Source organism: Podarcis muralis, chromosome 14 (genome assembly GCF_964188315.1).
Source record: "Podarcis muralis chromosome 14, rPodMur119.hap1.1, whole genome shotgun sequence".
Lineage (NCBI taxonomy): Eukaryota > Metazoa > Chordata > Lepidosauria > Squamata > Lacertidae > Podarcis > Podarcis muralis.
This window is the reverse complement of record NC_135668.1, coordinates 33,160,520-33,304,698: the sequence shown is the minus strand read 5'-3', so window position 1 is coordinate 33,304,698 and position 144,179 is coordinate 33,160,520. Positions and strand designations below refer to the sequence as shown.

At 46.7% G+C, this 144,179-nt stretch overlaps 1 protein-coding gene across 1 annotated transcript; it reads left to right on the top strand.

Annotated features, from left to right (window-relative positions):
- The first annotated feature begins 55,175 nt into the window (after positions 1 to 55,175).
- On the top strand, positions 55,176 to 131,093 carry HS3ST6 (heparan sulfate-glucosamine 3-sulfotransferase 6). The gene is made up of 2 exons (XM_028706251.2): positions 55,176 to 55,968; positions 128,984 to 131,093. Exons 1-2 carry the CDS (start codon positions 55,433 to 55,435, stop codon positions 129,600 to 129,602), a joined length of 1,155 nt encoding a protein of 384 aa, XP_028562084.2. The 5' UTR covers positions 55,176 to 55,432; the 3' UTR covers positions 129,603 to 131,093.
- Positions 131,094 to 144,179: the final 13,086 nt, after the last annotated feature.

Genomic DNA, 144,179 nt, shown 5'->3' with positions numbered 1-144,179 from the left:
AAGGGGAAAGGGAAACGTTTCAAGTCCTCCCCCCCTTTTTTTAAAAAAAATGGGGGGATGGGTGGGGAGAGAGAGAGAGTCACTTTAATTTTATCTGGAGGTTTTCCAACAATAAAATCTAATCCATCATCCTCTCTGGGTGACTGGCCTTAATGAAAATTTAGAGACTGCGACTGAAACTTAGAATTCAGCAGGGAGGCTATTAGGAAGCATGTCTAGCAGCTCTGAGCAAGAAGCGGGACCCATTGGCCCTGCCAGAAAGTGTGAGTGTGAAATGGACAGGTTTTAATTTGGCACCCAGAATCCACAGGTCACAGGAATCAAGACTTCTAGAATGTAGCTGAAGATGTCTCTGCTTCACGACTGGTAAAATGTCAGCATCAATGGGACTGTTGCACCTTAACGGCTAACAACTGTATTTATTGTGGCATAAGTTTTCACAGTCAGAAGGGAAAACTCATTCAGCAGATACGCAAAGGTGCAGAGGTGGGAGATGGACCCAGGCTGCTGTCTGAAAGCTCACAAGGTTGCCATCTTGCCAAAGATAAGCCTGGAATATCAGTTGCTGGAAACCACAGAGCAGGAGAGTGTTCTTGCGGTTGAATCCTGCTTGCGGGTTTCCTACAGGCATGTGGTGGACCACTGTGAGAACAGGATGCTGGGCTAGATGGACCACTGTTCCGATCCAGCTGGAGTTGCCAGAAGGAGGCACCCAAAACTCCATCCAACCACCTTAGAGACTGCACTCTGGATTTGTGTAGGGTTTGCTCCTTAGCCGTTTCTTCTCCCAAAGATGTCCCACAAGGTGGCAGGTACAGATTTTCCCTGAGACTTTACTCCCGAAGCCTTTCTCATGAATGAGCATAGCTGCAAGACAGCAGAGGTTTAGGATCAGAGTTTTCCTTCTCCTAGATGGGCTCCCTTCCCAGGTTGATGAGCCCCATCTGCCCCTCACTTCCCTCTACAGCATGTGCAGAAACCACCTTCTTGACCGTTGGGCCCACTATTGGTCTTGTCTGCTCAATCCACCAGAGCCTCTCTTTGTTTGCAGGGGAAGTCCCTAACTCACTGAGGATTAGAGACTTGTTGTTGCTGCTGCTGTTGTTACTGAAAGACCTACATTGGCTCCCAGTACGTTTCCGAGCACAATTCAAAGTGTTGGTGTTGACCTTTAAAGCCCTAAACGGCCGTGGCCCAGTGTACCTGAAGGAGCGTCTCCACCCCATCGTTCTGCCCGGACGCTGAGATCCAGCGCCGAGGGCCTTCTGGCAGTTCCCTCACTGTGAGAAGCAAAGCTACAGCAAACCAGGCAGAGGGCCTTCTCGGTAGTGGCGCCCACCCTGTGGAACGCCATCCCATCAGATGTCAAAGAGATAAACAACTACCTGACATTTAGAAGACATCTGAAGGCAGCCCTGTTCAGGGAAGTTTTTAATGTGTGATATTTTAATGTATTTTTCATCTTCATTGGAAGCCGCCCAGAGTGGCTGGGGAAACCCAGCCAGATGGGCGGGGTACAAATAATAAATTGTTGTTGTTGTTGTTGTTGTTGTTATACCGCCCTATACCTGGAGGTCTCAGGGTGGTTCACATAAAAAGATTACAGTATATAAAATGAAAATAAAAGCAATAACCCTATAATACCCCCACCAAAAAAGAGCCACATTTTAAAATGGTATGGGATGTTGATCAGGTCAACCAAAGGCCTGGTTAAAAAGGAACGTTTTTGCCTGGTGCCTAAAGGTGTATAATGAAGATGTCAGGCGAACTTCCCTGGGGAGAACATTCCACAGATGGGGAGCCACTGCAGAGAAGGCCCGTTCTTGTGCTGCCACCCTCTGAACCTCTCAAGGAGGTGGCACATGAAGGAGGGCCTCAGAGTCCATGGTTCATCTGGAAAGAGGCAGTCCTTGAGGTATTGCGGACCCATCAGCTAACCTCATCTGGTTTAGCTGGCCAATCAAAGCCGTTCCCAGGGTGTAGCCACTGCCACATGCTGACAGCTTCTAGGAGCCACAGGTGGGAGCTGATTGCAGGGTGGGGACCAAACATGGACAAACGACCCCAGAAGTTTGTAGTACCTCTTGTGTCCCCCACAAGAGGTACTACCTCTCCCTTAACACCCCATACACCCCAGTTCTACAACTCTATGTTTCTATGACAAGCCTATTTAAGAATATATGTTGCATTCTAGATTTCGCAGAGACTTGCACTGCAATTCCATACACATTGTGCATATTAAACCTTTAGTAAATTGCGCTTACAGTCCTATATACAGAAAATGCAAAGGGGAAAGACTTGCGCCTCTTTGCATTGCAATGAAGAACAACGGGCATAAATTAGTAAAAATAATAATTCTGCTACTCCATATGAGGCATATAAAGCTGTCAGCCTGAAATTTCTGTGAGACAATGAAGGAATAAGAAAACCCTGGTCAGAAACCTCTAAAGCAAACTCTGTAAAAATGCTATATAAATTCAAGGAGACCCAGTTGCCCAGGTGTCAGAGAAGTGTCGGCCTCTGACTGAACCAAACACATTTTATTGCCCTCAACTGTTCTTTTAAGGTGGAGGAAATGTATTGGGCAAGGGGGGCCGGGGAGCCTAAGATAGCAAGGAGTGTGTCAGAAAGCTCTGCTATTATTTCAGCTTCTTGATCGGTGCTTGCATATTAAAGGGGATTTATTGAGCTTTTGGTGGGGGAGGAGAGTGTTAGCAGATTTTTGACGGTGTTCCAACACAGCCAACATTCATCTGTTTCTCAAATCAGGAGCTCTTGGACAGCATCTTGCCGAAGTGGGGAAACATCTTCCTCCCTTGCCCTCTCCCACGCTGAACTCGTGATTTTGTTCAGACAAATATATGAACAGACGGAGCTGCTGTACAGCCTTCCATGGCCATCATCCATGATCACTGGCCAAGCTAGCTGGGGCTGATGGGAGCTGTAGTCCGAAACATCCAGAGGGTTGAGGAAGGCTGCACTGAGCTAGACTGTTGGTCTGTCTCAGGGCTGCAAAACCTGTGGTCCTTCAGATGTTGCTGGACTACAAATCCCATCATCCACTGACTTGGTCCATGTTGGCTGGGGTTGGTGGGAGTTAGAGTCCAGCAATGTCTGGGGGGCCACGGGTTCGCCACCCCTAGTCTATCTAGCAACTGGATAGACCAGAGGTTTGGCTTAGATAGCCTTCCCTATCCTGGTTGCCCTCCAGATGTTCTGGACTATGGCTCCCATCAGATTCTAGTTCAATGCTCTTACTGGTGGTAGCTTTCTGGGGTCCTGGTCAGAGAAATCTCCAGCTTGCTGTCTGGAAATCCTTAAACTGGATATGCTAGAATTGATTCTGGGGCTTTCTGCAAGCACAGAATGTGCATCTAAGGCAGGAATGGGAAACCTGTGACCACCCCCAACTGTTGCTGAACTCCATCTCCCATCAGCTCCAGCTAGCATGGTCAATGGCCAAGAATGATGGGATTTGGAGTCCAGCAACTGTTGCTAGGAACATCTGAAGCTGCCTTATATTGAGTCTGACCACTTGATCACCTAGCTGCCTAGGAGACTGGGAGTGACTCTCCTGGTTTTTATGCAGGAAGTTCATGGAGCCCTACCTGGAGATTCTGGGGACCTGGAAAGAGAGTGCTGCTCTGTAATGAAGATTCAGCCACCACCTGAAAGCAAAGACCCTGCAGCATTTCTTCTTGCCAGCCATCCAAAAATAAATTACGGACTTCTGCCTCTTCTTAGGACATCCTCGGCAAAGGGGACCACAGTTCAGATCCTGTCATCTCCAGCCAAGGCTGTGAGAGACTCGCTGCCAAAAACACCGGCAAGTCATGGCCATCAGTGTAGACCATACAGAGCTAGAATGACCAATGGTCCAACTCAGTTCAAGGCAGCTGCCTATGTACAATCAATTTGCCACTCTATTTTCTTCAGCCGTCACCCCAATATATTAGATGTGTGCAGTAGCTGGTAGGAACCAGCCATCTCTGGCCATGGAAGAAGCATTTTGAACTAATAACTAGCTAAACAAAAGCCTTGGTGGAAGGTCTATTTCTTCATGGCATGGTCATAACGATATTATTTGTGGTTCTCTATACAAATGCCTCAGGGTAGATCAAGGAACAGACGCTGTGTTATTGCTCAGCTCTTTTCTGCACTCTGCCAAACTCTTCCCTAGCATTAGTGACCCTTGCAGAAGCTGAGCTTCATCTGAGTCGCTAGACAGCTCAAATCTAAGGTCTTACTAGCAGATCTTGACCGAGGTACCTGTTATTCCATTCACTTGGCATTATTGGCCTTAGGCTTGAGCAATGGCTGCTGTTTCTCCACAACCTGACCCCCTCTAGGAGCAGCAACAGTCAGTTTGGGGACAGTTGATGCCTCATAGCATACTAGGGAGCTGTTAAAGCTGTCTGAACTCCCAGGAATGAGGAGCTCTGGAAGTGCCACTGTATTTATGGGCTTCTACTGTGACTGTTCTGCAGTTTGCTGAATCCTGAAAATTATGACGAGGTTGTGCTACCATCTAGTGCTGGTAGCAGAATAACAAGCCCTTTAAGAGCTCGTGTTCTCTTCTGTGTTTGATCAGTCTACTCTTCCTGCGAAGGATGATCATTTGTTACAGCTGCTTACTTTATTTATTACTTTCAGAGGCTGATAATCCTTCATACAAGCAGATCTTTATGAGCACTGAGCAAGCTTCAATTGTCTTTGACCATGCACAGATTTTGGCAGAGAGCAGAGGTGGGCAACCTCAAGCCCAGGGACCAAATGTGGCCCTCTAAGCCTTTTTATATGGCCTTCAGGGTGCTTCTATATCACACCCTCTTCCCCAGCTGCACCCTCTCTCCTTAGGCCATGCCCCTCACTGGCCCTACTTTCCTTGAGTGTTACTGCCGGGCTGGCATGTGTCCCGAAACAGCTTCTTCTTGCTTGGCTAGAGGGTGTGGTGTGTCTGTGTGTGCAGAAACAGGCCTGTTGATACAAAGATAAGATTGACACTTGTTTGCTCTGCCCACATTTGTCTCCAATCCCACCCACCGCTTCGCATGTGGCCCCTCAAAGGTTGCCTGGAAGGGGAAGCAGCGCTCAGGATGGAAATGGTTCCTTCTTCTCACCACTCAAGAACAGAACAAGTTTTAAAGGGAGGAAGATTTCCCCTGCTGCATTCTGATGTGCTTTTATTCACATCTCAGCTGCTGAATGGACAGTTCTTCACAGCGGAGCCTAACCAAAGCAAATGTCAGTATTTAATAAATATAAGGTTCATGGACTGCAAGAAGATCAAACGTATCCATTCTTCAGGAAATCAGCCCTGAGTGCTCACTGGAAGGACAGATCCTGAAGCTGAGGCTCCAATACTTTGGCCACCTCATGAGAAGAGAAGACTCCCTGGAAAAGACCCTGATGTTGGGAAAGATGGAGGGCACAAGGAGAAGGGGACGACAGAGGGCAAGATGGTTGGACAGTGTTCTTGAAGCTACCAGCATGAGTTTGACCAAACTGCGGGAGGCAGTGCTCTGGTCCATGGGGTCATGAAGAGTCGGACACGACTAAACAACTAAACAACACAACAACAACAACAACAAAAGGTTCATACTTGCAAGTGCAACCCTGAAATCAATGTGATTTTTGTTAAGTTCAAATAGTTCTTGGCTTTTCAGCCACTGAACAGGAGATGGCAGTGCAGGAAAACAGTTTGTCATAGGACAGCCTTTCTCAACCTCAGGCCCCAGAAGTTGTTGGACTACAACTCCCATCATTCCTAGCCAGCATGGCCAGTGGCAAGGGTTGTTGGACGTCGTAGTTCAAGAACATCTAGGGACCCAAGGTCGAGAAAAGCTAGTTTAGGAAGTTTGAGCACTGGAAGTCACTTCACGCAAAGTCAAAGCACTGCTTCATCCAGTATTATCTACCTGCTGGCTTGTGGTTGCTCTCTGGGGGTTGTTACGGGAAAATCTAGGTGCGAGACTGCTCATTCACCCAGCTCATCAGGCAGAGCCCGCGGGTCCCTGCGGAATAAAGGAAGGAGTCCAGCCACCAACCGGAGCAAATAGCTATAGACCAAAGTTTATTGCACAACAGGCTCAAAGAAGAAAGTTTGAACTCCGAGAATGGGGCGACAATAACTTTTAAAACTTCCCACCACATCCCAGGATACAGTTCGCACAGCATCACTGATACATCATCTTTACATCACTGACAAAAGGGGAGGGGTAGACAGGGGTTATATTTGTTCAACCTTGGCATACAAGTCCTTGGTTCAAGATTAGCATAAGCAGACATGTCAGGGCAAGTCCCAGGTATAAGATTAGCATAGGCAAACACCTCTGAAGTCCCACCACCCAAAGTACAACGGAACTTCCTTTGCATGTCTGGACCCCTTGGCAAGTCTGGTGATGAGATTAGGCTTTCCTTGGCCAACAATCAGCTGAGCAATTGTCACCTCTGGGCACTTCCTGGAGTCCTTTTTTCAAGGGCAAAATAGCTTTGGAATGGAGTTCCAATCTGGCAAAGGAGATGATTTTATATTATTTTTAAAGCTAGGTAACTTCCCTGAGCTGTCAAGTTGGAAGGATACATTTAGGCATAATATTTGTAACATTTAATAACGTTAAAGATGTGCCCCCCCTCAAATTTCCATAACAGGGTACAGACAGGAAACTTTCCCAGCTCTACCTGAAGATGCCGGCAACTGAACCTGGGGCCTTCTGCGTGCAAAGCAGATGCTCCACCAGTGAGCTGTGCTCCCACTTTCAAGAAAAAATAAATGGGAAGGAAATTAGGAAGTTGCCTAATTTCTTGAAGTCCTTGTGACTTCAAGGAAGAATGGGAACTTTTTACAAATCACTTAAAAAGACAACAAAATAAACTGGACTCCTTGGCAGGTTTTGAATAAACATCCACAAATTTATTAGTTGAACACATGGTAGATAAGGCAAGGATATGTACAATTTTATAACATGCAGAGAATAATATGTGCAAAGAAACCAGAGAAGGGAGCTGAGGGAAGTCCTTGTGGAGGGGAGAGGAAGGGATGAGGGAATGGGGGGGGAATAAATTAATTGATTATTTGGACTGATAATTTGTTATGTTGAAATTGTTTAATAAAAATACTTTTTTTAAAAAAAAAGGAAGCTGCCTTATACCAAATGACGTTGTTGTACCTGGTTCTGTATTGCCAACACTGACTGGCAATGGCTCTCCAGGGTTTCAGACCACGGCTCTTTCCTGGAGATGCCGGAGCTTGAACTTGGGATCTTCTGCATGCAAAGCAGGTGATTAAAAGGCAGGACAGCATTCTACACATCTGGATAGGATTGGTGAGACAAAAATGTTTCAAGTAAGCACCAAAAGGTGTACAGTGATTTCAATAGGCAGGGAGTTCCAAAGTACGGATGTTGCCATTCTTACAAATGTGGAAGGGCTCTTATGTTCCACCTGTAACAGTGCCCATTCCAAGGATTTAAGTATTATGTGGGTACATTTGGGGTAAGGCGATCTCATAGATAAGCATCACTCAGAAATCTCTTGGTTTACATGCATTATTAGAAAGCTGTATGTGAAATATTACTAAATAATCCCAGGGTAGTAGTAAGGAAAAATATTGTCAGCTGCTCAGATATTGGTAGCCAGTTGCTGGAAGGGTCGGCAGCCTCCTTCTCTAAGAGAATGGAAAACAGATATCTGGCATTGAACACAAATGCACAAGATATCATATTATAAGAAACTGAAAATGACTTTTTACAATGGCTTTTTACAATGTTGGCATGGATATATTCAGCACTGGAATCATCAAGTGAGGCAGAAAAATGTTGGGAAAGGAGTATTGGAAGTGATATAGGAACTAAAGTTAAGCTTACTGTTCAAAATGGATGGCTGCAGTTTATGACAGTTTGCTGAAAGCAATTGCAAAATTACTCCTTTAAAAAAAGTCATTCGGGTTGTTTTTTTGTTTTAAACACCTCTTTTAAGAAAAAAAAATCTCAAGGCATACAGTGAAAGTGCTGCATAAGAATACACAGCCAGCAATTCAAACTGCAGATGATTTAACCCAGAGTAACTGAAACAAGTCTGGGTGTCTGTGAAAATTCAGTATTGCTTCCCTTAATCAAGTAATCGACAAAACAGTTGCAAATGAGTCTTTGTGTCTCTTTCCTTTAGCCCAGTGGTGTCCAAACTTTTTTCAAAGAGGGCCAGATTTGATGAAGTGAACATGTGTGAGGGCTGGCCAAAGTTGTGGTTGTTTTTTTTTTAGGCTTGAAGTTGTTGAGCTTTTTGTAGGATTTTTTGCCCCAGAGTTGTTGAGCTTTAGAATCTCTCCCCACAGAAATTGTTAGGTTTAACTTACATTTACACTTAGGTGTTGAGGATACAGAAGAGAACAGTGACTGTGGTCAAACTTCAAAGGAACAAGGTCTCCATTATTATTGGCATCTCCTTTCCTGGGCTGCTTCAATTCCTGAGACTCTACAGCAGCCTTTGTCAGCCTGTTGCCCCAGATGATGGAGGCAGTTATAACAAATAAGAAAGTTTTGAGAATTTAAATTCTTAATTAAAATTGATAACTTAATTGAGAAGGGGATTGTAACAAAAACACTGGGGCCCAATCCTAGCACGGCACTGACTTTTCTCCCAAACAGAATTGTCATTACTGCTGCTGCTGCTATTTCCCCTTGCCTGAAACCCTGGAGAGCAGCTTCCAGTCGATGGAGAAAATACTGAGCTAAAGGGACCAATGGCCTGATTTGTTATAAGGCAGCTTGCTATCTTCTTGTTATTCCTAAATGTGTTATGAAGATAATTAGTATGGTGATTAAAAAGAAAGAGCTGATCAAAATTCCACTAGAGGGGGGTCTTGACCTGCCAAGCATTCCATCTTCCATACATAGAGAGCAGACTGTGGGGAGGGGATTCCCTATGCTCTTGCTCCCCACAGTGCAGACCGTCCCTCCTTCCATGCTCTTTCTTTCTTTCTTTCTTTCTTTCTTTCTTTCTTTCTTTCTTTCTTTCTTTCTTTCTTTCTGCTGAGCTCAGCAGGAGACTGCTCCTTCCTTGCTGCTACCAATTCAGGATCTTCTCTTCCCCTGAAAATCTTAAAAGTTAGCAGGACAGTTTCAGTGGCTGCCTGTTGGCCGCTGAGTCCAATTCAAGGGGGTAACCTTGACATATGAAGCCCTAAGCTCCCCTGCAAAGCACCTCTTGCAATACAAAGGAACATACGAAGATACCTTGTACCAAGTCAGACCATTGGTATATCTTGCTCCATATTGTCTACACGGACAGGCAGCAGCTCTCCAGGGTTCCCACTAGGAGTTTCTCCCTTACCTGGAGATGCTGGGAATTTGAACCTGGGACCTTCTATGTGCAAGTCAGATGCTCTACCACTGAGCTATAGCCCTTCCCCAATATTATCCTGCCCAAAGTTTGGCATTGGGCAGAGAGGTTGGTCACTTCATCATCAAGGGAAGTCTGACTAGCCATTTAGGCATGCCAGTGGTGGTATAGTGATTAGAGTGTCAGACTAGGACCTGGGAGACCAGGATTCAAATCCGCCATGGGTGATTTCAGGCCAGTCACTGCCTCTCAGCCTTCCTCACAGGGTTGTTTTAAATTAGGATAGGGAGAGCCATGTATGCTGTCATGAGCTGCTTGCAGGTGGGATATACAGTGGTACCTCTTGTTGCAAACGGGATCCATTCTGGAGGCCCATTCACAACATAAAAAGCCCGCAACCTGAAGCGCCATATCTGTGCAGGTGCGCCGTGCGATTGGGCACTTGTGTGCATGCACGAAGAGTGATTTAGCACTTCTGTGCATGTGCGAGTGGCGAAACCTGGAAGTAACCCTTTCCAGTACTTCTGGGTCACCGCGGGATGCAACCTGAAAAAACGTAACATGAAGCAAACATAACATGAGGTATGACTGTAAATGCAATAAGATGTAAAAATGCAATGATGTGCTTTTATTTTTTATATTTAATTTTTTCATTTCCCCTTTTAAATCAGCATGGAAATGGGATGGGATGGGCTTAGTCCTGTATCCATGTTGAAAGGGAATTCACTGGACTCCCCTAGGTTGGTCCATCGCTATTTGCCACATAAGCTGAGCCAGACAATAATGTCCATTTTATTATACCCAGCCTCACCTTACATGCATGCAAACATCCCTTCAGTCCATCACGAGAAACTAATCAGGAGGTCACATCGGGGCTACCGAGGGGAGGATATATGGATGATTCTTCAAATTGTTTGAGAAGTTTACTTTGGCCTTCAGGATAATTCAATTCCTGCCTTGTATCTTCTTTAATTAACTGCACTGACGCCAAATCTCTTTGACTCGGCTAAGCAAAAAATATTCCTATTAAGTCAGAAGGATCATTACCGTAATAAGCAAATGAGGGTTTAATGGCAGGACACAGGGAAGCAGGGAGGCCGATTCCCAGACTCATCACGAGCGATAACAGGCTGTAATGATGCCTATGAAGGGGAGCCGGAAGATGGGGGTGGGGTGGGGAATCTCGTCGAGTCTGGAAAGTACTTGCATTGACCCACACAAAGGAGTCTGGCAGGGTCCTAGACTGACAGGGACTGTCCCGGCTTTCCCTGATGACAATATATTGCTGTCCCTGGTGACAATAAACTGCCAGCCCTGTTTCACTGTGTTTATTCAAAATATAGCTAGCTTAAAAGACTAGGAGTTCCCATCAGTGATGTACAGTGGTACCTCGGGTTAAGAACTTAATTCGTTCTGGAGGTCCATTCTTAACCTGAAAGTGTTCTTAACCTGAGGTACTACTTTAACTAATGGGGCCTCCTGCTGCCTCCACGCGATTTCTGTTCTCATCCTGAGGTAAAGTTCTTATCCCCAGGTACTATTTCTGGGTTAGCAGAGTCCGTAACCTGAAGCGTCTGTAAGCTGAAGCGTCTGTAACCCAAGGTACCACTGTAATGCATTGGGACATCTGACTGGGAACAGGAAGTTGGATTAGATGAGCCCCCTTTCCTTTTCCGTTCTTAAGACTATGCAATAATATTTGGTCAATGCAGACATTCTGACTTCTGTTGCAAGCCAGCTTTCATTTTCTCACTCCTTATTAATTCCTTCCGTCCAGCATCAGAGATGGTATAACTCTGAAGGCTGGTTGCTAAGGATCACAAGAGGGGAAGGTGCTGTGGCGTTTGCCCATCTAGTCTGGCATCCTGTTCTCACATCGGCCAACTAGATGCATGTGGGAAACCCACATGCAGGGACCCCATGACTTTCAGCAACTGGTCTTCAGAAGCATCACTGGCTCCAACTGTGGAGGCAGAACATAGCCACCACGTCTAGTAACCATAGATAGCCCTCTCCTCCATGAACCTGTCCAATCCTCTTTTAAAGCTACCCAAGTTGTTGGACGTCACTGCCTCCTGTGCAGGTGAGTTCCATAGTTTGATGGCATGCTGTGTGGAGAAGTTCAGTAGGCAGGCTCTTTGGATGTTCTTATCTTGGATAAGAAGAAGAGGAGGAGGAGGAGGAGGAGGAGGAGGAGGAGGAGGAGGAGGAGGAGGAGGAGGAGGAGTTTGGATTTGATATCCTGCTTTATCACTACCCTAAGGAGTCTCAAAGCGGCTAACAATCTCCTTTCCCTTCCTCCCCCACAACAAACACTCTGTGAGGTGAGTGGGGCTGAGAGACTTCAGAAAAGTGTGACTAGCCCAAGGTCACCCAGCAGCTGCATGTGGAGGAGTGGGGACGCAAACCCGGTTCCCCAGATTACGAGGCTACCGCTCTTAACCACTACACCACACTGGAAGAGCAGAGAAGCATCCTCCCCGCTGAATGCCTGACTTGGGAGTGACCAGAAGTTCGGTACACAAAGCTCTGCAGGTGCTTTCCACCAGTCCCGACTCCCTTGTCCCCTGCTTTCTGTGCACCTGTGGAAGAGATCAAAGTGCCTCGCTTCACTCCTCACCTGCTTCCCCAGCCAAGTCCTGCTCCGTGTCTCCAGGTGCTCAGTGAAATTGCTTAAATAAGGGCTGTCACTCAACGGATGCACCTCGATCCAGGGATTGCCAAGACTTGTTCAGAGTTGAGCCTGGCACGGGGAAAGCTCGGGGATGTCACGAAGGAAGCAAATAATGATTTATTTCGAAGCAAATGCCCCAGCTGGTGACTGCAAGCAGGGCATTTGCCAGCTGTTACGGAAGGGAGAGACCCTGGCAGGGAGGCTGGGCTGGCACAGGCATCACAGTGCCCAGGAGTTATCCAATCCAGAAAAAATCTGACATTCTGCAGACAGGTAGCTCAAAGGGGAGCGACCATTTGCAAGCCAAAAAGATGCAGATTAAGCAAACCTGCACACGGCTGCGGTGCTTAGTTCTGTGGAGCCCTGCAGCCTCCCATCTACACTACATGCAGGAGCCGACCGCCTCCCTGCAGTGACTTCTGGAACCAAACCAAAACTGTCCACAAGTTTTCAAGCTGAGCTTTCCAGTAATAAAGTCCAGAATTTTGGTCTTCTTTAAAAAAAAATTTAATATATATATATATATATATATATATATATATATATATATATATGCTGAGCTAAAAGGGCTCCCCTCCAATTAGAGATGGACAAATATGACAATTTTGCTTTATCTCCCTTTCTCATTGTTCTGATCTTTGGTTCAGTTTGTTTGTTTGTCTGTTATATTGACCTGTAGAGAGGGCTCTATGAATTGAAAACAGAGACGCTGTATATACTTTTGTTACCCAAGAAAAGCTTTTAAAAACAATTTAAAATGTATCATAAAAAATCAAAGCAGTTTACAGCAATAAAACTATACAATAAATGCATAAAAACGTTAAAAACAAGCTTTTTTTTTTTAACAACAACAACAACAACAGACACCAGTAAACCATTGTGGAAGGGTCTCCTCTTAATTGCTTGCATACTCCTGGTGGAATAGTAAGGTTTTCAGCAGGCATTAAAGCTGGCCCAGAAGGCAGCCACTGGATCTGTCTCAGTAGAGTATTTCAGAGGACTGGGCCAATGACACTAAAGGCTTGGCTTCTTGTTCTTGTCAAATGAGCCTCACTAGCTCAGGGAACAACCAGTGGCATCTCCTGCAGATGAGCTCAGCAATCAAGCTGGGATAAAAGGGTTCAGGCAAATCCTGAGGTGTAGTTACACCACTTCTACATCAGTTTGCATTATTATTATTTTTAAGTCCTGACAAATTTTCAGCAGTCTTTTAATGTGCATTACCCCCTAATATACACCTTTTGTTTACAGCCATACCACCCTAATTGATACACAATTTTTAAATGCAATTATTTTCCTAACAAGAGGGAGTGGGTGGCGCTGTGGTCTAAACCACTGAGCCTCTTGGGCTTTTCGATTGGAAGGTCAGTGATTCAAATTTGTGCAATGGGGTGAGCTCCCGTTGTACTGTCCCAGCTTCTGCCAACCTAGCATTTTAAAGCATGCCAGTGTAAGTAGATAAATAGCTACCACTGTGGAGGGAAGGTTAATGGCATTTTCGTGTGCTCTGGCTTCTGTCACGGTGTCCTGTTGCACCAGGAGGGGTTTAGTCCTGCTGGCCACATGACCCGGAAAGCTGTCTGTGGACAAACGCTGGCTTCCTCGGCCTGAAAGCGAGATGAGCGCCATACCCCACAGTCGCCTTTGACTGGACTTAACCATCCAGGGGTCCATTACCTTTTTACCTTCTATTTTCCTAATCTATTTGTAAGCAGTTTCCTCTAATATAATGTAAATGTTTGTACATTATTTTCAGCAATGTACACATTTTTATGCAAACTTTTCTCTAGTATATACATTTTGTACACTTTAGTGAGGGGTGAACAATATCTCAAAATTCAGAGAAGTGTGAATCTTGAAGCATCACTGTGTCTTGGGCCACATTCAAACCACACAATTAAAGTGCTATGATTCCACTTTAAACATTCAATGGCTCGCCTCAATGAATTCTGGGAGCTGTAATTTGTTAAGGGTGCTGATAGTTGTTAGGAAGAAGAAGAGTTTGGATTTGATATCCCGCCTTTCACTCCCCTTCAGGAGTCTCAAAGCGGCTAACATTCTCCTTTCCCTTCCTCCCCCACAACAAACACTCTGTGAGGTGAGTGAACCCGGTTCCCCAGATTACGAGACTACCGCTCTTAACCACTACACCACACTGGCTCTCACACAGGAGACTCCTATTCCTCGCCCAGAGCGACAGTTCCCAAAGTTACTTAACACTCTGTCTCTTTTCACAAGGAACTCTGGGAATTGTCGCTCTGGGAGGGAACAGGGGTCTCCTAACAACTCTCAGCACCCATAACAAACTACAACTGTAGCCTCAGGCCCTCAGGTGCTTCAGGAAGAATAAGGTAGGTTTGCATTAAAAAGTTAACCAATTTTCTCTCCCATTCTTATTTCCAAATTTACCAGACCATTTGCAGTCAACAAAATGGGAGTGGGGTCTGGATTTTGGGTGAGGGCAGGTGGTTTAAGGGTAGATGGCCTACAAACCATCTCTCGGTCTCCATCAAGGGTGAGCCCAGCTTCATATTTTTGTTTCCCCTTGTGTTGTCATGGACACATAGAACTCGCTTCTTCAGCCCCTGTTTAATCCCATGCTCTACTATGGAATTGTCCAGAGTTGCCACATTACGTCGAGGAAACATTATAAAAGTCAGCCCAGACTCATCTCATGATATTTCATCTTCCCACCAGCGGCCTGGACTGGAGACACTCCCCACCGGGCTCAGGAACCGCAAATGCTTTAAGAGCCCTGAGGACATATCGAAAACATCTGGGCCCCATGAAACCTCCACTCGGAGGCTGACCTTCAAAAGGGGCACCAAAGCTACTTCGCATTCATCTTTACTGGCAGCATAAACGAGAGCCTCAAACCTGTGCACATTCTTGTAGAGGCATTGCTTTTATTTGAGTGAGCAGGACTCCTGGAGTTGGCTGGACCACCATGGAAGGAGGCGTCACCAAGAATGCAAGTGGCTGCCGAACAATGGACAGAAAGTTGGACTTGGAACGAGGCTTTGGCTTAAACCACTACCCAGCTGTAGGGTGAGTGGCTGTTCTGCTTTTCAGAGGGAGGTCATAAGAACATAAGAAGAGCCTACTGGATCAGGCCAATGGCCCATCTAGACCTGCATTCTGTTCTCACAGGCAGTGGTATAGTGTAGGTTGCTGGTGCCCGGGGCGGGGCAAGTGTTGCGCCCCCTGGTGGGCTGAGTAGCTGGCCACATTCCCTCATGGAGAACTTTGTGAGGGATGCATGGCAGTGGTGGGTGAGGCCAGAAGCAAAAATGGGCAGAGTAACAGATGCAACTCTTACCTCTGCGCAGGATGCCAAATTCCAGTCATGCCAGAACCCAGGATTGCTATATTGCCACACCCAAATGCATATCTCGCTCCACCCAGGCAAGCAAGAGGCATTGTCATAGCTCAGTGGCACATTCTAGCCAGGCAAAAACACCTAAGAAGCATTTGGAACATGGCGGGTGAGGGGTGTGGCCTGGGAAGTGGGTGTGGCCTGGGGGGAGTCATGAGGGCCAAATAGAAAGCCATAGACGGCCACATTCATACCCTGGTTCCCCCATTCAAATAAATAAATATTAACCAATTCACTCTTCAACCCCGGGCCTAAATGGGATGGGAATAATATACATGCAACAATTCTATGTATTTATTTATTATTGCATTTATACCCCCCTTTCCCTCCAAGGAACTCAAGGTGGCATACATGGTTCCCCCGCTCCTCATTTAATCTCCACAACAACCCTATGAGGTAGGTTAGGCTGAGAGACAGTGATAGGTCCAAGGTCACCAGGCGGGTTTCATGGCCAAGTGAGGATTTGAACCCTACTCTCCCAGGTCCTAGCCCAACACCAAACAAAACTGGTCCCCTTTGAAAGTGCCATGTAAATACTAAATATTATTATATTCTCTCCCTGCCCCCCCAAATCCTCATTGCATTGCCCAGAGGGTATATCATTTTTTTTAATGCAACCCCCACTATCACCACACATAACCCCACACCTTCAAACAAAAAAAAATACTCTCTTTTTTAAAAACATATGAGCATAAAAGGAGGTATTAAATGAAAGCCATCTTCCCTTGCAAACTCTCGCTTGCTATCCTCCTGAGCTCACACCTGTCAAGGGAGGGGAAGCCTCCAAACATCTGGATGAAATTAAAGCCTCCGCTTGCCTCCGTCCTCTCCTAATAACTCCATCTATCTTGATTCCGAGCCCAAGAACACCCCAAAGGATCTGCGTGCCGAGCAAGGGCGGCCCATTCCACAAAGTTTTGCTTAATCAGAGGGAAAAGAATCCACCTTGGTGCATCAGAGGAGGCGCTGAAATTTGTTTTCATCCCACTTGCATGTTAATTAGGGAGGTAACGACTTGCATTGTTTGCCACTAGTCTGAGCCTGTTGGGGGGGAAAATGTTTTGCCTGAGGAAAACATTGGGCTTTTATTTATTTATTTCCAGGGGGTTGCTGAGGTCTGTCTTTTCCAAGCACTTAGTGAAAATGTGTTTGCTAATCAGTCATTCTTAATGACTTGAAATGAGCGCTGAGCTGATGATCCTGACTAACATCTCCTAATCCTAATGATACCCTTTGTGTTTGTGCGTACATCAGAACCAGGAACATGGAATTAGGAAGGACTTTCTGATGGCAAGAGCATGTTGGAAGTGGAACGGACTCCCTCACAAGGCGATGGACTCTCCTTCATTGAAGGTTCTCAAGCAGAGGTTGGGTGGCCATCTGTCAGGGATGCTTTAGCAGCGATTCCTGCATTGCATGGGACTGGACTCAATGACCCCTGGTGTCAGCCGTCAGGGAGTCTGATCCTCCCCCACATGAGAGGCTGCCAGGGTTAAATAGACATGAAAAACTCCTACCAAGTCTTTTATTCAATATTTACAGAGAGAGGTTTAGAGATGCTGCCTCTAGGAGTAATGGCATTGCTCCGAGTAAACTCCACCCCACTTCTCTTCTCAGTCGTCAACAGCACCACCACCCTTATGGTGGCTGCTGAAAACCATTTGCCTCTTAGTTCTCTGCTCTCCTACTTTCATTGCTTGCCAGGTTCTGGGAGAAGGGGGGTCTGGAATGCTTTCCAGTGATAATGTATCATTATCTGCTTCTCCCCCTTCCTCTTCTCCGATGATTTCCCAGCTTTGTCCCTCTTCTATCTCTGAGCCTTGACCTCCTGCAAACCAGTCTTGTAAATCTATACTGTCTTCCTCTTCTCTGGAAGGTTCAGGAGGCACTGGCGGAGGAAGCGGGGTGCGGAGGGAGTGGACCGCCCCCCGGCACCACTATTCTGGTAGGGTGCCATCGAGGGCCCCCCCCCCCGGACATGCACCGTGCACCCTCCCGCACGCTAGGCACCACGCCCCCACAGGTGGCGCACCATGCCCCCAGAACGCGCACCACACCCCTACGGGCAGTGTGCCATGCCCTTGTGGGCGGTGTACCACACACCCGGGATGAGCGCCACATCCCCCTGGAGGGGGTGCCAGCCGCGCCCCTGCCTTCTCTCTGCCCCCAGTAGCAGAGCATGCACCTTCGCCACTGTCAGGAGGAAGAGGGGGAGGCAGTCTCCACTATTCCTCCTCAGTTCAGTCTGTTCCAGCTCTATAATTCTATGATTCAACGAATGTATAATAATAATAATTTAATAATTTATTATTTATACCCTGCCTATCTGTCTGAGTTTCCTCAGCCATTCTGGGCGGCTCCCAATCGAGTGTTAAAAGGTGCCTTAACCAGTCTGTCTAGCTTTACATGGTCTTAAAGGTTCTATCCTGTGTTGGCCAGAAGGTTAGCACCACCATGCCAGTCTCCCAACAGAAGAGTGGCTGCCACTTAACAGGGTGGCAAGGTCAGAGTGGGTCTGGGGTCACCAGCTGGCCTTACTGGTGTCCCTGTGCTGCCCTGACCATCTTCCTCATCCGCCCCCTGCCCTATCCTGGTAGGCTAAAGCAACACCATTGCACACAGACAATGGGGCAGCCAACCGAGCAGGCACACAAGTCTTCTGCTCACCATCTCGTTCCCTCTTATGGTGAGATGGATTGCATTTCTATGGGTGCTTTCAGACATGGGGAATATTGTGTTAGTTTTCCTGATTATACAGTCAGTGCTTCTGTCCCGTTTCCTAATGTTCCTTCCACACTGCAGTGACTGCTGTGTTATGGAACGGTGGCTTTTTGACCAAGATGCCAGTATTTTGTGCCAAATTTCATTCACACCAGTGGGCGTGGTGTGGCACAACAATAGCTGTCATTGACAAGATCTCTGCTTCCCCACCCTTTCTGCACATGCCTGTTTCTGTTTCCCCCTGATTCCCCCATGGACACAGCAGGGGACAGCTGCATGCTGGTATATGGCCCCAAATTCCATCACTTCTACTAAGACCATTTTTCGGGTTAAAGGGGCTGCAAATGGATTTTTTCTGGAATAAAAAAACACAGAAATGAGTTTTGGGCTAGATCTCCAGAGGTTGCTTTGACATCGTGTGAAAGCTCAGCTATAACATGGAAACTAACAGTTAGGCAGACTTCAAGGAAACTGAATAAACTGTTGTGTAAATGCAGCCAATTTAGATAAGATATACATATAGCAATTTGCTATACATATGCATCAGCATATGCAAAGTTTATGTAATCCAGTGCATAAACATTTGTACATTTGGGGGGCACTCCCTACTACTCTGCCTCTTGGTTTCCCCACTTCGCTCACTCTGCTCTTGAAATCAGTGTGATCTGAAATGTCAGAATGGGCTGAATTGTGATCCATGTTTTTTTTTACTTCTCTCTAAACAGAAGCTGGGACATGGGTGGCACTGTGGGTTAAACCACAGAGCCTAGGACTTGCTGATCAGAAGGTCGGCGGTTCAAATCCCCACAACGGAGTGAGCTCCCATTGCTCGGTCCCTGCTCCTGCCAACCTAGCAGTTCAAAAGCACGTCAAAGTGCAAGTAGATAAATAGGTACCGCTCCGGCGGGAAGGTAAACGGCGTTTCTGTGCGCTGCTCTGGTTCGCCAGAAGCGGCTTAGTCATGCTGGCCACATGACCTGGAAGCTCGGCCAATAAAGCGAGATGAGCGCCGCAACCCCAGAGTCGGCCACAACTGGACCTAATGGTCAGGGGTCCCTTTACCTTTAAACAGAAGCTGAAAACTCAACCTGCAACATCCCCAAGAGGAGTGAGCCCCGAAAGCACCAGCCTGGGATTTGACAGCCTCCTTTCCTTTGGGGTTTGCCCACACCTATTAACAGAACCTCCTTTCACAAGAGAAGAGCTGGTTTTGCCCAGGGCTTTCCCTGCACTTCAAGTCTGGGCACAAAAGGCTCCCCATCCTTTGGGATTCTGAGGAGAGGCAGCCACTCTCTCCCTCTCTCCCTCCCTCTATCGAAATTTTAAGTCATCCACTTCACCATTGAAATCCATGATTTGTTGCTTGTAAAACCGCAATGATTAACTGCGGTTCAGTCTCCCGGTTCCATGTCTTATCGTGTTTCATCCTGCAACAAAGGAACATCCACCCTCTTATTTTTTTTTGGGGGGGGGACTTCAAAGCCAACGTCTGTTGCATGAGCAGCACTAAAACAAGGCAAATATTTAATCAAGGCCTGCACGGCATTAAACTCTCCTGATGACCCTCACTGGGTGAGGATGAATAGTCCCGGCCAGAAATATATATATATATATATATATATATATATTGCCCCTTTTATTGCTTTATAGACCATTGATTAATCTTTTACTTTCCCCATGCTATCAATTTGACACTCAGTATTGGGGTTTCTTTTTCTATGCTCTCATCATCCTTTAAAAAGCCTGGCTTTTATGCTGTTCAATATAGGAGGTGTGACTTCAGATCTTTCTGAATAGGGATGCTTCACCTGCATGCCTTAGAGAACTGAGCTCATCTTGAAGGTCTTTGAATCTCTGGGCTGGATTACCCAGCAGGCTAAGCTATCTACAAAGGAGGAGGCTGGCCTGGTCTGTGCCACTTTCTCTGGCATCATTATCTAGAAAGGCACTTGGCAATAGTTGACGCTGGACAACTTCCAAGGCTGCAAACTCTTGCTGGGGTAGGGGAAGTAATTTAGTGGTGGAGCATCTCCTTTGCATCCACGTCCCTGTGATAGGAATTTTGAGGTCTTAGATATATGGTGACAGCAGCCACGAAATTAAAAGACGCCTGCTTCTTGGGAGAAGGGCAATGACAGGCCTAGACAGCATCTTGAGATGTAGAGACGTCACGTTGCCAACAAAGGTCCGTATAGTTAAAGCCATGGTTTTCCCAGTAGTGATGTATGGAAGTGAGAGCTGGACCATAAAGAAGGCTGATCGCTGAAGAATTGATTCTTTTGAATTATGGTGCTGGAGGAGACTCTTGAGAGACTGCAAGAAGATCAAACGCATCCATTCTTAAGGAAATCAGCCCTGAGTGCTCACTGGAAGGACAGATCGTGAAGCTGAGGCTCAAGAACTTTGGCCACCTCATGAGAACAGAAGACTCCCTGGAGAAGACACTGATGCTGGGAAAGATGGAGGGCACAAGGAGAAGGGGGCGACAGAGGACGAGATGGTTGGATAGTGTTTTCGAGGTTACCAGCATGAGTTTGACCAAACTGCGGGAGGTAGTGGAGGACAGAGGTGCCTGGTGTGCTCTGGTCCATGGGGTCACGAAGAGTCGGACACGACTAAACGACTAAACAACAACAACAAGATATATGGTAATGTCCATAACCGCACGTAAATAGATCAGCACAGGAAGACCGACCTGAAGCCATTTTGATTCCTAAACTGAGCAAATGTTTTCTCTGCAAGGTCAAAGTGGAAAAGCCTCCCCATTGTCTTTTCCTTCTCAAATCCTGTCTTAAGGGTATGTCTGTGTTTGAATAGGGTGTGAGCCTGTGACCTGGTCCAGGAACTATGGTACTGCAAGTATTTATCATTACAAAAGACTGGCCAGGCTCCCCAGGCAATCCAATCAAGTAACCAGCCAGACAGGAGATAACCAAGGACAGGAGAAAAACAACATTCAAATTTCTGTTTAGACCGCCTTTTCTGTGATGTAGGTATGAGGGGTGGTCTTAGGTCACACCCCTTCTGTGATGTATGTATGATGTTTCTGGGGTGGTCTTGATCTAAAAGGTAAAGGTAAAGGTACCCCTGCCCGTCAGGGCCAGTCGTGACCGACTCTAGGGTTGCGCGCTCATCTCGCTCAAGAGGCCGGGAGCCGGCGCTGTCCGAAGACACTTCTGGGTCACGTGGCCAGCGTGACGAAGCTGCATCTGGCGAGCCAGCACCAGCGCCACACACGGAAACGCCGTTTACCTTCCTGCTATAAAGCGGTCCCTATTTATCTACTTGCACTTAGGGGTGCTTTCGAACTGCTAGGTTGGCAGGAGCTGGGACCAAACGACGGGAGCTCACCCCACCGCGGGGATTTGAACCACCGACCTTTCGATCAGCAAGTCCTAGGCTCCGTGGTTTTACCCAAAGCGCCACCCGCGTCCCCGGTCTTGATCTACAGGGTGGCAATTTAAAAAGTCTTTATAAGGCCTTGTGCACCATTTTTCTGGGTTCCTCTTCCTCTCCTGGACCAGATCAATAAAGATCAAGCTTACTAGCTGCTTTGCTTCTCAATATTCTCTGGTTGGCCTCTGTTATCTTATCCTACCAATAGGGAACCTATGTAAGGACTCTATATGGGCTCTTGGATACCCCATAAGGGAAAAGGGCAATTTTTGTTAACAACAGAGCCAAGGTCTCAGGTTCAATCCCCAGCATCTCCCAGTATGACTGAAGACCTGTTACTATTTCCACCGCAGGGTCCTAGAGCCTTTCAATAACAAAAAAAGGAGCTTTTTAGCCACTGGGAAGAAGTTGCTTTGGCCCTTTGTGTAGATTGGGGCCAATGAGAGTGAAAGGAGGTGATGCGCTCCGAGGGTCACTCTGGAGAAGGCGCATGGGAAGAACCTTGAGGAGGAGTTGTTGTGCATGCTCCAAACCTAAGCATTTAAACTCAAAACACAAAGAGCTTCAGTTTCAAGAGGATGGTGTGCTAGTCACAGAATTTAACTTCGCAGAGGACACAACTTAAGTCGCTCTGAAAGGCGATACTGGAGCCCTCCAAATCATTTCCCCATGTATGTGCACAGATCTGGCTGAAAGGCAACACATGGAGATCTACATTGATTGTTGCAATGCATCCCTACTTATTATTGTTGTTTAATTATAAGATCATTGTACGTTCTTAGAGAATTGCATCATCTTGGAGGGAATGTAGCTGTGGCTATGAGGGGCATGACTGTGAATATTATGAAGGGACCCTGCACTTCTAAATTTTGCCACTACATCACGGGTGTCTGCATGGGTGTGTTCAGATTTGGGAGTCTCTCCACCTGAGGCCATTGCCTCCATTTGCCAAATGGAAGAGCCAGTTCTATTCTCATGTCTGTGGAACGATGGGTGAAGATGACTGAATTTTTCACATGGACCCAAAATAACAAGCCCAACTTTTTGTCTCCAAGTCTCTGAGCTCATAATTCTCCTCACCCACCGCTAAACTGATATTGAATCTCTCTCCCACCGCCGCCATCTTCTGCTGTGGATCATGCATAACTCCCACACTGAGAGATAGCTCTGCGGCATCAATGACTCTGAAATAATATTGTGGCCTCCACTCCATAGGTTGAACCAAGTGGAATGTTTTTGATCATCACTGATGACATGACTTCATGTTTTGGGATTGCACTTAATTAAAAAACATCCCTCTGTAACTGACAGCAATCAAAGTGGAATACAGGAGAACGCCCCCTCTTCCTTCACCCCCCGCGCTCTGTGGAGCAGTGGTAATAAGTAACCCAAGGTGGATCTGTTCCTTGCACCAACTGGTACCAACCGGATGCTTTCTAGACTAGAGAATAGGGTGTGTGTGTTTTTCGCGTGTGTAGTGCTGTTATATAAAACCATTTAGCACTAAAATGTCTGGGAGTGACATAACATGTGGGTAGCAATAAAACAAGCTGATTAAAATGAAAATCCATCTTCTTGGGATCTAAATTGTTCTGGCTAATTGCATGCTCACATTTGTCTCAAACTTCCTCCCCGATGGTCTGTTTTTGTAACTTCTCTCCCCCTTTCCACCCCATGGCAAATATTCTAATTAAAGAGCCTGGGATTTAATTGCGCCTTCTTGCAAAGGGTTTCCAACTGCCGACAAGCAAGATTTGCCCCATCGGGTTTCGTGCTGAAAGCAGGAGCTGTTCTGCCAGGGGGATTTCCATTCCACCCAGGAGTAATTTCTCAGATGGCAAACTTTCCTCACCTTCCCAAATTAAGAATGAAAACTTAAAACCGGCGGGCTAGTTGCAGGAGGAGCACAGAACAAGATGGAAAGGGCTTGCTTGCACATTCCTGCCCCAGCTACTTTGGTGCTTAGACAGGGGTGAAACTAGGCTTTATTTCACCCAGGTCAAAGACCCAATTTGGCACACACACCCCAATGCATATTTGTGTACATACACACACACACACTCACTGGCAGTCTCAATGTCACCTGTCTCAGGCTTCACCTGGGGCAAAACACCTGGTGCCCCCCTACCATAGCTCTGGCTCTGGCTTAAATCACCTATGTGAGGGGTAGCCAATCAGGTGCACTCCAGATGTTGGACTCTAACCAATATCGCCAATAATAGTACCTTGAGGACATCCAGACTATAACACCCAATAAAAGAAATGTCCTCTCACACTTTCCAGGGCATTTCTCTGTCACTTTCCTTACTGCAAAAAGTCTAAATTTGTTGTACAAAGCCTCCCAATCAACCTGTATATTATTACGCAACCTATTATGCAACCTGAACTTGCCGGTATGTGATTGAATCCCATCCCCCAAAACAGTGACAGCTTGGAAGCTCCCTGTAAACACATCAGTAATAAATGTTAAACTTTCCAAGACCCAATTTTACAAGTCATGTCAGAGCTACTTTCCTTCTTTCTTTCTTTCTTTCTTTCTTTCTTTCTTTCTTTCTTTCCTTCCTTCCTTCCTTCCTTCCTTCCTTCCTTCCTTCCTTCCTTCCTTCCTTCCTTCCTTTCTTTTACACATTTTGAGTACTTAAAAAAATAGTAATGAAAGAACAATGGCACTCTCATAAATGCTAGTAAATGTCAGGAATGAATTATCCTCTAATAGATGTAGTGACTGTACAGTATAGCAGTGTGCCCTCCCTCCCCAAAGTCTGGGACATAAAGCAAGGAGAATATTGGGTAATATAACTCTCTGACATCCAATGGTGAAGATGCATTGCTAATGCTTTAATAAAGTAGAGGCTGGTGTCTATGTCAGTCCAAAGCTCTCTGAAGAGCCATAATTTCCAAACAAGATTTTGCAGGCAGGTTTGGTGATGGGACAGAAGTGTGAGGTGGGGCAGTGCAGGAGGGACAGCATGTCTCCCTCCCCACATACGGGACCTTCTAGACCGGTGGGTGGGGTTTCGGGTGTCTTCTGCACTGGGTCATCAACTCAGTGTTCTCTGCCCAGACTGGCAGCAGAGTTCCTGGGTTTCAGACAGAGGACATTCCCAGGCCTCCCTGCAGATGCCAGGGGTTGAACTTAGAACCCTTTAAAGGCAAAGCTGGTGCATTGCTAGGGAACTATGGGCTTCCCCCAGTTCCAGAACCTGGAACTGCTATAGAAGGAAAGAATAGAAGACCTTTGCATTCTCTCTAGACCTTAGCACTAAACCTTCCTCTGGATTTCATTTCCATGACTGGAGATTAATTTTGTCGCTCCATTGAATGGCCAGGACAGAGCAGGTGGTGGAGAGGATATTGCAAACTAGCCTTTATACATCTAATAACAACAAAATCTTTTCTGTTTCCTCCCTTCTGCAGCATGAGATCAAAGCATTGCATGTCAAGCCACATGAAAGCCTTTGTGTCTCTGATTTTCTTAAAAGCTGGGCAAATTAGCAGCTGATTAACAGTGAGCAGAGGCCGGCACATGTGGCATCTCAGGTTCACGCCAAGGATGGGGAAAGCACCTGCTTTTCACAGTAGGAAGCAAGAGCAAATGTGTCACTGTTATCATTGGCAGGATTCGCTCTTGCTTCCTACAGTGAAAAGCAGGTGCAGGTTGGTCCACCAGGGCGAGTGAGGCATTGCCCCACCATTCACAGCCTGCCCTCAGCCAGCTGCCCCCCTCCTTACTTACAACCATAGAGGTCAGCTTCCTCCTCCTCCTCAGTTTCAGTAGCCTTTGCAGCAGTTGGGTCTGGAGGAAGAGGATGGTTACAACACCAGATTGAGTTGGCTCCTCCTGCCATTGGCTCTAGCGCCACTTAGTGTTGGCCTCCCTGCCTTCCACCCCAGCAGTCCCACTGATAAAAGCTGCTTCACACACACACACACACACGGGTACAAGGACTCAGTGGAATGTTATTGGGCGCTATATGATGATGTCAAGCTCAATGATGTCAACGCATCCAGCAGGTTGCTGCAGATTGTGGGAGAGTGTCTCCTACAAGTTTCAAAGATCTCCGAAGCCCATTCCCCAGTAACTGTGCAGGGCTTTTAGTATGGCTGCTCCTGTTCTGTGGAATAGCATCCCTATCAAGATACAACAGGTACCCACCGTTAATTTTTTTTAGAACGATGATGCAATATTTTGTTTGTTTTAAAGTACAGTTGCAACTTTTTCTTGATTTTATTGTTTGGTATTCTTGTAGGCAAGTAGCATATAAATGTTATGAAATAAATAAAAGTGGGCCACCCTAATAATCAGACAGGCCAGGATGCATTCTTCTCAATTATCAACCTTAGCTGACTGTTCAAGTGCACTGCTAAGCTGAGCAATGACTGGAGCAGATGTAAATCTCCTGCTTTCAAATTCCCAAAAGTTGTCACTTGGCCAGGCATCTCCCGGTTGAATTGCAGGTCATAAATGGCCCAGCATACATGTTGCCCTTAATGCAAGCCCTCAACATGTTTCTACTGCATAATGCCCTATTGTTTCCTGATTAAACACACTGTAAAAGGGCTTGTTGGGACTGCGAGAGTTTTCCGTTGCATATTCTCTGAAGGCCTTTGTTACCAGGAGGACTATCTCGATGTGCATCAGAAAAAGTTATCTTTTGTTTGTAGCAGAGAGGGTGCTTCCTCTTCCCTTGGAGAGTGTGGGGGGAGTAAGTCCCCCACCCTCACACAGAGCAGAACTGTCTGTTAATGGAAGAAACAGCAACATCCTTCCTTACAGCAGCCGCAAGAGGAAACGAGCGTTAAGAATTCAATGGCCTTTTCTCACCCAACAGACAAGAGACAGCAGGAAGATCAAAACGTCTGAGTCCTGTCCACAGGTCTGTGTGGTGTTAAGGACTTCAATAAATGAGAGTAACACTGAAATTAGTAGTTTGGTGTGTCTTTAGGTGAATGGGCTAGGCTTGCAGACTTCTGTATATAGAATTATAGAATTGGAGAGTTGGAAGGAACCCCGAGGATCATCTAGTCCAACCCCCCCTGCAGTGCAGGAATATGCAGCTGTCCCATACAATAATCGAACCTGAAACCTTGGCGTTATCAGCACCAAGCTCTAACCAACTGAGCTATCGAAGTTGAGGGACATAGGTCAAGCCTATGAATGCCTGTGTAGGGCATGTGGATTCTAGTTTCTCATTTCTCCACTCTTATGTTCAATTCACCCCATAGCCACATGATTTTCCATTTTATTTATGCATTCATTCATGTTTTAGAAGGCCATGGAAAATTTTGTGCAGATTTCCATGCATTTTCTCCTAAGATATTTATCATTTGCCCAGTATGCACATTTTTGCAAGCAATGTTCCCTAATTTAATGGATTAAAATCCCCCACTAATATATGCATATATGTAGATCGGATGAGCGGGATGTGTGTGTGTTAGTCGTGTGTGTGTGTGTGCGCGCGTGCGTGCACATGTGCATGTGAGAAAGTGCATATAGAGTGTGAGGTGGCCATGCCCACTTTTGGCCATACCTGCCACTGGCATGTGGCCCTTGGAAGACCATCTGTGAACTTTCATTCTTCTCTGTTTCTCATTTTATTCAGACTTAAATTCAGTTCTCCACATTTCTGCAGCAATTTTCAGTTTTTCTATTTAAAAAATCCTTGCGAAAATTTGTTAGCATTATACTGCAAATTTCTCCTAATAGAAATATTTTTTTGCATGCAGCTTTGAGTAACCGCGATGTTTCTGCAAGCAAATTCCCTTTTTATAATGCATGGTTTTTGTAGCTTTTTTGTATGTGCATAGGCACACTTCACCCTAATATATGTGTTTTTGAACACACTGTGTGGCTGGAGAATTGCAAAATTCAGAAAAGTGCGAAGCACACTTCACCCTAATATATGCATTTTTGAACACACTGTGTGGCTGGAGAATTGCAAAATTCAGAAAAGTGCGAATTTTGAAGAATGGCTGTGTATGGTTTGTGTATTTTCTCCAAAAGTGCAGATTTCTTAAGTTGACCTTTAAACATGACCAGAACAGAATTTCTTGCCCACCCCCAGCTGCTCCCATTGTAAGAGAACCAAGCACCCACGCCCTTGTTCTTGAAATGGGCTGCATCTGAAATGGGCCGCTACTGTCATTGTTTCACTACAACGCAAACTCTCTTTTCCCTGTAGAAAATTGTAGGGTCTTGTCAGTTTTTTGAGGAAGAAGAAGGAAAGTGTCCAGGGGGATATGAATTCTTCTCTGTCCTGAGACAGAGCTATCTTCTTGCCTGACTTGAAGGACCCAGAAAGGCCGTCCCTTCCTGCAAAGATCCTTGGAGGAATTTGATTTTCTATTTGTGTGATTAGATTCGGAGTTGTAAAGAAAGGTCTGGTACTTCCCCCCATGCAAAAGAACGTCTTGAAGAGGGAGCCAGTTAAGAGCAAGAAAGGGGGTGGGTGGAGAAAGGGGGGAAGGGGAAATCTGGGTGGGGAGGGGGCAACAGAGAGCCTGCCAACAGATGAAATCCATACGGCCAACAGTGCATCTTGATCCCATCTATCGAGGGTGCAGCTTGGAGTCTGCATGTGCATTAGTTTATCCCAGACTTCGTTCCGTGTCAGAAATTGTGGCATGAAATCGTATGGTGGCTGCCATGATGAATCGCACTCAGATGTTATCCCACGGGGTCCATGAGTGATTTCCCACACACACAAATGCAGGCATGCTCTCAAGAAACCTTAAGAGAGCAAAGGTTAAAAATGACCAGGGATGGGGGAGTTCAGATTAGCCTTTGGACTGCGGCATATGCTTCCCTGCCTTCCCTAGTTAAGGGGAGCAATTTTATTTGCTACACATAAATTTTTGCAAAATCTCAATCTGGTAGCATTGGGTAAAGCAGAGGTGCCAAATGTGGCCCCCAAGCCTTTCTGCCTGGCCCTTGGGGGACTTTCCTCATCCCAATCCATCTAAGAATAGCATCTGAGAAGATCCAAAACAGAGTTGTGTTGCAGAAAGCACATGTAACAGGAGCAGGCTAGAGGGAGGCTGCCAAGGAGGGCTGGTGGGTGGGGGGAATCATTCATGGAGGGTGTGGGATAACAGCCCACATTTCCTCCTTGGAGGAAAAAGGTGGGCTAGAAATGCAGTGAAATAAAATGAAAAATGAAAATGTTCAGACATAACAACACTTACGGTATAATAATAATACTACTGCTTCCAATTCCACTCTTTCACACTGTAATGCTGAACCATGGTTCAGTGCCATCTGCATGAGCAGGAATGAATCTGAGCAAAAGCTGCCCTCCTGCAGGATTGGAAGAAGGGCCTAGCTAGCGTCTACAGTCATACCTCATGTTACGTCCGCTTCATGTTACGTTCTTTCAGGTTACGTCCTGCGGCGACCTGGAAGTACCGGAAAGGGTTATTTCCGGGTTTCACCACTCGTGCATGCGCAGAAGCGTGAAATGACATCACGTGCATACTCAGAAGTGGCGAATCGCAACCCGTGCGTGCACAGACGCGCCGCTGCAGGTTGCGCTCTTTTCATGTTGCGAACTGGCCTCTGGAACAGATCCCATTCGCAACCAGAGGTACCACTGTACTTTCATTTTCACTGAATCCCTTTTCCTAGCCGCACAGAGCTCATTGCCCGCTGAATTTCATGGTGCCCTTCTCATTTTGAACACTAAGTACAAAACGTACAGAAAACTGTGCTTAGCTTTAAGCTCTCAAGATCACACAACTTTGGATTGCCTCTCTAGGGTTAAAACTGAGGGCATTGTTTGAGAAGCTCAAAATCAAGGGAATTGTTGGTTTAGAGCATGGTGCTCACAACTCCAAGGTTGCAGGTTCAATCCCTGTATAGGCCACCTGAATATTCCTGCATTCCAGGAGGTAGGACTAGATGATCCTCAGGATCCCTTCCAATTCTATGATTTTATGATTTAAAAGCAAGCCCCAAACCCACAATTCTAAGGAAATTCTCAACTGTCCTGAGAATAAGGAAGAAGGGTGGGAACTTCCTTTGCAGAGGAAGAAAACTATTGATGAAACCAGAGGACAGATTTCATCATGGCGCTAGTTGAATTCTCTAGATGAATTTGAATCAGCCTGTCAGATCTAGGGCTGAAAGTCTGGAGTCTCCAGACACTATGAGTCCTGCAAACCATCTCCTTAATCTGATGCTCTTTTCTCCTGCCACTAAATATTTGAGCCCAGGTTGAGGGAGATAATGTGCAAGGCAAGAGCCCCTGTGAGGGATGCGGAGGCTGTCCGATGAGGAAGGGGAAAGGCGCTCACTGGCAGACTGAACTCTTAATGGCACCCAGCCAGTTAAAAATCCTCCCTCCACCCAAAATGCCTCTTTAGCTTTGATCTCACTGCTTTGGAATGCTTCTCAATGGGCTGGAAAGTTTAAGAGTCAGATAATAACCCCTTAATGCCGTCTCCTCGACATATCCCCCAGTCACAGGCCGACTGATCAAAACCACACAACCCAGCTCCCGACTTAATCCATCCTTTCCGCAGACAGAGATGGCTCGTCTTGAACTTGGAGGCAGAGGTGAGGCATCCCTGCATAGCAGATGGCCGAGAGGGTTTTGAATTAGTGGTGAGGAAGGTCAAAGATGCACAGACCTCACAAGGGCAGAGAAATCAGGATCTTGCTGAACGCAAGCAGGCAAGGAAAACCTCTGGGTGCATTTGTCGTGTTCAGAGCACTTTCTAAAAAGTCAGAGAGAATAGAAGTGTATAAAATTGTGCCAGGCATAGAGAAGGTGGATAGAGAAAAGTTTTTCTCCCTCTCTCATAACACTAGAACTTGTGAACACGAAGATGAATGCTGGAAAATTCAGGAGAGACAAAAGAAATGACTTTTTCATGCAGTGCACAGTTAAATGATGGAGCTTGTTCCCTCAGGGGGCAGTGATGGCCACCAACTTGGATGGCTTTAAAAGAGGACTGGACAAATTCATGGATGGGAGGGCTATTGTGCTCAGGTCCTCCTTGCAGGATTCTCTCAGGCACCTGGTTGGCCACTGAGAGAACAGGAGTCTGGACTAGATGGACCACTGGCCTCATCCAACAAGCTTTCTTAGGTTCCGCCAACATTCCTCAGACAAAAACAGGGACATTTCTCACTCCCCGCCAACTGACCCTCCTCAATGCTCCATTTTTATCATCAGTCAGTTCCCCCAACTTAGGTCATTCCAAGCCTGGCCTGGAGACACCATAGAGGACTGAACCTGGGACCTCTTGCATGCAAGCAGGTACTCTACCACTGAGGTGCAGCCAGCATGGTGTGGTGGTTAAGAGCAGTGAACTCGTAATCTGGGGAACCGGGTTCGCTTCCCCACTCCTCCACATGCAGCTGCTGGGTGACCTTGGGCTAGTCACACTTCTTTGAAGTCTCTCAGCCTCACTCACCTCACAGGCTGTTTGTTGTGGGGGAGGAGGGGAAAGGAGATTGTTAGCCACTTTGAGACTCCTTAAAGTAAAGGTAAAGGGACCCCTAACCATTGGGTCCAGTCATGGCTGACTCTGCGGTTGCGGCGCTCATCTCGCTTTATTGGCCGAGGGAGCCGGCGTACAGCTTCCAGGTCATGTGGGGTAGTGATAAAACAGGATATCAAATCCAAACTGGGCCGTGTCCCTGGCACATATGAGAAAGCCGCTGCCTGCATTCATCTGTGTTCCAAAAAAACAGATGTTAATGGCTGTTTCGCAGGTGAATCACTCAGTTAATGCCTATAAAGTAACAGCACAAGGATGCCCTCTGGGTGTGTGGGTAAGGGAGGGGTAAAAGAAGTGGGGGGGGAGAGGAAGAACCTTAAACATTCTGTACTTTATTAACTCTGGCACTCTTGCTATTGATGGCCGTCCAGACAAGTGCCGGCAATCTCTCTCCCCCCCCCCCCCGCCACATCCCTTTTCTGCATCCAACACCTGCCCTTGATCGGCGCAAAAGACAGAGCAGCCCCAGGGCACAAGGAACCAAAATGTACTCTGCTCCCTCTCGTACCTGGAAAGGGTCCAAGGCTCTTTCTCATGATTAATTTAGCATGTGCATCTCCTGGGATGGGAGCCATGAAACATCCTTCACTCTCTCTTTTTTGTTGTTTATTAAAAAAAATTAAATTAAAACAGGTACATGATCAACCCCTAAAGCGGTACACTGTTGCACACATGTGGAGCGTCCCTGCCCAAGGATTGCTTGGCAAGATGTTGGCAGTCGATTTAGGGGAGAGGGAGGGAAAACTTGGAATATCACGCACGGTTCTGGCTGCTTAACTCAAAACGCTTTGGGATGGCTTCAAAAGAGGAAGAGGCAGATTCATGGAGGAGGAGGCTCTCAGAGGTTGCTGGCCATGATGGAACCCATTACTGGGAAATGCTGGTGGACAAAGCACTGTTGTTCAGGTCCTACTTCCAGGTTTCCCACTGGTAGCTGTTTGGGCTCTGGGAGAACAGGATGCTGGACTCAGCGGGCCACTGGCCTGATTCAGCCGCTCTTTGTATGTTCTTTTTTTAAAAAAAGAGAGATTGTAGAACTGGTAAAGTCACAGAAAGGGCCATTGATTAGTTAAGCCTCGGAGTGTATGGATCAGGGCTTCAGCACTGGTCTCCATGGGATATTGCAGGCCCTGTTCCTGAACATTCAGGCCGTTGAAAATAAAGTCTCTGCCCATTTTCATTAGGAAAGCCTCACACCTGGAGCGGGGTCCAAATAAGGCCCTCCAATCCTCTTAACTGACCCTTGGGGTTTTCCTCAGGCCACACCCTCTCTGCGCAGGCCATGCCCCTCACTTGCTCACGCTTTCCTCCTTCCTCAGGTGTTTTGGGCCTGGCTAGAATGTGCCCTTGAACTCTGATAATGGATTCTGCTTGCCTGTGTGGATGTATTCATTTATTTTATTATTTTTATTTATTGAATTTATATACCACGCTATACCTGAAGGTCTCAGGGTGGTTCACAGAACAAAATCAAAATATAAAACCACAATATCATGTAGAAACCAGCCTACAGGACAAAGGTAAACTTTACATCCCTTGCAACATCCACTTTTGCCTCTGGCCCTCTTGGGCTGCAAAATGGCTTCTGGAAGGATCTAACTGGCCTCTCCTTCCAGAATTTCAGCCACTGGGATGGTAGACAAAGGAGTATTCTCTTTTTCATTTGTACTAAGCAAATGAGACAGACTAAAGCAATTTGGAGCAGGGCTTTGGAATAGCATCCCTGTTGAGATATGACAGGCACCCCCTATCTGCTCTCTCTGGAAACAATTGGTGACGTTTGGATAAACTAATGATCACTTGTTAGGGTTTTAATCTTGTTGTAAATGTATGTTTGGTTGTTTTGTGTTTTTAATTGTTTTAAATATCTTATTTGTAAATCACCTTGAAATGGTGCTTTAGAAGGCAATTAAGAAATTGATGATGATGATGATGATGATGATGATGATGATGATGATGATAACAATAATACTAATACTAATAATGTGTTTATTGTGTTTTTATCCCATCTTTTCCTCCAAGAAGCTCAAGGTGGTATAAATGGTTCTTCTCCCCACCCGTATTTACATATTGAGCTTCTCAGGTAGAAAGCGGGATGAAGTTTGATTACCCACTTCCTCCCAAGGTAAGGGGAAGTGACATCACTAAGCCTCACAAGACAGCTTACTCTATGGTATTAACCCCTTCATGCATTAATTAAACTTAAGCATGTTGCTTATCCCACATTGTTACTGCCTGTGACTGTGGAGGCAGAGCAATAGCCATCATGGTCTTTGATAGCCTAATCCTCCATGGATTTCTCCTATCTTCTTAAAGCCATCCAGGTTGGTGGCCATCACTGCCTCCTGTGGGAGTGAGTTCCACAGTTTAGCTCTGTAATGAGTGAAGAAGGACTTTCCTTTGTCAGTCCCGAATCTTCCAGCATTCAGCTTCACAGGATGTCCATGAGATCTAGCATTATGGGTGAGGGAGAAAAAGCTTTCTCTATCCACTTTCTCCATTTCTCAGAGATGGGTGTTTGCACCAGAAGAAGCCACCGTGAGCACGAGGGCCTCCTACCTTGTCCAGCTGTATCAGTTACATGCTGCAGTGGGCATCCCAGTCTTGAGAAGCTAATTCCCAGCTGCCAGGGAATCGTTTTGCCAATAATTCCAACTGCTCTGATTTAAGACCTTGCCACGAAGTATTCAACGATTCAGGGAAATTAGGATTTTTATCTAATTGCATTCATTACCTGCTTCATTATGTGTTCATTACCTGTTCTTAATGGGCCTTGTTTCCCCCCACCCCCCACCCACTCCATCGGTTGCAAAGTTGCATGAAGCGCATTTATTTATTTGTTTCTCCAAAGCCGAGAGTAGAATAGATGCAATCATTCATTCAGCCTTTTAAAGCCGGGCAGAAACTAACTTGAGAGCCCAACTTTCAGCAATGAAGCAAAGTGTTCCATTGACTGCTACTCCATGCTAAAAAGGTTAGATTCTCCTCGAAGATGAGCTGATTTTTGCAAGCTGCATAAATTGCCTGCATCAACTGGAGCTGAATCCCAACAAGGCAGAGCTAAGTGGTTCCCTTATCCAGGTAACTGATTATACAGCCTGCTCTAGATCAGGTGGCCTGAAGGACCAGGTCTGATGCCAGGAGGTACTCCTGGCTCCATCACAGTAACTTGAGATACAACAGGCCGCAGTGGCAAGGAGTGTCTATATAGTCCAGGTAAGGCCATTTCTAAATTGGGGTATACTTGTCCTGCAATCATGACATCGTAATCTTAGGCTGAGACTACTGCAGTGTGCTCTACATCGGGCTGCCCTTGAAGGCTGTCGGAAATCGTATCTAGTGTGGAACATTGCTGCCCAGATAATAATAGGCGCATCTGCACACTTTGATTATACAGTAGTACCTCGGGTTACAGATACTTCAGGTTACAGACGCTTCAGGTTACAGACTCTGCTAACCCACAAATAGTATCTCGGGTTAAGAACTTTGCTTCAGGATGAGAACAGAAATTGTGCGGTGGCACAGCAGCAGCAGCGGGAGGCCCCATTAGCTAAAGTGGTGCTTCAGGTTAAGAACAGTTTCAGGTTAAGAAGGGACCTCCAGAATGAATTACCGTATTTTTTGCTCTGTAAGACACACCAGACCATAAGACGCACCTAGTTTTTGGAAGAGGAAAACAAGGGGGGGGGGAATTCTGAATCCCAGAAGCCAGGACAGCCAGTGGGATCGCAGCACAGCAATCCCACTGGCTGTCCTGGCTTATGGGATAGCAGCGCACAGCCTCTCCCGGGCAAGGGGAGCCTTCATCCCCTGCCCGGAAGAGGCTGCGCACGGCTAAGGCTCCCCCAAGGGCTAAGGCTCCCTTTAAAGAGCATGCGGAGGCTTTTCCAAGGGCAGCTCTTCTCCCTCCTCGGGGAAAAACCCCCAAGAGCCACACACATGCTCCACACGGCTCTTTAAAGGGAGCGCTGAGCAGAGCCTCCCGTCTGCATTTGCTCCATAAGACGCACACACATTTCCCCTTACTTTTTAGGAGGGGAAAATTGTGTCTTATAGAGCGAAAAATACGGTAAGTTCTTAACCCGAGGTACCACTGTAATACTGATTTTCCAGGCGCTATCCTGGCTGCATGTACTGTTGTGTCCAATTCAAGGTTGCAGTATGAGCGTTAAAGCCAAGGACCCAGCTACAGTGGCGTAGCTAGCCTCTCGGGCCACCCATGGCAAGCCAGGGCAGGGTGCGCTGCATGGAGCCAGAGCCTGCATGGAGTCCGCTCTGCCCCCCGCCTCCCCCTCAGTTGCAGGCACTGTACCACCCAAAAAAGCAATGTGGGGCTCACATCCACTTCCCACTTCCCCCTCAGCTGCAGGGCAGGTGGACACGAGCCCCATGCCACCTTTCCAGGCGGTGCCTGCAGATGCCCAAATCGCCATGTCTCTTCCAGGAGAGACGTGTGGATCGGGAGCGCTGCAGGCACTGTGGTAAGTGCCGCCTCCGCAGTAAGTTGCTGCCCAGTATGCCCCACCCCCTGCCCCCTGGCTACGTCAGTACCCAGCTCTTTGTCAAAATGCCTGCTGCATGCCACCCTGATCTCCAAGCAGTGTGAGATTCCAGCTGCTTGCCTAGAGTCTGGTTTCCTTTGAATGAGGGGCAGTGTAGACTGTGGTGTCTTTATGATATATGGCTTCTTTACACACATATATATAAGCTGATCTTGCAATGGAGGGGCTCACAGCATTAACACCCAAAGAGGGTCTTGCTTCCCCATAGCCACAGTCTTGGATTCAAGCAGAAATCAGGCATGGCTATGTCTCTCCCAGCTGCCCAGTTTCCAACTTTGAGCGCACATCATCCAACATCTGGCCTTTGTCTTTCTAACTACCAGCAAGCTGAGGGAGGGGCTCCCACCCATTTGCTGTCTGGCACAGAGCCACTTCCTTTGTTGCCTTAATAGCCCATACTTAGAGGGCCATTACCTCACCAGGAAGCTAGCCTGGCTATTCCAGGAACTGGATTCGTGCGAGATCCAGGAATTAGAATGGGGCTCAGGCATACAGCCTACCTCCATCCATACTCATAACATGCCTCTCTCTGTGTTGTCCTTTTCAGGCTTTGGGGTCAACGGTTTCTGCTGATCAATCCTCTCCTCTCTGGCATTTGGAGTATATTAATAACCACTGTTTTGTCTTATGCTGTTGCTCTATTGCTTCTCTTTACATTTTTTTGTATTACTGTGCGTTCTTGGAAACCGTCCTGGGATTATGTTGTTATGTTGAAGGCTGTTCTACAAATTGGAGGAATTGAAGTATTTGCATGTGTTTGCATAACTTTATCTCTTTTCTGCATAACTCTGCATTCTCACAGTTTTGAGTGGTTTGAACAGCCAACAACTTGGATGGCTTTAAAAGAAGATTAGATAAATTCAAGGTGGATAACACTATCAATGGCTACAATAGCAATGGCTATGTTTATGCCTCCGCAGTTGAAACGCAATATCCTTCTGTTTATTAGTTGCTGAATAGCAGATTATAGTGCCAATTCAGCCCTCATTTCGAAGTTATTTGCAAAGAGATATTGTTATTTGCAAATAGCACTATTTCACTATATTTCCAGAAGTGGAAAGTGAAAGCTTAAATATATTGCAGAAATTCGCAGTTAGGGAAACGTTGAGAAAATGGAATAAACTGGCATGTGAATGCAACCTAATTTTTGCAACGCGGTTCTTTCGACCCAAAGTGCACACAAAGATGCCTGTGGTAGTGCAAACGACACGCCAAACGACATTCCGCTAGTGAAAATTGCTTGCATGTTGCAGGCAACATCGTGTACAAAGATGTGTGTACAAAAGCTGCGTGCGATTTTTTTGTGCAAACGTTTTTAAAGAAAATATGGCAAATAAGGGAAATATCCCTTCATGTGGTCTTAACAGGCCGAAGGAGAGAGTGTTTCTCACTTCCCCGAGACCCGGAGACAAAGCTTCTGTTGACACAACTGAAAACGATCTTGGGCCCATTGAGTGGAAAGGGTTGCGACTGGATTCAAACACAAATCCCGGGGATTTGGCTAAGCCTGTAAGTGGCAAAGGGAGCTGCAATTTTCTTAGCGTGGCAAAAGGGCAGAGGAGCCTGCCAACGTTAATGTTTAATCCTTTCGCTATTCCATCCTTCCCACCACCCAAGCCCAATGACAACAAGCCTTCTTTCTTATTTCATCCCCCCACCCCACCCCGCCTGGCCTTGCAAAATAACCCAATAAATCAATAATAAACTGACATTTGGAACTCTGCCTTCTAACTGGCACCAGAAAGTGCTTTGAACTCTTGTCTCCCCCCCCCCCCCACTTTTAACTTGGAAGGACAGTCTTTGGAAGTGTGTGTGTGTGTCTGAATGTCAGGCTCAGGGCCAACATTTAAATTGCATGAACCCAAAGTCGGGCCACCCTCCGCACCCTCCCTTCCAGTTGCATCTCCTTGCCTGGTGTACCATAGGCTGGATAGTCTCCCAGTGAGCAAATCAAAACCATCTTCCACAATGAATTAATACAAGGTGCTGAGTTGTTGGGTAAAGGCTGGGAAATGAGGCTCTTAAACACAGGTTTTGGCTAGGAGTTCAAGACGTGTGAAAGACAAGCATTGTCTTTCTACACACTTTCCCTTTATTTGGCATCAACAGAAATAGCCGAGAGTTCGAATGTTTTCATCTGGTGGAGAGAGGTGAAATATCTCAATGTGCATTTTATTAACTTTTTTTTTTTTTTGTATTGTTGCCGAGCTCTTCTTCTTTTTTTAAAAAAATGATTTTTATATACTCAACTCAAACCTTTATTGCATTAGCAAACTGCCATAGCAAAATAAGACAATACAAAAAAGAAAAAAGACAAACTAGAGACAAGCAACCAAGCAAAATTCAGGTGTTTTGGCTGGCGTAGTGACATTTAATGATTTTTATATAAATAAATAAAATAAGTAAAAACAGCAAGCAGCAAAACGGAAACTAGTAATTAAGCCCCCACCCCCTCAAAATAGGAACCGTCTGAGGAGAATGCAAGAATGCCACAACCCAGCAAGGGAACAGGAAGGAATTAATTAAAGGGGCAGAAGTGTTATGAAGGAAGCTATTAGTTAAAGGTACCATAGCCTCCCTGCTTTGCCAGTCCACACTGGGCAGTCTTCTTGGGAGTGATGAAGTGGGCACTGGCCCATAAATGCTGATGCCACCATACCTTTAAGGTGTTGTTTCACCCTGTTAGTGAGAGAGCCAGTGTGGTGTAGTGGTTAAGAGCGATAGAGTCATAATCTGGTGAACTGGGTTCGCTTCCCCGCTCCTCCACATGCAGCTGCTGGGTGACTTTGGGCTAGTCACGCTTCTTTGAAGTCTCTCAGCCCCACTCACCTCACAGAGTGGGGAGGAAGGGAAAGAAGATTGTTAGCCGCTTTGAGACTCCTTCGGGTAGTGATAAAGCAGGATATCAAATCCAAACTCCTCCTCTTCCTGTTAGTCTGTTGAAGTAAAAATGGCAACAAAAGACTACTCCTTTGCAAATCATTTTAATACAGTATCAGCGTCCCTAATGTTCACATCCCTAAATTCTTGTCAGAAATAAATATTCCATAGAATCATAGAATTGTAAAGTTGGAAAGGACCCAACGAGTCATCTCGTCCAACGCCCTACAATGCAGGAATCTCAGCTGAAGCATCCATTAAATATTATCTACTAATTAAGCTTATTAGTCCCTTTTTTCTTTTTTTGCAAAAGCAGCTCAAAGCCACTTACAACAATAATTAAATAACATATACATTAAAACCAGCATAAAACAGAACAGATAAAAATCTAAAGCACATTTGTATTGTTATGAGGCAGGGTGAAAACACCCCACCCACTGAAAGAGGCCGCAGATAATTAAATGCCAATAACCTGGCGGAAAAGAAATGTTTTGCCTGGCGCCTAAAGCTATGTAATGGTGGCACCAGGTGAACCTCCCTGGCAAGAGCATTCCGCAGGTGGGGAGCCACCTGTTCTCATGTTGGGACCCTCTGGACCTCCCAAGGACGGGGTGCATGGAGAAGGGCCTCTGATACTGATCACAAGTTCTGGGTCAATTTATATTGGGAGAGGAGGTCCAGACTCCCCACTATTGATTGCCATATATATTTCAGACTCAACTCTTCTGTTTTCAAGAACTCTATTTTAAGGTTCTAATCATGGATTCACAGCTGTCCTTGTGACTTTTACTTTGCTTCTCTGATGTGTGACAAATCCAGGGGTTCAGAGGTGCGCAATTTGCATGCCAAAATCCCTTTACAACTTCCAGGAATCAGATTTGGGTCTTCCTCGCCCTTGTAGTCTTCATATAGGATCCTTCTGCAGCTATTTTTCATTTATTCTTTGCAGAAGAGGGGAAGTGGATTTGGATTCTTCTCAGATTCCCTTCTGCGTTAATAGCATTTTCCATAGCGATTAAGCAAGGAGGTAAACCCGAGAGCAAAAAAACTCAAAAACCCTGAAAAATGCTTACCCCCTGCTAATGTTCCTTGCTGATGTTGATTTATTCCTAGCCACGGGGCACAAAGTCTTTGTATAAAATAATGGAGTATGTTTTACAGAGCCATTATTTTCTTGTTTTACCAATGGCCCAACAGCAGATGGTGTCTTTCAAAGACATCATTTAAAAACATGACTGCTTGTGTTGAGAACTGGTTTCTTTCCCTAGCCTCTTGGGACTTTGTAGTCTGTAACCCATTGCATTTGTTGCAATCCAGGGCCTGCTCTACCATTAGGTAAATGCTGGCAGGGAAAAGGGTGTAGAGCTGTTCCTCTGGCAGGAGATGCTGTGGGGAAGGGAGAAGCTGGAAGCCAGAGCTGAGTGTGCCACTTGCTGTGCCCTGCACCCCTTCACGGGCATTGGAGGATGTTCTCCTGTTACTAGGAATGAAGGAATAAGATTCAACTGCTACCCTAGTCAGCTTCTGGACCATCAGTGGTAGAGCATCTGCTTCCCATGCAGAAGGTCCTTGTTATGTATTCAGTGGTCTGTGTTAGCCTGAGCTTGAGTCTGGACTAAGGATTCTGAGCCCCTGTGTTCTGATTCGATACATGATATCCAATCACAGAACATGTCAGGATTTGGGCCTCTGCCATTAAACTCTGAGTTATGATTCGCAGCTTGGAAGTTTAGACAGCCAATCACGTTGGGAGTGGGTGTGGCCCAGGCCTTCAGAAATGTTTATAAGCAGTTGCTTTGCCCGTTGTCTAGTTCTGTTAGTTCAATAAAAGTCATTGCTGTTATCACTGTGTTTTCCTCATGGGAACCCACCTACACTTCAGCGCCAATCCGGACTCTACACACACACACACACACACACACACACACACACACACACACACCTCTACTCCAGAGGTCAGTCTCACACTTCAGGCCATTCTCCCCTCATCCACACACCCCCCCACCTGCCTGCATTCTTACTTCCATCCAGACCAAGGGGCCACCCTGCCTGCCAGCTTCCTCCTCCTTAGTCTCAGTGTTGCCCCTTGTAGAATGTGGCAGGGCGGAGGATGGAGGCCAAGCTAGAATTTGTCGCCTCTGTCCCTCCCTTCTGTTTGGGCTTCCTGCATTCCAGTCCCATGGGGCAAATTCATAGAGGATGGGGCACCCAGCCACAGTGCCTGTGTTGTGCTCCCAACGGTCAGGTGCCAGGTGCTGGGGATTGCTGTGGTACTCAGGTTTAGAGGAGAGGAGAGTGCTCTTGTGCTCAGGTCCTGTTTGTGGGCTTTCCCTTTGGGGCATCTGGTTGGCCCAGACACTGAGGTCCAGCGCCGAGGGCCTTCTGCCGGTTCCCTCGCTGCGAGAAGTGAGGTTACAGGGAACCAGGCAGAGGGCCTTCTCAGTAGTGGTGCCTGCCCTGTGGAACACCCTCCCAGCAGATGTCAAGGCAATAAACAACTATTTTACTTTTAAACAACAACTGTTTAGGGAAGTTTTTAATGTCTGATGCTGTATTGTTTTTAATATTTGGTTGGAAGCTGCCCAGAGTGGCTGGGGAAACCCAGCCAGATGGGCGGGGTATAAATAATAAATTATTATTATTATTATTATTATTATTATTATTATTATTATTATCATCATCATCATCATCATCATCATCATCATCATCATCCCAGGCCACAGAGAAGTTAGGCTGGCCTCAACTAGAGCCAGGGCTTTTTCGGCTGTGGCTCCGATCAGGTGGAACACTCTGTCACAAGAGACCAGGGCCCTGCGGGACTTGACATCTTTCCGCAGGGCCTGCAAGACAGAGCTGTTCCACCAGGCCTTTGGCCAGGCACAGCCTGACTCCCTCCCTCGGCAATCTTCGCAGAGCTCTGGCCCAATGGTTGCCAGTGGCTTGAATTAATTAATTTTATAATGAATGATTTTAGAGTGTTGTTTATGCTGTACTTTTGTACTGTTCTATTGTTGTTAGCCGCCCTGAGCCCAGCTTCGGCTGGGGAGGGCGGGATATAAATAAAATTTATTATTATTATTATTATTATTATTATTATTATTATTATTATTATTAGCTACTGTGAGAATAGGATTCTGGACTGGATGGGCCACTGACCTGATGCAGCAGCTATGTCCTCCTGATACTCTTATGTGATGAAATTATAGAACGGGGTAAGTTTTTCTAACCATTATGGAGAGGGGGATCTCAACCTGGGTGGGGTGGGTTTGCCCTTCCTACCACAGTCTGGTATTATCTTGCCTGGTGGCAAGGGAACAAAGCAGCACAGCTAGCATAGCAACACACTTCCAGTCTTTGGGGTTTCTGGCTTCCTGCTACCTCCTGGATCCAGCTTTCCATTATTCCACCCAGGCCTCATCCTTCCCACCCACCAAGGCAGCTTTGCAAAGGCATCAGCTTAAAAAAAAGTGCATGTCTGTTTGCATCTGGAAGTCCAACTCTTTCTCTCCCCCCACCCGCTTTTATTAGTTTTTGTGGTTCGGTAATATTTCACCCAGCAAGACAGTCTGGCTACATTTTATTGCTCAGATTTCTTTGGGAAGGATGCTTTCTCAGCGGGAAACCCAACCTCCTCGCCTTGCAAGTGCCGTTATCAAGAGCTGGAGTCGCTCCCTGAGGGTTTCCATCCACGCATGCGCACTCCTGGTCACGCACACACACAGAGAGATTCTGTGGCTGCTTGGGAAAGGATGTCAGTGGATCTGAAAAGCAGGACTTGTCAGAAGGCAGCATCTTGTGCAAATGGGTCCGGGGCCAAAGATTTGTGGAGCCCGGAGATCTGTGCCCACACCACGTCCCCCAAAATGCTGATGTGCCAGCAGAAGAAGACTTGCCTCCATCATGGGCTGAGAGAGATCCAGCTGTTCAGCCTCACTCCCTTGCTTCAGAGTGGACATCAACGGCAGCTGCTGCCTAGTGGGCAGAGACCAAAGGACGAGAGGTTACTTGATGGAAGTGTATGAAATTGTGCATGGCACAGGGGAGGCAGAGAAAAGTTCTTCTCCCTCTCTCATAACACTAGAACTTGTAGACATTCATGTTGGAAGATTCGGGACAGATAAAAAGAATTATTTCTTCCCATTGCGCATGGTTAAACTCTATCCCGCAGGAGGCAGTGGTGGCCCCCAAGATAAGGTAAAGGTAAAGGTACCCCTGCCCGTACGGGCCAGTCTTGACAGACTCTAGGGTTGTGCGCCCATCTCACTCAAGAGGCCGGGGGTCAGCGCTGTCCGGAGACACTTCCGGGTCACGTGGCCAGCGTGACATCGCTGCTCTGGCGAGCCAGAGCCGCACACGGAAACGCCGTTTACCTTCCCGCTAGTAAGCGGTCCCTATTTATCTACTTGCACTCGAGAGTGCTTTCGAACTGCTAGGTTGGCAGGCGCTGGAACCGAACAACGGGAGCGCACCCCGCCACGGGGATTCGAACCGCCGACCTTTCGATCGGCAAGCCCTAGGCGCTGAGGCTTTTACCCAAGATAGCTGGCCCCCAAGATAGCTGCCTTTAAAAGAGGATTGGACATATTCATGGAGGAGGAGGAGGCTATCAGTGCCTCCTGGACGTAATGGCCATGTTCCACAATTGGAGGCAGCAATGCTTCTGAATATTGGTTGATGGGAAGTATAGTTCCCCACAGGCATCTGGGAACAAGATGCTAGACTAGATATGCGGGCAGGAAATGCTGCCCGAATAATCTAGGAAGCTGCCGTATACTGACTCCAACTATTGGTCCATTGAGCTCAGTATGGTCCACACACTGACTAGCAATGACTGTTTCTCCCAGCCGTAACTAAGGATGCCAGGAACTGAACCTGGGCCCTTCTGCATGCAGAGCAGATGTTCTATCACTGAGCTACAGCATGTTCTCTCAAGGGAGGAAGTTCCATAGACTTGGGGCTACTGCTGAGAAGGTCTTGTTTCTCTTGCCTGCCAGCCTGCTCTGCTGGGTCTTGAGACTCACAGGGGAAGATGAATCAAGAAACAAGTCCACCAAAAGATCAAAGCAAATCAGGACCCTGGTCAACTCCCTGTGAGTCCTGCTGGCTAAGGTTTGGAAGATGTTGTCTCAGCCAATACTGGCCACATGATGGATACACTTTTATTGCTTCTCAATTACAATCACTCATCAAGTTTGGCTTCTCAATAATTTCCATAAAGCCACCTTCTCCTCATGCCCAGATATTTCTCAGGGTGCTGAGAAATATCAGACTATTCTCCACTGCCTCAATCCTGTGGGGCTAAGCGTAATTGGGAAGATGCAAGGCAAGAGCGGTGCTTTGTACAGAGATGGTATGACCACACTCCTCTGTGCATGGCTGCTTTCGGTTTTCAGCAACTTTTCTCTGACTTACTCATTTCTCTTAGCACACCATTAAGGGAATGAGAGACATGTACCCTGAGAAATCAGCGAATCGAGGAAAGGTTGCTGAAAACTCAAAGCAGCCATGCATGGAGGAGTATGCCCACTTCATCTCTGTACGAGTCACCGCTCTCACCTTGCCTCAACGTCTGGTAGTCTGGAAATGTCTGTCCACCCTGACCAGAAACCTTCCACTCCCCAACGCAACCACAGCAGCTGAAGTTTCTTCTATGAGAGAGACAGTTTAATCCAATTTCTCTGTCTTTGTGATAAAAACGCTGCCTGTTAATATGGATCAAAGAGAAAGAACTCACATCCCAGAAACAGGTTTGAGCTCTCTGATGATTTCGTTTTACTTCCCTCCACGTTCCTTTATAAAGCCATTTGTGATCTGACTGACAGAAAGACCCACGAAATCCACAGGCGAGCAAGGATGGCAGTTCTGCCCGTGAGGTTACAAAAGACTTCTCAGCATGGAATCTCTTGTTTGCACTTGCTCCAAACACATCTATCTCCGGAGGGCCAACGTCTTCCAGACTTCGCTGCTCCCTGAAGGGGGATTTCTCTGCTTTTATTTAAGAGACAAGATTTAAGTTCCCATCATCCACGATGTTTTGGGAATTCCAAGAGAGCATTGGTTTGACACAGAGCATTTTCAACAGAAAGAAAATGGAAATGACAGTTGGATGCCTTGAAAAATGGCTAGTAAAATTCATGGAAGAGAAGGCTTTCAGCAACTACTAGCTAATGATACCTTGACAGTCAGAGACACTAATATTGGGGCTCGCAGGTTGGGAGAGTGCTGTTGCACACATAGTGGGGCATGGCTGGAAGGGAAAGTGGAGTCTGGAAGCTTCATGCAGGAAATTGATGAAGATTGAAAGGGAAGGGATAGGACATCATTCCAGCCTGAGGGCAACCTTCCCTTCTGGGCAACCTTCCATGGGCTACAGGCCAGTGGTGGGCAGGGCTGGAGACAAAAGTGAGTGGAGCAACAAAGGCAGTTTTTCCTATGCACAGCAGTCTACTTTCTTCACGTACCCCGCTTGTCAGGAGCGAGCCAACAGTAAATTACACTGTGCAAGTACAAAAATAATAGCTGCTTAATCTCCTCTCCAGGTCCCCCCCCCCCAACAATCGGAGACTGTGTCTGTGTGCAACGAATCTCTCCTCCACCCTTTTCAGGCCTCTTCTGGTTCTGACAGACTAGAGGGTAGGGAAGTTTGTCGCAGCAGGAGGGAGAGACACTTGTGCCTCTTCAGCAGCCAGACTCAAGTCTCTTGGCTTCCCTCCTCCTCCCTCCTCTCCTGCTTCAGCCGCTGCCTCTGATTCTGGGCTTCTCTCTACCACAGACTCTCCCAGTTCACTAAGCCCTGTTACCTCTTCTTCAGCTTCTGACACCTCCCCCTCCCAGTCTACTCCATCTGAGCACGCATCATTGTCCATCACCAATACCCAGGCAGCCGAGCCTTCTTTCCTTGGGGGTTCCCTGGCTCATTCCTCCCACCATGCCTCTGTGTCCAACCAGTCCAGGACACCTCTCTATTGTACATCCAGAAAAGCAAGGCATGGTCAGGGTTTGTGGGCACATCCCAGGCAAAAACACTCAAGGACGGTACGAACCAAGGTCAGGGAGCCCTGGAAGAGCCCCCGGGGCCTGGCAAAGAGGTCCAGAGAACTGCATTTTAGATGATCTCATCACTTAGATTACCAGCCTGCTGGGAGGAGCATCTTGTAATTACTGATCATATGGGAACTTTTTTTCAGCTGGGAAGTGAGATTCTCCTCCCCACAAATAAAACAAAGCAAAATAGGAATTGAGAGCAAGTGCAGTGTAGTGGTTAGAGTGCTCACCTACGGCCAGGGAAGATGCAAGTTCAATTCACTTCTCCCATCAGCCATGAAGCTCACTGGGAGGCCTGTGGTCAGTCACTATCTCCCAGGCTAGCCTACCTCACAGGGTTGTTGTGGAGACAGAATGGGAAAGAGTAAGGCTCAGCCAGCCAGCCTCAGGATGGTGGGGGTGGGCAGCATTCTCCCACCCACCCACACTGCCCCCCCATACACACACACAATGCAACAGGTCTGTCCTTTTCACCACAGGAAATCTGTGTGGGTCTCTGGGATATCTCAGTTGGTAGAGCAAGGTTATGGATTTGAGCCCCATGTTAGTCAAAATATTCCTACATTGCAGGGGGCTGGACTAGATTATACTCAACGAATCTATGATTCTGCTTGGACTCTCAGCATCATCAAAACACCCTCTGGATGCTGCAAAGATTGCTAATCGAATAAGGTGGTCTCCGTCCATTTCATTGATTAGGGGAGAGCTCTGGAGCCCATCTCTTTCATCCCCCACGTCAATGTGCAAGCCATATTTCCCCTTCTCACCTAATTGGATTGTTTGGAAAGAGCTGTTTGCCAATCAGCGGGAGAGCAGGGAGCGTCTTTGATCATAAAGTGCTTCTTTCCCTTGGGACCCCGAATCCTCTTTGCTCTACATAGAAAACATGACTTTAAAACAAAACACCCCAGAAAATCAAATGCTCCAGTGTGTCACCTCATCAGGCTGCAACTCGCTAAGGGAGTCTGCTCTGAAGGTGAATCCAGCGCAGGAGCCACAGGGAGAGGCATGCTCTGGCTGGTTGGCTTTCATCTTCTTTATTGATTTCTAGTGGGCAAACATAAAGGGAAGAAACAAACACTGAACTGTGGAAATCAGGGTACGGCATGGGACAACAGAGCTGAAGGTCTGCCCACCCACACCAGTTCCACTTCAGAACAAACCATGCCTCACCTGAGACCTAGGACTGGAACTAGGGATGCTCAGGAAGGACCCAAGGGTGCTGTGCCTGAGAATGGCTAAATCTGCTCATTTCAGTTTCATAGAATCATAGAGTTGTAGATTTGGAAGGGATCTTAAGGGTCATCTAGTCCAACCCCTTGCAATGCAGGAATCTTTTGCCCAACACGGGGCTTGAACCCACAACCCTGAGATTAAGAGTCTCGTGCTCTACCAGCTGAGCTGATAGGTAGGTTTCTCTTCATTTTCCCTTTCCCCCCAGTCTTAAGTTCGGTTCTCCACATCACTGCATCAGTTTGCGATATCCTTTTTAAATCATGAAAATTCATCTGCGTTTTAGTGGGAAAGGCTGTAGCTCAGTGAGTAGAGCATCTGCCTTGCATGCAGAAGTTCCCAGGTTCAGTCACTGGCATCACCAGGTAAGCCTGAGAAGCCCTGCTTTTCTGAAACCCCGGAGAGCTGCTGCCAGTCAGTATTGACAATGCTGAGCTGGATGAGCCAATGGTCTGACTCAGTATAAGGCCTGATACATTCATTTTTGCTACATAGTTCCATGAAACAAATGCATTTCTGCATGCTATTTTTCACTCATATGAACACTTTTATCCACACGCCCCAGCTTCTGCACTCCTGCACGCATCACTTGGCTGAAGAAATACGCTGCAAAATTTGGAGAATTGTGGATTTTGAAGGGTGTCTGTGTTTCGCTTTGCAAAACACTGTTTCAGAAAGTGTGAATTAGGTAGATTCATCTCTAAATGTGAACTGAATTGAATTTCTCCCCATTCACCAGACGCAAACTTTGGTAAATGTAGCACACAAGGTTCTCAGCACCTCTGCAGTTCCCAGCAATCCTCTTCAGGATTATGAGTAGATCATTGTCTTCATCTCTGATTAGTATTGTAAACATCACAGCTTCTGCTGGGGGTTTGTGTGGGTGTTTGAGGTAGGATTTGGAGCTCTCAGGATCCACAGACTAACTTCCTTTCGCTAATATTCCTTTTCTTCTCCTCAAGGCCTTTGGATAACAAGCAAAGTGAGCTGGGGACTTTATCTAGTCCTGATGCAGTAGCTCCTATGTCTTCCCGTTGAAAACCTCCTGTGTACTTTTTTTTGCATTGTTAAGTCCCTCAGCAAATCCCAGCAGATAACTGGGTGTGTGTTCCAGCAAGCTTCTACTTGCCCACTGGGGGGAGCCGTTTTCCCCCTCTTTTCCCAGGACTGGGAAATACAAGAGCTGTAAAAATGCCCTTTGGACGGATTGCCCAACGCACCGTTCCATATTTCTCAATCCTTGCTAATAATAATAATATCTCCACTTGGGTTTTATAATCTGCATTCCCAACCCAACGGACTCGCAAAGTGGCTAACGGCATGTAAAATCATGCCATAAAATCAACACTGCCAATTAAACTAATGGAACAACAAGCCGAAGCATGAAGTTGCTGGAAAAGAAAGGAGAAGTCTGCCTCCAGTGAGTAGCCGGAAGACTTAAGCGCTCTCCTAAAAGAATCCTGATGCAACTGGTCAGGTGGATTGGGAATTCAGGGGTGGGCAGGGCGAAGCAGTGCTGTAACTAGTAAGGCCTCATCTCAACTCTTCCCTGCCCAGGAACCAGTACCAGGGCAAGTTCAGAATGGCTGTAGAGCAGGCGTTCCCAAACTAGGGCATATCTTCCAACATTTCTTAGATGCAAATACGGACATTCTCTTCCACATCAGGAAGTTTCTCCCACGTTTGATCTCCCCGCGCACACAGATGTCATTTACACATCTACATCTGTCACCTTGAGCCAACTGCAACCTCGCTGCCTAACCTACTTCACAGAATTGTTGTAAAGAAATAATGACCCTCAGCCATTTGCAAGTGGTCCGCTGAATGGGAGGAGTCTGGGAACCACAGTTGTAGGCTCCTAAGGTGCTGCCCTCAAAATTCCCAAACTGATCCTACAGATTATTCTTGCTCAGAGGCTGTCGCACAAAGCACACACACTTGTGCACCTGCTTGGTCACCTGCTGCCCGGTGTCACCTGCTTTCCTTTCCCTCTTGTAGGATTTGGTTTCTGAATGCGCTTTGCTGCTTCAGGCTGTATGCACAGAGACCAGGGTGAAGCTGCCTGGCTGCCTTGCCTCACTAAGCCTTTTTTGGGTGACAGAATGTTTATTCCTTTAATAACTGCAGTTTGCTAAGAGTGCTGGGAAGTGTAGTTCTGTGAGAGGTATACCACAGTGCCCAGGATTCTCTGGGAGAAGCCATGAGCTTTAAACATGCTTTAAATGTAGGGTGTGTGTGCACCCTTAAAGAGTATGATGTTGAGGATCTTCAAAGTATGAGATGGAAGCTGTCCAAGAACCACTTTGAAATGAAGCGGCCAAACAATCTGGGATCCAACTGCGTGAGGAATGGTCTTAAAACACTTTTTTTAAAAAAAGGACTTGGCAAAAAAAAAGGACTGAAGACATGAAGCATGGACAGTAGTGATTGATTTTTCAGAAACAGAATTCCTGAAGTCCCCTTTTGAGGTTGCAGTTAAATGCATGGGAACTTTTAGGCCCCTTGTTCCTGTTTCTGATCCACCTCTGCCACAGACTCAATATTCAGGGAAGTTTTTAATGTGTGACATTTTAGTGTATTTTTGGTCTTTGTTGGAAGCCGCCCAGAGTAGCTGGGGAAACCCAGCCAGATGGGTGGGGTACAATTATTATTATTATTATTATTATTATTATTATTATTATTATTATTATTATGTGTCCTTGGGCAAGTCACTTTCTCTTATTAAGATGGAGACATGCTAAAGATGAAGAGTTGTATCCAGCTAAATCCTACCAGATTGAATTCATGGGAATGAGTGGGCCAGCTTTTGTCACGTTCATTAATTTCAGTGGGTCTCTTCTAAGCATAGCCAGAAAGCGCTGAAGAAAACCTAGAGAGCAAAACAACCAGCTGACTTCAAAGTGCTTTACCGAAAAGTGAGACTGTTGTTGCCCCCTCCCCCCACATCCGCTCCATCTCTGGTCTCCATATTTGAAAGCACACTAGAATCTTTGCTCCCTTGCCATCTGCTGATAAGGTCCGCTGCAGATCCTTTTACAGAGCTGTGGATTTGGAGCCGAGCAGCAAAACATAACCCTCCACCTACCATTAGGCAGAGTGAAGCAGTTCCTTCAGGCAGCAGATCAGGGTGGGGAGAGAGATGAACGGCAAGATGTTCTGTTCTGGTTGCCTCGCCTCAAAACAGAGACTATTGTAGAGTTGGGAAAGGTTCAGAAAACGGCAGCCAAAATGATCAAGGTGGTTGGAGCAACTTCCCTATGTGGAAAGGTTGCAGAGTTTGGGACTTTTTTAGCTTAGAGAAAAGGTGAGTGAGAAGTGACATACGGAAGAAGTTTATATAAAAATTATGCCTGGCATAGAGAAAGTAGAAAGAGGAAAGTTTTTCTGCCTCTCACCACTAGAACTCGTGGACATCCAGTAAAGCCAAATGTTAGAGGATTCAGGGCAGAGAAAAGAGCATCCCTCTTCATGCAGCACTTAGTTGAAGGATGGAACTTGCAGCCAAAAGAGACAGGGATGGCCACCCACTTGGGTGGCTTACAAGAGGATTGGATAAATTCATGAAGGGGGAGAAGTCTATCGGCGACTACTAGCCAGGATGGCCATGCTTTGCCTTCATGGTCAGAGGCAGGAATGCTTCTGAATGCCAGCTGCTCAGAAGTGCAGGAGGGGAGAGCCCTTTTATGCCTGTGGGATTCCTTCAGGTAGCTGGTTGGCCACTGTGAGAACAGGATGCTGGACTAGATGCTGGTCTGATCCAGCAGCCAGGCTCTTTGTACTTTCTGAAGATGTGTAAGGATGGAGCTGTGTGTGCCATATGGCCTCGCCTATCTACACCCCTAAGCTAGCCTGCTCCCCTAAGGTATGGTGAATATACTGCCCCATTGTTGAGTGTTGTGATAAGAACAAAGTGCCCCACTGGGTGGCTCATGTACAGTGGTACCTCAGGTTAAGAACTTAATTCATTCTGGAGGTCTGTTCTTAACCTGAAACTGTTCTTAACCTGAAGCACCTCTTTAGCTAATGGGGCCTCCTCCTCCTCCTGCTGCTGCTGCACCACCACCGCACGATTTCTGTTCTCATCCTGAAGCAAAGTTCTTAACCCGAGGTACTATTTCTGGGTTAGCGGAGTCTGTAACCTGAAGCGTCTGTAACCTGAAATGTCTGTAACCCGAGGTACCACTGTACAAGCAATGAGAGCAGGCACCTCCTTCTCCTTCTCCCTCTCCTTGAGCAGCCAAATGTTTTGGAACATCCCGGTCCTCCACATGCATAGACAAGATTCCTATGAATGCCAGAGCTGGAGACGAACAGCAGACAACCATCACCCTCATGTCTTGCTCCCGAGTGGCCAGAGTGCTGGGCTGGAAGGAACGTTTTCCAAACTAGCTCAGCAAGTCATCTGTTTTGGAATTGTTGCATAACATCAGAAGAGCCTGCTAGATCAGGTCCATCATAGTCCAGCATCTTGTTCCCCTGATACCCATGGCAAGCCCACAAGCAGGACCTGTGTGCAGCAGCAACTCCCCCCTCTTGTGATTCTTGTGACTGCTTTGCAGAGCCCCCCTGCCTCCAGCTGAGGAGGGAGAATGGATCCACTTGCTGCGTGGTGACAAAGACGCTCCCTTCCCCGAAGCCATACATCTTCTTCCCCTCTATGCTATCACTTGGGAGGTTCGGAAGTCCTAATTATATTCAAAACAGATAATTATATTAATGGGCTAATTAATGCTTTTGCTGATTGTAGCTATAAAAAAGGATGGCACAAAATGGGGATTTGGTGCTGGGAAGCAGATGTACAGAAGCAAACAGATGCATTTCAATGAAGACGAGAGCGGACGCTGCTTTTGTAGAATACTGTTGCGCTCATGTCCAGCTTGAAGGCTTTCCAGAAGAGGCATCTATCTGGTTGGCTCCTGGGAGAACATTCCTGGATGTTGGACTAGACAGCCTTTGGTCTGATCCAGTGGGGCTCCTCTGGGATCTTTCTCAGACACAGAGACTTTCCGGACACAGTCCAGTGGGAACGTCTCCTGCTCAAACCACAGTCGTGTTCTTGGTGTTGGACTTGTCCATGGGAATCTTCTACTGGATTTTACTCTCCATACTGCACAGGGTTAAATTTCTAGTTTTGTGAAAGATACAAAAGGCTCCATGCTTCCATTCCCATGACCGGCGGGTTGCTTGGGGCCGCCTTTATTGGCTCAGTACCCTTCAGAAGAGGGAGTCCTGGAGAGTCCTGGAGATCCAGCTCCAACATTCCTGAGAGACCACCTCCTTCCCTACAGACCATCCCTGATGTTAAAATCAGCTGAAGGGGACCCCTGGTTAGCTCCACCTCCCACAGAAGTTTGGAAAACCCAAGAGCATTCTCCCCTCCTGTGATTTCCAGCAACTGGTATTTAGAGCATAGCCATTGTGGCTAGCATCCTCCATGAATTGGTCCAGTCGTCTTTTAAACCATTGCTTCCTGCAAGAGTGACTCCCAGTATGTGCTGCATGCAGGACTTTATTCCCTTTGCTCTGAATATTCCAACATTCATCTTCATTGGATGTGGACGACTTCTAGCAATGTGAAGGAAAAATAACTTTTCTCTATCCACTGTCTCCAATCTTATGCACCATTTTAAAAAGCTTTTATCATGTTGCTTGTTACTTGCCTTTTCTCTAAGCTAAGAAGTCCCAGGTGCTGCAACCTTTGCTCATAGGGTGGAACATTTGAGGCTTGCGAAAGAACATTTCCCTGACGGAATGTGTCCTTCCCCAGCACCTAACATTCTCCAGCTGAATGCCTCCCCCCCAAAAAAAATTGCTCCAGGTCACCAGGCCTTTCCTTTAAACTCATTTTTAAATTGATGGTTGATAATGGAACTACATGCATTCAATCTGTATAATGCGTGTATTTGTGTGTCTACGCGCACCTACACAAAAACTCCTGTACCTCTTTAATTAAAGCTGACATTTGTGAGGGCTAATTGTTAATTGCCCAGCATGTGGCTATCATCAAACTAATTGCTGTTTATTTATGACATGTTTCCCATCTTTGATTTAAAACTCGGCAGGGAAAAAGGCGGTCTTTTGTGGCAAATCACTTCCCATGAGGCAAGTGATTTGAAACAATAATTACAGTCCCCAAAATGTGGAGGTTGTTGTTGCTGGCGGTGGAAATCAGATGTGAAAATATTTGTTCATTGTATGTAGGCTGTAAAACATCCTCTCCCCCACCCCCTCTCAATTAACCTAGCAGTTCTTCTGCTCAAATCTTGTTTGATCTTCCTTTAATTCCAGTTTTGGGTGGGGGCAGGGAAGTCATAAAACTAGTAAAGACACATTTGTCTTTGATTTGTATCGTTCCCCATCCTGAAGGTTCAAGGCAGATTGTAAATTACATATTTTGTAACATGTTAAAATGATCACCTTTGTCCTGTTCCTCTAGAAATAGAAAACAACAGAGAGAGAGAGAGTGGAGTTCCCCCTAAATTTTCAATGTGCTTTACGTTTACTTTCAGAGAGCATGGGTCTTCATGGTATTGTGAAAAGATCATTCTGGAGACCTGCTGTTCAGATGTTCTGCAAGATGGAAATAATATGGCAGTAGTCTCACCTTGACAGATGACTCCAGCCACCTCCAATTGCCCCCAAACCTCAAAATTCATTTTGCAGTCCTCCGAGATCATAGAGTGCCACCTGGAGACTCCTAGGCATACTAAAGGTCAATAGGTGTTTAAATTTAAGAACATAAGATGCACCTCCTGGATCAGGCCAATGGCATCCTGTTTTCACGGTGGCCAACCAGATACACTAGTGGGAAACTTGCAAGCAGGAACTGAGCTGAACAGCACTCCAGCCTCCCATGGTTTCCGGCAACTGGTATTGAGAAGCATGACTGCCTCTGCCCATAGAGGCAGAGAATAGCCATTGTGGCTAGCAGCTCCTCCATGAATTTGTCCAATCCTCTTTTAACACCATCCAAGTGGGTGGCCATCACTGCCCTCTGCAAGACTAAGTTCCATAGCTGAACTATGTGCTGCCTGACACTGGAGCCAACTCCAGGGGACCGTGGGTGCTTTGGCACCCACAATAATATATTTGTGGGGCTGTGCCCCCCCCAAGTCAACAGGCAATGTTGAAGCTCTTCATTGTGGGCACCCACAATCTTTGGTGCAAGATGGCACCTATGCTGCCTGAAGAAGTCTTTAATTTCCAGCTGATGTGCCTAATACCAAAAGGCATCCAGGTGGCTCTCCAAATGTTGCTGGACTACAACTCCCATCATCCCCTGACCTTCGGCCATGGTGGCTGGGGCAGAGCTGTAGTCCGAAACATCCAGAGGGTTGAGGAAGACTGCACTGAGCTAGACTGTTGGTCTGTCTCAGGGCTGCTGCTCAGATGTTGCTGGACTACAAATCCCATCATCTTGGGCCATGCTGGGTGGGGTTGTCCAGCAATGTCTGGAGGGACCACACATCCACCCCCACCTCAACTGAGCAAGCGGAGAATTGCCATCAATCCTGAGCCTGCGTCCACTTTCACTGAATGTCTAGTATCTGGGTCAAAGTAAGTGGGAAAGAGGGGGGAAATGCCCCTTCCATAATTGGGGCTGGGGTGGCGGGTCAGTGGTGCTTTGCTTTATTGGCTTTTATTACTCCATCCTTCTCCAACCTGGTGCCCTCCAGATGTTGCTGAACTACAACTCCCGTCACCCCAGTTCCAGTCCAACCCCATCTTGTGGCACCCCTAGTTAAGGAAGCTCGAGTTGTCCTCTTTAGCACCCTACACGTCTCATGGTGATGCATTTTGAAACAATTCAACCATACGAAAAATTTAAACAGTAAGTTCTTTCGCTGTGCTCTTTTATCTGTCACAAATTTCCGATGTCGACGCTTCCGGACCACTCTTGGGGCTGCAAACCTCTATCTACTTGAGGGAAGGCGCCCCCATTGAAACCAACGAAGCCTGCCTGAGCTCGGGCTGAAACGCGCGTCTGCTTGGCGAGCTGACGAATTTGCAAAGTTTGAGGGGCCCGTTCCATACTTACTGGGAAGTAACCCCGCTTTAAAAATAAAATAAAAACCAGCGGTGTTTTATCCCCGCGCATGGAAACCCAGCCTCGCAGCACCCGATCCTGCACGCGCGCGCGCAGTTACTCAAGCAGGCGCCCAGGATCGCCCCTTTCAGCTCTTTGGGGTTCCCGGGGAGATGGCAGACGCTCCTGGCGCGCATCTCCGAGGGACTCTGGGCTAGTCCGCGTCTTCCTCGGGAGCCGTGCGAAGTGAAAGTGACCAGCCCTTCGAGGGGGCGGTGCCAGCGGTGGGTGTGAAAGTGACCGGAGTCTGCTGAATGGTGCCGGGAGGGAGAGAGGCGGGGGAGGGCGCAGCTGACTCTCCTCGCGGAGTAGGGGGGGGGGACGGGACTCCTCCGTTTGGTGAGGAAGGAGACGTGGGGGGGGGGGAGAGAAGAATTGGGGACCTTCTGGACGAGGACAGGCGGGCGCAGGCTCCACTTGGGCTGAGACTGAGAGCGAGAAGAAGGAGCCGCGGGAGCCGCGGGAGGGGGGACCTTTCCCGGGGCGGCGGCGGCGGCGGCGGCGGCTCCCCGAAGGAGCGATGTCCCCTCCGGGCCGCGCTCCTGCTCCTCCTGCTGCTGCTGTCGCTGCCGCGGGTGGCGGCGCCGTGGTCCCGCGTCCCCCGGGGCCGGCCCCCCATGGGATGTAGCCGCGGCGGGCTTCTCCGGGCGCACGTCGGGGGGCTGCTGGGTGCGCGCGCCCCTCCCCGCGCCCCGCTGCTGCTCACCATGCTGCTGCTCTTCAGCTACTTCTTCTACTGCCTCACCGGCTCCTGTGAGTCCCTCCGTCCGGGGGGAGCGGGCCTGATCCGACAAGCGCAGCCGCACGACGAAGGGAACCCCCCGCACAAGCTCCTCTTGTTGCTCCCGGGACTGGCCGGGGACGCCGCCGCCGCCGGGGAGGACGAGGAGTCGGCGGCCGGCGGGGCCAGGCTGGAAGAGGAGGACAACGACGGGGGGGACGGCCGGATCGGGAGCCCCTCAGCCGGAGGAGGCTTGCCCGTGGCCAACGGCTTTGGGAGTAAAAAGTTTCCGCAGGCCATCATCGTGGGCGTCAAGAAAGGCGGCACCCGTGCGCTGCTGGAGTTCCTACGCATCCACCCGGACGTCCGAGCCGTCGGGGCCGAGCCGCATTTCTTCGACAGGTGCTACGAGAAAGGGCTGCTTTGGTACAGGTAAGGCAGGTGCCTCCGTCTCCACCTAATCCTTTCCCACGGTTTTAGGGGGCGTCCGACACGTGCGTCCACAAGCACACACTAGGGTGCCAACTTGAATAAAATATTGGGGGCCCCAGATATGTCCCGCCCCATGTTTTATTTGGGGTGAGCGGCGAAGAGACCTCGGTCCCTAGGAGTTGGTTCCTATCGACACACCCACACCCACACACCAAGGGTGTCTCTCGGAGTCCCAGCACAGGCAGGCAGGCACATGTCCCTAAGCAGAGTCCGTTGCATCTCGTTTTTCTATCTATTTTTGAAGTCCTCTCTTTCCACTTTGCTACGACCAGCTCAGAGTTTGTTCACAACTCTGGGGTGAGATGAAACAGACATTTTAAAGCAGCCCATTGTCTGGGGGTTGGAATAGATTGGCCTGAGTAACAGGATGGTCAGTCTCGCACCCTCTCAACCTCCCTCCTGAAATCAGAGAGCATGGAACCACAGAGTCAGGCCATCTACCTCAGAACTGTCTGCACTGACTGGCAGCAGTTGACCGTCGAGGGGCTCCAGGGAGGGAATGAACCGGAAGCTGTCTGTCGCGGGTCAATCTTGAGTTCTGTCACTGAGCTACAGCCCTCCACCCCCCACCCCCCACCCCAAAGGTCAGAAATGAATCTGAGCATGCTAGGAAAGCATTAACATTGGCACACAGGAAGCTGCCTTGCACTGAGTCAGACCATAGGTCCACCTAGCTCAATGTTGTCCACACTAGCAGGCAGCTGTTCTCCAATGTTTCAGACTGAAATTTTTTTCCTAGCCCTACCTGGAGGGTTTAAACCTGGGACCTTCTGCAAGCAAAGCAGATGCTCTACCACTGAGCTACAGGTCTTCCCTTTATCCATATAAAAAGCTCTATTATTTCAGAACAGTGCATCAGTGTATTAATTAACCCGAAGTAATAGTCAGTCCTATTTCTGAGCTGGAAATGGCTACTTGGGGTTGATATTTCCTCTTTGCCAATAAGAATCATGGCTTGAACGGACGGGGAATTTTGCCCCCAATTAACTAGATTGGAACACAAACTATTGATCTAACTTTAACCTTAAAAAAAAAAATCTGCTTAAATCTCTGAGCTTTTGGGATGTGTGCAGAAACTAAAAATAAATAAATACGGGATGTCCTTTTATTGATCATTTGCTCCCCACTGTCACACGGAGCTTCCCCTGTTCAGCACACAAACTTATAAGTGGAATGCAACCTCAAACAGACCCAAAGTGTTGTTTAACGATGGAGGTAAATTTTGGATCAGCGTATTGGAGCTGGCAAACTGCTGGTACAATATGTATGTTAATCCAAATTAAAACACATCTGTTGTCCCCTCCCTCTAGGAATTCCGATAAATCCTTTCCATATTAGGGCTGTCTTTCCCGGATGGTGTACTCATCAAAATATTTCCCAAATGTTTGGGTCGCCATTGTCTCCAGAGTTTCCTTGAAAGCGTCTTCATGTTCCGCGTAGTCAGTGCGCACAGGCCACAAATTTAACAGCCAACTGCACACTCCAAATTACGTGAGCAAGACTTTTGTTTTTTACACCGGATGAACTCTCCGGTCTTTCTCCCTTCATGTTACCATCTCCCCACCTTTGTGCCTCTTTTATGAAACTTTCCATTATGGGATAAGGTATGAAAGACACTCTTAACTTTCCAAGTGGAAGGCTGTCTTCGTTTGAAGTCAATGGCGGAGACTCTGCCTTTATGGACTTCAAAGGGGTCTAGATTTCACAAAGACCAAGGTAACAAAAGCTGACCGACTATTGAAAATGCTTTTTTTAAAAATTCCCCAAAGCGATTTATCAGGGTTCAGGTGCTGCCCTTTCATGCAGGACTCCTGTGGGCTGGAAGGCAAATCACAAACTTTAAAACAAATGAGCTGGGTTTTTTTCAGTGTCCTTAGACCAGGGTACCTGCCCAGCTCCCAAATGTTCAAATGTCTCTTTTGAATACGATGCAGAAAGTTTCTGTACTGGCTGATATTTCCCCACTCAAACCGCAGTGAGACTGACATCACAAACATCAATGTTCTCCGGCTGACACTCTTTCTTCACCCCTCCTTCCTTTCTTCTCCTTCCTTCTCTTTCCTCTTTCCCCCACTTTAAATTTTTGCATCTTTGGGGACTTTTGAGCAAAGCCTCCAGCAGCAGCAACGGCATAGGAAACCACAGTTTAAGCTGAGTTTGATGTCCCTCCTATCTTGAGAAAGACCATCACAATTAGGCAAATCTTCAATATCTTTGGAGACCGGAGACTAACAAAGCATCCTTTTTGGGAGACACAAGGATAGGACCTCCATGCTAGAAGGAGCCTGATTAAAGTGTATCTAATTTTCCCCATCCTTCCTTTGCACCCTCACTTTGTATATGTCTCTGGGGATAATAGGGTTTCCCGCCCGCATTGCTTCCTCTTCACAGCCACTAAGACAGGCACAGAACCAGCCCATCTCCCTAGCAGAAAGTGAGTTCATGTGTGTAAAGGGGGCATCAGCTGCTTTTTGTATCCTCTGTGGTTAATGGCACTCTGACATGAGTCTTGCCAATGTACAATGGCCATGATCCACTTTAAAATCTTCCAGCACAAGTCCCATCCAAAAAATGGCATGCAAGAACGCATTAGTGGAATCACACAGTTCCTGCATCAAGTGGGGCATTTGCAAGAGAATGCCAAGAGAAGTGACTTGTTTCTGTTGTTTGGTATCCATTTGCTTCTCCTTTTTTTTGCCAGCTGAGCTCCTTTTCTGTTGGGGTCGTGATGGGATCGCGGACTTCATCTGGCTTTTTGGCAGGCTTGTGTTTTAAGAAATACAGATTAAAAATAAAAAATTAAATGCTGGGAGTTCTGTGTGTATGTGTTTAGCTTAGCTTTATTTATTAATGTTATGTGTCCTGATCTATGTATTCCATGGATGCTTGGAAGGGCAATGTTACACAACAAAGCAGGTCTCTGCCCCAATGAGTCTACAATCCAAAGGCCAGCAGTTGCAGTGGGGGAACAGTATGAAGGGGCAGAGTTGGAAAGGGAAGCAAACGTGAGCCTATAAAGTTATGCTTCATTTTGGTTGGTGTGAGGGCTAGGGGACTGCTACTCCTGCCAGGCTGTTGGGAAGAAGCAATAATGATGCAGAAGCAGTTATCCTTGGGTGCTGCCCCCTCTACTTTAGCTTTGGAGTAGATGGCGAAGACCCTAATCTTTTGGGAGCATCCGCTGCACAAACCCCAAGAAAAGGATAATTGCATGCCCTTTCCTTTCAATGGAACACTGGGAGGCAACAATCTCATTTGACTTTGCAGAAGGCCCTTGCAAAAAAACAACAACAACCTGGGCAATTCTGGGTTGAAATGCAGGTTTAACTGTTTGCAGATTTTTAATGTGTGGGGTGGGTGGGTTGGTAATCATAAATGTAAGGGTTTTTTTTGAAAAGTGTTGCTTTTTTTATTTATTCAATTTCTATACCACCCTATACCTGTAGATCTCAGGGCGGTCCACAACATAAAACGCACAAGTCCATTTTGCCGGAGGTGCAAGATTTGCCTAAGTTACCGTGGACTAAAGATGCAGTCCTCATATTGTGTATTTGAAAGCAAGTTCCCTGGAACTCAATAGGTTGTGCCTCCTAGCAAATACGCAACAGATCTTGCTGCAAGACATCTGGAGGGCGCGTAATGGAAAATTAACAAGATCTAAACTCTTCTCCTAAAAAAATTCTGACAACTAACCTTTGTAAAAAACAAAAAAACCTCTTCCCCACACGCAGCTCCCCCTGGTTTTGGTAAGCGTAACTATTATGTCATACTTGTGCATCTTATCAAGTGACATGAATGTGCATATGTTTTTCAAATTTATAGGAATTAATATAATTAGTGTCTGCATATGTTTGAAAGGGTGTGTATACACACATACACACACATGGGGGTGTATTAATGGTTTTCATTTCTTATGTATGAACCCTCAGTGTTTTAAAATATTTTTAAAAAGAAGGATTGCAAAACTTGGTATTTTCTAGCACCTGAAAACGTTAGTACAAGCCAGGAGGTGGGCATTTTTCAAAATCTGAGTTGGGTCCCTTATTGCAATTAAATTGCGATGAGGTGGAATTGATCCGGGAGATATAACGCTCTAATAGCACAAATGAACTCTCCTTAGGCAGCCCAGCTCTGAGAATGTCTGGCTACTGTTCATATGCTTAATATTAAACCTTCATCTCTTGGCCAGCTGGGTAAATGTCTGGAGCAGATTTATCTCTTCTTAGAAGTCAATTATTGTATCCGGTACATTATCTTAGAGGGGGCAGGGAATGGGGCAAAAAGCGAAGGCTTTAAAATGGCTACCTTTTTAAGTGTCTGAACCCGTTTTCTTCCCAACCCGCCCAGTCTCCTCTGGAGCAAATCAGAGTAATGGGTCTGATCCATGTAAAGGCAATCGTTGACTAAATCCCGTGGGAAACAAGAGGTCTCATTTAAATTAGCTGTTAACTCAATCCCATTATTCCCAATCAAATATGCAGCAGCTAGAGCCCCAAATTTACTCCAAGTAAGCCCCACTCATTTCAGTTGCCAGCTTAGCATGCACGGCATGTAAGCCTTTAGCTGGTTCATGGCCAATATTTTTTTAATTGTACATATTCCTAAAACGAGGGTTTGAGCATGATGACAGCTTACCCTAGCTCTTACAAATGGATGGTGGTCTAATACCGTCTGCAGGAATTGTTATTTTGAACATCTGTGGCTTTGCTGAGAAACTCTAACTTGGAAGTCAATTGAACCATAAAGACACTTTCTGCACTACTCAGATTTTGCTTCTAAAAGTATCACTGCAGTTTTCAAGGAAGTATAACTTGCATGCTTCTCTCTCTCTCTGTGTGTGTGTGTGTGTGTTCTTAATGGATGGAACAAAAAAAATATTATGGTAATCTCTAATCTCACTCCTTAGATTTGTGCCTACCTGTAATGCTACAGGGACAAGTCTGATTAAAACAAAAACACAAATGGCGAGGTAAATGTAATGGGCTTGGCTCATAATGATAATAGCATTTAATTAAAACCGCAGCATCATTTTAGTGCCTATGGGGCTATCCTAAGGTAAATGTTAAGAATGAGTATAAACCATTTGCTTGGCTTCTGGGTAGGCCTTATATTTTCATGGGCTATTGTCCATTGGGCCTAGCTGCACCTAGATCAATTAGACATGTAAGGTGGAGGTGGTGGTTGTGATGGAGCCAGCTGTGAACAGTTGCATTATTTTTTATGCAAAAGGCAGAGGGTTGAAAGGCAACAAACATTACCTACTTTTAAGGCTCCAGTCCTGTGTGTTCTGGGTATATGCCCTTTTTGAAACCAGTGGTCTTAGGACTGAGTAAGCATGCATAGGAATGTGCTGAAAATCTGGCTGGTTTCATCAGGGAAAAGTTTAAGCAAAGACACACTCAAATCTCTCGTTGAAATTGCTGAAAACTTCGGTTGGATTGAAATGTGTAGAAAGCAACCCCTTTAAAAAATAAAAATAATAAGCAAAAATAGCCTTCCACATGATTATGCTTACTGAACTCCTGTTGTTTCACCCTTCTTCTTCCCCTCCTTTTTGGCAGAGAGAAAACAACATGTTTCTTAATTGGGGTGTATTTGAGATCACATATGATTGCAGCTGCTATTTAAATTTGGGGTGTGCGTGTGTATGTATTGGGTGAAAGAACAAACGTTGAGCTCCTCTTTTTTTTTGCTCCTGGGAATCTTTCGCAGCAGTGTCAACATTTCTGAAATAGTTGACTAAGCCAAGAAACCCCAAACCGGTGCCAATAGCTTTTAATTGCCAACATCTTGGGGCCCCGAGGCACCTGTGGAATTGTTCATCATCTTAAGTACATTTTTGTTTCTTCAAAAAAAAGCGGGGAAATATGTCGAGCAACAAACTCCCTCTTTGCAATATAACCCTCTTTGTATTTTCTCATGCAGTGTTAATCCCAGTTGGAGTTTGGTGGCTCCGACTCTTAGATTTCGTATATCTTTGGCTTATGATTGGCACCTGGCATCCTTTCAAGCAGAAGTTATTTCAGTCGGTGAATATATACAACCAACAAAAGCAAAATAAGAGCATCTCTTCTTCTTTTTTCTGCGGACATGTTTTTGATTCCCGTTTCCCTGCCCTACCTCTACGGGAACTTGTGCTCTTTGTTAAATAACAAAAGAAATGGGTGGTTTAGAAAGCCAGAAGTAAATCTTCAGGTTGCAAAACCCTTTAACTCTTTAATGTAGAGGCAGGGGAAGAAGGAAGCTGGCTTTCAGGCGAAGGGCCATAGAATATCTGCTTTGCATGCGGAAGGTCCCAATCTCTCAAGATAGGGCTGGAAAGGGCCCTTGTCTGAAATCCCAGAAAACAGCTGCCAGTCAGTGTAGGCCCTAGTGAACTTGGTGGACCAGTGGTTTGACTCTATATAAAGCAGCATCAAGGAAGGACAGCAACTTGATGGAGAGCACATGGTTTGATTCATCCCTGGTATCTGCAGGTATGGCAGGGAATGTTGCCTGCCTGAAATCCTGCAGAGCTGGGGCCAGTCCATGCATAGGCAATATTGAGCCAGATAGACCATAAGGCAGCCTCCCGTGTTCTTTTCCTTTCAGTGCTTTAACAGGAATAACATAACTTAAGAATTTTTACAAGAGAATTATTATTATTATCTCATTTCAAACTGCAATTAAAGCAGTTAACGCAGCCCCATTCAGAACCCCCACAGCACATCGCAGGGGAGAAAGGAAACTCAATTCTTTAGAATTGTTTTCCAGGGTGAAGATGTGTGTCTCTCCAGCAGCTTTGAAAAGATGGTGCCAGAAGCATCTCTGTGTGAAGAGAGTTTCTTGGGGCCATCACCAAGAAGGCACTCTCAAGAACCACCAGCTGTTTTGTAGCCCAAAACATCTGGAGGGCAGCAGGCTGGGTAAAGGCTGGTTTAGGTGATCAATAATTGCATTTTTAAAATGGGTGGGGGTATAGTTGTTTTCCACTTGTACCCAGTTGAACAGGATGAAGCATAGCTATCTATCATCTATCTATCATCTATCTATCTATCTATCTATCTATCTATCTATCTATCTATCATCTATCTATCATCTATCTATCTATCTATCTATCTATCTATCTATCTATCTATCATCATCTATCTATCTATCATCTATCTATCTATCTATCTATCTATCTATCTATCTATCATCTATCATCTATCTATCATCTATCTATCCATCTATCTAAACTCACCTTCGACATAGGATTAAACTTGACCTTTGTGAAGTCTGATTTTTCTTTAACAAACATGCAAAGCACTGAGCTTTAGCCATTGGTTCATCTAGCTCTGTATAAAGAACCTCAGAAGAGCCTGTTGGATCAGACCATTGGCCCACTTAGTCCAGCATCCTTTATTCACAGCTGCCAACCAAAAAAGTGGCATCACTTTGCCACCCTTGATAATCGGAAGAGCTTTCTCTAGTCCCGAGCTGCCATTTGATAAGTGAAACAGCAGTGCATTGTGGGACCGTGATAAGAGTCTTCAGCTGCCATGCCCTGAACTAATCAAGGATTGCTTTGTCTCCTTTGGCAAGGGCAAGGGACTCCCACCCAGGGGTGTGAACACTTGGATTTGGGCCAATGCATAGATTTCTATAGATACCAAGTCTTGGTATGCACCGTTGAAATGTCATCAGCATTTAAGTTTTGCTCTTTGTATGCCATTGTCTGACGGTTGCCAGGATGTTTCTTTAGCAAACATATTAGGGCAACATTGCAAGGAAAGAGAACCAACTATCTTTAAACACACAGTGCATTTGTCATCAAAATATCCTCGGAGGCTAGCCTTGGAGGCAATCGATGGAGGCTTGCCTCTTCCACAACGAGCATGAAAACTTTTCCAAGGGTTATCTTTTTCCCACCTTTTCTCACTCTCTTTGGCTGATGAACACAACATTGACATTCCATAATTATTTTTCTTTTGTTTGTGTTTGGTGGCCGCTATCCTGGACATGTCTGTTTTATTTTAGAATCAACAAGTCCCATTTAAATCTGCTTGAGTGTACCTGCTGTTTGAATGAATATCTACTCATCTTGCACAGTGACATTACCTGTAGGGAAGGCCTTTGAAAATGGCCTCAGCGCCTGAGCCACTCGTATGCTGAAGTCATCTTCAAATGTGCTTCTGAAGATCTCCCCATCACCTGCGACGAGGCAGGTGGCATTTGGGAAAGGGCCTTCTATGCTGTAGTATACAATTTACGAATTTCTCTCCCTAGATAGACTTGCCTGGTGCCGACATTAGTGCTGGATTATTATTTAAAATCCAGGCTTTGAACATCTGGTTTATTTGGGGTGGTTCATTGGCCCTGGCTCCACCTATTGCTGGTCTCCCTGCCTTCATCCCTACCATTCATCATCAAACCTTTATTGGCATCACTTACAAACATTCAGAGGGACGCAGGTGGCGCTGTGGATAAAAGCCTCAGCGCCTAGGGCTTGCCGATCGAAAGGTCGGCGGTTCGAATCCCTGCGGCGGGGTGCGCTCCCGCCGTTCGGTCCCAGCGCCTGCCAACCTAGCAGTTCGAAAGCACTCCCGGGTGCAAGTAGATAAATAGGGACCGCTTACAAACGGGAAGGTAAACGGCGTTTTCGTGTGCGGCTCTGGCTCGCCAGAGCACCGATGTCACGCTGGCCACGTGACCCGGAAGTGTCTTCGGATAGCGCTGGCCCCCGGCCTCTTGAGTGAGATGGGCGCACAACCCTAGAGTCTGGCAAGACTGGCCCGTACGGGCAGGGGTACCTTTACCTTTTACCTTTACAAACATTCAGAATAAATAGGCCAATGCAATCTCATCGCCATTTCAACAGTACAGTCATTTGCCAAAGGGAAGAAGAGGCGAGCAATCTGTTTTACCTCTGTGGGACTCCAGCAAGGGCAGGGTCCTGTAGTGTACTTTGGCGGCAGAAAATCAAATAGAGGAACTTGGCTACTGTCTTGGTGAGCTCCTGGTCTCTCCCCTGTAATACGAACCGTATAACCTCTGTCTCTGGTTTCCATGTTGGGATACATAGGTGGTCTAAGAATTGTTGGCAGAGATCATATATTTTACAATTAAGGGCCATGTGAGCTAGAGCTTCCACCAGGTGGACATCACATGGGCAGATCCTATCTCCTTCTGCCATACCCGCAAACCTACCCCAAAGGAGGCTAGAAGGATTACAATTGAACCTAGCCAGCAAAAAAGCCCTTCTTTCTACCTACCATTGGCCCTAGGATATGAAAAATATGAAATGCAGGGCATGCCTGATTTCAGAGATAAAGAGGTTTGGTTGTGCTTGACACTTCTACGTGAAGAAGAACCATGTGTGGTCTAAAAGTCTGCATAATCCTTTCCCAGCAGAACATATCCCATTGCAAACTATCTTCACACCTGTGTGTGTATTTATTCTCCCCCCCCCCCCCAGAATAACTGTTTAAATATGTGATGCATACTGATGTGACCCTTAAGTAGATTCTCTGCTGGTGAAGAAACGAACACGTTCCCTCTCGAAACTCTTTCTCCAGCTTTCCTGGTATATGAAGTATCATAGTTTGCTTCTGTCCTTGGAGAACTTGTTTGTTTGTTTTGTAATTCCAAAGGAAGAGCGTGTTTTGCTTGTCTTTCCCTGCATGTCAGAGTTTGAACATCATTACTCTGCAGAATGTTTCCTCTGCTATCATAAGGCATAAACAAACAGCAGACAGGCCTTAACCTGTGCCATTTACCAGAAGCAGTTTCTCTCTCTAAAGCCAATCCAAAATTTGGATTTCTGTCTCAGGTGAAGCATATGTAGGATTTCTGGGGAGGTCTGAAGAATTTTGTAAGATTTAGCAAAAAAAAAAATTTTTTTTTTAAAGTAAGTGGTTATTTGCATACCAACTTCATAATGAAGTCAGGAGTGAGTAGTGATGTAGCCAAATATGTGAGTGCAAGTAGTGCCCATTTACTTAGGATACTGAAACCCAAAATGGACCAGCAAAATCTCTCCAATCTCTGCAGGAAAGTAGCAGATGAGAATTAATGTAACTGCAAAGTGGCACACACTCAGAAAAATGAACCCTAACTTTTAGGGATGGGGGGAAAATTAAATTCAGTTTGCATTTTATGTTTAACCTACCTGATTCACACTTTCCAAAACGATACTTAAACAGACACACAGCCATCCTTTGAAATTTGCACTTCTCTGAATTTTGCAGTTCAGTTCACCGGCAAAGTCATGTGTACAAAAATGCATATACCAGTGTAAAGTGTGCATGCAAACTGCATATAATAGGGGAAATGATGCACAAAAGTGCGCTATATTCAGGAAAATTGGTTTGCAAACGTGTATATTAGACAAAAATGCACTGAAAAATGGGTATATTGGGAGAAATTTGTGCTAAAATGTCGATAAATTTGCAAACTGATGTGGAAATGTGGCGCATGTAACACTGGGAGAGTGAGAAAATGAAACTGACAGATTCACCCATCCCTATTCTGCATATTCACCAACAGTATTGGGTGTGCCTGGGGAAAAGATATTGGGATTGTAGTAGTTGGCTCTCCCAAAAAGTCAATTCTTTGTGCAGTGGGAGGGATGAGGGGGAAAGCAACAAAACCATTAAGGCAGGGGGGTTATAAATAAAACCTGGTGTTGTTGGGGGGGGTGAAGACAGAAAAACCCACCCTGATGGGAGTTGTAGTCTAAAACATCTGGAGGGCATCTGGTTGGCAAAGGCTGATCTATTGTGTAGCTGAGTTTGGAATCCCATGTGTGTTACTAGTGGCTCTGACTCAAAAAGGATATCTCAGAGCTAAGGGGGAAAGTGCAGAAAAGGGCAACCAAAATGATTAATGGACTGGAACACCTTCTGATGAGGGAAGGCTCAGCTAGCCTTGCCAAAGTTGGTGCGCCACCAGATGCTGCTGAACTACATCTCCCACAATCCCTGGCCACTGACCATGCTGGCTGGGGCTGATGGGAGCTGTAGTTCAGCAGCATCTGGAAGACACCAGGGTTTTAGTTTTGGGGCAGGGATGGGAATGTGATAGGGGTTTTTTATAAATGTATGCTGTGAGTAGAACGTGTACATAGAGAAAGCTCTTTCTTCATCCTGCCCAGTTCAGTTCTCCCTGCTAAAGAACATAAGAACCTGCTTGACACCAACTCAGATCATTGGTTCATCTAGCTCAGTATTGTCTGCACTGGCCGGCAGTTGCTTTCCAAGGTTACAGGCAAGAGTCTCTCCCAGCCCTACCTGGAGATGGCAGGGATCGAACCTGGGACCTTCTGCATGCAAGGGAGATGCTGTACCACTGAGCTGCGGCATTTCCCCAAAGGAAGCACACATAGGGAAACTTGTGGAACGCACAGTCACAGGGTGGCATTGATTCCCACTTGTGTTAGAATATGAATTTGTATCTCAATGGCTCTGGGTCATGATAGTGTGTTAGAACTTCCATGTGCCTTGGTATTCAGTGTTCCTGCTGGTGTGCAATGCAGAAGAGTTGCTTAGTGTTTTTATGCCCTGCCTGTTTATCACTTCCTTGGAAGCATCTCAGTGGCTACTGTTGGAAGCAGGATGTGATGCAGCAGGGCTCTTTCCAGAGGCTCCCTGGGGTGACTGCCTGAAGCCGATCAGCAAATCCCTGACCCGCCCCCCACCGTCAATCAAGGTGCACAGTTGCCCTGAGCTTGAACAGAATTGACTATAAAGTGTTTTATTTGTTGCATTTATATCTCACCAGGTCAAGATGGTGTCTGGGGTTCTCCCCCTCTGCCATTAATCCCTACCACAACCCTGTGAGGTAGGCTAGGCTGAGAGGTCGTGACTGGCCCAAGGTGACCCAGCGCGCTTCATAACTGAGTGGGGATTACTGCCACAGAGTAATCACAGAGCCATGGGGGGGGGGGGAGCCAGGATTTTTGTTGGGGGGAAAACAGGCCTTTTGTTATGGGGGCAGAACCAACATGATTGGTCAGTTAGTTAAGTATTTCTATTGTCTTACTTGATATAGGGGGGCAGCTGCGACTATGCTAGTACCCACTGATAGTTTTTTCTTCCATGAATTTGTCTAGTCCGGTGGTCAGCAAATTTTTTCAGCAGGGGGCCGATCCACTGTCCCTCAGACCTTGTGGGGGGCCGGGCTATATTTTGGAGGGGGAAAATGAACGAATTCCTATGCCCCACAAATAACACAGAGATGCATTTTAAATAAAAGGGCACATTCTACTCATGTAAAAACATGCTGATTCCCAGACCATCCGCGGGCCAGATTTAGAAGGCAATTGGGCCAGATCCAGCCCCCGGGCCTTAGTCTGCCTACCCATGGTCTAGTCCTCTTTTAAAGCCATCTAAGTGGGTGGCCTTTGCTTCCTCCTGTGGGAGCGAGTTCCAGAGTTGAATCAGACATTGCATGAAGAAGTGCTTTCTCTTATGGAAGTCCATAAGTTGTAGTGTTATGGGAAAGGGAGAGGGGAGAGACGACTTCTGTCTATCCACTTTTCTAGGTTTCTGAAAAGCTGGGTCCATTTTCTCAATGGGCTGATTGATTTTCCTACGGGTGTGAAAGGATCTGGTCCTCTTGGCTGCAAGGACAGCACAATTGTCCAAACCCTGAAAGGTAGAAGAGGCACCTATTCATGTTCTGCTGCTTGGCTGATTCCTCTTCCCCCATCATCGCTTTCCCTCAAAACCTGGCGGCTTTATAAGTTAAGAGATGTCAGGAGAGCAAGAGTCGCCACTAATGGTGTTAGCTGCAGGCAAATGGGAAACTCTTCCTGAAACATTTGTTCCAAGTGTGTGTGTGTGTGTGTGTGTGTGTGTGTGTGTGCGCGTGCACACGCTTTTAAATCATTATTTTTAAATAATAATTATGCCACATTTGCTCGGAGAAGGAAGTGGGCGACTCGGCGGAAGTTGGGCTGGGCCAGGGAGGCAGAAAAAGTTAATTGGAGAGGCGGCTTAAAAGCTTATGACTGACCTTTTGTCAAGTGGGGGAGAGGGGGAGAGAACTTTTTTTCCAGTGTATTAAGCCTGGGTGGGGATTGAGAAGTTGGCTAATGAAAGGCTTGGTTTAATACCAGGATTTAAGCTCCTAAATGGCTTTTGAAAGCACTCTGGGAGTCTGTTTCTGCGTGGAGAGCCCATCAGCAGTAGGTTGCGGTTGTCTGTTTTCCCCCCACCCACCTCCATTTCTGCCCCCCCCAAACTGGAGGCCTCTCTCCAAATTTGAAACCAATTCGTTAAAGCCATCTTTGAAAGCGAGGTCACACTGGGGAGCCATCTCGTGTTCTCTTTCTATCTCCTCCTTCGCAAAGAATTTTAGAGACCCGATGGAAAGCGTAGCCATTTGCTTTTTGAGCTAAATGGGAGAGTTTGAGCTAAAAGAGATCAGAATGGCCTCGCCGGATGAGAGAATGTGCCCACCTGCCTAGAGTTAGGAAGGCCATGTCTGCATTGCTCCAAAAGCGGACACAGGTTTGCATGAAATCTGCAGCTCGGAAACCAGCTGTTTATACTTGACTGCTTCTTTATTGCCACCTAATCTTCTTTCGCTCTCCTTTGGATACAAAATGTTTGTATATAATGGATGTTTATGTAATTGGGATTTTTAATGGGAAGTATGCCCCGATAACTTGGAGGTGGAGCGGACATTCAAAAATTTGCTTGAAAATGGACACGGGTGGCGCTAGGGACATGGGTGGCGCTGTGGGTTAAACCACAGAGCCTAGGACTTGCCAATCAGAAGGTTGGCGGTTCGAATCCCCGCACGGACGAGGTGAGCTCCCGTTGCTCGGTCCCTCCTCCTGCCAACCTAGCTGTTCGAAAGCACGTCAAAGTGCGAGTAGATAAATAGGTATTGCTCTGGCGGGAAGGTATACGGTGTTTCCGTGTGCTGCTCTGGTTCGCCAGAAGCGGCTTAGTCATGCTGGCCACATAACCTGGAAGCTGTACGCCGGTTCCTTCGGCCTATAGAGCAAGATGAGCGCCGCAACCCCAGAGTCGGTCACGACTGGACATAATGGTCAGGGGTCCTTTACCTTTTTATGCCCCAATAACTTGGAGGTGGGGCGGACATTCTAAAATTTCCTTGAAAAGGCTTATATTGAACCCACTTCCATTCTAATTTTAGAGTTCAACTCCAGGACAAACTGAACCCTGCATTTCTGCCAAAACTCTTGAACCCCCACGGTTTCAACAGTGAGGGACGAGGAGGTTGGCTTGTGTCAAAAAATTGTGGCTTTTATCGGAAAAGCTTTAGGGACAGCCCTTAAACTTTCCCTGGCATCCTCCCTCCCCCAAAAAGAGCTGCAACTGTTCTACCAGAGCAAATTGATTACAAGCAAGAGGAGAATTACGTTAATATACTTGCTTGTCACTTGGGCCGTATTAGTAATCTCTTCTCATTAATCTGCGGAGAATACGGAGGTGACCTTGTTAAGCATCCTTGCAGATGGGGGAAGTCTGACCCGGCTGCTATTGATTTACTACCGTGAGACCCATAAATGCCCTCTTGGCGCACCCTGCATTCCAGACACAGCAGGAGCATCTACAGATATTTTGGGGGAAGAGTCAGGTCCTGACATGCCCCACTTTGTGCTTGATGTGTGCAATTCAGACATCCCTTTTTGCACTTGCAGGCTTTTTCTGCAACATTCAAACAGAGAAAAGAAAGTCCTTCCTCGTGCAGAGCAAAGATCAACTGTGGAACTCTCTTCCACAGGAGGCAGTGATGGTCATCAACTTAGTGGTTTTTAAAAAAACTATCAAAATAAGTTTATTGTACTAGCCAAAGGCCACAACAATTCCATGCAATCACAATCAATTTAAAATATGACATCTGCAAATAAACACAGTGAACATATAATGCAATGTATCCAATAACAAGGATGCCTACATGTCTACATTGAGTTTTAATTTAGTGCTCTGCCCCTTACAGTTTACAGCTATTTTATCCAGTTCCTGCTTCCTTTTCTTTTCTTTTCTTTTCTTTTCTTTCTTGCCTCCAGTGCAAAAGGGCCCACCTTATGTGTCACTGAAGCCTCTCACTTGTGGAGAACCTGCTATTCTGTACAAACAGGGGTTTCAGAAAGCTCCTCCTAGGATCTGCATGTAGGGGGACAAGTTAACATATAATGTGAAATACCTTCCACCTGGCCTTGCCAACAAATGCACAGCCTGCAACTTAGATGGCTTTTAAAGAGGAGTGGAAAATTCATGGAGAAGACTTTCCACAGGGTCAGCCGGCCCATGAGGCAGACAGAAGCAGCCGCCTCGGGTGGCAGAATCCCATGGGGTTTGTGTTGTGCTGGGGTCATGCAGCAGCAGCTTCCAATGATATATTGGTAAGTGAGACTTGCAGGGGGCAGTGGCAGCAGTGGTACCATCCTGTTTCTCCTTAGGCGGTGAAATGGGGCAGGCCATCCCTGGCTATCTATCCATGGCTACTAGCTATGTTGGCTATGTTCTGCCTCCATAGTCAGAGGCAGTAATGCGTCTGAATACCAATTGGTGGAAACCACAGGGAGGAAGAGTACTCTTGTGTCCAGGTTTTTCTTGAGGGTATCTTACAGGCATCTGGTTGGCCACTTTGAGAACAGGATGCTGGGCCAGATGAACCACTGGCCTGATCCAGCAGGCTTTTCTTGTGTTTCACAATAGGCCCTGATGAGTGATATACTTGCTTCTCCCTGGGCCAATAATTGGCACTTGGGAGAGATGGGGTGATTGAAAGCCAGCATGTACCCTCTTCCCTCCGGTTGATCACCACCATCTTCTGAAGCTGTCTGATGCCAAGTCAGACCATTGGCTCATGTAGCTCAGTATGGTCTACACTGCCTGGCTGCAGATTTCCAGGGTTTCAGACAGGTAGTCTTTTTCCAGCCCTAACTGGAAGTGCTGGGGATTGAACCTGGGAACATTTGTATGCTGTGCCGTTGCCCTACATAGCCTAAAAATAAAGTAAGATTCTAGTCCTCATGATTCTGAATAAGGGCAGAACTAAGTGACTGTAGAACACAGCAAGCTGCCTTGCACCAGCTCAGGCCACTGGTCTGTTTAAGTCACTGCTGTTTATACTGACAATTCAGTATTGACTACTCTGACCTTCTGCATGCATAGCAGCTGCTCTATACCACTGAGCTACAGCCCCTGCCTGGCATATAAAATGATGGCAAACCTGCCTTTGAGTGTGAGGAACTTTCTTTGGGAGTCCATCTCCCTTCCTTTCCCACTATGAAGCCTTATAGTCTAACTCTTTATTACCTCCCTCCTCAAAATGGAAATGTCTTGGGGAATGAAGGCGCCTGGGAGGGCTGGATTTAAAGCCACGGCCAAATGCTTTGCCGCTGAGCTCTTTTTGCAAGCTGAATTAGCCTTTCGTGCTGAGAACACAGTGCCTCTTCCAGCCAACTGCCAACGTGTGGGCTTTGAGCTAGAAGATGCTCCTGGGAAGTGGGGAAACAAGGAGAAAGCAGAACCCTCTTTCCCAATCAGGTGCTTTCCAGATGTTTTTGGACTGCGGTGCCCATCAAGCCCAGCCAGCTGTGGTCTACAACATCTGGTGGGCAAGACTCAAGTCTAGAGATCCTGATTCGTAGCCAGGCCCAGAGTTTTGAGTGATGGATGCAGAAAATTGGCATGGCTTCTTGTTCCATTAATTCCCAGTGGGATTTTCCCACAATGTGGCTTGGCTGGCTTTAAAAGAGGATTGGAGAAACTCATGGAGGAAGAGAAGGCTATCAATGGCTACTAGTTTGATGACTATCTTCTGCCCCCACAGCTAGAGGCAGCAATGCTTCTGAATACCAATTGCTGGGAACCACAGAAGGGGAGAGAGTCCTCTTCTTCTCAGGTCCTGCTTGTGGGTTTCCCAATGGGACATCTGTTTGGCCCCTGTGACAACAGGATGCTGGACTAGATGGGCCATTGACCTGATCCAGCAAGCCTCTCCTTATGTGATGCAGGTTCCTCCCTTTTTTCCTACTGAGGAGAACTTCTTGAAGGTGTGGAATCCAACTAGTCAATTCTGTGTGGCTCTCAGCCACCCTTGGTGATGCCCCACCCTTGGTGATGCTCCTCCAAGCTCCTCGCCAGCCTCAGTCCTCAGCCAAGTCGCTTCTTAGATTGCAAGAGAGGAAGGGGAATAATATCTGCCGGATGGATCTGTAAGCATCCCCTTCTCATTGCCAAAGGGGACCCTTCTGCATTTAATTTGCACTGTAATTCTGAGTGACAAGTTGTCTTGGGTAACGTCCTGACAGAGTGAACATCGATAGCCCTGGAAATGAAATGAACCCCCCAATTACCGTCTCTCAAGGAGCAGGGTGGGGCCAGCCATCAGGGGATATGATGAGGGCTCAATAAACGGCATTGATCCGAGCGTTGACAAGGCGTTCTCTGGGGGGGGTGTCAGCGTACGAACCCCCTCATTACTTACACTTGTCAATAGATCCTGGCTCAGATGTAGGAATTGGCAACCGATTGACTCCCATGCCAATAGGACCACTGAGCTTCCTCTTTCTCTTTCTCTGTGTGGCTTGCTTCACAAGAAATGGCACACTCCATGGTTATCGATAGACAAGCAAGCCTTTTTGCCTTCAAGAGACCTCCTACCTCTTCCTGAAGTGACAGCTACTCCCTGGTTCACATTTCTACTCAGCTCCATCATTTGGCTTCCCCTGAAATCTCCTGGTGCTTTGTCAGAGGAAAGCACTAGAGCATCACAGTTTGGGCTTGACTTAGAATCATGGACCTGTGGAGTTGGAAGGGGCCCAAGGGTCATCTAGTCCAACCCCAGCTTGTGATAGGTCAGTTCCAAGGATCAATGTTTTAAATGCCAACTCTCACTGCCGTGCTGGATGGGGCTGTTGGGTGTAGTTTGATGACTTTAAAAGAGGATGGGATAAATTCACAGAGAATGAGGCTTTCAGTGACTACTAGCCAGGATGGCTCTGTTTTGTGTCCACTGAGAGAAGCAATATGCCTCTGAATAATAGTTGATGGGGATCATAGGTAGGCAGAGGGCACTTGTGCTGTGGGTTTTCCATGGGGGGGTATCTGCTTGACCACTGTGAGAATAGGATGGTGGACTAGACAGGCCACTGGGCTGATCCAAAAGCCAGGCTCTTCTTACAGTCAAACATTCTTACGTTCCGAAACATGGGCATGCTGGCTGGGGCTGATGGGAGTTGTAGTCCAAAACACCCAGAGGGCACCAGGTTGGCAAAGGGCAGGGCTTTATTTCAGCCAGAACTCCCTGGAGCTCAGTTCCGGCAAGTGGGCGCCATTTCCATTATAAGGGAACAAGGGAGGCGTTTGTGTTGAGTTCCGGCACCCCTTTTTCTTGAAAAATAAAACGCAAAGGGTAGATGATTTGGTCACCAAAGCCAAGCACAGCTTGTGCTCTCTGCAAGTCATTGGGGTTGATGAGCACATCCACCAACCATTTCTCTCAGCGCAAAATGGAGAGGGCTAAATTTGGCATGTTGACAGGTTGGTGGGCCGATCAAAGGAGAGGCATTTTCTGCATGTTGGGGTTATGCAAGCTGTTGACATCCCAATCCCCGGAGGGCGGCGTGTGAGTTGGTTACAGCTCAGCGAGAGGGAGGGAGGGAGGGAGGGAGGGGGAGTGCAGCTGGTTTGGTTCTTGCGAACACCTTGGGGAACAATCAAGTAGGGACCTATCCCTGCTGCGCCTCTTGTGCAAGTGTGCCAATGTGGTGAGATTGCCCATTGGCCTGACCCAACATTGGGCTTTTGATCTTGAACCAAGCAGGGAAAGAGAAGCATAGCAGAGGCGGAGGCTGGTAGAGCTGCTCCTTTCCATTAAAGACCTGGGATAGAGAAATTACGGAGCCAGTTCGCTGTTCTGTATTATTATTAGATTTATTACCCACCCCTCAACAGATGGTCCCAGGTTACAGCAATATAAAATGCAGCATTAAAAACACTTTACAACATATGTAGCCTCTTTGCTCTGCTTTTGTGACATTGGAGATACAGTGGTACCTCGGGTTACGTACGCTTCAGGTTACATACGCTTCAGGTAACAGACTCTGGCTAACCCAGAAATAGTGCTTCAGGTTAAGAACTTTGCTTCAGGATGAGAACAGAAATCGTGTTCCGGTGGCGCAGCAGCAGGAGGAGGCCCCATTAGCTAAAGTGGTGCTTCAGGTTAAGAACAGTTTCAGGTTAAGTACGGACCTCCGGAACGAATTAAGTACTTAACCCGAGGTACCACTGTATCTATCATCTATCTATCATCTATCTATCTATCTATCTATCTATCTATCTATCTATCTATCTATCTATCTATCTATATCTATCTATCTATCTATCTATCTATCTATCTATCTATCATCTATCTATCTATCTATCTATCTTCTATCTATTTTCCAAGGTTGCATACAAAACATATATTTAAAGCACCTCTACCTGCTTCTCCAAAGAATTATGGGCAGAGCTACAATTCCCATCACCCCTAACAAACTACAGTTCCCAGAATTCTTTTTTTAGGGGGGAACAGTCTCTAAATGTGTGTATGCAGCTTAGGAATGCAGAGGGTGAGTCCTTGGTCAAGATTGGTGACTCCAGCTTGCATCGCCCCCTCCACTTTCCGGTCTCCTCTGTATCATTTTCTTCCCCTTCCTTGTCTCTCTCCAGCCCCATAATGAGAGACACCTGAAGCACATTAGCCTGTGATGGAGATGGAGGGTTGTGTGTGTGTCCTTTTCAGAGCCAACCTGGAGTGTGCAAGCAAGCTCCCATTTCCAGAGTTGTCTTCCCAGCAGGAAGGGAACTTGCCCTCATGAGCTCCAAGCGGTGTCAGGGAAGGAGAACCCGGCCGAAGCATTTCAAAGGCCTCCGATAGGCGATTCCGCCCCAGCGAGAAGCGATGATGATTTATGGTGTGATTAAAAGGTCACAGGAGGAGAAAGGGGGAGTGAGAATGGTATAACATCAGTATCTAAAGTTCTTGGCGTTGAACCGGTGGGGTGGGGGGAGGTGACCTGCAAAAGGGCCCAACAGGGACCAAGGCAGGTAGATGGCTCTGACAGAGCTCCCTGCCTCTCTTGCCCCCGGTCCGGCATCTGGCAACACTTGTCCTGAAACTTAAGACTCTGCTGATGAGGCCCCATTAAATGTAACCAGCAATCCAGCCCTGTCGGGAGACTTCCTCAGCTGCCTGTTGTCTTTTCGGAATATCCTGCAGAAGGTAGAAAGATCAGCCCAGTCGGTTCAAGTAACTGGTGAAAAGCTACTGGCTATGGTTTACTGTGGGCCTGGAAAATACAAGACCAGGTAGCACCAGGAGGACTAGCTACTTAGCTTCAGCATGTGAATTTCTGGAGGTATATGCGCACACATGTGCACAGAATGCGTCCTTGAATTCTGATCCTGCCTCTTGCTTTCTGGGATGGAGGACAGAGGAAGGGTGTGTGAGTGTGTGCAAAAAAATAATAATCCTACTGTACAATGGTAAGATTTACATTCCTGGCTCCACCCACTTTTGCTCCTGGCTCTGCCCACCTCTGGCAGACGGCCCTTGAAAGGCTGTCCAGACGGGAATGTAGCCCTGTTGTATTCATTGCAAAATAATTCCTATCAAAACACACATTTCGACTGGGACATTTGTTTTCTCAAAATACGTATGGTGGACGCTTGGTTTGCGAATGTGATCCATGTGGGATGCACGTTCACAACCCGCAGTGTTCTCAACCCGTGTCTGCGCACACGCAGGTTGCGATTTGGCACTCCTGCACGTGCGCGACTGCCAAACCTGGAAGTAACCCATCCGGGTTTCAGCAGTCCGCAACCCGAACAAACGCAACCTAAAGCGGTCACAACATGAGGTATGACTGTATTTGGATACACTTAAATGGCCAATGGTAAGAACATGAGAACATAAGAAGAGCCTGCTGGATGCATCAGGCCCATAGCTGTCCACTTTTCCCTTTTCTCGCGAGGAATCCTATTCGGAATAAGGGAATTTCCCTTAAAAAAGGGAAACGTTGACAGCCATGATCAGGTCAAATGGGCCCATCTAGTCCAGCATCCTCATCTCACAGTGGCTAATCAGATGCCCGTGGGAAACCTGCAAGCAGAACCTGAGCACAAGAGCAATCCCTATGCTCCAGCATTTCCCAGGTGAAAATGGGGACATTTCTCACTCCCCACAACTGACCCTCCTCAAATCCCCCAATTTTAGTGCCCCCTGTAGAGGAGATCCTATCAGAAGAAGGGCAAGCGCATGGAAAAAACCTACCCTTAATCCCAATTGTAGTTTATTTTATTCTTCGGTAGATTTACAAAAAGGGAAGCACACACCAATACAGTGGTACCTCTGGTTGCGAACGGGATCAGTTCCGGAGGCCCGTTCGCAACATGAGCAGAACGCAACCTGCGTCTGCAGGTGCGTGGGTTGCAATTTACCGCTTCTGCGCATGTACGTTAAGTTACAGTGGTACCTCAGGTTAAATACGCTTCAGGTTACATACACTTCAGGTTACAGACTCCGCTAACCCAGAAATATTGCTTCAGGTTAAGAACTTTGCTTCAGGATGAGAACAGAAATTGTGCTCTGGCGGCGCAGCAGCAGCAGGAGATCCCATTAGCTAAAGTGGTGCTTCAGGTTAAGAACACTTTCAGTACTTAACCCGAGGTACCACTGTATTTTGCGTGTCTGCGCATGCACGAGCGGCGAAACCCGGAAGTAACCCTTACCAGTACTTCCGGGTCGCTGCGGGACGCAACCTGAAAACGCTCAACCTGAAGCAAACGTAACATGAGGTATGACTGTAAATACATTTTAGAAAAGGGCAAGATGCACCAATTTTATTTTTTTAAAAAATCAGGGCTCCTTGTTCTCTGCTCTGCTCCCACTTTCTTCCTGCCCAGGGTGGCCCTGCCCTCTGCCTGCCCCTCAAAGCTGGTGTGTGACACATGGGATTGGGCCACAGCGGCAGCAGCCTCCCTCCCCGCTTGTCCAGCAGGAGGCTGGCATCAACCATGGAGAGGCAACAGGATGCTCCCTCACAGCCACCACTGCAGCTCAGGACAAGCACCGGCTCAGCCTCCCCGAGGCAGCACTGCCAGGGGAAATAGGGACATTCCAGGATCAGAAGCCCGGATGGCAATTCTGGGACTGCCACTGGGAAATCGGGACACTTTGAGGATATGGTACTCTCCACTGTTGTGGTTTCCAGAAACTGGTATTCAGAAGCATTGCTGCCTCCAACTGTAGAGGCCATTGCGACTAGTAGCCATTGATAGCCTTATCATCCCTGAATTTGTCTAATATAAGAACATAAGAAGATATTCAGAGAATTGCAAAATCCAGTGGGTAGCTAAGCTATGATCTGGAGATTGGCCCGAGAGGTGCTGATCAGGCCTTTTCACATAAGAATTGGCAGGCCCGAATCCATCAAGCATCGCCGGTCTGAGTTCCAGGAGCATTTTTAAACCTTTCCCATGCAGTCAAGCATGTGTGTTATTTGGTCTCTCTGTGTCTATTTTCTTTCTTTTTAAATGGGTCCCTGTAAAGCATAAAACTTCCACTTCTGTTATGGAAAGGGAGGAAGGATGGGGGGGGGGGGTTTGACCAGAAGATCCAAAACCACAGTGAGGCATCAGGGAGGGAATGGCCGACCTTGGGATTTTTATTTGATCGTGAAGCGGGAAGTCAAAGCATTTGATGGCTCCAAAGTCTGCAGACCTGTAGCCACCCTGAAAGTTAATGCGGTTGGATTTCACAAGCCAAGTGGGACGTGGGGCGGCCTCATAGCTGGGCTAGGCAAAACCAGCTTAGACGAAGAAGAGGAGCTCTCATGAACTTTCACCTGTTTTTAAGAGTGGAAACTTCTGCACGGCTCAAAAACATTCCTTCTCGTTTCCAAGAAATTTGGGTGTCCCGTGGAAAAAGCCAAGCGTCAGAGTAAGCGCCTTCAGGGAGTGAAAACTTTAGTCTGTTCTTGGGGAATGTGTGAGTGCAGGAAATGAGAATGACTTCCTTTTAAAAAGCCATGGATTCTGTCCCAGATTTTCCCTAACCTGGTGCCCTTCAGAGGTTTTTTGGATCCATTCACTTTTGGAATTGAGAGAGCCAACATGGGCAGAACCTTCCATTTTTAATCTTGACAGCAACAAGGTTAATTAGATAAATAGGTAGACCGGCAGGCCCATTTTTATCACCATATTGAATCCTGAAAGCATAACATATGAAACCTCTCTGCTGTATTTCTTATTAAAACATAGTCCTTATTTCTATAGTCATACCTTGGATCCCAAATGCCTTGGTACTTGGACGTTTTGGCTCCTGAATGCTGCAAACCCGGAAGTGATTGTTCCAGTTTGCAAACATTCTTTGGAACCTGAATGTCCAACAGGGCTTCCGTGGCTTCTAATTGGCTGTAGGAGCTTCCTACAGCCAATCAGAAGCCACGCTTTGTTTTCCAAACATTTTGGAAGTCAAACGGACTTCCAGAACAAATTCCGTTCGACTTCCAAGGTACGACTGTGCTTGAATCAGCATGTATACTTTAGCGTATGCAAATGAATGCCTTGGGTTTTGCCACTGCTTAAGTGGCCAAACCAGAAGGGAGGGTAGAGGAAGAAATTGGGGGGCGGGGAGTGAACCCTGCAGTTGGATTCCAGATGTCACCTCTTCCAGACTTCTTTTTGTGCCATGTTTCTAGGCACAGGTTGTGCTTAAAAGCTCCATGTCTGAGTGCTTCCCCCCACTTCCCCACAAAAACTTGTTCTGTACTGCTGAATTGGAGGAAACGGCAATCCATGGGAAACCAGAACTGCCATTTGTTCCAATTTAGCGCTAAAGAGCCAGTTTTCATGAGAAAGCAGAAGAGGGTGGGGAAGTACTCAGACACTGAGCTTTAGATCTTAGACCTGTGCCTAGAAAGCATGGGGCAAAAGGTAATTGTGGATGAGTCCAGAGTTCATCAGTGGAAGAATTCATGAGCGGGAAAGATGGGGGACAATTCTGCCCAGTTCCAAGGATTAGGATGGGCAGCCTCATATTTTCTCAGGGGCCCCCAAATGCTCTCAGCATCCCCAGCCTGATGGGATTCATTTTCTGAAGTTTGAACCAGCAGCTTGAAAAAGCCGCCCATTTAATTCTAGCCCCCCCCCCTCCACCAGCAAGTCTCCATTCAAGAATATGAGTTCCTAGGGAATTGCAGATGGATACGTTTTCTGTGTTTGCTGGTAACAAATGTAAACTGTGGCCACTTAGAAATTTTCAGGAGCTGTTTCTGATTAATTTCTTTTGCTTTTGACAGTTTCCGTCCAGCTTCTCTTGTTCTTTGAGAAGGAAAGAGAGATGTGGCTTGCTTTCCCCTTCCTTCCTTCCCTCCCTCCCTCTATATTTTGGATAATGTTTCTAGGTTTGCAGTAAGGCTAAAATAATCCATCTTGCTTATTATTATTATTTTTTAAAGAGGCAAAAGGGGGAGGGAGGAATCTTGAGTGAATAATAAGTTCCACTGACCCCAGAATATCCGATTGCCATCGAGGACTGTAAGGGAATTTTTCAAATGGCTGCCTGATGAAGCTGTCAGGGCTGTCAGGGAGCAGAGCGTTCCAGCCCAAACCATTTTCTGCTGTAACTCTTTTAAAAACGATAATAAAAAGCAAAAGCCGAAAAGCTATAAAAGCAGAAAACTGGAGAGGAAGAGATACGAAGGGCTGAGGTGCCCAGAGAGATGCTGAGAAGTCTGTTCATCCAAAACCTGGTTTGGCTTTCCTTTAGATTCTGTGGGCCAGCCCTTCTCAACTTAGTGCCCTCCAGATTTTCCGAACTACAACTCCCATCAGCCCCCCCCCCCCCCAGCCAGCACAGGCGTAATGCCTGACCCATCTGGAGGGCACCAGGTTGGGGGAGGCTTCTAGATGCTTTTTTTCTGAGCCACATTCATCCCATACACTGAAAGGACTATGAGACCACTTAAATACTCACAGCTTCCCCCAAAGAATTCTGGGAGCTGCAGTTTCTTAAGGGCAGACTCCCAGAGCTGCAGTTCCCAGAGTTCCCTGGGAAGAGGGTTTGACTGCTAAGCATTCTGGGAATTGTAACTCTGGGAGCAGTGCAAGATTAAACCCTGTGGAGGCCCCCTAGGCTGTCGAAATTTCAGGAGTGGGGGACCCTCACAAATTATCTCCCAAAACTAAGAAAGCTTGATTGCAATTTTCTTTCAGGATCAAATCAATATTATTTTGATCCATTGTCATGAGGCCCCTAAAAGGCCTGGGCGGGCCATAGTCCAATGCCTACTCTGCCTATTTAGTAATCTGACACTGCCTGGGAGGGGAACAGGGGTCATTTGGCCTGATTCGGCAGCCAGGCTCTTCTGATGTCCTGTTGCTGGGATTCATGAATGGAAGAGTGATATTGTGCTCCTGTTGCATTTGCAGGCTTCCCACTGGGGCATCTGGTTTCCACTAGGATGCTGAGCTAGATGGCCCACTGGCCTGATCCAGCAGAGCTGCTTCTTACTAAAAAAAGATAGCCGTTATCTATAAATGTGCATCTATGCACAAGCGGATTCGCATATGCAACCCTCTGCCCTCTTTTCTTCCTTCTCGGTGATTCATTTCCTCTTTTGTAGCAAAGCATATGATGTCAGAACTCGCACTGCCTGCTGTAGCCCTCTAACAAATGCTTTGAGTGTAAATGTATAAATAGAGTAACTTCTTATTGTTCTTTCTTGCAAAGGCACTCTAAGCAAGGTTCTGTTGACTCTTTACACAGAACATGCACACCTCCGCTGGGCATCTTGAATACTTTAAGCTGCTTTTGCCTCACTTGAGCCACAGAGAGGGAGAGAGGATGACACTTTGCAACACAGTCTTGGCCTCTGATACTTGCCCTCCACCTCTCCTCAGCTCTTGATTTTTCACCAGGCATTGGCCATGTAGCTTTGACCTTATGGGAAATAAAGGGCCTGCTTAGCCATAGGCCTAGAACCTATTGCATTTTCAGAAGGAAAGCTGGGGTTCTAAAGTGACAGAACTCTGGATCAGATCCTTGCCTCTTACATTTGCATATGCAAGGAATTCACACCTTCTTTGTCATTGTCTCCTCCAAAGGTCTCCTGACCCAAGAAAGTGATTCTGAACAGCTTAGACTTAGAGTTTGCTTGCAGTTGTGAGATGGGAACAGGAGGAGGGGGAGACTCCACCATATGTGAATAATGGACAAATCATGGAAATCAATACAGTGGTGCCTCGCAAGACGAAAAGAATCCGTTCCACAATTCTCTTCGTCTAGCGGTTTTTTCGTCTTGCGAAGCAACCTCATTAGCGGCTAAGCAGATTAGCGCTATTAGCGGCTTAGCGGCTATTAAAGGATTAGCGGCTAAGCTGCTAAAAGGCTATTAGCAGCTTAGCGGCTTTGAAAAAGGGGGGGAAAGCGGGGGGGAAATGGCAAGACTCGCAAGACATTTTCGTCTTGCGAAGCAAGCCCATAGGGAAATTCGTCTTGCGAAGCGCCTCCAAAACAGAAAACCCTTTCGTCTAGCGGGTTTTCCGTCTTGCGAGGCATTCGTCTTGCGGAGCACCACTGTATATAGGGCGAACTTCACATCAAACCTCTGCATTTTTTGCTTTCCTCGTGTCTTTCTGAGTCTGCGCAATGGAGTCTGGAACTGCTTTCGATTAGAAAAAGATGCTCTAATATTTTTTCTGGAACCCTTTGCACAAGCGGTTCCCAGGGCCTGACAATGAACAGTGGATTTCTCTTCCTGCAGAAATGGTTTGGGCCTCACTGAAATAATTTCCTTTGGCTGTGCCTATAAACCAAGCCAAGTGGAAACACCGGGATTTCAAATGCTTGACTCCAAAGCCGAGGGATCTAGTGTCCCCTTAATGGCTGATCCCCCGGAACTGGCACCTCCTGGAATAGGGAGAGAGAGGCTGGCAGTGGACAGGGCGGGAAAAGGGCAAGGGAGACTTCTGTGCTTTGAGCCCATACTATTTAAACCAGCCTTCCCCAATGTGGTGCCCTCTGGACATTTTGGACTGCTGGCTGGGGCCGATGGGAGTTGTCATCCAAAATAACTGGAGGGGGACCAGGTTGGGGGAGACTTGTTTAAAATGTGAGGGTTTTAGCAAATGGGATGGGTGAGCATGAGCTTCCAAAGCAACCCTCTTTCATCACCAGGAAAGACGAGCCACATACATTTAATACACTAAACCACTAAGAGAAACAGCAGAACGGATGAGCTTAGGAGCACGGAGGCACGGATGATGATGGGCTGCGTTCAGGAATAGCATCTGCCCCTGATCCTTCTAATTAGGGTTTTGTGTCTCTCATTGTCTCCCCTGCCTGAAAGCTCCCCTCTCCCTTCGCCTCTCTTCCTGAATCCAGCTCAAGCTCCTCTGCAGCTTCACTCCATGCCATCTCCCTGCTATCTCCCCTTATTTCACACAGGACCCATTGCCTCCTCTGTTCAGACTCCAGACACGGCTCTGCCATGAGGCAAAGTGAAACAGCAGCCTCAGGCAGCAGATGCCGGGGGTCAGCCACAGTCCCACCGCTGCCACCTTTTCACCTGAATCCTGTAAACCAGTGGGCCACAAGTTTCGTTCAGGTTGCCCATGGCATGTCTTTGGATTTGTTCTCGGAGACAGGCACATCTGTCGCAGTAAATATTCATATAAAATTGTATTTTTGTTGCATCTTTCATTTTTTATATTGTGTTACCGTTTGCATTCTACAGAATTCAGGTTGTAATACAATAAAATAAAACATAAGAAATAAAGGAAGCCATAATAATCCAATTAAAAGGTAAAGGACCCCTGGATAGTTAAGTCCAGTCAAAGGCAACTATGGGGTTGTGGCGCTCATCTTGCTTTAGGCCGAGGGAGCCAGTGTTTGTCCACAGACAGCTTTCTGGGTCATGTGGCCAGCAGGACTAAACCACTTGTGGTGCAACAGGACACCATGATGGAAACCAGAGTGCACAGAAACACCATTTACCTTCCTGTCACAGCGGTACCTATTTATCTACTTGCACTGGCATGCTTTTGAACTGCTAGGTTGGCAGGAGCTGGGACAGAGCAACAGGAGCTTGCCCCATTGTGCGGATTCGAACCACCAACCTTCTGATCGGCAAACCCAAGAGGCTCAGTGGTTTAGACCACAGCGCCACCCGCATCCCAATTAAAAACCACCCAGCATCTAGCACAGTGCATTGCAATGGCTACATTGGGCAGGAGAATCATTAAGTGGTCCACCAAGACCCTCAGCAATTTTCAAGTGGTCCAGAGAGTGGGGGGAAGTTTGAGAACCAGTGCCCTAAACTAGTGTTCTTTGCACCTTCTAAGCTAGCCTGGTGCTCTCAGGTACTGTGGAGAATGTTGTCCCATCACCAATGTGGAAATACGATTTCATCTATCTTCATCCTTAGCATGTAGTCGGAACTAGGGGTGAGAGAAATAATCAGTTCCCCAAAACCCTTCAAAATCTGCACTTCTCCAAATTGTGAGATGCAGTTTTCCAACCAAAGAGGATGCCCAAGCATGCACAGATTAGTGAAAATAACTTATAAAAATTCACTCCGTTGGTGGAAGATGGCTTGCAATTCTGGGTGTATTGAGCAGCATTGTAGAAAATCACGTAAATTAGTGCACACTGATGAGTTTTCACAATGACTTTTAAAATCGTCAGCATCACCAGGCATCACAAACCTATGGAAAGCATTTCAACCACACTGGAAAAACGAGAAACCAAAATGGACAGATTTGCCCGTCCCTCGCCAGAACCGGCTGTGTTGTGTTGTGCATGCCGACAGTCCTCTGGGGTGTAATTTCCCACTTTTCTGATGTGGGGGCTGGTTTCTGCAACTCTCCTTCTGTTGCTAATTTGAGTGGCTGAGATTTGGCAGCAGAGAGCAGGGTTGTTGTTCGGGGTTGTGCATCCAAGATTGCAGGCCCCTCGAGTGCTGTTCATCCCCCCGCAGAGCTGTCATTACGCTTGTTCATAGGAAAGCCTTTGACCACCACTGGAGAGCCCTTGCCAGGAGGGGAGAGCTGCAGAAGGGCAACGGGTTGCAGCTGAGCTGAGATCATATCCCTCCCACTCCCTCTTTCTTTGCCTGGCTTAAAATAAAATAAGTAAGGTGAATGAAAGGCAGCAGCATCTTGGGACTCATGCAGAATATGGACCATTCTGTGCAAGAGATATGGGGTGTTAGGCACTAGTTTATTTTGGACCCTGTGCAAGTATTTTTGCAGCATTTTCATGACATAAGGACATAATAAGAACCCTTCTGGATCAGGCCAATGGACCATCCAGTCCAGCATCCTGTCCTATCAGTGGCCAACCAGATGTCCCAAAGCTGAAACCTGAAAGCAGGATCTGAGCACAAGAGCCCTCTCCCCTCCTGCAGCTTTTTGTAAGTGGTATTCAGAAGCATCGCTGCCTCCAACTGCAGAGGCAAAGCACAGCCATCATGGCTAATAGCCACCAATAGCAGTTTCCTCCATGAAACCACCCAGGTTGGTGGTCATCACTGCTTCCTTCAAGAGTGAGTTCCATCGTTTAACTATGTGCTGCATGAATAAGGACTTTCTTTTATCTTCCCTGAATCTCACATTCATAATAATAATAATAATAATAATAATAATAATAAATAATTCTTTATTTCCCGCCCTCCCCAACTGAAGCTGAGCTCAGAGCGGCTAACAACAGTAAAAATGATACAACATTCTAAAATCAGTTCATTATAAAATCAGTTCAAATCAGATTAATGGCAACCATTGGGCTGTGAGGATTGCCAAAGGAGGGAGTCAGGCTGTGCCCTGGCCAAAGGCCTGGTGGAACAGCTCTGTCTTGCAGGCCCTGCGGAAAGATGTCAAGTCCCGCAGGGCCCTAGTCTCTTGTGACAGAGCGTTCCACCAGATTGGAGCCACGGCCGAAAAAGCCCTGGCTCTGGTTGAGGCCAGCCTAACCTCTCAGTGGCCCAGGACCTCCAAGATGTTTTTGTTTGAAGACCGTAAGGTCCTCCGTGGGACATACCAGGAGAGTCGGTCCCATAGGTACCTTCAATGGAGTTCTAGTACTATGGGAGACAGAGAAAGACTTTCACCTGTCTGCTTTCTCCAGGCCAAGCACATCTTTATAAACTTGCCTCTTATTTTCTCTAAACTACAAAGTTCAAAACATTGCAGCGTTTCCCCAGTGGGGAACCACTCCATCTCTTTAATAATTGTGGTTGTTCTTGTCTGAACTATCACCACCATCCAACTGCCAGGCAAAACATCTTTCTTTCTGGGTTGTTGTTTTTTAAAGATTTAACCTGCACTTCACATTACCAAAGAAAATCTGGTAAGTACAAAAACAGCCCATAATAGCAGGGGCTGGGACTACTTTAGCTGCCCTTTCGAGTGCTCCCGAAGCCAGAGTCCTCACCTGCCCAGCTCTGCCCCTCTTGGAGTGTTGCTTTCTGAGGAGTGTGAGAGCATGTATAGCTACTAGCCTGCTGTACAAAGATAACATTTACATTTCTTGCTGTCCCCACTTTTGCTGCTGAACATGTCCTCTACTGGTATGTGGCCCCTGGAAGGCTGTCCAGAAGGGAATGTGGCCCTCAGACTTAAAACAGGGTCCCTGTGGCAGGGACTGGCCCAAGGGCACCTAGTGGGGATTTTTTATGATCTGTGATATTGTGTGTGTTGACGCTGGTCTGTGACCGTATTAATAAATTCATTCATTCATTCATTCAACCCTGGTCTCCCAGGTCCTGGGACGTAGGTGGTGCTGTGGGTTAAACCACAGAGCCTAGGACTTGCCGATCAGAAGGTCAGCAGTTCGAATCCCCGCGATGGGGTGAGCTCCCGTTGCTCAGTCCCTGCTCCTGCCCACCTAGCAGTTCAAAAGCACATCAAAGTGCAAGTAGATAAGTAGGTACCGCTCCGGCAGGAAGGTAAACAGCGTTTCCGTGTGCTGCTCTGGTTCTCCAGAAGCGGCTTAGTCGTGCTGGCCACATGATCCGGAAGCTGTACCCCGGCTCCCTCGGCCAATAAAGCGAGATGAGCGCCGCAACCCCAGAGTCGGTCACGACTGGACCTAATGGTCAGGGGTCCCTTTACCTTTACCTTTTACCTCCCACGTCCTAGTCTGATGCTCTTTCCACTACACTACACTACACTACATTACACTGGCTGCCGCCGCCACCCCTTATGTCCATTTGCTGCTCACCTGAGTGCAATCTGACCATTTCCCTCCCCGCAGCCCTCCAGACCAAAAGGCATGATCTAGCGTTATTGTAGTTTATCGCCGTAATAAATTGACATTATAGCACTATAGCTCTCTTTTGTTCAAAACAGCCAGAAAAGTGTTTTTGCGATAATTAAAAAGATTGATTTCTTGAAAAGAAATAAATAGGGGGTCATAAAATGGCACTCACCCTTGGGGGCTGTAGCGAACACGTATGGAGAATCAAAGGGCTCCGTGCCTATGGGATGTGCAGAGCAGGAGGTGCAGAAAGAAATTTTGCACCACTTCCCATGATAGTTTGGAGAGCTGGTTGCAGTTCCACTGGGGCCTTGAAATGGAAGAGCAGGGGTTGGGAAGGGGCCATTTCCCCAGATCAGGAAGGCTGACCCTTGATAGCAGCAGCTGGCGTCGCCACCTTACCTGGGAACATTAGAAGAAGCATGATGCCAAAACAGGCTAATGGCCATTTAGCTCAGTCCAGCAGGAAGCTTTTCCTCTCCCCACCTGGAAATGCCAGAGATTATTTTTTTAAAAAAATTGTTTATACTTTTCAGATATATACATTTCACTGATTTTACATTCATTTTGACATTTTAAAACTTGACTTCCTTCCCTCTCTTTCTGTGGTTCCTTCAGTTTATTTTTACTAACTTCTGCACATCCAAATTAACTTGCTCCTTTATTTATCTTCTTTTGGAAGTGCCAGAGATGAAGGATGAGTGGATCTGCCCATTTTAGTTTTCTCATTTTTCTGTTCTTAACCTCAGTTTTCCATATTTCTGCATCACTTTAAAAATAATAATAATAATAATCATATAATTGTAGAATTATCTGGTAGAAGGGTCCATAAGGGTCACCTAGTCCAACCCCCTGCAATGCAGAAATCTTTTGCCCAACGTGGGGCTCAAACCCACGACCCTGAGGTTAAGGGTCTCTTGAGCTCACTTGGCAATTTAGTGCCCATTTCCCTTAATAGAAGAACATAAGAACCCTGATGGATCTGAGCAAAGGCCTACCTAGTCCAGCATCCTGTTCCTTCATGGGAAACCTGCAAGCAAGATTCAAGCATGGCAGCACTCTGCCTTCCTGTGGTTTCCAGCAACTGGATTTTAGAACCATTACTGCCTCCGATTGTGGAGGCAGATCCTCCTCCTTCTCCACCATGAGTTTATCCAATTGTTTTTTTAAAAGCCATCCAAGTTGATGCCCTCGTTGCCTCCTGCGGGAGTGAGTTCCATAGTTGAATGATGCACAGTTTCAGCTAGGGAGGCTTATTCCTACTTAGAGGTGCCAGGGATTGAACCTGAGATCTTCTGCATGCAAAGCAGCCACTCTACTACTGAGCTTTGCTGCATATCCAGACATAGATACCAAACCTTCTGTGGATATTTATTGGCAGCAGTCTGAATTTTCAGACTCTTAAGCCTTTACGTTTGCTTGCTTTTTGACTTGATGGTTCCTGGCTGGGATGGACGCAGGACCAGCCCACCTATGAGGCAAGGTTGAGGGGTCAGGATCCCAAGCCTGTAGGTGTGTTGTTGCTGCTGCTGCTGCTGCCATTTCCTAAACAAGATGCAACCCGTTGCCTGGCTTTTCCAGCAGGCTCTGAAGAATGCATCAAGTCTCTAGCACCCCATCCTCCCTCTCCACAAATGCACACACCTCTCAAAGGGCGGCTTGTGTCGAGATTTCAGTCCTGCCTTGAAGATGGCTGTAACTCAGTTGCAGAGCTTTTGAGCTACGCTGCTTCAAGCCATGCATGGAATGATCTGGCTCAGTTGAACACAGAGGCTATCAGCCACAATGGCTATGGGTCTGTCTCCACAGCCAAAGGCAATAGTGCTTCTCAATACCACATTGCTGGGAAATGCAGCAGAGGAGAGCTCTTGTGCCTGAGTCCTGCTTCAAGGCTTCCCATGGAGGCATCTGGTTGGCTGCTGTGAGAACAAGATGCAGGACTAGATGGGTCACCAGCCTGATGTCCTTAACAAACTTCATTGAATTTGTTCAAAAAATCTCAGGACCGTACCTGAATGCAGATGTCATAATTGCTGGGGGAACTGAATGTGAATTAAGCCCATCTTGTGGCAGTGAGTTCCCTAGTCTAACTATGTGCTGTGTGAAGAAGTGCCTCCTTTGGTTTCTTCCCAAAAGTTCCAGCTTTGCAGCTTCATGGAATGGCCTCATTAGGTTGCGGCATTATTGGAGAGCATTATGTGCATGAAGTGATATGGCCTTTCCCCAGGGAGAGTGCCACATATTAAAGTCTCTGTGTGGTCTCCCTGCTTCCAGCGATGGCAGCCTGGTGTTTGGTGATTGCTGGGCATGGAGTGCTTGCACCACAAAAATGTTTGCTTGGCCTCCCCCCCCCCCTTTTCTTTTTGGAGAAAGTCTGTTCTAATTCAAGATCTTTATTCTGGTGACCACTATTTTGCCATTGAACGTACCAAAGGCAGGCTATTCCCTGCTCCTTTTTCTCTTGGCTCAGCTGCCTGTCTGGAGAGCTGTTTCTCCTGGCCCTGTTCTCCTGAGCCCATCCCAGAACTGGTAACCCAAAGCTGGGCCCAAACCACAAACATCATCCCAAAATCACCAACTGTAATTTACTCCCAGAGCGTGTGTGATTTTCTTTCCTGCCAGACTTGCAAGGCAGAGCTGAGCTGACACATGGAAGCATTTTGCTGCTGATAAATTTAGGACGAGGAACAACACTCTCCGGAGCAGTTCAGAGGGGCTAAGGCAGGGAAAGCGACCCGTTTATCTCACCAGGGAGCAGGAGACAGTGATTTGAAAAAGAGCTGCACTTCCTGGGATTGACCAGGTTACCTTTTCAGTTTAAATTTGGCAACAGATGAAGCAGTTAATGTTTGCGAGGGGAGTGTGGGGTTGGGGAACTCTTGCAATGGGGTTGCTTTTGAATCACAATGAGCTTAACCTTTTGCAATTTGCTCACTGGGGATCACTCTGTCCCTAACTGCAGTGTGAAATTTCCCCTTCCCCCCTTGCCAAATTTTTATATATATACGTTTTTATTAGTTTTTTTAACATATCATTTTCAACAGTAATTAAACATACTTTTACATATTATTCAAATTTTTGACTTCCATCAATCCTGTCTGAAAATTTTCTAATCTAATCTCTCAGGATGCATTTCTTACCTCCCCTATTACATTTCAAACTCATAACCAATATCTCTATCTTTTTCTACTTTGTAACACTTCGTATATTTCCCCTTCTTGTAGTCCTACTAGCGTAATTTGTTGATTACAGTTGCTCTTCAAATAATTCATATACTTCTTCCAATCTTCTGTAAATCTCTAGTCCCGCAGGTTTCAAATCCTTCCTGTCATTTTGTCCAATTCTGCATACTCCATTAATTTCGTCTGCCATTCTTCTTTCATCGGAATTTCTTCTTGTTTAAATCCCCCCTTGCCAAATTGATTTCCCCCACTCTCCCATCATCAATGCTGGTTTTCAGCGTTCACCATCAGTTAGAATATTAGGAACATTCCATGCCTTCCCTGGGACGACAACAGGTCTGGCACAGAAAGTGGTGGTCTTTTTTCAGGACAACATAGATAAAAGATAGCATCCCCCACCTCAAACCTGCAGGCTGCCTTTGCATGAGGTTGGACTAGACGATCCTTTTGAGTCCCTTCCAACTTTACAGTTCTGTGATTCTGTGATTCTGCCATGGTGGTCTCAGCAAAGATGTGGCAGTTTGCAACTTCCTACTTAATAAAAATGAGGTTTAGGTTGTGATTTCTACAAGGGATAGAAACTAGGGCTTGGGGAGAGATTTGCATTTAAATGTGAACCTGATTTTCGCTGAACTTGTGCCAAAAAAAACAACCAGGCAAAGTCATGTTAAAGTGACATTTTGGTCCACCATCTTGATTCAAAATGGCGGCTGGCAGCCAAACACCGATGGCTGCCAAACCCAATTCAGGAACCCTCATGCCAAGTTTGGCAACAATATCTCGAGAGGGAGCCAAACCTATGGAGACCAGATGAAGAGACAGACAAACTACTTTCCAAAACATTTAGTAGCTATAATATAATGTAATATCATTAATCTAATACACACACAAACACAAATATCCCTCTTCCTTCTAAAAAGACTGCTAAAATTGGCATCTGGAAATGGAAACGAAAGCAAAGTAGGTGTTCTAGACTTGTCCATTTGGCCAGAAAATGCTGAGACTCATCAAGTGTTATTTGGTCTGGGCGTCACAGTGGAGCGGATGTAGAAAGTCAGCAGCAACTTTATTTTCTGGCAGGATTCTGGACTCTTGAGTTCCTGCAACTTGGCCAGGCTGTGACTTCTAAGGATTTAGCCTCTGCCCAAAATTCGCGATACAACATAGGATAACTCAGGGCCAAGTTCTGTAAAGTTTTGAACTCCTCCCCCCTCATATATATAAATATAATTGTATCCAGTTCTGAGTCTGGGGTGTGAACTAATGTGTTTTCCAGATTGCTGCAGGGAACGGGGAGAAATGGTTAAACTTTTAGTAGGCTCAGGGATTTAAAAAATATATCCTCTGCCTTCTCCTTGAGTTCTTTTGCTTGGCTGCAAAGCTTTGTTGAAGTGCAATGCTTCTGGCTCTCCTAGAGGAAAGGGTGTGTGGTGTAGAAATCTCTTGTCCTTTCATGGGGTTGGAGTGGCGCCCACTCGTGGCTTCTCCCAAAGAATCCTGGGAATTGTAGTTTGCTATGGCTGCTGTGAGTTGCTAGATCTTATTCCCCCTTGTAGAGACGCAGTTCCCAGAGTTCCCTGAGAAGAGGGGTTGCTGGTTAAGCTACTCTGTCTACGTTTTGCAGCAGGCTGACCTAACTCAACAGTTTCAAACTCATTTGTGGATTGGAACACAGTTCCCAATTGAATTAGGCACTTTTCTAGATTTTGCTATGCAGTTTTGGTCTATACAAAACTACATACAGTGGCACCTTGGTTCTCAAACTTAATCCGTTCCGGGAGTCTGTTCGACTCGCAAAATCCTTCACAAACCAAGGCACAGCTTCTGATTGGCTGCAGGAGCTTCCTGCACTCAAGTGGATGCCACGTCGGACATTCGGCTTCTGAAAAACATATGCAAACCGGAACACTTACTTCTGGGTTTGCAGCATTTGGGAGCCGATTTGCTCGGCAGCTAAGTCGTTCGGGAACCAAGGTTTGACTGTACTGTGCTGCAAATATGCCGGCAAAATGCATACTTTAGCACACACACCCTTAAATATTTATATATATACAGTGGTACCTCGGGTTAAGAACTTAATTTGTTCTGGAGGACTGTTCTTAACCTGAAACTGTTCTTAACCTGAAGCACCACTTTAGCTAATGGGGCCTCCTGCTGCCGCCGCGCCACCGCTGCATGATTCCTGTTCTCATCCTGAAGCAAAGTTCTTAACCTGAGGTAATATTTCTGGGTTAGCAGAGTCTGTAACCTGAAGCATCTGTAACCCGAGGTACCACTGTGTGTGTGTGTGTGTGTGTGTGTGTGTGTGTGTGTGTGTGTGTGTATGCACAGAACATATGCAATTTGGGGAAAACACATTCAAAAACGTGCAGAGAATTTGAATGAGGACTTTTCGTGTGTTCAGACGATTTCTCAAAAACAGGACAGAGCTGTGTTTCCTGTCACTGAAACTGAAACGGGACAGAATTCGGCAAGTTTCCTCTGGTTCAGAGCTTCACCCTTTCACCCAGTGGCTCTGGTGCTGGCAACTGGTTTTGAATTATCGGCACCGGCTGAAGGGTCCCTCCCAGGTGGCTTGTGGCCTTTTCACAGCTGATCTGCCCCCTCTTCAAAATTCCTTAAACAGCTGCTCAGCACAAAAGAGTTGATTCCCCACTGCGGTTGCAAGGGAACAGATGTTGCTTCCGCCATCCCCGGGAGTGCTGGTCGCAGTCAAAAGCTTCCGCGGTGGAAGGCCCTTGGGTTTTGAATCCTAATGTACATTGTTTGCATGACTGCTCCGGAAACCAAAATAAGCACCTGCACAGGGAGGAAAGGATAGGGATCCTCTCCTCCCCTCCCCCATCCCCAATTCCATAAAGAAAAGTGAGCATTAGAGGCAACTTGTGTTCCACTCCCCTGTCTTTTTCCAAAGCAGATTGTTAAAACAGCTAAAATATGCATACAGGGGAAGGAATATTATAGTGATAATCCTGTGCTCCATTTAAGGAACTTGGGGAGCATAGTGCAGGATTTAACCATTACAACCTCATTACAACCCTGCGAGGTAGCTTAGAGCAGCTATAATACACATATTTGTATGCAATTTATACACATTTTTGCAACGCATATTTGCTCTAATATACTTCACTCGATTTTGCTGTACAGTTCTCCAGCCAAGTAGAAAAATGCATACGATGGGGTAAAGTGTGCACATAAATCCATATATTAGTGAAAAATAACGTACATTATACTAGAGGAAATTGTTTTGCAGAAATATGTGTGTGTTGCTTAAATCTGCTTACAGAAATGTGTCTATTAAGAGAAAATTGCACTAAGACCCTGGTGAATTTTCACAATAGCTTTTTGAAAACGGAAATGTGGGGTGCTGCAAAAATGAGAAATGGAGAGAAAGCGTCATGAACAGATTCTGCCATCCCTGAGTGCAGCCAGTGGGGCAACTGAGTGCTTTGCCTTCAGACTTCACAGCCAAGCATGAGCTTGGATGCTGATCTCGGTTTCTTCTTGTGGGGGCTGATGAAAGGCCCATGGTGGCTTCTCTCATCTGCCTCGAATTAGGGGCTTGCATTGTGGTGTGGGGCTGGGGCCCCCTTTTCTCTTTTCCAAAGTGGGCTTTCTGGCCACTTGGTGGAGAGGAGATTAGTCTGGAACAGAAGTGCTAAGTGGCTTAAAAGGCATCTGCAGCAAGCCTTCACTTAAGCTGTCATCAGTTTCTTAATACGCTCCACTTCTAAGGCCCCAAAATTTGCACCGACTCACACTTTTCCTACTTCAAGGTTTCATCTAGAGGAGTCTGATGGACTGGAAGGTCTGGCGTCTTTTTGCTTTCCAAAATGCCTGCAGTCCTGAGTGCCTCCGCTCATGTAAAGAATGCCATTTTCCCCCTCCTTTTTTAGTAGAGCGTAAAAGCACACGCCCTGTCCCGATAGCTCAGTAAAGAAACCTTCAGTACAAGATAAAAATAAAAGGAAGCACTTATTTACACTGCCTGTAGTTAAAACTATGGATTCCACAACCGCAAGAGGTAGTGATCTGCTCCAGTTTGAACGGCTTTAAAAGAGGATTAGATAAATTAATGGAGTTGGAGGAGGCTAGCGATGGCTGATAGGCAGGATGGCTGTTCCCTGCCTCCATGGTCAGAGGCAATAATGCTTCTGATGCCTTTAGACTGTAACTCCTGTCAGCCCCCACCAGCATGGCTGTGGGGCACTGAGGCTGATGGGAGTTGTAGTTCAAAACCTGGCTGTGCTGGCTGCAGAGCCGACCTCCTGATGAGGCAGGGTGAAGCACCCACCTCAGGTGGCAGGAGCGCAAGAGCAGGTGTCCCATCCACACCCACCACTGCTGTTGCCTTGTGGAATGCTCTTGCCGTGTTTGGTGAAAGGGCACAGCGTTCTGGCACATGGCGGGGAAAGGGGGAGAGCAGGGGCACATTCCCATTTCGCCTCAGGTGGTGAAATGGGATGGGCTGCCGCTGGCTGGCTGAGGCTGATGGGAGTTGTAGTCCAAACCATCTGGGAGGCACCAGTTTGCAGGCTGTGTGTGAAGGTCTTATGTGTCTGTGAGTGATTTGGTAGCACCCGAGACAGTAGCACAACTTGAAGCTAAGAGGGCCTAGATGAGATCTCCAGGACACACACACACACCCATTTAAATTGCTTAGAGCTTTCTGAAGACGGTATAAAATGGATAATGAAATGCATAAATCCTAAATATTTCCTTTAATGAATCAGGAGCTGGGAGGAGAGGAGTCGCGACAGTTCAAGGGAGTTTTCAGATGCCTCATAGCAGCAGAAGTCATCCGCGTTGATGACTAAATTTGCATGCTACAAATTATCCAGTCAGCTCAATTAATTATCCCAGTTGGACCTGAGCCACTCTCCTTCACTGGATGCCTGTCATGCTGGCGAGAAGCTCAGTGGGAAGCTTGAAAGCAGGAGGAAGACTTGGGATAGCTTTTCAGAGACCTCGCTTTGCCCTGATCTTTTGCCACCGAGCCATTAAGCAATCCTTGTAAATAGCTATTATTCCAGCAGTTTGGCAGTGGGGGGTGGGGACACACACACACACACACACACACACACATACAAGAAATAAATCTGAAAGCAGTTTGGATTCTTATCTGTTCTGAAATGTCCTGGAGGGACAATCAGCAGCAGTTTACCCAGGTGTGGTCTGACATCCAGAGTAATATTTAGGTTTCAAACAAGTTTGGCAGAATTTAATAAGGTTAGAAGAGCCCCGCTGGATCAGGCCTGTGGCTCATTTTAGCCCAGCATCCTGTTCTCATCTTGGCCAACCGGATGTCTGTAGGAAACCTACAAGCAGGATCCGAACGTAAGAGCTACTCTCCCCTCCTGTGGTTTCCAGCAACCAGTAATCAGAAACATTGCTGTCTGACCAGAGAGGCAAATCCTCACAATTCACACTTCCAGAACAAGACACAAAGCGAAAATATTTTGAAATCCACACGTGCCCAAATTTTGTGATGTAGTTCTCCAGTCAAATAATTCAAAGGGGAGGTGTTTCCATTTGGGGAAGGTGTGCATAAGCATGCATATATTGGTGAAAATAACATACAAAAATACATTCTCTTAGGGGACATTGCTTGCAAAAAAAAAAAAAAAAGTAGGTCGCAAACTAATGCAGATTTGTGCCATGTTTCAGACTACAGATAGGTTTGGAAAGACTGCAGATAGGTTTGGCGGTTCGAATCCCCTCGACGGGGTGAGCTCCCATTGCTCAGTCCCTGCTCCTGACAACCTAGCAGTTCGAAAGCACGTCAAAGTGCAAGTAGATAAATAGGTACCACTCCAGCAGGAAGGTAAACAGTGTTTCTGTGCACTGCTCTGGCTCACCAGAAGCGGCTTAGTCATGCTAGCCACATGACTCGGAAGCTGTACGCCGGCTCCCTCAGCCAATAAAGCAAGATGAGCGCCGCAACCCCAGAGTCGGCCACAACTGGACCTAATGGACAAGGGTCCCTTTACCTTTACCTTACCTCAGGGATCACCTGAACTCTTTTATCCCAGCTCAATCACTGAGATCATCTGCAGGAGCATCATTAGTATTTCTCTGAGTTGGCAAGGCTCATTTGACAACAACATGAAATGAAGCCTTGAGTGTCATCACCTCTGTTTCAGTTTCTAAAAGCCTGCTGAAAACTTTTCCATCAGGCTTATGCAGGCCATTAAGAATACATCTTTCTGCAATAGTTGGCTGATTTCTGATTTCAGCTTTTAAAATATAGAATCATAGAACACAGAATCACAGAACTCTAGAGTTGGAAGGGATCACGAGGGACATCTAGTCCAACCCCCTGCAATGCAGGAATCTTTTGCCCAATGTGGGGCTTTCATTATATGCTTTTATGCACAATTATTGTAAACTGCTTTGCTGTTTTCTTTATGAACTAGTGGCATAGAAATATTTTTATAAATAAAGAAAATTTTAAAAATGCAAGCTGGGCAAATTTCTCCCCTCTCACTGTTGGGCGACTTTAAGAAAAAACAATTCAGGCTACGAACTTTTCTTTGTAAGACTGTGCTAGAGGCAATGGCTGCCTGGGAGAAGCAACCACTCGCTTGCTTGCTTGCTTGCTTGCTTGCTTGCTTGCAATTTCCCTTTGAGAGAGAGCAAGGGAGCCAGGCCCGCCATGCAGCCTTTTAATTGCGTGCAATGGAGGTTGACAGTGGGGGTGTCTGAAAAGTCTTTAAAGGGGAGAGCCGGGCCTTTAATTCCCGAATATATCATCTCCACACGGCTGCGCCTTCATCTGCAAGCTGTTTGGCGCTGCTCGACATCGTCATTGATGGCAAGGGTCACTGGGCGATCACAGCCTTCGCTTGACCCGGGTCACAGGCATGACACCTGTCACTGAGCTGCCCCCCTTTCTTCCCTCTTTTGCAACCCCCCCCCCCAACCCTCCGCCGCCCAGTGGCAATACAGACCTGTGAATCAAAGGGACTCCAGGGAGTGAATATCAATAAAAGGATTTCTAATTGCTGCTTTTCCAGACACAGTTCATGCTGGGGGCTGGGGAGGGTTTTGGTCCATCTCATTCTTCCTGCTTTCTCCCCCCGCCGCCTCCTCTCTCTTGCTCAGCTCTCCGTAAACATGCTCATTCTTTTCAGGATTTGGGGCTTGGAAATCAGCCCTTGGAAGAAGTTCTTATTTTGAAAAAGGGAAAAGACAGGAGCATTGGGAGGGGAGCATATCACCCTCTTCGTTTAAAAAGAATCTGTTGGTTGTTAGCAAAAAAAGAGGATGATTTCTGCAGAAATAAACCACAGCACATCGCAGCCCCCACCCCACTCTGCCACACACAGCATGGAATGGAGAATGTTAGGATTTGTGCTCACCAATGGAAAACCAAATCAGGACTGAAACAATAAAGTCCTCTGTAGAGTCAAAATAATCTAAGTCCTGGTTGCATCATAGGGTGACAGTCTTAACTGGGCAGCTCCAGATGTCTTTGGAGTCTAACAACACAACCGGCATGCCCAATTGTCAAGGATGATGGGAGTCACAGTCCAACAATATTTGGAGAGACACAGGATCCACACCCCTGCCCTAAGCCAGGAGTAGCCAATGTGGTACCCTCCAGGTGTGGTTGGACTTCAGCTCCCATCAGCTCCAACCAGCATGGCCAGTGGTCAGGAGTGATAAGAGTTGTAGTCCAATGGCAGCTAGACTACCGCTGATCTACAGAGATGGAGAGACTTCACAGGAGTTTTACTCCAAACCTCTGGTGGTTTGGTGAAACTGGGGTGGCAAAGCACATGAGAAATCTCTCATTAACCCTTGGGTAGGGTGACCATTTAGGTATTGTCAAATCAGAGGAAGTGGATCGCCAAAAAGGAGGGCAAAACAGAGCACAGGTTTGCATAAGATTTGTGCATGCAAATCTGTATGTGCAAATTTATTTATTATTGTTGTTTGGATTTCTTAACCAATGAAGTCCCAAGGCAGGTTTAATGGAAAAATAAATTTTCACATTCTTCTTTTGTGAGGATGACTGAAAGCATGATTTTAAAATTATTAATAGCCATTTATATACCACTTAATCTTTCAAAAATCTATGTGTATACCGCTCAACCATCCTAATTTAAGCAAACACCCCAGAATTACAGAAGCCATTCCTTGCTTCTGATTGGATCCTGGAATGTCCCACTTTTTGGTCCGGCACTTTGGCACGAGTCAGCTTGTGCCAGAGCACTAGACCAAAAGACGTTTGTATTTTTGTCTCGCTCTAATGCAAAACAGCTGGCTCCCAAAAGAGCTCAGGACCAAATAAACTACTGTCCCAATCGGGAATAAACCAGCAAAAAAGCAATGTAAAAACACCTGCTTCTTTTGGGTGGAAAACAGAGAGAAGCAGAGTGCCTGTTTTGTAAAATTTATATTCACTGCTCTGCCCAGGTTTGCTTCAGGCCCTGCCCCCCACTAGGATGAAGTCCCCTGCAAGGCTGCTTGGAAGGGAATGCAGCCACCAGGCTGAAAATGGTTCACCATCCCTGGTTTGCATGGACTGGAGATGGCAGGGGTTGAACCCTAGACCCTCATTTATGGCAGTAGCAGCCTGAACTGTATCTGGGCCAACGGTTTCTCCTTCCCCTGGCCTCAATCGGGCTGTGCATTGCCCTGGTGCTGCTTGTCGGAGAAGCTCACAATTGATTCTCCAACGTGTTTGCTAAAACGGCCTCTGCCCATAATGATCTCGTGGAATCAAAGTCTGGCTTTGGGGGCTAGAAAGCAAAACATTCTAATTCCTCCCCCAGGAGCCGAGCATTGCTCTTTATCGACTCCTCGCCAGCGTCTCCGGGGGCAGAAGCCAAGACTCACTCCACCCTCTGGGAACTTTCTCGTTTTCACAAGCAGAGATTAAAAGAGAGCGCGCGGGGATTCCAGCGCCTAGCTCTGTGGCACTTGGGAAGCAACAGCAAAAGCAAATCAATAGGTTCGATCGGAGGTTTTTAAATTTTGCATGTACGTGTGCGCAAAGCGTTTGGTTCAATGTGGAGGGTTTTGTATCGGTCAGTTTGTGAGACTATGCCCTCGGCTCAACTAAGAGAAATTTCCAGAAGAGCTGGACCAAATTTGAAAAGCTGGAGTGTCCTGGTCTTCTGGCGTTTTGGAACCATTTCCAACACTGATGGATTGGATTGGATTGGACCAATTCATGGTGAAGACTATCAATAGCTACTAGCCAGGATCACTATGCTCTGCCTCTACAGTTGGAGGCAGCAATGCTTCTGAATACCAGTTGCTGGAAATCCTAAGATGATGATGATGATGATGATGATGATGATGATGATGATAAAAAAAAATTATACCCCCCCCCCCGCCCATCTGGCTGGGCTTCCCCAGCCACTCTGGGCGGCTTCCAATAAAATATTAAAATACAGTAATGCATCGAACATTAAAAGCTTCCCTGAACAGGGCTGCCTTCATATGTCTTCTAAAAGTCTGGTAGTTGTTGTTCTCTTTGACATCTGATGGGAGGGTGTTCCACAGGGCAGGTGCCACTACCGAGAAGGCCCTCTGCCTGGTTCCCTATAACTTGGCTTCTCGCAGTGAGGGAACCACCAGAAGGCCCTTGGCGCTGGACCTCAGTGTCCGGGTAGAATGATGGGGGTGGAGATGCTCCTTCAGATATACTGGACCGAGGCCATTTAGGGCTTTAAATGTCAACACCAACACTTTGAATTGTGCTCAGAAACGTACTGGGAGCCAATGTAGGTCTTTCAAAACCGGTGTTATATGGTCTCGGCGGCCGCTCCCAGTCACCAGTCTAGCTGCCGCATTCTGGATTAGTTGTAATTTCTGGGTCCTGCTTGTGGGTTTCCTATTGGGGCATCTGGTTGGCCACTGCTAGAACAGGATGCTGGACGAGATGGGCCATTAGCCTGACCCTGCAGACTCCCCTTAGGTTCTTACTTTCCTAGGGAATAATAAAAACCAGAGTCTCAGGGGGATTGCGCCCAAATTTGTCACCACCAACAAAGCATCTCCCAATGGCTCAAGTTCTCCAAGAGCGGTCCATCTCTCTCTCGCCAGTGTTTGCCGTGACACCGATTAACTTTTCCGTCTCACATGGGGCTGTTGCTACTTGACATTCAGGAGCTCAGGCCTCTTGTTATCTGAAGTTAATAACCAGGTCACTGAATCAAACTATTTAATTTAAGAGCAACTCCAGCTGGAAATAATGTTGGCTCTGAGTCAGGATTCGGAGAGTTCTGTCACTCCAAATCCCTCCAGATCTTTAAAGTAAATAGCTGGGAGAGAAAGAGAATCTCCCCCTCTCCCCCCCCCCCACCCCAGCCTGCTTGAGTGTTCACAGTTGTGATTAGACACTTCCAGGTTGTGACCTCCAGTAGTGATCGTTGACTTGTGTGTACTTTACAGCTCAGATTGTTTAAACTTCATTCACTTTGATTAGCACTGAAGCAAAGAGTGATTGAAGCAATGTCTGCTGCTTGGGCGATGCCCACAAATGCAACCCCCCTTTATGCACACACGCACACAGCATGTCGCTTTCAGAGGGGGTATCAAGGGGCTCACACGGCAACGATTAGGATAAATTTTGAAAAGGTCACTAGCGTTTTCAGTCCAAAACTCTCCAAAGAGATGCTGAATTGTTTGATAGAGATGGTGGTCCAATGAGTCTGGTTCCTTGTCGCTTTTGTGTGTGTGACTCTTGTTCCGTTGACCAGCGGATGGGGACAGAGTTTCTTTTGCCCTTGCTTCTGCAGTCCCAAGCAAAACAAGGAGATGGAGTGCAGGGCTCTTTCTGGGTGGGGATGTCAACTCCCTGCAGCTGCTCGGTCTCTGAGCAATGAATGAGCCAGGCTAGTTTCCCCCTTGCCATTATATTGCCAATATATATATTGCTGGGAGTCAGGGAGTGGAGTCTCTCAGTGGCCACTTGATATCATCCTATTTCTGCATTAATCTGTAGATTTGTTTTTTTTAAAAAACCACACAAAAATTGTGCATGGGTTAGATATGCGTTTTCTCTCAAAATATGCTTTTCTAAGCATATTTTTCACTACGGCAATTGAATTCATCAAGCATCCATTCTTCTTAATATTTCTGGTGATCCTGCAAACTCAGCTTGTGGTTCTACATCCAGACATTCTCACTCGCTCTTTCCTTCTCTCCTCTCTTGCGTTTGGTTAGTGGTTTTCGGAAACTTTACTTCTCAAATTAGGATCTGTTTTAAATTTACCAAGGGAATCGAAATGGACCTTGTAATTTAGGTCAAAGAGGAGGAATCGAAATCCAAACTTCAAAATGTGGAAAAGAAATCCAGTGTTTAAATATTGGCCAGGAACCTGGATACAGTTTATTGTGGAGATTTTCATTTGTAGTGAAATGCTGATTGGGTCTGCAGTCACTGGACCTTGATTCTGCTTTTGTATAGAGCATCTCCTCCTCTTTCTTGCATGAGAGAAAGTGCTGGTGCTTTGAAAGGTTCTCCCTCTGGCTCACAGCGTGGGCAAGGGATGTCAGAGGGCACCATATTCCATTTTTCACTGTATTTGCTGCATGAAGCCCTGTTTCTTTTCTGCTGCAGTCTTCTGCCAATAAATACATTATCTGTCTTGCTGTCCACTGGCAAAATTACACAACTTATTTAATTATCATATTAATCACATTATTCCACGCAATTATTTTTCAGTGCAAAGCGAAATGTAATGCAAGTTGGGGTGGAGGCATATTCAGTTGCATATAATTTCCAGACTGAGAGCAATGATGGCGACACTTGTCAATCATATTAACTGGATTTATTTCCATTCTGAGCATGGAGTGAGTAAGTGGGCACTGGCAATTTCTGCTCCCAGTTCTATCTTCGTAGGGATTCTGACACCTCTAATGTGGACCCCACTGTATTTCGTTACTTCTTCAAGTGGCAGGAAGTTTCAGAGGCAACTACTACAGGGGACATTTCATTGGAAGGAAGGAGGACTAACCATGATGGCTCTGCTCTGCTCCCACAGTTGGAGGCAGAAATGAATAGCAGTTTCTGGAAACAACAGGAGGGGAGAGGGCTCTTGTGCTCAGGTCCTGCTGGTCGGCTTCCATTTGGAGCATCCAGTTGATCACCGTGAGAACAGGATGCTGGACTAGGGCCAGATCTAGACACCAAAAAAAATGTTTCAGGAAAACACGTTGTAAACCTCATAATGGGAAATTACGTTGGCAAAGACGAACTCCACAGCGCCATCTGGTGTCACAGTGTTATTACACATTTAAAATGCTTTTTCTTTAGTAATGTAACTGAGTCCTAAATGGGGCATTGATCCGATCCAGCAGGGATCTACCAGAGATAAAAAGATGTCATGTTTATTTTTGTTACTTCTGCTAATTCACAAAAGTATGGTGCGGAAGCTGCGAAACACTGACATTGGCCTCCTTTACTGGCTCCCAAACTGGCTCTCTCCAGACTCCCAGAGGATTGGGAGTGCCGCAGTTTACTGTAGCTAGTAGCCACCAGCCATTAATGTTCATTTAAGCGAGCATCTTCTGTCCATTAAAACATCCTCTTTAGCTATTAGCTAAACCAAAGGCTGGGAGGGCTGGGGAGGTTTATCACTTCACATCATGCTACATACATAATAGCTTTTCTATTATGCTATTTAATTACAGTCAAGTTTAACTTCTCTGGAAGTTCCCGGTCCTGATCATAAGTCTAAGAAATAAAACAAAGCTCTTTGCTAGCCTGGTGATGGTCTCCCAAGTATTGCCAACCTTTTTTTGGCCTTGGATTTGTGGTGAGTTTCTGGGGATACTTTCTTGTCTAAAACTCCGGAGAGCTGCTGCCAATCAGTGTGGGCAATACTGAAGGCTGTGCTTCTGAAGGGAAGGTCCATAACTCAGTGTTGGAATGTCAGCCTTGCATGCAGTGAGCTACATTCCAGACATGTAAAATAAGAGGTTTCTGCACAGACATATGTCCATCCTCTCCTTAGCGGAAAGGCCTTGGCTCAGTGGCAGAACATCTGCCTTGCATGCAGAACGTCCCAGGTTCAATCCACAGTAGCATCTCCAGGTAGGGTTGGAAAGGACTCCCGCCTGAAGCCCTGGAGAGTGGCTGCCAGTCAGTGTGGACAACACTGAGCCACTGTATTTTTCGCTCTATGAGAGGAGGAAAACAAGAAAAAAAATATTCTGAATCCCAGAAGCCAGAACAGCAAGAGGGATCTGGCTTCTGGGATAGCCTCTTGCTGTCCTGGCTTATGTGATAGCTGTGCACAGCCTCTCCCGGGCAGCGGGATGAAGGCTCCCCCTGCCCGGAAGAGGCTACAGGTGGCTAAGGCAGAAGCCAGGACAGCGCACAGCCTCTTCCGGGCAGTGGGAGGAAGGCTCCCCCAAGAGCCGTGCTCCCTTTAAAGAGCCGCATGGAGCATGTGTGCGGCTCTTGGGGGCTTTTCCCCGAGGTGGGAGAAGGGCAGCCCTTCTCCCTCCTCAGGGAAAAGCCCCCAAGAGCCGCACACACACTCCACGCGGCTCTTTAAAAGGAGCGCTGAGCAGAGCCTCCTGCTTGTAATCGCTCCATAAGACACACACACATTCCCCCTTACTTTTTAGGAGGGGAAAAGTGTGTCTTATAGAGCGAAAAATACGGTATATGCGCCAATCATCCATCTCTGTATAAGGCGGAAACCCACAATCACACCCAAGAGCTGAATGGTGAGAAAAAGGCTTGGTGGACACGCTCAAAAGGACTTCCGCATTTGCCAGGGCTTCCAGATGCTCAGCATTCAAAGGGCGTTCTGGGGCTGAGCCCCCACTGACATTCAGCTCTCAAACTCACTGTTGTTTTGCTCGCCTGCCAGTCTCGGAGCAGGAAGGGGAGGGCAAGAGGGGCGCGGTCCTCACTCGCCTCCGGGGTGTTTCACCCCCACCCCCACCCCGATCTCTCTCCCTTGTATCAAACTCTAATTAGGTATAAAGGGCAAAGGATGGGGTTGGCAGAGGAGAGGGCGAGGGGTGCTAATAAATTATTCTCCTTCTTGTTAATTGTCATGTCTCAAAACTGGGAGGTTGTGCAGCCAAGAGAAGGAAGAGGTGTTCGTGCCAAGGACGGGCGGGCCGTATCATAAGCTTACGTTGGCCTCCATTAGCATGTATGGGGTCCGGCCTCTCAAAGCCAATTAGCTCATGGACCGAGCTTGATTGGAAACCCACCGGCTTCATTGACACGTTGGAATCGTTGAAAGAATAACAAACTCAGAGCGGGGGGGGGGGATATCTCAGTAAAGACGCCAGTGGGGGACTTATTTCCGTGGATGCTTTTGTGAGAAGAGGGGTGGGGAAATGGCTTGAGCCTTATGGAGGTGGGAGGGGAGGGAGAGGGGGGGCAAGTAATTAGGAGGGAGGGAGGGAAATCCTGTGGTTGAAACTTTGAGCCGCCTGCTTGGACCGCATTCAAGTGTCTGATGCGTTCTGACCTATGGACCACTCCACCATCAAATTTGCATTTCCTCGGCCTACCCACCTGTTGCTGAAACCATCCACAGTCTTCCAGGCAGATCACTCAGGCATCATTCTCGAATGGAGGGGCAAGCCTGCGGGCCACATCCCCTTGTGTCTGGCCTTCTAGGGTGAAAGAGCTTGAGGAGGGGCGTGGACCATTTGCGGTGTGGCCAAAGAAGAGAGTTGTTGCCTGGGGAGGAGGCGTGGTCTGTGGACAGTCCCAGGGGCCAGATAGAGAGGCTTGGGGGCCATCTTTGTTCCCCCAGATCTGAGCTTTCCCTTCCCTGTTGTAGAACAAGGGCGGGCTGTGATGGTGAAGGCTGCTGTTCTTCTGAAGGTGGTCCTGGTAGTTTGCTGCAGAAATGGACCTCTCATGGATAGCTAGGCACATTAGAGAGACAGTGTAGGGTAGGTGTCTGAATGTTGGGCTTGGAATGGCGAGACCCACATTCCCACTGGGCCACGATGCTCAGAGGGCCCCCCCCCCATCTCAAATTAACCTACCATACAGGGTTGTTGTAAGGATAAAGGAAGGAGGGGTCCTGTCCTCATCAGAGTGTCAAGCCCTGCCACCTTCCTACCAGAACCAATCTGGATTCAGATGAGGCCTGCTCTGCAGGGTCAATCAGCTGTTATGGGGGATGGAGGGGGCCAAGGGAGGATTCATCCCATCCTCCTGCTGCCCAGGGGTGTCAGGAGAATCCCATTGGAAATGAATATAGGAGCAGCGATTGCCCAAATTTGCATGTTCGCCTGAGGTCAGGAAGGAGGTGGTAGAAGCAAGTAAGTATGAGCAGTATCCACTGTTGCTGGGCTTTTCTTTTTCTTTTCTCCAGTCTATGAACCTGACATAAATCACTGAGTTGTTTTCTGTGTCGTTTTTGAAATTTCCCTTCCGTTGAAACGTGTTGGAGTTAATTATGTAATTGGCAACATAATTAATTACGTTCGTTTCGGCCATAGTGGATGGCGAGACAAATAATGTAGGTTTGAGCAGACGCCAAAACTACTGTGGTAATGGAAACAGCACTGATTGTGATGAACACAGAGCGGGAGGGAAACTACTGCCTGCAGTGGCAGAGTTTGCCACTTGAGATGAGCCAGGGCAGGGCACATGGAGCCTGCATGGAGTCTGCTCCGGCCACTGCCTCCACCTCAGCTACAGGCACGGTGCCTGCATGCGCCCAAGCCACCATGTCACTCCCAGGAGAGACATGTGGCTCAGGTGCGCTGCAAGCCCCCCATGGTAAGTGCCGCCCCCTCAGCCGCCCTCGCCACCCCCCAGCTATGCTAGTGGCTGCCTGCTTACATCCCTAACTGCTCCCTCTCTGAAAGCACTTGTTACTGCTGCTGGGCAGATAGAATCATGGAACTGTAGAGTCGGAAGGGATCCCAAGGGTCATCTAGTCCAACCCCAGAATACAGGAATCAGAGTGTGCTGTGTGTGTGTGTGTAGGCAGTCAAGAGACTGTATGTGTGGCATGCATTAGCTGAATAAAGCCCTCACGCAGGTTAGTCACATGGAATGCCTGCCTGCATCCCTTGCTGACTTGGGGTGCCACAGTCTCCTACAATCCCTCCCTGAAAAGAAACCCACTGATAAGACCACCCTCAAACTTCCTGCTGCCTACGAGGCATGGTTCCAGCGCTGGAGAAATGCAACAGCCACATTCCCAGCAGGAAAGGCATTTGCAAATCCCCACCTCAGCCCATGAATGGCGACGCCTTCCTTGCGCAATAAAACTGCTGTCTGGAAAAGGCCATTTTAGCCCCAGTTGAGCCACTCTGGAGAGCTCTGTTTCCCCTTTCGACAAAGGCCTCCTTGTTCCTCCCTGATTTTATTCTCTCTCTCTCTCTCTTTTAAGAAAGAAATGGCAGATAGGCCTGCATATTGCAATTGATATGCAGATCTGGGAGGTTCTGCGTTTCCAGGCTGAGGGGATAAATCTACACGCATCTCCTCACTCTCCGCTCCCCTTTCTGCTCCCGTCCCCCGCATTTTTATTTTATTTTTTTGTCATGGATCTCGCCTGCTTTACATTTTTATACAAAAAAGGTTCTGTCCCCTTTAATCTGCGTTCTGGGGGCAGCCTGTCACGCTGCCTTTTCAAAAGGGGGTTGCGTCCGGACTTCATTGAGAATGTCACCCTTGCCGACCGTGTGAATTAACAGGGGTGGAGCAGGGGTGGGACAGAGGCTGAAACAGACAAAGAAGTTAATCTACCTTTCCTTGCTAAGAGTTCGATTGGAGTCCGTCCGTCGCCCCCACCCAAAAAAAAATTTGTTCTGCAAAGTTATCCAAGTCTTATGGGTGGTGCTTCATAGCCCAGAAGGCTTCTATCAACCAAATCACAGTATTTTGCTTTTAATTTGCCTTGGCTTTCTTCAGTGTGTGAGTGTGTGTATTCCCATGTCTCCTCATAATTCAAGACAGGTGGGTGTAGCAAGACATTTCTTGTGAATATTCCCCAATGGGAAAGAATATACTGTGTCTCCTTGATGGTAAAGTCACTTGCTCTGGCCCTTAGAATAATAGAATTTTAAATTTGGAAGGGACCCAAGGGTCATCTAGTCCAGTGTTTCCCAACCTTTTTTGGGCAAAGGCACACTTGTTTCATGAAAAAAATCTCGAGGCACACCACCATTACAGCCCCGTGACGTCAGCGCGCAGCGTCACGCCGGGAGGGACGCACGAAAGTGTAAGATTCAATTTTTCCCCCTCCCCCTTGCCTTCCTTCTGTGCCAACCGCCAAAAAGCCAAGAATCGCGGGACCGCCGGCGGAGGGGGGGAGGGCGAGCGGAGGCAGCGGCGAGCCCCGTTCCTCCCCATCCGCCCCATTCCGTGCAAGGAGCGCAAACAGGTGTGAGAAGGGGGTCAAACCTGCGGGTCGGTGCCGGGGAACCTCCAAGCTTTGGGGGTGGGGGGGAGGAGGCAGCAAAGCGAGGCAGGAAGGAGAGCGCGGCTTGGCGAAGTACTCGGCGGCGAAGGCCAGCAGGTCTGGCGGCCGGTGCCGCAGCACCTCCACCGTGTAGCCCTGCAGCAGCTCAGTCAGACCCGGCGGGATCTCGATGCTCATCTTGTAGCCGAGGCGCGCGGGAGACTCAACGGACGGGCCCGGGAGAGAGAGAGAGAGAGACACGACGGAGAGAGAGCGGGAGTCCCTGCTCACCGTCGCCACCGCTACAACTACTGTGGCGGTTGGTCGTGGTCGCCGCCACCGCCCACCTCTATCTATCTCTCCCCCTCAGCTTTCTACGCGGGCCTCGAGCCGGAGGTGGGGGGTGGCCGCCGCCGCTTTCTCCGCCTCCACGTCCTGCCTCCTCCTCCTCGAGCCCTCCGTCAGCCCTGAGGGAACCGCCGCACTCGCGCCGCCGCTCTCTGACACGCGAGAAAGAGAAAGGAACGGAGCAGCGGGGTAGTCGGGGGAAGGAGGGGTCGGAATGGAAGCGCGAGGCGAGCTGCGCATGCCCAGCAGGAAGCGGCGGAGAACGCCACAGAGAGAGAGAGAGAGAAGCAAGGGAGGGCGGGGAGTGGGCGGGAACACGCTTCATGCGTCACAATAACGGACAAGAGGCGCTCGAGGGATAGATTAGGACCTAATTTGACTTTTACAAACAAAAAAAAAAACAATCTTTCGAATTTTCCCCACGGCACACCAGGCAACATCTCGCGGCACACTAGTGTGCCGCGGAACAGTGGTTGGGAAACACTGATCTAGTCCAACCCCCTGCAATGCAGGAATAACAGGTAAAGAATTCCTGACAGATGGCCATCCAGCCTCTGTTTAAAAACCTCCATGGAAGAAGAGTCCACTACCTTTCTGAAGGGGTCTGTTCCACTGTCAAACAGACGGTGATTTAATCCTTGGTTTCATCTAACCTCAAAGGGGGCAGGAGACGCTCTTCAGGCCATATCTGGCATTCTCTGTCCACCAGAGCAAGGGCTCTTGTGCTAGTGGGTGGTTGCGTTTTAATGTTGCATAGCATAGGAATCCAGTGCAACAGTTGTGCTCGTGGGAGTTTGTTTCACCTCAGATGGCTCAATCTATCACAAAGTTACGAGCAACCTGCTTATGCGTTCTCTTGCGTGACAATACTCCACTGGCACAAAATATTTAGCCAAAGGAAGAACAACACCTCTAAAGGACTTTAAGGTCCCCACCCATACTATACATTCAACTTCAAACTGTTATGGCTCCCCCTTCCCCAAAAATTAATAATCCTGGGAGCTGTAGTTTGTTAAGGGTGCTGAGAATTGTTAGCTGACCTCCATTCTCCCTTGCAGAGCTACAGTTCCCAGACTTCCCTGGGAAGAGGGATTGAATGTTAAACCACTCTGTATATTGTAGCTCTGCATACCCTCCATTCCATAATGATAATTTTACTATTTATACACCACACATCTTACTGGGTTGCCCAAGCCACTCTGGACATCTTCCAACATATATAAAAACATAATAAAACATTAAATATTAAAACACTTTCCCTAAACAGGATTGCCTTTAAATGGCTCAGGGGTCAGATAACTCCATACCCTCCAACATTTCAGCAATGAAAATAGGGACCTCCTAAGGAAAAGCAGGACATTCTGGGATCAAATAAGAAACCGGGGCGGCTTCTCTAAATCAGAGACGTCCCTGGAAAATAGGGACACTTGGAGGGTCTGGCTCTGTGGGAGGAATTAGGGGTCTCCCGGCAATTCTCAGCACCCTTAACAAACTATAGTGCCCAGAATTATTTGTTATTCTTTGGCCAACTGGGGAAGCAGCTTGACAAACAAATGCATTTTAGCCATTTGTTACATTTCTATCCCACCCTTTGAATGTGCTTATGGCTGCATACGTCATTCTTGCTCTCCATCACAACAACCCTGTGAGGTAAGCAAGTCTAAGGGAGAGGGACTCCGAGGACAGTCTAGGCTTGTGAACCTAGCGCTCCCTAGTTCCTTGTCTAGACACCACATGGTCTGTTTTTCCCCAAATATGGATTATATTAACCATTCCAGCAATTTAGGAACATATAATTAGTCAGACCGCTGGTCCATCCAGTTCAGTGTTGTCTACACTGACTGGCAGCTGCTCTCCAGGGTATCAGAGAAGGGGTGTTCCCAGCCGTACTTGGAGACACCAGCCAATTGAACCCAGGACCTTCAGCATGCAAAACAGATGCCCTGCCACTGAGCTACAGCCCGTCCCCTATTTTGCTCAGGGGAAATACTTCTATATGACAGGTCAGTCAGTCTGTTGGACCTCCTGGGAAGGCATTAAGGTTCACTTTGCTCTTTTAATAACAAAGTAGCTGGGGTGGGTGGGTCAGTCACAGCCTCCATGGCCTCCTATGGCTAGCTAGTTAAGGGCGGTTTTTTTAAGCACCGGGGCTCAATGCTCCTTGCAACCCAGCCTTCTTAGAGCTCAAAACACTTTGGGATTGGCGATTATAACTCTGCAATGGCTAGGAACGCAATATTTATTTTCCCCAGTGCCTCCGTCTCCAGGTAGTTCAAGGTGTGTGTGGTGCTAATTCACAGTAGGCTTTCTTTCGGGCTCCTGAAAGAACCCTAGGGGGGAAAGAAGTTTGTAAAGGAGTCCTGGGAGTGGCGAGGGCCTGATTTATGAGAAGAGATTAATAGTGGGAAATACGTTCCGCTTACCTAAGCGGTAATTCATTAGGAAGGATCAGGAGCTGGTGTGTGGAGGGTGCGGGGGGTGAGCATGTTAAATGTCTGGAAATATTTGAAGGATATAAACGCTGAAGTTGGTGAGAAGAATTATGGGAGCGATAAAAGGGGGCTTAACTGGGGCAAAATTAAGAGGAAATTCAGGCGTATATACACACACATGCACATCATGACACCAATGCCTGTTAATCTTCCAAAAAGATGCTGGAAATTATTGTCAGCTACAGCCTTCAGACCAATAGACTGGGCCACATTACTGGCTGTTTTAATTCCACTCATCTTTCCCTCTACATTACAAAATCCGGGGCATCTGACTTTGTTCCTTGGGGTTGTCCAAAGCAAAATCTGGCAAACCCAAAATCATCCACAGGATACACTTGAGGCCCATTCTATACTTTTAAAGCACATGACTTCTCCTAAAGAATAATGGGAACTGCAGTCCATTAAGGGTGCTGGGAACTGTAGTGCCGTGAGGGTAAATGACTGTTCCCAGGATTCTTGTGGGGGACCCATGTACTTCTAATGTGATTGAAATGTATGGTTTGAATGTGACCTTAGTCTTTGTTGGGATGAATGTGTTGTTGATGCCACGGATGCACAGCAGTGCGGAGGGGTGGGGGTGGAGCTAATGCATTTCTAGGCTGCATCAACAGACGTACAGACCAAGGCTGGTTCTACACAGCGATTTAAAACTCTATGAAAAAACTCATTCACAATGGAAATAATAATAATAATAATAATAATAATAATAATAATAATAATAATAATAATAAATTTTATTTATATTTATATTTATATCATGGACTTTGGATTTCAGCTCTACAGCATCATCTGGTGTCACATTGTTATAACGCATTTATAACATTATAAATCCACTAAGGTAGCTGAGTCCCAAGTACTACTCTATTCTTCCTTGGTCAGAACCCACCTGAAGTCCTGTGTCTACTTCTGTGCACCATAGTTTAAGAAGGATGTTGACAAACTGGGACATGTGCAGAGGAGGGCGACCAAGAGGATCAAGGGTCTGGAAACCAAGCCTTATGAGGAATGGTTGAGGGAGTTGGGTATGTTTAGCCTGGAGAAGAGGAGATTGAGAGGAGATATGAGAACCATCTTCAAAGATCTGAAGGGCTGCCACATGGAAGATGAAGCAAGCTTGTTTTCTGCTGCTGCAAAGGATGCAACCCAAACAGATGGATTCAAATGACAAGAAAGGTTATTCTGACCAAATATTAGGAAGAACTTTCTGAGCTGTTCAACAGTGGAACGGACTCCCTCAGAAGGTGGTGGACTCTCTTTCATTGGACGTTCTTAAACCGAGTTTGGAGGGCTATCGGTCAGAGATTCTTTAACTGTGATTCCTGGGTTGTAGGGGATTGGACTAGATTGGACCCTCGTACCTACGGGACCGCCTCTCCTGGTATGTCCCATGGAGGACCTTATGGTCTTCAAACAAAAACATCTTGGAGGTCCCGGGCCAGAGGGAGGTTAGGCTGGCCTCAACCAGAGCCAGGGCTTTTTCAGCTGTGGCCCGGATCTGGTGGAACACTCTGTCACAAGAGACTAGGGCCCTGCAGGACCTGACATCTTTCTGCAGGGCCTGCAAGACAGAGCTGTTCCACCAGGCCTTTGGCCAAGGCACAGTCTGACCCCCCTCCTTTGGTAATCCTCACAGAACTCTAGCCCAATGGTTGCCATTAATCTGATTTTGAATTGATTTTAAAATGAATTGATTTTCGAATGCTGTGTTACTTTTATTGTTCTTAGCTGCTCTGAGCCTGGCTTCGGCTGGGGAGGGCAGGATATAAATAAAATTTTATTATTTATTATTATGAAACTCGGGATCCCTCCCAACTCTACAATTCTATTATTCTTAGGGTGCTTTTCAGTGGAGTTCCTAGGGGAAAGCAAGAGTTCTGGCACAAGAAATTATGCCTCCTGAGGTGCAGCCACTGCAACCAACCCGCATCCCTTCTCTTTATGGTGTTGGCTGTCCAACATTCATTCCACTTTCTAATTTTCTGTGCTTCTGCTGCAGCGTCAGCAAAGTCTTCTGCCTCCTCCCTCCCTGTCTAGCTCTGGGAAGAACCAAAGTCCTTTCTTAGAGCAAAGCATTCTGGGTGGGGTGGCCTGAGCCAATGGCATGATTTGCTTGGTGGCCATGATGTCTAAAATAATGGGTGTGGAGATGTTAAAGTTTCAGTAGCATTTAAACTTTGTTTCCTTATTATAGGCATCCTTTTTAGCCAACACAGCAAACCATGATGGTGTGCCGCAGGCACCCAGTTCGTTTGGTTCCATTGTAGATTTCTGGCTCATCAGAGTTTAAGCATAATGTCTCATCCATGATCCTCAATGATCAATTGTTCCTCCTGTAATGGGGGCAGGGGGACTTAAGGTGTGCTTTGCCCCCAAGCAGATTCCATTATTTCATCTCCGTCGGTTCATTTGGATAGGGACAGGGGAGGCCTGTTTATCTTCCATAATTGAGCATCTTCCTGGAGAGCCATTAGGTGTCATTACAAACAGCCCTCATGCATCCTAGCTCTAATGAGGGAGCCTGATGTGAAATCAATCCTGCCTCGTAATGAACCTGGACCTCTGGCCTCTCTAGAACTATAGCCACCGATGTTTCGGGAGAGAATAAAATTAGGTGCCCTCTCACGTTCTTTGCCAAGCCTCCCCCTCCAGGCTGGTGGCATCACACGGAAGCTTGGCAAGGCTGCTTGCCCAAATGCATCTGTCCAACTATTGAGAAGAGATGGTTGGAGTTGAATGAGACCTTGCCCAGAGAGCCTTGAGGAAAACCAGGTTCCTCGGGTTTCCACAGGATTATATTTTCAGTTCAGAATGGCAGAACTGACATGTTTTTATGTTTGTTCTGCGGTTCCAAAGATTCAATCCTTCAGAGGGGCAGAACCTACTCTATGGAACTCACTGCCCATTGATAGACAGCGGCCTTTGCTGTACTGTTTTTGGTTCCTGCTACAAACTCAGCAAGCTCCATGGTTCTCGGCAAAGTAGTGTGGCTTCTGCCATTTTGTTACACACCCAGAGAGACATGCGTTGTGGCTTCACAGCCCATGTGCAGAGCCATCCAATATGGTAGGGTCCCTAGTATCAAGCAGTTATGGGTGGGGACACTTTTAATCAAAAGCAGGATTGCAGAATTGTTGTTTCTGGTTTGCTTGCCTATTTGACTTCTTTGTGCATAATTCTCCTGTTAAAAAGCCCAGATTCTGGCTTGAGGATGCACTGCTTCCCAACGAAAAACAGAGACCTGAGTAGTATGATGAATCTTAAGCTTGGCCACTGACTTAATAGCTACAAGATTTACCTGCCTCTGTTATTCACACTGAGAGGGAGAAACCATAGGTCTCCGCGAGTACTGCCCCATTCGTAAATGGAGAAGCAGATCTACATATATCCACAATTTGGGGGTGGGAATTGGCTAGCTTGCTTGCACTGAGGGCCTGTGCCATGTCTAGAAAGCACTGATCCAACCAGTTTTCTACTTGCCCCCTGCTCTCTAGGCAAGAGGTCCAAGTGGTTTTGCCTTTGCCCCACTGCTTTCCCCTGGAAAGCCCACTCTTTGACGCTAAATCATAGAAAGCATCAATCGGCAGAAAACCTAATTGACATTTGCTCCAGTTCAGCACTAAGCGGTGAGTTTTCCAGGGGAAAGTGATGGGTCAAGTGGAACTGCAGATGTACCCTGAGTGAGGCAATGCATGTACAGCAGAAAGGAGGTTAGGATCTGCATTGGGGGACATCTGTTGGGTCGCCAATCTTTTTTTTGCACCTGTGGACACATGGTGGTGTGGGAACCATGCACACATCACAACCATGCAGGCATGCACCCACAAATTGTACCCACACGCACTTACTCTCCCTCCCACGCCAGCAATTAGGCATGGGAAAAGTCATATATTGTCTACAATTTAAGGAGTCTTTCCAGCCTAATTTCAGCAGGGGAGCAGGACCCTGCAGGTGCCCAGACAGGAACCTTTGCAGGCACACGAGAGCTCATGGACAGCATGTTGGCAACCCACCGTATAAACTTCTTTATTTGTTGTGAGTGAGAAGACAGTTCTGCAGTTGATCGTATTGGGAACTTTACTGTCTAATCGATTTGTACAACCTTTGTCTCAGCTGATACAAAGAAGGTTCTTCATCCTTTCCTTTCCTCCCCTCCATCTCTTTTTTTCTTGAAATCTAACATGGCTCCCTCCTTTCAGTTGCTGGCCACCCTTTCTACCTGCAGGCAACGCTTAGCATTCCAAAGACATTCTCTTAAGGTCAATACAAATTAACGGGAAATTTAATTAAAGTTCCCAGTGCTTTTGCTCAAAGTGGTGTGTAATGGGTATCTTCTATCTGGCCTTCCCGCTACAGCACCCCGCCCACCCCACCCCACCCCCCCGGAAAAAGAACTTAACTCGAGCTCAAAGGGGGTTATCAATAATGAACAGAGGTAATTTCAGAGGGAGAATTAGAGACTTAATGAAAATGTGGGAAACGTGAAATTATCTTGCAAGTTGCCAGAAAGAGTGGATGGGGAAATGAAGCACTGCGGCATTTCAGCCGAGACTTGCCTTGAGAATGCTGTTCAGGCAGTGAAGAGCAGCTGCTTTAGGTGCTCTGATGTGCATGGCTGTCATACTTGGGCCACCTTCACTCCATACATTCAAAGAATCCTGGGAGCTGTAGTTTGTTGAGGGTGCAGAGGGCTGTTAGGAGACCTCCTGTTCCCCTCCCAGAACTCCAATCCCCAGAATTCCCTGGGAACAGAGACTGATCGTTCAACCACTCTGGAAATTATGGGGGGAAGGGTTCTCCTAACAACCCTCAGCACACTTTACAAAATATAGTTCCTGGGATTTTTTTTGTGGGGGGATGCCATGACTATTTAAAGGGTATGGTACTGCTTTAAATGGGGCCTAAATCTGCTAGTAGGCTGAACAGGGAACCTCAAACTTGAGTAGAACCCATAGGTACCTTCCCAATAGCACTTGCTTCAACAATTATTTCCCAAAATACTTCTGGTGTGTGGCTTGTTCACCATAGGAGCCAACTCCTATGTGAATGCCACTTCACACACCCCCAATAAAATACTGAGGGGACTGGGCCCCCCATAAAGTTGATGGGCATTGCCATTCAAATGGTGTGCATGTGCTGCATCATGTGATTGATTATGCAGAGCGGGGCTTACCTGACAAACCTCCCCCCACCCCCCGCAATATTTTATTCAAGTTGGCACCCCTGTTGTCCATCATATGCAGGTGTAAGTTTTTGGCACAGGCTCAGCGGTTCCAACTTCATAGCCTCGTTTTGGAGGTGCTACAGGCCATTGCATTGCCACATACAGTTCTCTCGATTTGCACACCATTAGATGCATATGGACTCCTGGCGATGCTGCTTCCTGCAGTTTGTTTAACTGAATACGTAGGAGCATAAGAAGCTTCCTTCAGAGTGCCTTCCATCAGGTTTGGCTGGTGGTCCAGCTGTGCCCTTAACTGGACAGGGATAGTCTAACTTCTGTTGTCTATGATCTGGTAAACTCTAAATTAGATTACAATCGTACCTTGAATCTTGAACTTAATCCATTTGGGGAGTCCATTTGGCTCCTGGAACCATTCAAAAACCAAGGCGTGGCTTCTGATTGCCTGCAGGAGCTTCCTGCACTCAATTGGAAGCTGCGGAAACCATGTAGGAAGGTTCAGCTTCCGAAAAACGTTCGCAAACTGGAACACCTACTTCTGGGTTTGCAGCACTCAGGAGCCAATTTGTTCGGCTACTAAGCCATTCAAGATCCAAGGTACGACTGTACTGCAATGTGTTATATGTAGGGCTGCCTCTGAAGACGGTTCAGAAACTTTGGGCGGTACAGAATTAGGCAGCCCAGTTGCTCAGCATGGCAAGACAGTTTGAGTATATTACAGTGCCAGGCGAAAATGTTCTTCTTCAGCCAGGCCTTTGGCTTATTATATTCTACCGCCTTTTAAATGTGTTTGTAGAGGGGGGTCGTTGCTTTGTTTCTGTTTTAACTATTTATTTGTGCTTTTATCATGCATTTTTAACTTGTGAACCACCCTGAGATCTTTTGATGAGGGGCAGAATACAAATCTAAAACCCTCATCTTCATCCAGCTCACGATTGTCTGCACTGATTGACAGTGGTTCTGTAGGATTTCAGGCAGAAATATTTTCCCTGCCCTACCTGGAGATGTCAGGGGTTGAAACTGGGGGTTTCTGCATGCAAAACGGATGCTCTGCTACTGAGCTACCTCCTGTCCCCTAAAGTCTGTTGATTTTAAGGTGTCCAGTGTGAATTTGGCTTATTCAGATGCTACTGCACAGTTTTACTGCACAGCACAGGAAGAGGCTGGCTGAACTGTATTGCTTCCGCTATTGCTGAAGCTAACATGGAACAGAGACCTGTGAGATACAGCTGAGTGCTGCTGTTCACTGGGCCGGGGGAGAAAGAGATTTGCAGAGAGGTGTTCCAAGCTCTTCTGACCACTCATGTTCATTCACTATTCTGGTAGTTCCTGGTTTTTATAAACAGAAGTTGGTCTCCGGTGGGCGACTTCCGTTGCTGAAGGAATTTAGTCTTCCAGCCAAGGTGTTACGTTATATATGCAAAGCAGCTTTTTCCCCCTTGTGTGGGGAATTCTTAAAATCAGTTTTTAATCGGCCCACAGCATCAAAAAAGAGCGAGCGAGCGAGCTGCTTTTCCACAGCTACATTGGAAGAGGCAATTCCAAAAGCAAGGAGGGTTTCCCAGCTTGCTAGCGCATCTTGCGAGTTTCCCTCCTGAGTTTATTTGAAGCAAGAAATGTTATGGCATATAAAATAAATCTGAAGTGGCGTGTTTTATTATTGAAAGAAAAGGGGAAAGAAGTCTGGGCAGAATATTACATTCCTCCACTTTTTGAGCTGAATGAATGCGCTCGTGTGTTTTTGAGATAGGCTGGAAGGATTTACTGGCCTGGTTTAATGCAGTCCTTTCCAGTATCTCAAATGACATCACAGCCTGGGGTTTTTTTTCCCCTCTGCCCCCACTTGATAATGAACATTTTATTGCACGTTAAGCAGAATGATTGATTTAGTTCCTAAGCTTGTGTTTGCTGAGTGATATTTTTTTAACATTCGGAAGGAACACATGGAAAGAATCATTTTCCTATACTACTAAAAAAAAAATTCAACGAGAAACTCAGAAAAACATTTGGAAAGGACATAAATTATTCCATAAATCGGCACACAGTAGCTGTGTGTAATATTATATCTAAAACTCTCTGCTTGGTCGGTAGAGTAGGGCAAAACTGTGGGGTTGAGGGGACTGTGGTTGTTCCTGTAGACTAGGGGTGGGCAGCCTTTTCCAGCCCAAGGGCCCCAATGTCTCATGGCCAACCTTTTGGGGGCCACATGCTGGTGGTGGGCAGGGCCAGAGGCAAAAGTGGGCAGGGCAACAAACGCGACTCATTTTTGTACATTGTACATTCTGTCCATGCCAAAGTCAGAGGTTTCGAACACAGATATCTCTCCACCTGGGCAAACATGAAAGGTTGTTGTTTAGTTAATTCAATTTACACTCTGCCCTTCCTCACAAATGAGCCCAGGGCAGTCAACGACAAGCAATAAAACAGTAAAAACAGATTTAAAGCATCTTAAAAACAATTCCAATACAGCTGCAGAGTGGGCAAGATCTCTGTTTAAAAGCCTTCTTGAAAGAGGAAGGTCTTTGGCAGGCAGTGGAAAGACATAAGAGAAGGTGGCTGTCTAAGATTTAACAGGAGGGAATTCCAAAGAGTAGCAGCCACAGTTCTTACATTGTGCAGAACAGACCTCCTAATAACACGGTATTTGCAGGACGTGCCTATGCGATAATTTTCGCATTTTACATCTTTCACATGACGTAAAGGTCACTTCTGAAAATCTAGAGGAAGTTTAGCCCTCATTTACATCTTAATTGCTTCCAGGAAGAAGAAGAAAACTATTTGCAACCCTGTTAGTTTGGAAAGTCAGGAGAGTTTTGCTCTGTAATTTTCCCACCGTTTTTGTGGATCATGTCATGTGGAGGAAAAATGGGGTAATATTTCAGCATGTATGGTTTCCCCCCCGGGGGAATCCTGGAGGAACAGAAGGGTGGCAACATGTCCAGTCAGGGCCGATGTTGTGTCAAACCACAGATGTGAATGAAATTTAGTATGGCATGGCAGTATATCAAGCCAAAAGCTATACATTTCCATAATGCAACAGGTAAAGCCACACAAAAGGAATGTTAGAAACCGGGACAGAACCACATTCACATTGTGCATTTAAAACACTATGACTCCACTTTAAATAGTCATGGGTTCTTCCCACCCCCAAATAATTAATTCTCCTCACAGAGCTATGATTCCTAGAGTTGCTTAATGATCAGTCCTTCGTCACAGGGAATTATGGAAATTGTAGCTCTTTGTGGGGAAAAGGAAGGCAAATAAAAGAGTGAAATGAGCACCCATAATGCTTAGAGTTGCTAGGAGACCCCAATTGCCCTCCCAGAACTACAGTTCCCAGAGTGCTTTAACAATCAAAACCTCTTCCCAGAGAACTCTGGGAACTGCAACTCTGGGAAGGGGAATGAGGGTCTCCTAGCAACTCTCAGCACCTTAACAAACTTCAGCTCCCAGGATTCTCTGGAGGAACCAATGAGTGTTTAAAGTGGTTTAAATGTATGGCGTGAATGTAACCTCTGTGCCACCATCTATGGCCCCCACCTGCTTTCCTAACTCTCTATATTAGCTCTACAACTAATGTCAAACATGGCAAACGACTAATTTGTTATTCAAGGCAACCAGATAATCCATTTAAAGGCAAAGAATAAACTTTCTAAATCAGGAAAGAAGGAAACATTACCGACCCTACATGCCAAAGGGATAAGGTGGGAAAGAAGCATAAACCCTAATAAATCTTTGCTGGGCAATGTTGAGCCTGTTGCTTAGTACAGCTGCCTGGGCAGCCGCCTCCATTCTCTGTGTGGGCAAGAGGCAAGATCAAAGGAGTTCAGAAGCAAAATTATTTTCTTCTGGCTGACTCATTCACTGGATGGCTCCTGAATTTCTCACTGCTCGTGATTTCCTTGCTGGTTCCAAAACTGTTACTCACAGCAAAAAACCCTCTAGCCTTTCGAAAGCTGTGCTGCCTGTTCACATCTGCAGTTCAACTTGTTCTTGAATAAGGCTGCAACTTTAAAGCCATTTGAAGCACATCCCCCCACCCCCGTAAAGATTTCTGAGCACTGTAGTTTGTTAAGAGTTACTGGGAATTGTAACTCTGTAAAGGATAAACTACAGTGCCCAGAATTCTTTGAGGGGGGGATTTGCTTTCAGTGGGATTTATGGGTATAGCGTGTACCAACCTATAAGGGCTCACCCGAATTTCCACTTGACCCGCCGCTTTCTCCTGGAGAAACCCACTGTTTACAACTAAATCGGAGCAAACATCCATCAGGTTTCCTCCAAAATGTCGTTTTCTGTGATTCAGTACTAAAGAGCAGGTTTTCTGGGGGAGATCAGAGAGGCAAAGACAAAACTTCTTGGACCTGTGGTTAGAAAGCAGAAGTGTGGATGAGCCCTAAGATGACCTACAATAATCAAAAAGCATTTTTAAATGAAAGTGGTGATGATGATGATGATGAAGAAAGAGATGAGGAGGAGGAGAATTTGTATACCGTCCTATAGTCTCAGGTCTCAGGGTGGCTCACAAGATAAAGTCACGATATAAAACCACAAAATACGTAATAGAAATAAAAACAAGAACAACCCTATAATTGCCCCCTCCCCAAAGCATTTTAATGTCAATCAGCCAAAGGCCTGGTTAAAGAGGAACATTTTCACCTGGCGCCTAAATGTGTATAATGAAGGCACCAGCCGAAGCTCCCTGGGGAGAGCATCCCACAAATGGAAAGCCGCTACAGAAAAGGCCTGTTCTTGTATTGCCACCCTCCAGACCTCTCATGGATGAGGCACACAAATAAGGGCCTCAGAAGGTGATATTTAATAATATTAAAGAGGAGAGCAGTCATAGCAAAGGCCATTCCCACAGCATGTATTTAAAGCAATATAATACAGAGCCTAGGACTGGCCACTCAGAAGGTCGGCAGTTCGAATCCCCGCGACGGGGTGAGCTCCCGTTGCTCGGTCTCTGCTCCTGCCAACCTAGCAGTTCCAAAGCACGTCAAAGTGCAATTAGATAAATAGGTACCGCTCCGGTGGGAAGGTAAATGGTGTTTCCATGCGCTGCTCTGGTTCGCCTGAAGTGGCTTAGTCATGCTGGCCACATGACCCAGAAGCTGTACGCTGGCTCCCTCGGCCAATAAAGTGAGATGAGCGCCGTAACCCCAGAGTCGGCCACGACTGGAACTAATGGTCAGGGGTCCCTTTACCTTTAATACCACTTTAAAAAGTCATGGCTTCCCCCAAAGACTTCTAGGAAGTATAGTTTGTTAATAGTGCTGAGAGTTCTTAGGAAACCCCTATCCCCCTTACAAAGCTACAGTTTTCAGAGTGGTTTATCATAGAATTGTAGAGATGGAAGGGTCCCCGAGGATTATCTAGTCCAGTGATGGCCAAACTTGGCCCTCCAGCTGTTTTGGGACTACAATTCCCATTATCCCTGACCAATGGTCCTGTTAGCTAGGGATGATGGGAGTTGTAGTCCCAAAATAGCTGAAGGGCCAAGTTTGGCCATCACTGATCTTGTCCAACTCCCTGAAATGCAGGAATCTCAACTATCACAGGGAACTCTGGGTGAAAACTTCCTTCATCTCCATCCAGCGCAGGCTGTAGGATGCCAAGGAATGGGTGGGAGTCATAGTCCAAAATCCCTGGAGAGCTGCAGGTTGGCTGTTCTAGGTCAGCCTTTGTGCTAATCGTGTAAGGCAGTTCTTAACTCCTTCTGCTAACGGGAAAATATTTAAGCATTGCAAAGCGGAAGTTCCCAGAGAACAGGCTGAGAAAGGCCATCGGTGCTTGGCTGGGCTGCAACGAGATGTTGCCGCCCCCATTTGGATTTATGGCGTGCATCTCCCATTGCTTTGTACATCAAAGAAGTCTGCATATTGTACAGGCCGACATAATGAGACAGATTGGCTCCAGATCAAACTGCTGTGTGTGTGTGTTTTTTACAAGTCATTATGATTATCCCATATTGCTTCTCAGGAAGAAGAAAAAGTAGTGATTAGCAGAGGCCTCCTGGGCAGCTGTTTAGCTCCGTTTCCTCTTCCTTGGCTTTGACCCAACAAAGCAACAGCTCCCCTGGCACAGGAGGAGGGGGATTCTGTGGGGCTAAGAGGTGCCAAAGACCACCTATGGGGTAAGGTGGGGTGGGGCCGTGGCAGAAGACAAACAATGCTTGCATTCAGCGTTGGGCTCCTGGTTTCACAAAGGCAGTTGGTAGGCTGAAGCAAGAGTCAAAAGAGAGCAAGGAGGATCCTACAAAGGGATGAAAAATGTATCACCTAGAGTTGCCAATGAATTATCTATCTATGTATCTATTGCATTTCAATCCCACCTTTCCCTCCAAGATGCTCGAGGTGGTTTACATAGTTCTCCCCCCGCTCATTTAATCCCCACAACAACCCTGTGAGGTAGGTTAGGTTGAGAGGCAGTGACTGGCCTAGGATCACCCAGGGAGCTTCATGGCCGAGTGAGGATTTGAAGCCAGGTCTCCCATATCCTAGTCTGACACTCTGACCATTATGCCAAAGTGGAAGGTGCTGTATGACCCATTTTTTCATAACCTCAGGGTTGGGCTACTGTAACACTCTTCATGTGGGGCTACCCTCAAGGTTGGCTCAGAAGGTGCAGCTGGTGCATAAGTTGCTCAGTGGGACCTTCTATCACACCAGCAACTGTGTCATTTATTATGAGGCCTTTACTGATGACCATTTTGTGAAGGGTTTAGGCAATCTGGACCTTTCTGAATGATGTGCAAATTCTGGAGCACGCACACACCATTCTAAAACTTGATAATAAACTGAGATTTGGATATGATATCCCTATTTTGAAAATGTGTATGTGTTCTGTTTGGTTTTTAAAAAACCAGCTGTTGGTCATGTTCATGAATTTACATACTAATGTTTCTATTTGTGTATTATTATTTTTTACTTTTTAAAATAAATAAGCAAATAAGTCCCTGGCTACCGGTCCATTTCTGGGAATAATTCAAAGTGCTGGTTGTGATCTATAAGGCCCTATATAGATTGGGCTAAGGCTACCTGAAATATCATATCTTCCTCTATGAACCTGCCTGGGTGCTGAGATCCTCGAGTGAGCACCATCTCTCAGTTCCCATCAACTTCAGAAGCACAGTTGGTGGTGACACGAGAGAGAGCCTTTTCTGTGGCTGCGCCCAAAGTGTGGGATTCCCTCCCAGGAGGGGTTAGACTGGCTCCCCCTCTTATTCTTCCAGTAGCAAGCTAAGACCTTCCTGTTCTGAAAGGCTTTGCTTAGGGAAGATGCAGATGACGCTGGCCACTGCGTTTTAATAGTTGCTTCCAAATGTGTTTTGCTGTATTTTAGTTATTGTTTTTAACTAGTTTGCTTTTATTACTTTGTGTTTCATAATGTGTTTTTAAATGTTGGAAGCCACCCGGAATCCCAGCCTGGGAGAAAGGCATAATAATAATAATAATAATAATAATAATAATAATAATAATAATCCAGGAATCAGTGGCTTGGAGCTGGCACTGGGTCCATCTTAGTCAGCATTGTGCCATCCCTGATCACACTTATATTCTAGAGCCCCTATTTATTCAAGGGCTCTATCCTCCATCCTTCAATCCCTTGGGGTCTCAAACTGAAGGCAGCTAAGAATAAGGTGTCAAGGAACACACTAGGTCTTAGCAGAAGGCGTAAAGGAGAGAATTAATAAAGGAATTAGAGCTCGGCCTGGCTTTATGTGGGGTGTTTTTGTTTCTTTGCTCTCAGCTCTGTGCCACTGGCAGCCTCAAGACCAGCCCTCGCTGGCCCCTTAACAGCCAGCATTGATTAAGCACTTAACACGGAGTGATTTACCCATCCATCATTAAGACAGGTGCTCTATAGTTGTGAAAATGCCTGGCTGGAGAAAAGAGCCCTTAACAGTTACACTTACAACTTGCATTTCGCTAAATGAAGAACAAAAGCCATTGAACGCTCAGTAAATATTTATTGGCGTAACAATAAAGTGATGATTGGAGAGTCTTTTGGGTGAAGGAGAAACGGGCTCGGCTGAGCTCAGATGCGATCCAGCCGAGAGCAAACACAGGAGGAAGCTGAAGACGGCCTCTAACATTTAAAGGAGTCATATTTGTCTGTGTAGCATAATACTATAAGAACAGCTCTGCTGGGTCAGGCCAGTGGCCCATCTAGTCCAGCATCCTGTTCTTACAGTGGCCAACCAGAGGCCCATGTGAAACTGGCAAGTAGGACCTTGAGCACAAGAGCATAGCAGTTTCCAGCAACTGGTATTCAGAAACAATTACTGTTTCCAACAGCGGAGGAAGAGCGTAGTCATTGTGGCTGGTAGCCATCGATAGCCCTCTCCATGAATTTGCCCAATCCTCTTTGAAAGCCATCCAAGCTGGTGACCATCACAGTCTCCTGGGGGAGCGAGTTCCATAGTTTAACTCTGCAATGTGTGAAGAAGGACTTTCTTTGATCAGTCCTGAATCTGTCTTGAAGGTGCTCAAATGAAACTGGAACAAGCTTTGATTTTAACCAGCGATCAATAAGCCCCCTTGATGGACTTCCCTTTCTTTTTGTGCATTATTCTTTCCAAAAAGCACTGGTGTCCTTGAGATGTTCACTCTTGAGCTGGGTGGAATAGCTCATGTTATTATACCACTGTGTTATGATCGCTAACAAAATCCATGTTCCATGTAGATCACAGTGGTAACACAGTCAAACTAGGGCTGGTCCCTACCATTAGGCAGAGTGAGGCGGCTTCCTCAGGTGGCAGATGCATAGGGGTGGCAGTAATGGGACCCAGGACAGAGCTGTGTGTATCTCTTCCTACTCTCCCCTATGCTAGCCTGTCAGAAGACCCTGTCTAGACTGCTGGCCCGTTCAGCTTCAGTACATGGAATGGAGGAGCATCTTCTACCAACTTTAGCTGGTACACCAGCTGCTACCATTCCTGGACCTGTTTCGCTGAACACAGCGGCTCATTCATGTCCTGGCTCCCAGTTGCTGTAGAACAAAGACCTGAAGAAGGATTCTTTCCAAAGGCTTTAATGCTTAGATCACTGCAGTGCAGATGCAAATTGCTGGCTTAAGGCACTCCAGGCAATGCACACGGTTAATCCCAAATTCAGCTGCAACAAAGGCAGGTGCTCCAACTGCCAAAGTTTTAGACGTTGATCCGACACTGTCACACCCCTTGGCATCCTATATATAGGAATGAGCCAGGCTCATTTTCGGGCAGTAAGCATTTCTGAAATCTCTTGCTATGCCTAGTAGACTCTCTTCTCTTTTGGTTCCTCCTAGACCTAGGTGATGGAGAATGTGTCTCTGCCTCCTGAGAGGTGGCTGGGATGGGTGAACCTTTTCCCTTGAGGTAGGCAGAGCTACTCCCAGCAACAAGATGGGCAATGCAATGAGCACCAAAGGAGTGTCAGATGAAGAGGGGTGGGGATGGAGAGGGAGGCAGGACATGTGGCTCTCATTCTGGGGACAGATGAGACAAGAGAGCTGGTTGAGGGAAGCCTCACCCCCAGTCCTTGCTTAGCCGCCCAGGTTCTCGGCCAATCCGCAATCTGCATCATCCTGACTCAGACAGCCCATGACAATTCGCTCATTACGTCAAGACTCAATTACTGTAACATGCTTTATGTGGGGCTGTCTAATTATGATGATTGCATCTCATGATTTTGGTTTCTCCTTTTTCAAATCTTTACGTTCAGTTTGCTACTTTTTCACATCAATTTTTGTCTGTGTGTGTGTTTTTTTTCTCTCATGAACTTTTGTCAGTGTCTTCAGTGCAGATTTCCTGCGTGAGTGTTTTTCCAAAGCATGGAAACGAGCACAATCTTTTGCTGTGAATGTCTGCAAGTGGCTGGTGCTGGCAGAGTCACAAGACTCCTTTGGAAAAGCTAGCAACACCGAACTGAATAATATTGTTATATCTTATTATGTGGCTGGTTCCAACACTGCAGCTCTCCCTCTCCTGTCCCTCCAGCCCCCTCTTCTCCCTCTGCCTCTCCTGTCCCCTCCAGCCCCACCCACAGGCACCCTCAAAATCAGAGAATATTTAGGGGTTCGCAGGGGAAAGAGAAGAAGTTGTGCGAGTGGAACTCTGTGCAGCGCTGGATACAAATAAATAAATAAATAAATAGCAGTATTACAGGAAAGGAGAAGCGTATTGTCTGAATGTGAATATTCTCCAGAAGTTTTTTTTCCCCAAACAGGAAAGCTTTTCTGACACATCTCACATATGTACATGCTAAACTTATTCCTTCTCACACACCCCTCCCTCCCCCAGATCTTTCCTAATTTCTGACATCTGATTGTCATTACAATAATTGACATGCAACTGAACTGTTTGGTATTCCTTTTCCAGTGGGGGAAGGGGAACTTGGCTCCACTCCCAAAAGTCTCGTTGAAATGGGTTCATGGCCATCCCCACCCCTCAGAAATGTCCTGTGACCAAAGCCCGGATCCGAAAGAACGCAGAGCGTTAATGTTTGACATGTGGAAGCCGTGGGCGTGGGATGTGGTGGTGGGGGGGCGAGGAAGAGAGCAGGAGCATGACTGATTTTTATTTTTATTTTAAGGCTCTGACCGTGTATGGAAAAGAGTATAATCTGCGAATATTAGTTGCAAGGGGAAGATTCCCCTTCAATATGGCTCTAGGGTTTTGGGCTGGTTAGGAATTGTGAATGTTTGATGAAATATTTTAATACACTAAACCCTGCCTGTCATTTGTCCACCATCTCCAGCTATTGGCAGAACTGCTGTGATGTCATGGTGTGTTCATGGATGTTCTGCTCACTTCCTGCATTGACAAAATTCGGACAAGTCATTCAGATCCTTTCAGGGAAATAGTCTTATTTTTCCATATTGCACAGAGTCTTCAGATGGGAGAAAGCTTTGCACTGCTGATATATAGCAAGGGGGGTTAAAAAAATTAATTAATCAAGGTGGCATCCACAGTTCTCCTCCTCCCCATGTTATCCTCATAACAACCCTTTGAGGTAGGTTAGGTTGAGAGTGAGTGACTGGCCCACGGTCACCTGGAGAGCTTCATGGCTAAGTGGGGATTTGAACCCTAGTTCAACACTCTAACCACAACATCAGCTCTCTAATCTGAATCTGAAGGGAAGAGGGTCCAGAAGCTGAAAGGTAGGGAATGATGTGAATGAACAGTAGGTCGATAATGGCAAGACAGAAGTAGATGCATTGAGGTCAAAGAGGAACAATAGAATAGGAAGAGCCCAAAACTACCGCTGAGCTGAGGTACATGGGAAGGAACACAAGCAGCTGCTTCATACTGAGTCAGACCCTTGGTCCAAGTAGCTCAGTATTGTCTACACTACAGCAGCTCTCCGGGATTTCAGACAGGGGGCATTGCCAGCCCTACCTGGAGGTGCCATTGGGTATTGAACCTGTGACCTTCTGCATGCAAGGCAGGAGCTTTGCCACCGAGTTACGACCCTCCAACTTTGCACCAGCCACCACACTTTGCTCCCTGTTGCTCGTCCCATGTTTTCTGCGCTCCAGTCAGGGAGGCGCCAACATCTTGGGAAGGCTTTTAAGTGGGTCTCGTTTTCCTGAGGACGAGGCTGGCAGATAAGTCATGAAGTGACAGGAGAACAAACTGGTGTTTGGAGGCGCCGTGGAACGGAAGAACAATGGTCCCTTTTTTTAAACCTGCGCCGTGCCAGAAACCTCAGCCGGTTAGCAAGAGCTGTCAGTGTTTGCTGACTGCCCGGTCTTGGAAGGGCAATTTGATTTGGTAGCTTGAGGACACGGCATTGTATCGCCTTGTGACCTGGCTCTTCAAACCGTGCCCAATTTGGAGTGCCCGCTCCCCTCTGCGTCTATGAAGTGTTATCTTTGCAGCTCCCAAGAGTATTACTCCCTTCAAGGCTGCGGCTGAAACCCAGAGAGCTTGTTTTCAAGTTTATCAAGAATGCCCAACAGGTCACCGCAGCTTTCAAGCATGAATGCAGGTCTTGTTTTTTTGTTTGTAAAATAGCCCCAGGTGGCAAGCCACACACAAACACAGGAGAGGGTTCTGTCCTTACAGCACCAAAAGGGAATACACAACAAAGACTCCAAGTCCTCTTTGTTGTTATGCTGCAACAGACTCACAACAGCTGGGGAAAGTTAATTGTTCCATAGCACTAATGCATGCTCTGGTAACTCCTGATTAGGCTACTGCAATGCAGTGTATCTGGTGTGAGGTGGGGAAGAAAAACCGAATTCTGTTCACATTTAATTCCATTTTTTTTCTGAAACAATACGAAAAATGAAACACAGTTCCCCTGCGAAATCTGCCCATCTCCGAATTTTGCAATTCAGTTCTCCCATGCATATATCAACAGGAAAGGCACATTAAAGTAAATATATTGGAGACAGTAAGATACAAAAATGCATTATATTAGGGGGAATTCAAAATAAAATAACAGAAAAAATTCCTGCTGACTATATATATATATGTATGTATCCACAAATCGATGTGGAAATCTGTAGAACTTGAACAGATGATTCAACAAATAAGAAAACTGAGTGGATAGATTCTCTCATATTCATATATGTGCATTTTTTTTAAAAATCTGGCTTTAAAATAGTGTTATTATTTGTTTTTCAGCATATATATTGTTCTGAAAATTTTAAAAAGTAAATTAAAAGCTCCTTGTTGCAGTCTTGGTGCAATGCCAGTATATTGGTAAAGCCACAGTCCCCTCATAATACAACAGTCACTGCAGTGTGAAAGGAATGTTAGAAAACAGGACAGAAGCACTTGCATTATAATCAGGAAAACCAAAGCAGTGTGGAACTCACAGGTGGAGAATATTTATATTTTTGTATATCTTTATTATTTGTAAGGAGGATCTTTACATGAGTAAATACTTGATTATCCCATCGGATCTGTGCTATATCTTTGTACTTTTGTCCTTCCAGGCTGCAGTGCTTTATGCTTTATATTTTTAATTTTTGGTTTTCTTAGGCTTGCACTTTTTGTGTCTGTGGACAAATCAATGATACACATAATTAAAAAGAAAAAAGAAAACCAATGTAATCTTATTTGTATCTGATTGCACCCATAGAGAGTTGGTGGGGTTCTGAAGGATGTAGAATTATCAAGGCAGGATCCTTACCAATGCCCTTTTATTTCCCCAGAAACTTGATGCCCCGCACCTTGGAGGGACAGATCACCATGGAGAAGACGCCGAGCTACTTTGTGACCAAGGAAGCCCCCCGGCGCATTTACAACATGTCCAGGGACACCAAGCTGATTGTGGTCGTGCGCAACCCGGTGACCCGGGCCATTTCAGACTACACGCAGACCCTTTCCAAGAACCCCACCATCCCTAGCTTCCAAGCCTTGGCCTTCAAGAACATCAGCACGGGCCTCATCGACACCACCTGGAGTGCCGTGCGGATCGGCATTTATGCCAAACACCTGGACAGCTGGCTGCGGTATTTCCCCCTGTCCAAGTTCCTCTTTGTCAGCGGGGAGAGGCTGGTGAGCGACCCAGCTGGGGAGATGGCCCGCGTCCAAGACTTTCTGGGGATCAAGCGGGTGGTGACGGACAAGCACTTCTACTTCAACGAGACTAAGGGCTTCCCTTGCTTGAAGAAGCCAGAAGGGAGCAGCCGACCCCGGTGCCTAGGGAAATCCAAAGGGAGGCCGCACCCCAAAATCGACCCGCAGGTTATCCGCCGCCTGCAGGAGTTCTACAGACCCTTTAACATGAAATTCTACCAGATGACAGGGCAGGACTTTGGCTGGGACTGATGGAGAGACCCCTTCACGTGACAGGGGGAAAGTTGAACTTGCTAGAGGGTGGAATGGCCCTATTCCCAGCAGCCTGTTGAATGCTGCTGGCCCCTCCCACACACAGCCGTAGGGCAAGGGACGTCTGAAATGGGTCTAGGGTCATGGGGGGGGGAGGAGTCTCCTTTTCTTTATAATTTATATCACCACTTGCCAGTAAGGAAGAATTGTACGCTTACCGAGTAGAGAGAAAGTATTTAAGTTTTGATTTTGTTTCGTTTTTTTAACCACCATCAGCAACAGAAGAGATCAAGTCCAGGAAACCCAGATCTGACGAAATATTCTGCTGAATAAACCTGGCTAATATAGACAAGGCATGGAAGTTTTTGAAGGAGTGTGAGTGAATGAGAATGCGAGCAAGGGAGGAAGAACGCAGAACACAGCCTTGACTAATGGCACAGCCCACTATGTTCTTCTCCACACATCCTTTGGGATGAATCCAACTTTAGTCCTGCTCAGGGTCAGCCTTTTGATATTGATGGACATAATTAATGTTGAGCCATTTCAATTGATGTGCTCTGGGCAGAACTAAGGCCACATTCACACCATATATTTAAAGCACTAGGGTCCTATAAACAGGCATAGCTCCCTCTCCAAAAGAATTCTGGGAGCTGCCATTTGTTAAAGGAGCTGAGAGTGATTAGGAGAACCCTGTTTCCCCCAGAACTAGTTTAAGAATCAGTCCCTCTCCCTGAGGAACACTGGGAATTGTAATTCTCTGAGTGGAATAAGAGTCTCCTAATGGCTCTCCCAGTTCATCCACCTGGGAGATGATCAATGTTCTCCAAGTGGCATGTGAGAAGAGCCTCCTTCTGTGCTGATAATGTTCTAAGATGCGGAGCAAGCAGGCCAGCACATTCTGGCCCACCTGACCACTGCAACAAGTGGATATCATAAGATGCACAACTACACACAAAGTTGCCCTACACATGCACAGAATCTGTGCATCTATGATCAAAGAACATTGAGCAAGGAAGTGGTAGGCTCATAAAAGGCTCAGTGGTGGACTCTGAAGTCACTTCCACACCATATTTTTTAAGCATTGTTATACCACTTTGAACAGCCATAGAATTGTGGGAATTGCAGGTTGTCAAGGGCACTGAAAGTTGTTCAGGGACCCCTATTCCTCTCACAGAGCTACAGTTTCCAGAGGGGTTCAACAATCAGTCCTTCTTTCCTAGGAACTCTTGGAATTGAAGCCCTGTAAAGGGAATAGGGGGTCTCCTAACAACTTTTAAGCATTGTGGGTGTTCATTTCACTCTTGGCTTGCAGGGTGGGGAGGTCTGCATCCTAGGATAACATCCCCATGCAAACCTTTTAGAGAAGAGGCCTGTTGTTCTCTTTTTACGACAGATCTGGCAAACGCTAACCCATTTTTTTAATGGCCCCTCAAAACATTTCTGTGAGAAATATGAACTAATAAAAGGGAAAATGCAAAAGCTCTGAATAGACTCCAAATGTTTAAGATCTCTTTTCTTCTTAAGTGTCAGGCACTGTCCTGCGTGTGCTGTGCAAACTCACGGATAAAGATGGATGCTTCTACGAACAGGATCGAAAGGCAATACCCGAGACAAATAATTCCCTGGAGCGAAATCTAGAGAGGGTTATATGAGCCTTAAGTGCCTGTAACAGGAGACTTAACAAGTCTTTGTTTTCTCAAACTATTTAGCCCTCCGGCAATTTAGTACAGGTGTTGCTTAAGGACTCTTCAGCCTTCCTTGAGGACTGCACACAAGCCCTCTTCAGACAGCTAGTTAATCTGTTGACTGAAAAAGCAGAGAGCCACACTGACATGAATCAAATGTATGTCCGATTGGAGCCTCTACAACATGCCTAGTTTTCTGATCAAGGGGGCGGGGGGCCTTGCAAGTTTTATGCATACCCTCCAACATTTCTCCAATGAAACGAGGGTTGTCTTATTCAATAATAATAATAATAATAATAATGCGTTCCTCCAACCACTGGGTTCCTCCAACCACTTTGGGCAGCTCCCAACATATATAAAAACATAGTGAAACATTAAACATTTTAAAAGCTTGTATATACAGGGCTGCCTTCAGATGTCTTCTAAAGGTTGTATAGTTACTTATCTCCTTTGCTTGGGGATCGCATAACTCCATACCCTCCAACATTTCCCCGATGAAAATAGGGGCATCCTAAGAAAAAGTAGAACGTTCCGGAATCAAATCAGAAATCGGGATGGCTTCTGTAAATCTAGGACTTTCCCTGGAAAATAGGGACACTTGGAAGGTCTACTTTATGTGCATGAACACCAAAAATAATACAGTGACATCAACAAGCAGGGAATTCCAAAGTGTAGGTGCCGCCACACTGAAGTACTGATTTCTTACAAGTGCAAAATGAGTATTATGAGTGCCAGTTCTGCAGATCAAAGTGGTCAAGCGGGCACATGCAGGGTAGAGCAATTCTGGAGTGATATGGGGCAGCCACAAAGGCCACCATAGGAAAAGGCCCCTTTGCCACAATGAACCCCCCCTGCCTCGATGGAAGCGCTGTGCCAGGTGCCCTGCCAGGGGTTGGATGTCAAAGCCGAGGGGACTCCGTTGTCACTTTTTGCCAATGCGCCCCCCCCCAATGATGGACTGCCCCCTGCTTGTTTAGGTTTTGTTTCCAGCCATGACATTCGACCAAATTATTCTCCGGCAAGGGCTTTAAAGATTCCCAAGAGCCCGTGAATGCCGGGAAGTTCCGATAGTGATCCTATTTCTCAGCTGAGTGCCTGCATTCAGACCGAGGCCCATTGATATGCAAAGCGCCCAAAGGGTCCCAGCTCTGAAAGATGGTTTGTGTCTCTGCCTTGTGAAAAAGGGGAGTTTGGGGCTCGAGGGTCTTTTTTCCTTCCCCCTCCCCAGCTCGACAAAGGGAAAGGCCTGAATCTCCAAAGCCACACAATGCCTTATAGAGTGGAGCTTTTCAAGCATCTGACGTGACCCCAAAACGCATTGAAAGCGAGCATTTGCCTTGCAGACTCATTAAGAGCTCTCAATGGGCTCTTGGCAGAGGCCAGGGCTGAGGCTGGCCGCCCGGATTAAGACTTTTGAAGTGTTACACGAACCCCCTGCTTAAACTAATTGCTGCCCCACCGCTCAGGGGGTCAAGTATTTGCATTCATGGCATTGAACAGGCACCACTTGTGGGGTTGACCAGGTGAAACCGCTACTTCATTAGACGGGGACAATAAAAACAACCCCTCGTGGGGGGGAGGAAGAGGGAAAAGGTAGCTGAAAGGGGAAATGGTCAGATCTTTCCAGAGGATCCCCGCTGCATTCAGAAAAGCCCTCTTGTTACTGCTGCGAGCTCGCTGGAGTTAAGAGTTGCAAAATGGAGCAAGCCATTTTTAAGTGGGGGACGGGACGGGCGCTTTTGTGGAAGATCTGTCAAGCTATTTGGTAAATCGCCCGCTGGGCCTGTTTCAAAGGCAATGTGTTTTTAATGGTTTGCCATCTATCCAGATCATTGTGACTGTTAGCCTGGGTTCTAATCTCCAAACAGCCAGGAGCGAGGACTGTGTTCTGCAGGAGGGCAATGTGGTACAGAACCCAGCTTCCTAAGAAGTGCAGTTTTCAAGGATGTGGAGTGTGCGCGCGTCGTTTTTGTTTGTTTAAAAACAAGTTTCTAGTCCCTATGGATGCAAATGCAAGGCTGCAGGGCAACTCCTGCTGAATCTCAGGTGCCAGCGTCAGACTGGTTAAATAAGATTCCCCAAGGTCAGAGGGAGGGGCTTCAGTGTGCTCCTCCCCATGACTGACAGAAGCAGCATAAATTATGCAAAACAGTAAAAACGAGACCATTATACAACATAAGAATAATTGTGCAATTGGCTTGATTTGCATAATGCACCACCCAGTTCAGTCTTACAGACTTTGGGTTGCTTGAAGGCAGAAGGGAGAGCTGGCATACTGGAAGCAGTACAAGGCTTTCTGGAGCTCGAATTCCCACAAGCCGAACCAGACATTGCATCTCAGCCTAGCGTACCTCATCCTAACATATGTCACAGGATTGCTGAGAGAATGAAAGTGGGGATCTTGCCCTGCATTCCGTCCTAATGGTAGAATTAAAAGAGCATTCTTCAACCTGGGGTCCTCCAGATATTATTGGACTACAATTCCCATAATCCCTGACCACCGGCCATGCTACCTGGGACTGATGGGAGTTGCAGTCCAACAACATTTTAAGGGCACTAGGTTCCCTAGCCCTAGTATAGATTGCATGCAGAGCCCAGAGAGAAAAGAAACTGATAATACGGAACTGTGTACAAAACCAGTCAGCGGTTTTCCTTTATTTGCAAGCCTTTTTCATAGCAGGGAAACATGCAACTACACTTGCAGGGAGGGGAACTCCCTCAGAACTACCCAGCCAATCAGAGAACAAGCTACCTCAGCAAGAATCATGCAATTCTGACTGGTTGCTAGGCAACACCTCTAGCACCCTGTTGACTATCAACAAAATTAGCCCTTAGGTACTAACTGAATGATTATTCCTGTTGTACTTCCAGAATATATGGTTTCTTATTCCTTGGGTCTCATTGTCTATTCCAGTCCTTGACAATATAGTGAACAGTTTATTCCAGCCCAAGATGTCAAAGGCTTTTTTCTAGATCAGTTAACCCTAGTTGTGATTCCTTCTTAATTTCTAGATCTCTCTTGGTCCCTATTTCGATTATAAGCATAGCTCCCCTGGATCCTCCTTGCTTCCTAAATCCAAATTGTATCTCAGTTGTTCATCAAATTTCATCCCAAACTTTCTCTACATAATCTTTTGCTGGTATTTTGGAAGCACACGTTAATAACTCTGAGGCTCTTTGCATTTGCCTTCTGCCTGTAAGAACAGTTATAGCGGCCCAAATTGACTGGCATGTTTTGCTACTCCTGTCCATTTCTCTGATTAATTTAAACAGATGTTCCTTGGAACCATCTCCTGCGACTTTTGTGAGTTCAGCTAGAAAATTATTTGTTGTTGCTGTTGTCGTTATTCCTTCTCATGCTCCTTTTAGTCTAAGGCCACTTCCAGGCTCATTATTTTGTGAGGATGATTCGGGAGAAAGTTTTTCTCCTGTCTGTAACTTCCTCTGAATGCTATTTCCATATTTCTGCAGTCTTTTAATCTTCTGTCAACAAGATCCGTTGCTCACTTCCGACAGTTGCATTCCTCTCACCACTTAACATTTGTTTACAATCTGATAAACCTTAAGAACAAGGGAGCTACCTTATAAGAATGTAAGAATAACCTGCTGGATCAGACCAATGGCCACCCTTTCCTCACATTGGCTGACCAGATGCCTTTGGGAAACCCGCAAGTAGAACCTGAGCAGAAGTGTCCTCTCCCCTCCTATGGCTTCCAGCAGCTGGTAGTCACAAGCATTTCTGCCTCCAACTGTGGAGGTAGAGCATAGCCATCATAGCTAGTAGCCATTGATAGACTCCTCCTTCTCCTCCAAGAATTTGTCTAATCGTATTGTAAAGACATCTAGGTGGATTGCCTTCACTGCCTCCTGTGGCAGTGAGTTCCAGAGTTTAACTCAGTGCTGTGTGAAGAAGTACTTTCTTTTATCTTTCCAGAAGTGATAGCTCAGCTGGCAGCGCATGAGACTCTTAATTTTCGGATTGTGGCTCTGAGCCCCACGTTAGGCAAAATATTTCTGAACTGCAGGAGTTGAACTAGATGACCCTCAGGGTCCCTTCCAACTCTATGATTCTATGAAAAATCTTCCAACATTCAGCTTCTTTGGATTCCCACGAGTTTAGTGGCATGACAGAGGGAGAAAACTTTTCTCCATCCACTTTCTCCATGCTATGTATAATTTTATAAACTTCTATCATGTCACAGCTTACCTTTTCTCTAAAGAAAAATGCCCCAAATTCTGCAACCTTTATTCATTGGGGAGCTGCACCCACTCCCTTGATCATATCGCTTGCCCTTTTCTGAAACTTTTCCAATATCTTTTTTGAGGCAGCATAACCACACCTGTGCACAGTACTCCAAATGCAGTCACAACATAGATGTGCAACTGGTGATGTGCAGTGGGAGGCATCTGGCTCTGACAACTCAAGGGAAGATGCCTGGGAGGGTTTGGGCTCTGGCCCTACAGGCTTTGGTGGTCTGGGAGGTTCCCCTGAGGACTCCTGTCGAATGGTCTCCCTGCCTTCGGCGGCCAGCTCTGAGCTCTGAACCTGATCCCACTCCCCATCTGGTGCTTCTGCAGCTTCCCACTTGGTGTTCCCATTACTGCTAGATTCAGGGGTCACAAGAGCTAGGGCATCAGAACACTTGAACTGCACATGCCTTAGGTCCCAGTATGTGACTGAATCCCTCCTGCAAAATACAGATGGCCTGGAATCATCCATAGCCATTACATTTTCCTGCCTGATACAAAGAAGGTGGTTTAGTAAACACACACACACACACACCAAATTGGCAGCTGGATCTTCCACACAGGTGATAGGACAGCATTCCTCACTGCAGCTGAAGGCCATAGGCTAGCTCAGGAGGTTCAGAGCTTGGAAACCCGGGACACATAGCACTGTCTTTCAAACACCTTGCTGCAGCTCCCTCACCTTCCAGCACCTGCTGTTTAGGGAAAGGCCATAGCTCAGTGGCAGAGCATTTCCCTTGCATGCAGAAGTTCCCAGGTTCAATCCCCAGCAGCCCCTGCCAGTCAGCATAGGCAATACTGATCTGGATAGCCCAATTGTCTGACTTAAGAGAAGGCAGCTTTCTAAGCTCCTACATAATATTGCCCTTATTGAGAACCGTAATGACTAGAATCTTACTTAACATTTAGGAAAGGGACATAGTAAAAGAACATTTGCCTTGTGTGATGAAGGTCCTAGGTTCCAGCATCTCCAACTGGGGCTGGGAGTGTCCCCTGCCAGAAACCCTAGAGAGCCGCTGCCAGTCAGTGTAGACAGCATTGAGCAAGTTGGATCAGTCATCTGACTCTGTACAAGGCAGGTTCCTAAGTTCCTATTAAAATACTTGTGAATGTTTTCAGCTTGATCGCCGGGAAGGAGCTGCAAATCACCCCTCTGCCGGCAACACCCTCTGCTTGAGACAAAAAAAGGCACAGAGGCATTGTCAAGAAATAAACAATGAAGGAAGGAAGGGTCACTCACTCTCCACGACTGCCCCAGCTTCTTTTCCCCAAAGCTCTTGGAGTTTTCTGTTGGGATTCCCACTATTTAAACATTTGGGGCTAAAGTGTCAGCTATATTCACCCTTTCTGGCAGGGTCAGCAAGCGATCATGTGACCTTGTCACTCACCCATCGTTGATTCCATCTCACCGGCTTTCTCGTCATGTGACCCTGTCAAGTGTTTGGACAGAGGGCAGCGTTCGCTGTCAAGAGAGATTAACTTGCACAGAGAAAGTTGCCCATATGGAGATGAGTGTTTGGAATATACAGTCGCTGGGCTTCTTGACTTCTGCTCAAGCCAGTTTCCTTCAGTGGCGACAGAGGTGGGTGGGAGAATTGCAGGGGAAATGCGTTCATTTTCTTAGATGGGTAGCCTACCCTACACCCAAGACAGGAGGTGGGCAGCAATATTTAGATCTGGTTCATCTCTTTATCTTTTAAACATAGAATGGTGTGGAAAGAAGCCTCCGAGTGATTGTAGTGATTGCCAGTCCCTCAAGCAGCTACAGGAAGCATGGCCTTGAGATTCCCTGGTTTCACTTCAACCTTGATATTTTGGGCAAGGAAAGAGTGCCTAGCAGCAATCTATAGCCTTCTCCTTCCTTCATTTATCCAGTCCTCTTTTGAAACTTTATGAGGAATGGTTGAGGGAGTTGGGGATGTTTAACCTGGAGAAGAGAAGACTGAGAGGTAATATGATAGCCATCTTCAAATATCTGAAGGAACATGGAAAAGAGAGCAAGCTTATTTTCAGCTGCTTCAGAGGATATGACCTGAAGCAATGGATTCAAATGACAAGAAAGGATATTCTGACCAAAACATTAGGAATAACTTTATGAGGGTAACAGCTGTTCAGCAGTGGAATAGACTCCCTTGGAAGGTGGTGGACTCTTCTTCACTGGAAGTTCTTAAACTGAGTTTGGATGGCCATCTGTCAGGGATTCTTTAGCTGTGATTCCTGCATTGCAGGGGATTGGACTAGATGACCCTTTGAGTCCCTTCCAATTCTACAATTCTATGATTCTAACATGGTGGTCCTTTGTTGGCAACGTGCCAACAAAGGTCCATATAGTTAAAGCTATGGTTTTCCCAGTAGTGATGTATGGAAATGAGAGCTGGACCATAAAGTAGGCTGATCGCCGAAGAATTGATGCTTTTGAATTATGGTGCTGGAGGAGAGTCCCATGGACTGCAAGAAGATCAAACCTATCCATTCTTAAGGAAATCAGCCCTGAGTGCTCGCTGGAAGGACAGATCCTGAAGCTGAGGCTCCAATACTTTGGCCACCTCATGAGAAGAGAAGACTCCCTGGAAAAGACCCTGATGTTGGGAGAAGGGGACGACAGAGGACGAGATGGTTGGACAGTGTTCTCGAAGCTACCAGCATGAGTTTGACCAAACTGCGGGAAGCAGTGGAAGACAGGAGTGCCTGGCGTGCTCTGGTCCATGGGGTCATGAAGAGTCAGACATGACTAAATGACTAAACAACAACAACAAACTTGGTGGTCCTCATTATACCTTGGGGGAACCCCCTTTGACCCAGAGGAGTCCATCACAGAAGCCTCTGAACAACTTAGCTCATCTGGGTCCTGGATATGCAGGCACATGGAGACCAAGATTAATTTTCAGAACGTCCTTTTAGGAACATAAGTGTTTGGCTGCTGAATCACACCAGACGCCCAACCAGCCAAGCATCCGGTTCCCAGTGTGGTCAACTATGGGAAGCCCACAAGCAGGACGTGAGCACAATAGCACTTCCCGCCCCAGTTATGATTCCCAGCAGCTTACCAAGCAATGTCATTTTCCATTCAGTTAAACATGGATTTACTTTCCTACTACTGTTCTGGTCCAAGCTGCCTTTCATCAGGGTTTGTTTGTTTACTGACACAGGGAGAATGGGCACATTCTTGTGTTCTTGTGATGGTTATGTAATGAGAATTACACCTCATTAGAGCCCGTTTTCCTTCTCTTGCCTACCTTCAACTCTGTAATCCCCACCCACCCCACACCTGAAAATGCTCTCATTGAATCAATTCCACTCTATTCAAGCCAGTCTTCTCCAACCTGGTGCCCTCCAGATGTTTTAGATGGCAACACCCGATCAGCCCCATTCAGCCCCCAGCTGGGGTTGGTGGAGGTCAGAAACCAAAATTTATGGTGGGCATCAAGTTGAGGGAGGTTGATTTTGGCAAACGTGGCCTCCCCACTTTGCTGCAAATTTGAGTTTCTCTGACTATTCTTACTTATTCTTCCTTGCATTCTTGGCTACTTGTCAAACCAGCCACCAATCTGCCCCCAGACATCCAGACATCACAGCAAATATGTTGTGATGTGTGGTCTAATGCAGCAGTGGGAAGAACTTAGATTGGGATCACTTGGGAGACCTCCAACTGATTTGCAGCAGATCAGAAAGGGTTCTCACTCCCAATTGTTTAACAGCAACAAGGCCTTCTAAATTAGGCTGCTGGGATGAGGAAAGATTGGAGGAAGGGAATTAAGTGGGGGATGGGATAGGGGGAAACAATTATCTGGTACTGGAAAAGAATCCAGAGCCTCAATCCTTCATTTTAAGAGCATGCTGTGTCTGCTCCACTACTATTTTGGTCCTGGTTTTAGTTAGTGGATTTTGGAATTTTGGGTTAAAAATAAATAAAGCAGAGTGCCACAAGCATAATAACTGCCCATCCATGGTCTAATGGGTCAATCATTGCTCAGGAAGCCACTATTCATTCATTCATTCATTCATTCATTCATTCATTCATTCATTCATTTTATATCCCACCCTTCATCACAACAACAGCAGCAGCAGCAGCAGCAGCAGCAGCAGCAGCAGCTAGAAGAAACATTCAAGAAACAGTTGAAAACATTATCTTAATCAGTGATTTCATGGTTACCAGGGACGGTTTCTTTTAGCCATCACATGCCTGGGTAAGTAGGAATGTTTTCAAATTCCTCCTGGAAGTTCATATTGATGGAGACAGACACACCTCACTACGAAGGGCATTCCACAGATGGGGAACCACCGTGGAAAAGGCCCTAGTGGGTCAATGCCAATGGAAAAGCCCCCAGTAGTGGCAAAACCACTTTCCATATTCAGAGTAAGGCAGTGTTAGGGAAGTGAATCTTGGTTTGAGAGCAGGCTTTTACCTGTTGCAATCACACACAGATGCTTGTAGGTAAGACAATAACGTTGTTTATTGTTTACACCAACCTGGTGCCCTCCAACTGTTTTGGACCAGAACAGCCATGCTCGAATTAGTCCCATCATCATTCGCCCATGCTGTCTTGGACTGATGGGAATTGTAGTCCAAAACATCTAGAGGGTACCAGATTGGCAAAGGCTATGTCTCTATGGCCACGCTAGCTGGGGCAGTTGGGAGTTGTGGTCTAAAACATCTGGAGGGTACCATGTTGGTGAAGTTTGGTCTAGGCACATCCTAGGGTCTCAGATGAGCTGAGTGAGGGCTCTTGGGGTGCCTTTTTTCATACTTCTTTATTAATGATTCAGGTAGAAGTTGGCATAATAAGAGTATACAATCTGTACATTCCCAAAAGGAGGAGGAGGAAAAAATGGTTTCAATTTTGGCGCTGGCGCTTCTTCCCATCCATCAAAAATATTCAAGGAATTTAAGGCAGACCTCAAGCCAGAGAGAACCAGGATGGGGAGGGGACAGAAAGGGAGGAGAGGGAAAGAGAGAGAGAGGGGAGGAGGAGGAGGAGCAGTTACAAACCCGCCAAGTTCAGCAGCTTGTCTGCTGGTTTGAATTGCTGCGTAATCCTCTGACATAGAATAAACTCGTGCCATATTAAAAAAAAAAAAAATGCCCAGGCCTCGGGAGAAGAGAATAACTATAGCCACATGTCTGTGGGCTGTTTCCAAACCTTGTCAAGTTGAAATATGTGAAGTAAGTCCATTTAACCACTATCAAATGGTGCCATCTTAGATGAGTGTATAAAGAAGAGAACTGAACTGGAAAACGAAAACCAACTGCGCGTTCTGGGCTCAAATAAGTTCAGGCACTTTGCCTTAATGTCTGCCTAATTACTACACAAGCTGGTGTGTGTGTGTGTGTGTGTGTGTGTGTGTGTGTGTGTGTGTGTGTAATGGAAATCCAGCTTTCTAATGGAGCCAAGATCATGTTTTGGTAATTTGACTTCCTCCCCCCACCTCCTGCATTTCCATTCTCATTCTTCAAATGCATTGATGATTTGACATTATTTGCCCAGCAAAACAATGGTGGCTAATATATTCCTCTGTAGTCCACACATAGACCATCTGCTCCAAAGATCTGAAATTTCACTGAGGCTGCAGGGGGCTTGGTGGGATGGGACGGGCTCTGTCCTGGTCAGGCACACAGAGCTTGGCATTGTTCTGCTCCCTCTTTTCTGCTTGATTGGAAGTTCAAAGCTGCCCCCCTGAAAGCTTTGCCCCTTTCCTGTCATTATTACAGGAGGCCTGCCGTGTCTTTGTCAAAAATCTGTTTATTGACAATTTTTAAAAATTTTGTTCTTATGCATGACCTGAGGTCTTCCTTGAAAGGCTCAAGGAACAACAGCAGCAACACCAAATAAAAATCCTTATAACATGAGGGAAATGTTTGAATGGTCGGATGGATGGTGAGTGGAGGGCTAGCTGCATTTCTCCCTCTGCTGTTAAATGGTCACCTCACCTCAAAAAGGATGTTGTAGAAATCCCCCCCTCTCATAACAGTAGAAGTCATGGGCCTCCAATGACGCTGAATGTTGGAAAAGAAAGGACTTCACACATATTTTTTGAAGGTGACTCGGAAACTACAACTAATCCAAAATGCGGCAGTCAGACTGGTGACTGGGAGTGGCCGCCGAGACCATCTTACACTGGTCCTTAAAGACCTACATTGGCTCTCAGCATGTTTCTGAGAACAATTCAAAGTGTTGGTGCTGACCTATAAAGCCCTAAACGACCTCAGCCCAGTGTACCTGAAGGAGTGTCTCCACCCCCATCGTTCAGCCTGGACATTGAGGTCCAGCTCCGAGGGCCTTCTGGTGGTTCCCTCACTGTGAGAAGTGAGGTTACAGGGAACCAGGCAGAGGGTCCTCTTGGTAGTGCCGCCCACCTTGTGAAACGTCCTCCCATCAGATGTCAAGGAAATCAAATCAAAATCTGACTTTTAGAAGACATCTGAAGGCAGCCCTGTTTAGGGAAGTTTTTAGTGTTTGAAGTTTTATTCTGTTTTTAGTGTTCTGTTGGGAGCCGTCCAGAGTGGCTGGGGAAACCCAGCCAGATGGGCACGGTAACAACAACAACAACAACAACAACAACAACAACACTATGGAACTTACTCCCACAGGAGGCAGGGATGGCCCCAAAGTTGGATAGCCTCAAATTCATGAAGGAAAATGAGGCTACCAATGGCTTCTAGCCTCGATGGCTATGCTTTCCCTCTGTGGTCAGAGGCAGCAATGCTTGTGACTACCAGTTTCTGGAAGCCACAGGAGGAGAGAGTGCTCTTGTCCTGCTTGGGGTTCCTGCTTGGGGGTTTCTCATTGGGACATCTGGTTGGCCACTGTGAAAACAGGAAGCTGAGCAAGATGGGCCACTGACCTGATCCAGCTTCTGGGAATCACACATTGCTGGGAATCACATGTGGGGAGATTACCTTTGCACAGCCAGGTCCTGCTTATGGTCTTCTGATTGGTCAGCTTATGTGCAAACAGAATGGCTCAGCAAGATGGACATTTGGCGGCCTGATTCAGCAACCAGGTTCTTCTTGCGTTCTTATCTTTCCCAAAGGTATCATGTGTCTGAACCTTGAGGTTGCACATAACAAAATAATACCTAGTTAATCAGTTGCTGGGAATCACAAAAGGGAAGAACACTGCTGCTGCTCTCAGGTCCTGCTTGGAGGCATCTGGTTGGCCACTGTGAGAACAGGAAACTGAGCTAGCTGGCCTTCGATCTGATCCTGTAGGGCTCTTCTTATGATGCTCCCAGCCCTACCCGGAGAGATGCCAGGGATAGTACTTGGAACCCTTGCTTGCATATCAGATGTTCTGTCACTGAACTGAAGTAAAGGGAGCTTCCAGAAATGAAATGGAATTAAAGGTGAGAAAATGGAGAAGGGGAAGTATGACATGAGTTGGGAAACAATAGGAAAACTTTCACACAATGCCGACTCAGGCAAATTCTATTTTCATGGACCTAACTCCTGCCATAACTGTGCATCCTCTGGCTGCCCACCACAGTCCAAGGTGTATCTGGAATGTAAAAAGTTGAAGACAACAAGCTCATCACCAAATGTAGCTTTATGTAAACCTAAAGGGCAGCCCATTCATTGCACTTGGGAGGAAGGAACACAAAGCCAGCATCTTACTGTGTACAGTTGTCATGCTGCATGAACTGAGCATGTCTGTTCAATTAACAAAGCAGCCTTGGAATTCCTTCTTTGATTAGATACAGAGACATGTGGCTGAGCAGAACGTGCCAATTTATCTTGACTTTTTAAAAAGAAACAGGCCTCTTCTATCGAAAGAGTGGGATGGAGGAGACACAAACAGGGGCTTGAGTCCTCTTCCCGAAACACAGCTTTGTGCAAAAGGAGTTCTGCCTCTGTTCATTTTTCGCCTTGCAATCGCAGAACAAAAGGTTGAAACTGGATAGGGATAACCTAAAACTCTTAACTTACATTTCCCACAGAGTAGAAAAGCAACCAGTAGTGGTTGAAAAAGATATTCCCCCGTTTCCATCTCTCTTTAATTTTTCTAATTGACTGTGTTTTGCCTCAGTAATGTAAACACTTAGCCAAACCTGACTGGTTGCATAGCATGTTATCTTATTCATTGTGTGATCCCAGACTGGCTGGATCATCTGACCAGCTTTCTTGTTCCTGAATTAAAAGAGCAATAACCAAGGAGGGCAGGGCAGATTAGGGATGCCTGAGTGTCTGGAGTGTCTGGATTACAAAGTAGATTTAGCTGATCCCTGCATCCATATGGATCAGGATGTGGCCTGCATTTCCATCAGCAGTATTGCCTAATTCTATGAGGTGGTCTGGGGGTTGACTTTGATACAGACACAGAGGTGGGCTCAGTTGCCCACTATATATAACCATTCACACATGCTCTCATTTCAGGAAATGTGGGTCACTGAGCACAAGGCATGTGCTCTGCCACTGAGCTGCAGCCCTTCATAGAAGCTGCCTTATAGATAGCAGCTCTCCAAGGTTTCAAATGGGGGACATTTCCAGTCCTACCTGGAGATGTCAAGGATTGAAGCTGGGACCTCCTGCATGCAAAGCAGATGCTCTACCAATGAATTATGGCCCTTGCCCAAGCTCATTGCTGAACACTGAATCAATCAATCAGTCAGTCAGTCAGTCAGTAGTAGTTGGGGACAAGGTTCCATA

Excerpts from the sequence above, each read along its gene's own strand:
- HS3ST6 (XM_028706251.2), top strand. The coding sequence starts at position 55,433 with ATGGGATGTAGCCGCGGCGGGCTTCTCCGGGCGCACGTCGGGGGGCTG. Across the intron at positions 55,969-128,983 it reads AAAGGGCTGCTTTGGTACAG|AAACTTGATGCCCCGCACCT; the intron begins GTAAGGCAGGTG and ends TTATTTCCCCAG.